Source organism: Diceros bicornis, chromosome 7 (assembly GCF_020826845.1).
Source record: "Diceros bicornis minor isolate mBicDic1 chromosome 7, mDicBic1.mat.cur, whole genome shotgun sequence".
Lineage (NCBI taxonomy): Eukaryota > Metazoa > Chordata > Mammalia > Perissodactyla > Rhinocerotidae > Diceros > Diceros bicornis.
The window spans coordinates 6503054-6624949 of record NC_080746.1 but is presented as its reverse complement, the minus strand read 5'-3'; the positions used below and the strand labels follow the sequence as shown (position 1 = coordinate 6624949).

At 41.7% G+C, this 121896-nt stretch overlaps 1 protein-coding gene across 1 annotated transcript; it reads left to right on the top strand.

Moving 5' to 3' along the window:
• Window positions 1–7797: 7797 nt before the first annotated feature.
• Window positions 7798–74229, top strand: BARX2 (BARX homeobox 2). Its single transcript, XM_058544425.1, has 4 exons — window positions 7798–7984; window positions 60265–60565; window positions 65169–65253; window positions 73476–74229. The coding sequence occupies exons 1-4, from the start codon at window positions 7798–7800 to the stop codon at window positions 73740–73742; spliced, it is 840 nt and encodes a 279-aa protein (XP_058400408.1). The 3' UTR covers window positions 73743–74229.
• The last annotated feature ends 47667 nt before the right edge of the window (window positions 74230–121896 follow it).

The window sequence follows — 121896 nt, the reverse complement described above, 5'->3', positions numbered from 1 at the left end:
TGATTTGAAATTCCAAATATCCATTGAAGAGATCATATAAGAGACTGAAGAAATAAAAGGAGTATATTGTTTTGACTTTATAGAGTAGAATTTTGTGCAACAGCAGTTCAGATGAAAAGCTGTATCCACCTAATTCAAATCATGTGTCAGATTTTCTTAGAGTGAGGGCACATGCACACAGGAATGCCATTAAGTTCCAGGGAAATAAACATTATTCTGTGATTTCCAGTACCGCTACTTTTATTTTTCACCGTTTAGCAAACACCAGTCTGGCTTAATTCTGGCGTGGTCCCAACCTCGAGAACATAGTATTCAAATGAGCACAGAATTGTCTCAGGGACATGGCCAAGTCGTTTTCATACCCATGACATTTTCCACGGAAGATCTGTCAGAACACCTCCCAAATATTAACTGATAAAAATCACAGCCTCCTTCAGAACTATGAACTGTATTCTGGTTTCAGAAGAGAAAACTAAAACCCTTTGAACTATATCCATTTACTGCCTACCCTGAGAAAACAACCCATTGTTCTTCTGCCTATACAAATGACTAATTTGACTAATTTTTTCCCCTGGCTTGATAGTATCTTTTATTGAACTGATTGAAACTACCAGATGTTTTGGCAGCTTAAGTAGACATAATCTCAGAGACTCAATAATTGACTTAAGTAAACCTATCGGGATGTGGATTGGCAATAGAATTGGGGATTCTCTGTTCTTGATGACTTCAAATCCCGTGTACAAGGGCGGCTGCTTGTGTAATGGAAATGCATAGAGGTTGGCACCCTCTCATTCACTTACTTTGGTAAGGTACAGCCTATTTAGATCTGAGCATCTCCGTAACTTTTGAAAATAAGCAAGGAAAAGCTTCAGCATTAGAGATCTATAAAAATTGTCTTGAGGCTGTCTGCTCAAAGTGAAATGAAATATTTTTCTGCATAAAAATCTCCAGATGAAAAAACTTAAGCAAAATTTCATTTGACTCATTATCCAGAAAATGATATATTTGCATTTTTCTTAAGTTTTTGAGTATTTTATATAAAAATGTTTAATGCCAGAATTTTCCATATTATTTTTTGATTCTCCGTTTTGCTTTAAGCACATTTGCAGTGTTGTAATCGCTCTTGATGATAAAAATATTCATTATAAATAGCTCACAGAGGTCAACTTTCTCTTAAAAGCCTATCACCATGACAAATATTTCAAATTGTGGTTTATTTCTTAGAAAAAGAAACAGTCCACATTTCTTTCCATGCATGAAAGCCTGGTAACCTAGGCTGAGCACAGCGCAGAAAAAAAGTACAAATGTGAAACTTTGGGCTAGACAACTCACTTGGCTCCATTTTCTTTTTCCCCCTCTAAGATTCAGGATTTCTCTTGAATTTGTTTAGTAAGGAAGATTTTAAAATGTCTCTCCTTTCCCTTTTTTTCCATTCCCTTTTCCTACCCCTCTCTTCATTCCTCTAAAAAAAAGTTTACAGAGCATGGACGTGCACAAACACACACACACACATATATACCCTCTACACTTAGACCAAGGTAGGCGATTAGCACCCGTGTCCAGGAGTTTGTACAAACTTCCTTTTTCTTAAGAACCTGGAAAGCAGAGTCCAGTACACTCTCTGATTGGCACACTGCACCCAGTGTTCTTGGTAAATATTACTCTGTATTAGCATAACAACAATTACGCCAGCAAATTTCTTTAATCATTCAAAGGTGTCTGTGAGTGTTGTTTTTCCTTCATGTGCTCAGAAGGCAGACTGGCTCCACAAGTCTTTCCCTGCGCCCGCTGACACAGGAACCTGCTTGTCCTTGATAACAGGCGATGAGAATGACCCACCAGCCGCTTGTTCTCTTTGAAATCCTGCCTTGCTGGGTTGCCGACTGGCCCTGTGTTGGGGAAGATTACAGAGAATTCACGTGAAACCTAGCCGAGGGCTGCTTGAGGCAAAGGACAGAATAGAAATGTTTTATGAGAAGATCCGGATGAGACATCACCCAGTGGGTGCAGGATCATGGGGTTTTTTTGCAGACAAAAAACGTAACAACTATAAACGAGACAGTCTCTTGAGAAGTGCTGGTTAGAATGATTGACACCTGCAGATGTGCGGAGTCTGTGGCTCTAGGTGCCAGATGTTAAGTGGCACTTAGGGACTCTAGGTGGCCAGGGCCATTTCCTTTAGTTAACAATAGCCCAGCATTCCTACGCCTGATCATCTCACTCTTTATTCCTTTGTTGTGAACATTGAGCAAAAACCAACCCCAAACAGACGTGAAACAGCATAGGCTCTGCTGCTTTTTAAAATGTAGTCTTTATTTTGTGATGGTTTTTGATAGCCAACTCCTTATTTTACTGAATTCAAAGTAAAGGTGGTGGGAAGATTGGCGTTTCATGGGTTAGTGTGGTGCACACAATCCTCCCTGGAATCTTCCAGCAAACCTCTGAGTTGGCCATCATCACCCACATGTTATGGTTGAAGACCAGCGGTCAGGGAAATTGCTGAGTGATGGGGCTGGGAATGGAACCCAGGTTTGCCTGACTCAAAAGTTCTTTCCACTTACCCCAGACAGCCAGGGCACTGCTCCACTACGTATTGAAAAGTGATTCTTCTCTCTCGTTGCAGCTTTCTCATTAGTGGTGGGATATCATATGAGAAAAAAGAATCTCAAAACCAACGATGCTCCAAACTGCCATATCTATTTTCACAACATTATGACCAAGATAGGAGTGATTAAATTTTATTTTCCTGGCTCTATCAGTTGGCATAATTGAGGCACACAAGCTCTTGGCAGAAAAGCTATTTGATGTCAGGATAATACCATTAAAAAGGGGAAATAATCAGCAAAATAAACAGTTTTAATCTGTATACTAAGCTTCTAAAAATAGGGAAACATTTGGATGATTTACTGCACTTTCACTCTTCATGTAAATGTTCTGCACTCTGTAGATACAGCCATCATCTTTTTTTTTTCTCAGTTTAAACTTTTCCTCCAGAAAGATGTTTTGAGAAAGGATGGAAGGACCTGTTCAGACCTTTCCAAGCCTATTTGTCAAGTGGATTGCATTTGTTGTCTCTTTTAAAAAGATGCTTTACAATGTATGCGAGCAGTTTTTGTAAATTAACATCATCATTAAAGATAAGCTGGCCTCCTGTACCCCTCCTTTAACTTCTTGTTATGTGAGGCTGCCATGCTGGGCTCCACAGACAGCAGTTTTGTCATGGCCCTGGGGCCCAGGGGAATATTAACTTACAAGGCTTTCCATATTTTGCTTTTACATTTCTGAAACTATTTCAAAACTTAGCCACTGAAATGCAAGTTATTAAATACACTTTACTAGAATGTAGGAAGTGCTTGCGTTCCCCCCTCCCCGCTTCGGAGAAAAGATGTTTGGGAATGAATGAGTGGACTTATAAGACTTATGTCCTGGCTTCTTTTGAATATCTACATCGACACATAGCCCAACATTATAAAAGGAGAGTTAAACTAAAAATCAAGCTGTGTTCCTCCAGGGTTAGATCTTAGATGCAATTTAAATGTCCCCCTAGGATTTTTAAAAAAACATTTTGTTCTATTACATTTCCTGAGTTCTAGTTGAGTGGATACTGAGTGTGAGCTCTAACAGGAAGGAGGGAGTCTTTGGCTTCTAGTTGTCAGAGCCTCCTAACCTTGCAAGGGAGTCCTTGTCCCCTTCTTTCTGGCTGGGCTCTCTCCCCAGGAATCAGGTCCCAAATTGGTGGTGGTGGTGGGGAGGTGCTGATCTCCCGAAGCCTCCTGGAAGGTGTGAATTTTTATCCCTTTCCGTGCCTGCTTAAGGTGGGTCAGTGCAGACGAGTTTGTTCCTCTCTGTGTGTGTTCCTCCTGGGTACAGGGCAGACACTGCCTGGCTACAGTCATAGGAGGCTGCAAAGTGTCTGTGGGTCTCCAGCAGCTGGAAAAGGTTTGAGTCCCTTTGGCAGATGTTTGCTGTTCCAGCCACTTCATTAATGTTGGAAACTAAACCCTTGACTGTTCCTGACCAAGGCCCCACTTCGTGATTGACAGCTGGGGTGTGCTTCCTCCCACAGAAGCCCCTTACAGACTGAGAGCAGAAAAGGGAGTGAAAAGAGGGAGATGGGAGCAAAATGGGAATTCGGCTAGATGTCATTGCTAAAAAAGTGTCAAGGAAGGAGAGAGGGAGAGTCTGAGTCACTTAAGGAGAAAGACAAATTCATTACAAATAGTTAAGATTTGAAGTCCCATCACGGGCGTGGGTCTTGCACACACATGATATAATTATCCTAGCTTTCATGCGTTCATTTATTCCTGACACATTTACTCAGAGCCTGCTTGTGCCGGGTGCTGCGCTGGTACTGGTGATACTGGATGAATAACAACACAAGGGTATTGGCCCACTAGGAGTTCATTGTCCAGTGGGTGAAATAAACATACAGAAGACAATAACAGAGTAAAGGGACAGCTAAGATAGAGGTAGAACAGCCATCGAGGCCAGCATTGGGGCGTGGGGAAACAGAGGAGGTAGCATTTGAGATGGGTCTGGAACTAGTTTTTCAGGCAGAGAAGGCGAGAAGGGATGGCGTGTGGAGGGCATTCCCATGAAGGGAACAGCTTGTGTGAAGGCATGGATTATGAAAGGCCAACCTTGTCAAGTAGATATGATTACCGTTTACAAATGAAAAACCCGAAGTTCAGCTTCGTTTATAAGCGACAGAGAGCTCGAGGCTCCCGACTCCAAGATCTGGAATCTCTCTCTTCACTACACCTGGGAGACATTTTGTGTTCTCAGACCCTTTCTGAGATTTCTTGCCTCTGGAGTAGAAAATAGTAAAGATGGAAAATCCAAGGAGTTGAATCGAAATGTTTCTACTTCTTTAGCTGTTTAAAACACTGCAGACTTCAAAGGACAGTCTGCAGGAGAGTCTGAGCGAATTTTGCGTGTGTGGTCGAGTGAAAGCCGGCAGGGGTGAGGAGTGAGGGGGCTGGAGGGCGCGGCCGGCAGAGGCGAGGCCGACTAGGCCGGGCGGCTTGGGCTTCGGCGCTGTCCCCGCTGTGTGCAGCCTTCCGTGAGGCAGCGCCGCGACGCAGGGGCACAGGAGCGCGGCTCCAGATCGGGTTTGTAGAGAGGGAAGGAGGAGAGGAAGAGGAGAAGAAGCAAGGAAAGGAAGAGAAGGGAAGAAAGAAAAAGAGAAACATGGATGGAAGATGGGGAGAAGAAAAGGGAGGATAGAAGAGGGAAAAAGAAGCGGGGAAGTTCGACAAAGGAGAGGAGGTCGAAAGTGCTGGGAACAGTGGGGGAAAGGGAGAGATGGGAGGGGGAAGAGGAAAGGACTTAGTGGCGGGGAAAGGAATGAGAAGCCTGAGAGGGGAAAATAAGTCTAAAAGAGGATAAAAGAGGTTGAGGAAAAGGGGGGCAGTGCACAGACAGGGCCCCGAAGAGTAACTCGGAGTGCGCGCATCCCGTGAGCGCACGGCAGGGCCTGACACAAGAGTCCAAACGGGTCACGCTCAGTCCCTCGCCAGGGTCGCCTGGTGTAATGGAGAGGCTGTCGCTCAAGCGCTGGGCCGCAAGTGCTCGAGAACGCCTCGAAGTCCGCGCTGCCCATGGGGTCGCCCCCACACCGCGCCACTCTCGAATCCCGCCAAAGACTCAGTTTCACGGCGGCTACCAACAGCTCCGCACTTTCCAGGGGAAAATATAACTCCCCACCCAAGACTGTCCCCGGCGCGAACTCCGCGCCCCTGGGACCCGTCCCCGGCTCGTTGCGCAGCCGCTCTCCGCGCCCAGGCGAACCCCTTGGCCGAGGCGCCGGGCAGCGGTGCCCTGGCTGAGAGCGGCGCGGTCCTCCGCCGCGCGCGGGACAGCGGACAGGCCGCCGGGGCTGTTCACCAGAGGCGGGGGCGCGCCCGGGCCCAGCGCGGCGACCTCCCGGCTTTGCGGCAGGACGCGCGCCGCCGCCAGGACCCCCTGCCGCCTCTGCATGGAAAAGGAGAATAAATGAAAAGAATTCTAAATGGAGAGGAGAGGGGGAGAGAGCCAGAGCACACACAAACACTTCGGTAATGAAGTTCCTCCAAGACGCATTGTGGGCCACGTCTAGTACTGGGCTCGGATTCGGTTATTACAGCCTATTTTCTCTAGGTGCCTAATGATTAGTTCTCCAGGTGTGCCGCTTCCCTCTGAATTGAACCACCCGCCCAGGCGCGCGCGTCGACTTGCTTCCGCGCGACTCGGGATCCCGGGCGAGCAGCTCCGCAGCAATCCCGCCGCGACTCGGGGCGGCTTTCAGGTTTTGAGCGAGGAGATATCACCAACCCTCAAAGCGGCCTCGGAGAAGGCCTTTCGCGTCTATAATTCTCAGTTTCTCTATCGTGCATTTTTCTTCCGGCACCGCGCACACCAATTCCGAGACAAAAGCGTGGGAAACCGCTGCCACAGGGCGACTTCCGCCGACCGCGGGGCGCTGAGGCAGGACGCAGGCACCGGGAGCTGTCCCGGGCGCGGACCCTGGGTGGGGGTCCCCCTCGCCCACCAATTCCAGTTGAAAATAAAAGTTCGTACAGATATTGATTGGAATAGACTCGGAGGTCAGGAGCCCAGCAAGAAGAAGGCAAAATACCTAATAAACACGTGTCTTTGCGGCTCCCCAAACCCTACGCGTCGGGAGGGACCCGGGGAACTAAAGCTGCGTTGCCGGGGGTGTCCGGCGCTGGGAGAAGCCGCGAAGGGGGCTGACTGCCCGAGGGCCCGCCGGCACCCTGGAATTGCGCTGCGCTGGCCCTTCCGGCGACGAAGAAGTTTACAAACAGAGTTTAAAAATAAAAAAGAACGCAGGCTTTTGTTGATTACCTTTTTTAGAAAAGTTTATTATTGGGATAACGGACAGGCAAACGGTCATTTATGGTTTGGGATCTCCGTGCGGCAGTCAAGTTTGCCACCTCAGCGCAAAAGCCCCAGGCTCGGCGCGCGCGGGCTCGGCGAGCTGGGCACGGGGCGCGAGGCCGCGGTGCTCGGGAGACGGCCCGTGGGGGTCCGCTCGGGGAAGGAGAAAGGCACACTGGTCCTCGGGGGCGCCGGCTCTGTGGTCCGCAGTCTTGGGTGCCTCGGCGAGGACTCGACTTCTTTCTAGTAGGAGACCTGGACGTGCCCGCCTGCCGGGTTACCGGCGGCGGGAGTGGGGCCCGGCGGGTGGCAAGACAGAGCGAACACGGTGCGCGGGGAACGCGGCCTGCAGCAGCCACCCGCTGAGGCCTGGCCCGCCAGCAGGGGCGGTGCGCGCTCCCCGCACCGCGCGCGCACAGGAGCGCGCACACTGCGCACACACCTGGAGCTTGTCCCAGGAGGGGGGCGGGGAGGAAAGCCACAGCGAGTGTCTTAAAATAGAGGCAGGCGGAGAAGCGCGAGACACTGAGAGGCGGGTGGAGGCGAGCGAGAGCGGCGGGCACGAGGCGTGCAGGTCCGCGCCCGGGTTGTACAGGCGGGCAGGGTGGGGTGGGCGCCGACGCCCCTCGGCGGCCGGCCCTCAGCGCGACTCCGCACCGGGCCCTGCAGGAAACGCGCGCTGATTGACAGCTGCGCTGTCCCAAAAAGGCTCCGCGAAGATGCTGATCTGCGGGTGGGTCTAGACGCGCGGCCGGCACGCCTGGTGCCCGCTCCCTCCGCGCACCTCCCGAGCTCCGCCGCTCCCCGGCTGCCCAGGAGCGGAGCTGAGGCTCCCGCGGGCGCGCCAGCCCCCGCGGCCCCAGCCGGCCGGGCAGTCGCAGCCGCGCTCAGGCCGGCGGGCGCTCGCCCCGGCTCACCATGCACTGCCACGCGGAGCTGAGGCTGAGCTCGCCCGGCCAGCTCAAAGCAGCCAGGCGGCGCTACAAGACTTTCATGATCGACGAGATCCTTTCCAAGGAGACCTGTGACTACTTTGAGAAACTTTCCCTCTACTCCGTGTGCCCGTCGCTGGTCGTGCGACCCAAGCCCCTGCATTCCTGTACCGGTAAGACGCCCCGCCGGGGATTAGTGGGCTACGGCAGCTTTCCCGTACGTATCGGGCGCTTCACCGCCTCTATCCTCGCACCCGAGGGCGCGGGGAAGGGGCCCGGGGATTCTTCCCCTGTGCCCCGCAAGGGGAACTAGATTCGTCAGCAGCGGGCACTGCAAAGGCGTCTGCACTCTGGGAAGGGCCAGGCTCGGTGCCCAAGGCAAGGTTGGAAATGAAGCGAAGGCAGCGAGCCCCTAGGAGCGGGCCGCTTGTGCAACGCCTGCTGATCTTGCTCGCAGGAGAGCGCCTCCTCCTTCCCAGCGCCGCTGTGGCTCAGTCAGAAAGTTCCCACTCTTGACCAAGTTCAGCGCCTAAATCAGTGTTTCAGGAAGTAGCGTTGCTTCTCGCTTTAAGTTGTCCAGCCTCCTCCTGTCTCCACTGGGAATTGTACAAGCAAATCAGTATCCTGAGGCTCTCAGGAAAATCCTGAATTCACTGAACTTTACTTAAAAGGCTCTCCCTCTGGAGAAGTAATTCTGGAATACGTCTTGTTGCGGTGCAAGCTGAGGTCACCCCCCGTTTGTTTTTTTTTAAGTGACTAAAAAACAATGATAAAAACATTTTTCAAATCTGGTTTCCTTTCTCCACGAGAGCTGAGATCAATAGTAAAATTAAAGAGCACCTAATAAATATATTGAAAAAATCTTAGGTTTATGTATAAAATAAATCCGAAGGCATTTGTAAAACTTGGAGTGCATTAAGAGAAGCTCCAGGTTTCAAAGTGCCCTGGCGTTATAAGGATTTACCGAAGTGTAGGTATAACAAACACAGAAGTTGAAGCCATTCTTATCAAAAAAGGTATTGACTGAGCTTTCAACTAAAGGAAGACATTTAGCATTTCCAAACCAAAAGAACCTTCCTTTGAGGTTGTTGGTTGCATGGGTGGCATGAAATAAATTAATTTAATTACACTTACATTGAAAAAGTAAAGTGAAGAGCTAGCAGTGTTTTTTAAAAAATTATTTTAATGAGTTCATTTTGACTTACAACATTGTGTAAATTTCAGGGGTCCATCACTATATTTCAGTTTCTGTATAGATGCTAGCAGCGTTTTTGAAAGACATTTTTGGAACATTCAAGCCAAAAGCTTCTAGTGCACGATCCTTGGAATCCTGTATTTTCTGTTGGTTCTATTGATTGTCCCTATAGGACAATCAGTTAATATGTATGTAAATTCATACAGTAAAGTTGTTTTAAAACCAAGATGCTTCTACATGTATTTGGTTATAAAATGAATACTGTATTCACTTGCACCTTTGTAAAATAAGCTTTGTCTGTAAGGTGGAATTAGGCCTGATAGCTCATAACAAGACTTGTAATACTGAATTTTAAAAACCAAGAAATGAACAAAACAAGAAACAAATAAGAAATTTTAGAAACAAGACTGATATGCATAACACTGATATTTTACGTTTATTTGTGTGTGTGGCATTCATATACCTTGGATGAGTAGTCTACATTTCTATTGGAGAAGGGAGGCAGGCTGAATCTTGTTTTGAGCATAAAGAATCATTTGCTACAATAATTCAAATCTCTTTGAGGAAAAAGAGAGGATCCCTTTTGATCATAAATCTCAGTGCACCCTGCTTAGACACTGCCCACCTGGAGGTTCCCAGGGCAAAAGAGAACCACCTCTCCTGAACACCCAGGTGTAGCGAGTGCCTACAGTGACTTTTGCCCCGCATTGACTTGGAGGCCGCTTTTCTGGCATTGAGCAGTCACAGAATTGGATCATAGAAGAAAACGTGCCAGAAAGAGAGTAATAAATAGCCTCAGAAAACAGTGATCAGTCGTCAGTGGAGGCTGAATAAGTTCAATGTTTAATTGAACCTTGTATGGGAAATCAATCAGAGGAAAATAAAAGGATTCATATGTAGTTGTGTGAGTGTTAGTGGTGAATTGCACGTAAGTTACAAACTGGAAGTTTTGCTCAGTCTTGAGCTTTTGAAGTTTGTCAGTGGTTTGTGGGAGGGGGTGGTTCTTGGCAATGGTTTTCTTGCCCTGTCATTCCAGTGCTTGCTTTCTTAAGATTGTTTTTTTGCAAATGTGTTGTGATTTTCTGCTAGTTGAGATTTAGAATAAAGAAAGTGGGATTTGCCAGTGGAATTAAACCCATAAAAACTGGCTACAATTGTCCCTGCTTTCAGATCATAAGCCTTCAGTGGGTTTACGGTTACAGTTAAAGCCTTACATGTATTAGATCATGGGAATCCCATTAGTGACTTCTCAAGGGTTTTGCAAATACCATACTTTCAAAGCATTTTTGTTGTTTTTAACAGTACTGTTCAAGGTCAAAAATCTTAGATTGGGTGAACTTAATCTTTTTTTTATTAATTAAAAACCAGCACTAAGTTGCTGGCATCTGTAATGAAACTATATATATATTTTTTGCTGGATAGAGATAAATATTTAGCACTTTTGGTGGAACCAATGAGTAAAAAGTTCCAATCAAGTGAAAAGCATAAATTGGAATTAAAATTACTGAACTTTCTCATCCTTTGGTTTGCTGTTTTAAGATTTAAATAACTAATAGAAGTGAACTTTGTCAGGTAAAATAATGAAAACTAAGATAAAAAAGTTACCACCCTGCACAGTAAGTATGTACAATTGGGGTGGAAAGAAAGCTACAGCATTTAAAAGCCTCTACGTAATTAAAGCATCCATGTTGTTTAGATTTGTACCGAATCTCATCAGGTGGTGTCTTTGGGTTCATTTTTATCACAGAGATTGGGTGTCATCCCAGTGAAAAATGAAATGAGGTGTGGACGTGTATAATGACTTCTTTGGGAGTCAGGGAGCCAGCTGCTGCTTCATGGAGTTGCCTCCAGTGATTCCTCACATCTCCGCTGGTGAGATCTTTTGTTGGCGACCAAAACCGTAGGGTCTTAGGAACCTGAGAGTTGGGCACTGGAATGTTAATGGAGAAATGTAAACTGGGGTTTGGGAAAATGATCATTATCAACAAGTGTTTGTGTGTCTGCAAGAGGCAGCTAGGCGTTTGTTAGCGATTACTGATAACAGCTTCTCCTATTCCCATTCTAAGGGTAAATAAATCGAGGGGTGCACAGGATATGGGACTCATCCAGGGTTGGAATATATTTGGAGCTGAGGTCTTTTGGGATCCTCAGCTGTTGTCTCATTGCTCCTTAAATTTTATAACTCCTTTGTTAAATAGAGAGGTCGAAGGGTTCTTTAGGAGTCAGTGTTACCGAGTGAATGGTTCCTTAGCAGTTTCTTCTCTGGCTCTGATTTTTCTAAGAATAAATGGGAAAATGATTAGAAATTTAGTTCTCAAGTTAAAACATCTCTCCAAATGTCTATAATCTTCAGTATCTTTTAATTCAAAAAAAAAGTTTCATACAACAAATACTTATACTTGCTTGGTGATGACACTGCTATTGTGTCCATTATTTTGCAGTTTATTCTGAATCTTGACTAACAGTTGGGATATTTAAAACGTTTCTCTGAACTGCTTGTAGAACCACTGACAAGCCCATCTTTCTCGTTCGCTAGAGTCTATGACGGGCACTTTGGAATTGGGATAGGGGAACGTTATGACCACTTGATATTTTGCTCACCATATGGAATTTTCTCTTTGAACTCCACTTAAAGGGTGTCATCATCAGCAAAATTGTCGTATTAACCTCGCTAAATACAGCTCAAATGAAATTGTGTGTATAGGAACTCTTTTATGAAGCCAGTTTCCTACAGACACGCTAGTGTTCTTGTTGGCTGTACCTGTGGAGTGACAACTGAATTTGTGATACAAGCGTGGATGGTATCAAGTTGCTCGTTAACACATCTCAGAAATCTAAGTGAAAAGATGGTTTAATATATCCCAGGAATATATATGAAAACAGTAAGGACTGTAAAACGTTGTTCAAATTCTCAAGAGATTAAAATGAAAAAAAGGAAGGAATAGGGAAGAAGAAAAAGAGTAGGTTTCTTTGAAACTCTTGGAGCCATTTGATTCAGCTTGTATGTAGCACGGTGTCCCTCAGCATGGCTGTGCTGGCAGAACAAAGGTGCCTTCTAAAAGTCTTCGGTCAGGGCACGGAGAATAAATGGCTAATGCTGATTTTACTTAGACACATGCTGGGGCCCCTTAAGGGAAGAGACCCAGAGCCCGGCCCTGCCCAGCACTTAGCATTCACTGTAGAGGACTGAATAAATGTTAAGTCTGACGCATTTTTAGCTGTTATTCGCAGTTTGTTTTGAGGTCAGGGAGGAAGAGGAACAGAGATGAAAGCTATGTAGGTCACAGGATCCAAGGCTCCCTCATTTGTATGAAGCCTGTGAACTTTTGTGGGCCGTGGAGCCTGCCCTGCCATACCTGCCCCTCGTCCTGCTCCAGAGTGAAGTTAATTCCGGTCCTACGGCTAAGCCTGTTGACGAACTCCTATCTGGAATATAGTTAGAGGGCTGCAAGGGTTTGGCTGAGGTGTTTAGATTTTAGCCTCATTTTACGTTCTTTTTTGGGGAATACTGTATTACGTTCTGGTCTCGTGGAGCTGGTTTTCGTGTGGCACCAGAGGTGTCTCCCATGCTCACAGCTGGGTTAGCCTTCTTCTAACCAAGAGCTTCCCGGAGCCCATGGGTGCTCACAGAGCTGTCACGACTCACCCTGCTGCCAGTGGCATACTTCTCTTGGAAGCAGCATGACAAAGAGAGAAAAAAAAACAGGATCAAGGATATTTGGGTGAAAACTCCCTACATGTGGCAAAGCCCCTCTGTCCTGCCTGGCCGGTGCCTGCTTCTGTTTTAGCTGCCTGTGAGGGTGGAATTGTTTCTTCCTCCACAGCTCGGATGACAAGATTACAACTGACATTAGAATTCATTAATAATGGGGTTCAGATCAGGACCTTGTACAAACTTGGTGGTATTAACAAAATAAATACAATGGTTCCAAGAAGAGAGTTTTTTTTTTTTTTAACCTAAAAACCTTTGCAAACCCTCAGGATTTAGTTTATTATTATTGCAATTTAATAACAGTTAGAAAAAGAAATGTCTTGTTAAAATTAATGCTCTAAATAAAAACACAGTTAATTTTCCATTACAGTGTCTAATTACTCGTCATCACCAGGGCATTTTTATATGGCAATTTAACTTCTTGAAGGTGGAAACTTGGCACACGTTTAGGGAAGAAAGCCGTGCACCTTGATAGACGTCAGAAGACGGTCTAATTATATTTGGGCTAGAGTTGACTCTTACACATTATTGCTCTGAAGAAGACAAGAGGATAGAAGGCGTCTTTCTTTAGTTGCTAAGGAAAGTCTCTGGTTTCTTTCATGCCAGTTGAAATGAAATACGGAGGGAGATAATTCTGCATGGTCGATGATGTACAGGTACATCTGAAAAGGGACCCTGCCAGTCACCAGTTGAAGCTGATGTCAGGACTACTTGATAGGCCTGGGGGACAGCTATATATGCTTTCTGACTCCACTGGCAGAGTCCATAGAGATAACCACGGCCCTTCTCCAAGGAAAGGTTAAGATGCAGCTGAATAGAAGCCAGTCTAGAGATGTTAAGAGTCCAAGCAGAGAAGCTTATGCGGGTCGTTTATTGCGTCTCTCTAGCTTACCAACATGGCCTCAGGAACATATTCTTCTGGATATTGGGGATAGATAAGTATTTTCATATTGTGCATTAAATAGGATTGGCTGCCACCTAGGTGATGTCAGTATACTTTTGGTCATTATTAAAAAAACAACTTCAGTGTGTGAAAAGTGGTACGATGATTGTCATTTCGCTTTTCTTACTCAAGGATCGCTCATGACGTGGGGAAATGGAGTGGTCTTGGTCCTGGCGGAATCTCACAAAGTCATGGCTGTGCTTCCTTCCGTCTCAGGAGTACCCACCAGGTCCCTAATACTGATGGACCTGCCGCATCCACCGTCTATCTCCCTCTTCCTGGTGTTCTTTTCACTCGGTAACTTAACCATTGTTGAAATTCAGGCTCATGGTCATTTCACAGATGAGCTGACAGCCACTTGTGGATTGAAGGAAGTGTATCTTCAATGTTTAGTTTAAGCAATATCTAAGGGAATCAACTTTGCACTTTTCCCTAATGATGACTTATAAACAACGGAGTCTGAATATTATGTCTCTGTATCATGGGGAAATAGCCTGGGCAAGGAGAGTTGCAGAGACTCCTCTTCCTGAGTCCTGCAGTATTTATCCCAAAGGGAGCTACAGACTTGGCAGAAATGCTAGAAATACTTTATACCATGAACTTTCTTATTCATGTGCATAGTGATAATAGAAATAGTGACTATTTTTTGAGTGCCTAACATGTAATAGGCTCTGGTCAAAGTGCTTTATGAACAGCTTCAAATCATCCCTAAAGAGACAGGTATTATTATCTGCACTTTACTAATGGGAAGCTGAGAAGTTAAGTAACTCTCCCAAAGTCACAGAATATATAAAGATCTCTTACAAAGCAATAAAAAAAGGCAAGTAGAAAAACTGGCAATTCATAGAAGTGAAGATCTAGATGGCCACTAAACCTGAAAGGATGTTCTGCCTCACTGGTAATCAGGAAAACAAATTAAAAAAAAAAGCAAATTAAAATGAGATAACCATTTCATACCCAATAGAGAGGCAAAAGTGAAAGAATCTCTGATAGTATTGATTGCCAATAAGGATGTGGAGCAATAGACGTTCTCATGCGCTGATGGTGGGAGTATTATTTGGTGCAATTACTTTGGAGAGCCATGTGGCAACACCCGGTCAAGCTGCAGACATGCACATACCCTGCACCTCAGCAGTTCCACCTCTGTGTTGATGCCTTGAGAAGTCATTTTATGTGTGCAAAAGGACACATGTATAAAAATGCTCATTTCTACCTTATTTATGATAGTGAAAAATCTAAAACACTCTAACAGCCTGTCAGAAGGAAAAAAGATAAAATCATATGAGCTACATTCATGCAATGAAATTCTGTGCAGTGATGAAAATAAATGAACCAAATCTACTTGTATTAATATTGATAAGTTTTAGAAATATAAGTATCAAGCTGTAGACTGATACTTACAGTCTGATACCATTTATATAAATGCTTGAAAACATGCAAACTAATACTATATATTGTTTAAGGAGGCAAGGGCATGGGGTAGGGAGGGCTACCCACAGGTTTTTATTTTCCTGTGTAATAATTTATTTATTAAGGAGAAGAAAAGGCCTAATGTAAATATGGCCAACCATTAAGATCTGACAAAGACTGGTCATGGGTTCACAGATGTCTGTTACATTATTCTTTGTACTTTCTGTATGTTTAAAATTTTTTATAATATAAACATTGAAAAATGATAGTATGGGAGACCCCACATATCGATTAAACTCTTGATCTTGTGGAACTTTTGATGGCTTTCTTAATAGCTTTTCTATCCTGAAACAGAAGCTTTTAAATACAGAGCTTGTTCTACACAGTCTCACAGTGAGGAGGTGAGAACACTTTATAATTAGACACGTGTACAACTCACACTAAAACAAGACTGTGGCTTCTGAGACTGGCTCTTGGATCTCACTTACCTTCCTGGCTGGGTGGGGATATTATTTATCACCAAGATAACTGCTGTTCCCCTCAGTAATGCTTTGGCGTATGAGTATACGATGTTTGAGCTAGAAGGAGTTGCTGGTGAAGTGTTTGTCTGTTTTTCCAAATATATGTCAATAGTCATGCAAGCAACAGTCCTTAGGTTTTTTCCCCTCTTCTTAATGATGTTTAAAATCACGATAAATTGCCCTTTATTGCATCGTGCTTTTATCTGCATTTGCTGAGTTGATATACCACCAGTGGCCTTTGACCAGTAGTCCGTTGCTATTGACAGTTTAACTTAAAAAAATTGTCTAGGGGCAGCTGTGAATACCAAAGAATCTAAAAATGTTAAAATGTAGCTTCTTAGCAGGCAAGAATAATGTTGATACTGGCATCTAAGCTGGCTGAGTTCTCTTTATATTCTGTAAGCATGATTTGATTTTAAACTTTGTTGAGTGTGTGGTATCAGGATTGTTAGGAAGGGATGGAACCATTACCATGGTAACTGCACAGAGAGCTGTCTGTGAGGGATAATAAATGGTCATCCTGTGGTTTGGAGCAGTTAACCTAGACCACGTGACTCTACAATGATAACTGTGGTGGCAGATGCTTTGTTCAGCCTATCTTAACAGCCACGATGTTTTTTCTCTGCAAAATAGTTCTAATTTAGAAATATTGCTTTAAGACATTTTGACCAAAATGTGGCTGTTTGGGAGTTCTGTGTTTCTGTGTCCCTTTGGAGAGAAGGTGTTCCTTAGTGTGGGTGAAACCGTTTGTTCAGTCAAGTTTGCTGAAGCGTTTTCCTTCCCACACCACCTTTGTCTGCCTGAATATGCACATAAGCAGAGAAGCGAATGAATCAGAGCACTTTAGGGCCCCCCCCCCCCCGACCATCTAGAGCCAGTGTCGCTGTACTTTCTTTGGTGCTTGGCAGTGCAACCACGGTCAGCAGGAATTAATGACCACATCCAGAGGGTTGTGGCCAACTGGACATGACTGAAAGGACAGTGGATCTATCAGATTTGTTGCCAGTGAACAGACTTTCATGGGCTGTAGGAGCGAGTCCTGCGTTTCACCTTGCCTAGAGAGACACACATACTAGCTGGGGTGAATCAGGCGGGCTGAAACTTTCGCTTGTGTCTTATTCTGCCCACCTCCTGGATCTCTTCGGTGAAATCTTACTCCTCATAAAATGGACCAGCTAGGCTCGAGGCTGTGAATGGAGGAAACATCATCAAGAATGACGTTCCCAAGAGCTGCTGTGCGACTGTATAAATAAGAGAAAATAGAGAAGGACTTGCTCCTGCGACCCCTGCAAGTCTGTTCACTGGCAACAAATCTGACAGATCCACATTGGATCTTCTCTTTGGGAAAAGACAAGTGAGGACTCTGGATATTTATGGTAACTTTTAGCAAGTTTCGCTGAGGGAGAGAGAGGAATATATTTTAATAAGGTTCTCATCTAAGTCCTTTCTTTTTCAGGACAGAAATTTTATTGAAATAGTTGGTAAATCACCTGAAAGAATATTTTGGGGAGGATGTTGTTAATTTTGTTATCCCTGGATATCATGGCCACTCATTATTGTTCTTAGTGCGTTAGACAACTGTGTATCTTGGAAGCATGTTTTCAGTCCTCAGTTTAGAGTACAACATAGGGGAATATCCTCTTGGAGCGCTGACTTGTTGTTTTTGTTTTTTTTACTGGGTCATTGAGCCTTGGCAGTTAGAACAATTAGCTGCATAAACAGAATGTGTTTCACTTTTTTGGGAGCTGCAAAATAGAAATAACAATAATTATAAATGGTAACTGTGTGCCAGGCACTAGATGCTTGCCTGCCTTAAGGCATTTAAACTAAATGGAGACTCTATATGAAATACTTATTATTATCAATGCTTTTCAGGTGAGGAAAGTGAAACTCAGGGAGGTTAAGAAATAACAACAAAGTCATATGAGTGAGTTGCAGAGTTGAGACTGGAACTTAGGTCTGTCTCTTTCAGTATACAGTTCCGTACTATATATAATCATATGAACGTATGTAAATTGGAAGTCCAGTCTGTTCCTTTCCATGGAGGCCCCATACTATATCTAAGCAAGGTCCAATGAATGTGCCAGCTCTGTAGGTATTTATTTTGAACCCATTAACTCCTTTAAACATATTTATAATCATTTAATGTGTGCCAGTCAGTCTTTCATTTCCTGTATTATTTGGGTTTCTGATGATTCCAGACCAATTCTAAGGAGCAGTGCTGTCTTTGGAGGAAGTGAGGTAGTTGGGAGATTGTAGACCTCCTGCCGTCTGGCTGTGCGACACTGAACTCATCTCATTGCCTCTGGATGTCAGTATCCTTAACTGTGTGACATTCCCAAGACTCCTTTGGTCAAGATGCTTCCATGAGCTGTGGTTCTCTGAATAAGGCTTTTCTATGGGAGTCAAGGACAGAATTCACATTCATTCATTCATTCATTTATTCATTCATTGTTGTCAACCAGACAGAAAACGCTTAACAACTAAATGCCAGCCAATTGCCCTGAGAGTTAAGACTTGGAATATTTTTCATGAAATATTATTAAGTTTAGTGAAAAAAAAAAAAGTCTAGCTGTTTGTTGGGCATCACCTAAAAGAATAAGAGACTAAATTTTTTCAGATGATGACCAGTTGGGCTGGGTTGGTTTCTGAGAATCTCTTTTTAAAAAGCGGTTATAATGATTATAATGAAAAGTCTATGATTATGATGAAAAGTCAAGTTTGGGAACCACTACCGACTGGTGGTTAACAGCTTAAAACTGAGATTAATGTAATTTATGCTCTATGACTCAAATACGTGGAGCCGTTTAGTGGAGGGTCCTAGTGTATGGACTTTGAGTCAGGTAATCCTGAGTTTGTTTGCATTCTGTTATCTGTGTCATTTTAGGCAAGTCACTTAATCTCTCTGACACTCAATTTTCTCGTCTATAAAAGGAAGATAATTAATAATAAATTACCTAATAACCTCATCTTGGTTGACTGAAGCACAGCCCTTTGTAGAAAGATCACTATTCTTGGTGAATTAAACTCAAGAAAAATTAAATATCCTTAAAAAACCACTTCACTCTAGGGTATGCTTGTGGGTTATGTAATTGCGCTAGCTGCCTTTTAAGGCCTCTTGCAACCTGGGTGGTCTGTGAGCTGTTGAAGTTCAATTCTTCATGCATTGGTGTGTTTCATTACTCCCACCTTTCTGTTTTATAATGTGAATTCAGAACTTTGTAAATTCATAAATGAGTGACACAGGTCAGCACTACAGCATCACAAAATGTGCTTTGTTAATTTATTTTTTACAAGAGTCGCTCAGGATTAAAAACCTCTAGGAAATGTTTCATCATGCAGCTGTGTATCTCAGGAACTGTTTTAGAAAAGTGGCAGAATTTCTCAACAAGTTTAATTTCTTTACTTCTTTGAAGAGTAAAGTTAAGAATAGTCTTTTCTTTTAGAAAGAGAATATTCTTATTCTCTTATTTCAGAGTACTAAGAGAGAAAAATAATTCAGTTGAGACCTTTTCTCATTGGCGGTGTGGAAAAGGTAGCAGTCTGGGGGATAATCGTTGTCCTAAGATATTATTGGGTCTGCGATTCAGAGGGAGTTTGCGATGAAGCCCCTGTTTTACAGCTTTTAAGTTGCTGGTGGGGCTCATTTATGGTTGTGTTCTAAGTGGTAATGATGACCATCGTGTGGAAAGGGCTGCATGAATTTTTCCTGGAATTGTGTTTCAGTAGTCTCTGGTGTCTTAGGAAGTCTAGTATCTGCTGATGAAATACTTTAGTTGGGGAATCCGCTCCATAGTGTGAGGGAAATTCTCTTGATGAGGAGTTCTCCCTTTCCATGGTGTGAATAAAGCCCCAGTGAACAGGGTGCTACTTCTGTCCAACCATTGATAATGATGATTCCTACAAGCAATCTCTAGTGATGTCATTCCAGGTTCAGTGGGCGGGGGCCAGGTGGAAGCAGGTGGGATAGGACATGTGGGTGTGTCCTTATGGCTGCCATGGAGTGGTACTGATTTGTGTAGAGAGGATTGACTTGGTCCCCTAAGTTCCTGAGAACCATTGTTGAAATAGGACTCAGTTGGAGATATGGATCTTTGGCAGCTTGTTGAGAATATTCTGTTCAGCCTATGAATTCAGAGAAGCAAAGTGCACATGTTTATATTCCAGTAGGAGGGGAGTAGGCAGGAATGGGTGGGAGGTGGGAGGTGGGGGTGAAAAGGAATGCTGGCGAATGGGGGAAGAAGAGTCAGGGTAAGGAAACAAGTTATTCGACTGAAGCACGGATCCTTACATGCTTGTTCAGCATTTGTTGTCCCAGTAGGAAAACAAATTTAAAAATGAGAATGGAATATTTCATTTTGGAAATTGCCCTGTGAGTACGTGCTTATTATCAGAGGTGTTCCTCATAACTGACAGCAGTCGATGACTTCTGATTGGGCAATGGCCTGCCCAGCCACACGTGTTGCCTAGTTATCATATATCTTAATGATGCATTGAAGAATTTCATCATCCTGGGTCACAAGAGATCGTTATTATTATAATACAGTAATACTGTTCATGCAGTGCCATGCAGGACATCACGTGTACTTGATGTAAGCAGGCAGTGTGGAGCAGAGTGCAAAATGGAAATCCTGTCAGAAAACCTCTCTCTTGGGCCCTCCACTGACTCATTCTGGGACATTTCAGTGCCTCAGTTTCTGCTAGTGATAAAACAGACCTACCTCCCCAGTGTGTTGGGAAAGAGTGATTGATTAAGGAATATTAATTTAATGCTTTGAAAATGTAAAAGTGTGGTGAACATGCAAAGACTTAATATGGGGGAAGCTGTGCAGTCTCAGGGGAATTACATATCTTACTGTGTTTTTCTAGACAACCAGACCAGAGGTAGCCCAAATCAGGCCTACCACCTGTTTTTCCACTGCTATGAGCTAAGAATGGTTTTTCACATTTGCAAATTGAAGGAAAGAAATCAAAAGAAGAATAATATTTCATGACGTGAAAATTATATGAAGTCCAAATATCGGTGTCCATAAAGTTTTATTGGAGCCCAGCCACGCCGTTTGTTTACATACTGTCTTTGGTGGCTTTCGTCCTTCAACAGCAGAGGTGAGTAGTTTCGCCAGAGACAGTATGGCCCACGAAACCTAAAATATGTACTGTCTGGCCCTTTATAGGAAAAGTTTGCAGACCCTTGAACTAGACTATTGGAAGCAGGTTGTGAAATAAGGTTATTACTGATCCACAACATAGGGTGTCATTCTAGGCCACAAAAATACCTCCTTTGATTCATCACAGGCCAGGGTTCTGCTGTTATCTTGTGATGTGTGAAAGGCCTGAAAGTGGGAGTTTAGTGGAGAATTTTGCAAGGACTCTCTTAAATTGAGATCAGGCTCTTAGCTCTAAGGATTCTAGAAATAACACAAGATTTTCTACACTAAGAGAAGGGTCAAAAATGTATAAAGTGATTAGGATTCAACTGAATTTTGGGGGGCTTTTCTTTGCTCTTCCAACCCTCACTGATTTTCCCAGAGGAAATCTGAGGATGACAATTTATGAGAGGCTGGGAGTATCAAAATTACTGACATTTTTCAATTTGAGGTTTGGGTGACATTTTATATGCTTCTTATTTGACTTTAATTTGTTGCCCATCCCTTGAAATAATAGTAATAATAGTCAAAGTTACACAATCACATTACCACAGCCCCACCTGGAAGGGTTTGCATAGCTGGGTAAAGCACTTAATTGCTACCTTACATTGTGCTGTGGAAATGCACGTCTATAGGTGCCTGCTGGAATTCTCAGCTATTCAGGGTCAGGGGCTACCAGACCTTTCAGGAAGGATGAAGCATCATTCTCTTGGTGCCTCAGTTGCTCTCTTATTTTGTTTCGGCACTTGGGTTAGAGTGAGGCTTCAAGTCTCCAAGGCAGCTTCTGCTAATGAAGCCACTGGGAAGTGGGAGATGTGAAGTTTGTCTGATTCGACTATAATTTCCTATTCATTGTTGGGTTTATCCAGCCACTAGGCTGAGAATCCTTTAGATTTAGCCCTTCCCACTAAAATGGAGTTGGAGAGGGGTGTGTCCAAGTGGAAGGCAGATTAACTTCAGAGGAAGAAATTACTAATGTTGCTAGATAAAATTCTACCTCAAAGAGAAGTATGTGTGATACAATGCTACATCTGATTTTCTTAATCAGAGGTGAAGTTCACAAAACGACAATAATAGTAAAATAAACATAAAAACAAAAATAAATAGAACAGCAAACACTTATGTAATACTTACTGTATACTAGGCACTGCTCTGAATTCCTTACATGAATTAACTTATTTTAATTCCTGCCACAGTTGTATGAGATACAATTATTCTTCTCATTTAACAGATGAGGAAACAGAGAGAAGTAGAGAGAGAGGTCTCTTGAGTGGAACAGTACAGAAGAGGAGAGGAGAAGGAAATAACATTCTAGGTTGTATAGAGATTAACTACTTCAAGGGATAATCTCTGATTTCTACAATGCTAATATAGGGAGAAAAAAAAAAAAAACCCTGCTCAAAAAATAGGGATGGAGGAGCAGAAGAGAAATCCAGACCTTGTCACAGAGGGAACTCTGTTGCCTAATTGGGAGCTTAGACTCCTGAAGAATTTCTTGTTTTTAAAAACGTGGTGCTGGGTACAGAGTATATCTTCAGCAATATTTAAAAATTTTTTCTGATTTTCTTTTATTACAACTCATTTGATTTTCCTTACCTAGTTCTCTATGTCTAGGCTGTAAAACTACTCCTGAATGATTAGGACATATTTTTTCCCAAGGAGCAGTAAAGTACTTACATAGCTGAAGTCCTAGGGAAGGTGTCAGTGTCCAAATTTGCAAAGTGATTTAATGATGAACACAGTTCAATATTCTATCCATTATGCTTTACTGCCTTAGGTACTGTTCCAGCATGGATATGATTTAAATCAACTTTATCATATTGTTAATATTTTAAAAACTAAATCTTGGTAGATAAAAATATTTATAAAATATATGTGGGATATTCAAGAAAAACAATACAGTGAACTCCTGTGTACCCACCACTCAGTTTAAGAAAAAGAACACTTCTTCAGAGATTGCCCAGTGCCCCTCCCTGACTCTGCCCCTTTCTTCTCCCCCATTAAAGGTAACCCATATCTCAGTTCTCTGTTCGTACCTTACTTTTCTCTGTAGTTTTTCCGTATGTTTGCATTCTAAATCATATATTTTGCTTTGCTCATTTTTTAACTTTGTATAAATGTAATCACACTGCATGCACTTTTTGTGACTTGCGTTTTCAAGATTCATCTGTGTTCTGTGTAGCTGCAGTTCACTCAGTTTTTCATTGCTGTATACTATCCAGTATATAAATACACCACAATATATTTCCCAATTCTGTTGATAGACTTTTGGGATGTTTCCAGTTCTTATTTTAGATATTGCTGCTTTGAACATTCTTGTTAAATTCCTTTTTTAAAAACCAGTGATCAGGAGGACTCATTTAAATAGTTTTTCTATGAAAAGGATAGCTTTACAGTTTAATGAAAATTATAATATCTATTCCTTGAATAGATACATGTAGTTTTTATTTTGGGACACATACTACATATTAAATGGGTTTATTGTTAATTGATTTTTTGGTTAATTTTTTCCAGAATTGTCAATGATTTGTATATTTTATTTTCTAGACAAATAAAAGCATTTATTGTAAAAATCACTGGAAAATAAGTTTGCCCAATTTTACAGTAAAAGTTTTATAAATATTTTAATTAAATAACAAGTTTGAAAATACTAAATAATTTAAATTAGAATGTGAAATGCTTTCTTCTCTAAATTAAAAATTTTCTTAAAGAAGCTTTTGTCATCTAGAGCAAAAAACAAAAGATATTGGTTATATAGGTAAGATGATCTTCGCCCCACTCTTGTTTATTTGTAGACTACAAAAGAAATTTTTATTTTTAATATTTTTCACCTTAAAAAGATAGACCTTAAAAACTTTTGGAAGTAATCTTTAGGGTTGGGCAAAGGCACAGAGGGTTAAAGCAAGTAGAGTCCACTCTGGTTTTTTTGACTGGAAAGAGAACCGAAGCCCAGAGTAATTACATTACTTAACCAAGATCACAGCGAGGCCTGCTATGCCTTTTAAATACAAGGTCTCTAAAATAGCTATATGAATCTGTAGTTCCATTTCTAAATTAGAAGCCACAAACTTCTTTTCAAAATAATATTTTTTGCTTCAGTGCATCTTAAATTTAGTATCATTTAAAAAATAAAATCCTTAATAAAATCTGTCATGATAGTTTGAGATTTGATTTTTAAAATTGCTTTTCTCCACCCTGTCGACTATGCTGACCCTAGAGAGGTTTTATTTAGTTCCCATAGCCTGGTTTCTGGCAGTGACAATATTTCCATGGTCGTACAACTCCACTGCTGCCGGTGTGTTCGAAGATAAGCCCTAAGCTTGAAGGATCCTGCCGGAGTGTCAACACCTAACGGCACAGGCCTGTCTTCAGCAGCTTGTCCGAGAACTGCCCTGAGGCTTTCCCTCCTAAGGAAGCAGCAGCTTTGCAAGAGAGATCTTAATGAGGTCATTTGGATTAGACTGGGTTAGTGGGCAGTGAGTTCCATGCATTTAGGTTTGGGTGTGAGGCTTTTAATGTTCTTGGAATCTCCCCTGGCCCTCCCGTCACACCCCTCCAGCCCTGTCCCTCTGCTCCATCCTGAAATAGCCATGGTTCTGCATGGAAGAAATTTACTCCTCTAATCCTCATGAGCTGGTGAGCTCTACATTTGCCAGGGGGGTGGGTTTTGACTTTCTTCTCCTTAGGGAGAATCTCTGAAAGCTTAAAATCAGTTTTAAGAATGTGATGGGAATGCACCAGCACTTGGAGTCACACCGCAAAGATTGAGTTTCTGGCTCGGCTACTTGCTTGGTGACTTTGGGTAAGGTACTTTATTTTTCTTGGCCTCTCTTTCCTCAACTGTGAAATAAGTATAATAACACCAGTGCTCCTGGGTTTGCTGTAGAGATTGAATGAGCTAAATCTCCTGAATCTTACATGGATGAAGGATTTCACGTCTGAGATAAATTTAAAAAAAAATAATACATATATATATAAACAGTAGGAGATGTATGTGTATCCTACATGCTTTCTTATGTTTCTGCATCAGACAGCTGGGGAGCATGGCTGCAAGAAGCAGAGGTACCAGCGGTTGCTAGCTTCACGGCGTGCCCCTACACTGTCGCAGGCCTCTCCCCCGTGCTCCAGCAGCCCCAGGCTAAGCAAGTGTAGTATCCTGAAATTTCTTGTTTATGTGACTCTCTCCTGTGGGACTCTGAGCTTCCAGGAGGCAAGAGTTGTGCCGTATTCATTTTTGTATCCCTAGCATCTAGCATATTTTTGGCACATAGTAGGCACTAAAAACAGTGTGGTTTTGACTTTACTAAACTGTTGAGATTTGTCTCTGCCTGGAGTTTCTTTACAGTACTTTTCTTACAGTATGCAATGGAGTTTTCTCTTGCCCAACCTCCCCCTGCTCTCTCCACACAATTGAACTTTCTCCTGTCTAGGGACCACCTTGATCCTACAGTTTTCAGATGTTGCTGCTCCTCTCCCTCCTCTGCTCCACTTTTTTTTGTCTAAGAATTTATAATATGCAGCTGGTCACACTTAGCTAATAGGCTTTATTATCTGGAAAGTCTGCTCCAGTGTGAGAATCCTTACATTTGAGGCCTTATTTATCTGTATTAAAGTGTCCACTGCTTTTTAATTCTCTAAGTTCGTATGATTGTACTTCACCATGAGGGATAATGGTTCATTTCAGTTAATCTACAAGACTAACGTGTAACCTATTTCGGTGGAGGACAGGAGTTAAATGGCAGCTGTTAAACAGTGCACAGCAACTCCTTACAACAGCTTAAACATCAAAAAGGGCTTGGAGTAATAGAATATGCTGGAATTTGATGAGAACACTGTGTGCTTCAGGACATGGGATTTGAACTTGCAGTTGTAGACAGTGACTGTGCCTCCTAAGACCAGAGCCCCTGAACCCTTAGCCCCGTGATGCCCCAGAAGAGGGGCGGGGAATTAGCGGCAAGGGTCCAGTCAGCTCGGGAGCTTTACACTCTGTGAGCACACACCATCCGTTCCTCCCTCCTTTCCTTCAATTTCCATATGGTAGACACATATAGTTCTTGCCACCATCATGTCCCATAAAGCTGATAATCAAAATAATCGCAAAAGCTTTTAGAACTTTTAGGAATGAAAACTGCTGAGAAACTGAAAGAGTTAAGTCACCTAATGCATATAACTGGTATTAAACATCTTTTCATGAATGAATCTGGCCTATGCTAGCAGATATTGGAAACTGCCCTGAACATGTTTATAGCATCATTTAAGAGTGCTGACCTATTTGGAAATAAAATTATTAATGAACTCACCTCTTTTTGTGCACAGGAAATTATATAGGTGGCTGTGATTTTTTTGGATTTTGTACAAAATCAGATGCTAAACAAGTTTATCAAAATTTACAATGTCTACCATAAAAACCTTAGTAAATTTAATTTAACCCTTAAATGGTAGAGTGATTCTCACTAAACTTTCTGATTAAAACAAAGAAAAGCTAACAGCCCTTATTGTTTCAACTAGAGTTTGTTAATAAAAAATTTATTGCGCACCTACCCCCCAGGTGTTGTGCTAGGAATGGAGGATGATGACAGAGCGTCAAGGTTCCTGCCCTCATTCTTGTGGGAGACACAGATAAATAAATATGAAGTCACCGGTACAACATCATATGGCAAATTCCATGATGTGGGAAGGTCGGTGTGCTGAGGGGCACTTAACCCAGACTGGGGCTTGGGGTAGCAGTTAGGGAAGTGCCCGGGAAGGCAGCCTCTGAGCTGAGACCTGCAGGATGAATAGGCAGGCTGAGCGGAAGCTATATCAGAGGCAGAACGTTTCTAAAGTGATTTCCTTTTCCTGAATGCTGTAATAAATATAATTGAACATTTTTTGATGGTTGAAGATCTCATGACCATCAGAGTAATTATTATTATTATTTTATTTTTTGAGAAATATTGGCCCTGAGCTACCACCTGTTACCAATCCTCCTCTTCTTCTTTTTTCTCCCCAAAGCCCCAGTACATAGTTGTATATCCTAGTTGTAGGTCCTTCTAGTTCTTCTCTGTGGGATGCTACATCAGCATGGCTTGATGAGCAGTGAGTAGGTCCGTGCCCAGGATCCGAACCGGTGAACCCTGGGCCACTGAAGCGGAACAAGTGAACTTAACCGCTACACCACTGGATCGGCCCCCTGGGTAATTGTTTTTATCGCCAGTCTTTATATAGTGTTGTAAATGTAGTTATAGAAAATATTAGTAGAATATTAATGATAACACTATATGAAATGTGTCTTTAGAAGTTGTGTTTTAATAGCTAATTTAATACCTGTGTTTTTTTTAATATTATTTTGTTCTTTAATTGAGGTATATTTCATACACAATAAAATGCACAGATGTTCAGTGTACAGATTAATAAGTTTTGACAGGTATATATACCTGTGTAGCCGTTACCCAAAGCAAGATATAGAGTGTTTCTCTATATCTTCACCCCTGGAAGTTTCCTTGTGCCATTTCAAGCCAATGCTCCCCTCCCCACCTTCACCACACACACTCATCCAGAGACAACAGTTCTTCTGATTTCTATTGCTATAGATTTATTTTCCTGCTCTTGAACTTTACATAAATGGAATCATGCAGTATGTACTCTCTTATGTCTGGCTTCATTTGTTCAATATAATGTTTTTTGTTTGTTTTTTTTAATTGTGGTAACATTGGTTTATAACATTATATAAATTTCAGGTGTACATAATTATCTTTTGATTTCTGTGTAGGTTACATCATGTTCACTAGCCAAAGACTAATTACAATCCATCACCATACGCATGTGCCTAATCACCCCTTTCACCCCTCCTCCCTTCCCCTTCCCCTCTGGTAACCACCAATCCAATCTCTGTCTCTATGTGATTGTTTGTTGTTGTTTTTTCCTTCTGCTTATGAATGAGATCATACAAATACCTGTGTTTTAATACAACCTAATACTTGTATAGTAGGACAACGCAGACCATTAGGCTGAATTGTGTGTTTTTGAATCATAACTTATTGTTGCTTCATAAATCCATTATTTTTCCTCCCTTTTCATCATTGCTGCCTTGGAGGGTCAGGATATTATCCATGTCTTTTGATGAAATTAGGGCTTTGTATTTTACCAGGACTGGAGGCTCTTTTGATATACTGAGTTTACTTTTAATTTTATATTGAGCCCCTAGAGTGACATGAGTAAGTCATTTCACTTCTTTTGAACTCTTTTTCAAGAGAGATCATGCTCATTGGTGAAGTACTTGGAGGTTCTTAAATATCAAATAGGAAACTTAGGAAAACACAAAATGCGATTATGTACGTACAAATGTTTGCCTGTTCCCAGCAGATGCTCAATAAATGTTTGCTGAAGTAAATTTAATTGAGAGTTTAACCATTCACAGTTCATTTTGTAAAGACTTAGAATTCTAGTTGCAACAGGTAAATTGAAAAAAATATATCATTGCTGCTCCCATTGGAATTTCTGTGTGAATATTTTTGATTCTGGTTCATTCATCATTTGGTTAGCTATGTTCATCAGAATCTGCATGGGAGGTCAGGAAATGTGTTAGTTCACTTTGTACAGAACACAGTTCAGCACCATTGGCAAAAGCTGAGTTTGATTTCAGTTCTAATACTTGGCTTATGAAACCTCAGGAGAGCCGAGTGGTTGTGGTAGGGTTTGTGAGAGAAGAGGCCTATATAGCTGTGAGTTTTCTTGTCCTAAGAAGGCTTGGGATAACTATGTTTTGTTCCTTCATAACAGAGTGGCTCAGAGAAAATCATGCCGGCCTACTCTACCTACTTAAGCTACCATTTTGGTAGTTCACCTGTAGGGATGTTTTCAGAAAGAGAAGAAGCATAACCACTTTTGTCAATAGCTGTTCAAGGAACATCGTGACAGACTACCTACATGATGGTCCGTTTATGTAGATGAGGGTCCCTGGATCAGCTATGTCTGCCCAGTAGATTAGCCCATCAGTATTGCATTTGGGACGTATAGTACCTCAGCACTGTAGCCTCTCCTGGAGTATAGTTAAGTAGACAGCTTATCGTTTGGATTACTGTTCTCATGGGAAGACTTTACGATTGACTAAGAAGGTAAAGTGGAAGGACAAGTGGTTCTGGAGAGCCAAGAGAACAAGTTTGACCTTAAGCCAGTGCTGCTTCTCTTGAATCTTGAGAGCTGGTTGTTTGATTAGAACCATCAGCCTTTAGAGGAGAAGGGTACTAGTGGCTGCTCATTTAGTAAGCACCTTCATTTGGCAGAGGAGAAATAGAGGTTGAAATTAGCTCAGAAAACTTTCATTGAGTGCCTGCTCTTCACCAGGTTAAGGGAGCAGCTACAAAGATGAGTTATCCCCTCAGAGCTCACTGAGTAGTAGAGGGCTCCAAACATATAAAGTCAATTTAAATACTCGGTGGAGAGCGCCATGAAAGGTGAGCACAGAGGCGCTGCGGGAGCACAGAGGAAGGGATCTAGGTCAGTCCGTGTAGGAGGCAGCAGGAAAAGGCTAGGAAAAGTTTTATGGATGAGAAAATCTGAGCTGAATCTGAAAGGATGAATAATAATTAGCCAGGAGAATGAGGCTCCTGGGAGTGAGGCTGGGGGCATTCTGGGAAGAGGGGAAAATGTGACCAAAGATCAAGTGGCTTGAGACAGCAGAGTATGTGCCTGGGAGCTGCAGGCAGGTCAGTACTAACAGCATGTGAAGTGTAAAGAGAAAGTGCTGAGAGGTGAGGTTGGAAAGGAAGGGGACCCATGCCATGGAGGTCTTATTCTCTAGGCTCTGGAGAATCACTGCTTGGGTCTAAGCAAGGGAATAACAGTTGGATTTGGGTCTGGGGAGAATCATCTGGGGGATGACTTTGACGGGGACAAGACTGAAGGCAGGAGAACCAGTTGGGAGGCTCTTGCCATCATCCAAGCAAGAGATGATGAACCAGGGCAGTGGGAGGAGTGGGCCAAGGGTTGAGCCTTGGGAATCTCAGCATTTAATGGGCAGGAGAGAATTAGGAGCCTGAGCAAAACTCCGGTCAAAGAGATAAAAGAAAAACCAGAAAAGAGTGTCAAGAAGAGACTTTCAAAAGGAATAAGAGATCAGCAGTGTCAAATACAACTGAGGGATCCAACTGACTAAAAACTGAAGTGTCCAGAGCAGCACTACTCAAAGTGTGGTGCGTGGGCAGGCAGCACCAGCAGTATCTGGGGGCTTGTGAGGAATGCACATTCATGATCCCCCCTTCAGAGACCCAGTCTGCATGTGGAAATGGTTGTTGATGACCTTGACCTATCATTTTCATTGGAATGGTTGGGACAGAATCAACATTGTGGTAAATTTGGGAGTTAACGTGAAATGAAAAAGTGGAGATAATAGAGTCTTGCAAGAAACTTGGCTAAGAATGTAAAGAGAGAAATTGTTAGGGACAGGTATAAGTCAAGAAAACACATTTTTAGCATGGCAGAGACTAGAGCACCTGTTTTTTGGCTTTAAAGGAAAGCAGAAAAATGGAAGTTTATGATAGGGCAGGTGGATAAGAAAAACAAATATGCAGAAGACATAAATGCCCTTACATAGAAGTATATGAACAAATGTCAATTACTGTAGTGTGGGATGAAGTGAAATGATCGCTGCCCTGGACTCGTGAGGCTTGGCTTTCAGTTCTGGCTCTGTTTTTCAAGGTGTCTTTGAGAAGCATCATGTGTGTTCATAACAGCCTGCAGCTTTTTAAGGCACAGACGAGATTGGAATACTGAGTTCCTCACCATTAAGTGTGTAAGTTTGGGCAAATTATTTAGACACTCTGAGCATTTGTTTCCTTATCTCTAAAAAAGTCATATTAATACCACTACACAGGATTGTTATGGAGATTAAATGAGAAAGTGTATATGTAAACTCTTGGGTGTCCCCATACTAGTACAGACGTGATAAGCACCCAACAACTGTTTGAACAAATGATTAGTGACTTGGTATAAAAATCAGTGCATGGGGGCCGGCCCGGTGGCGCAAGCGGTTAAGTGCGCGCGCTCCGCTGCGGCGGCCCGGGGTTCGCTGGTTCGGATCCCGGGCGCGCACCGACGCACTGCTTGGCAAGCCATGCTGTGGTGGCGTCCCATATAAAGTGGAGGAAGATGGGCACAGATGTTAGCCCAGGGCCGTCTTCCTCAGCAAAAAAAGAGGAGGATTGGCAGATGTTAGCACAGGGCTGATCTCCTCGAAAAAAAAAAAAAAAAAAAAAATCAGTGCATGACTACGTAGGCTGTTTAATATTGGAGTGTTGCAATTTCCCCATCTGTGAAAAAGGGCTCATAATAGTGCCAGTGCCCTCTCATTTATAGGATTTTATAAAGAGAAAAATGAACTATTTATGAAACACTTTTATGAAACTTAATGTTTCAGAAGTTAAAGGAAAAATTTCACAATGTTTGTAAATACTGAGATTTTAGTGGTCAGAGGATTAACTTGTTGATTAACTCCTTTTGTGACAGGTTCCTAGTAGATCCTCTAAAGGAGAAAATATCATTTAGTCAGTCATCAACTGCTAATGGAATGTCTAAAGTATGTAAGAAAACATTCTAGACACTGAGGGAGATGCAAAACAAACACACAAACAACAACAACCCGTGAGGAGCTTAAAGTCTGTCAACAGATAAGCCATACCAGGAAGGAGGTGATTTGGGCCACTTAAGGAGCTCAAATGGTGCACAGCAAAGTTGTTCAGAGGAAGATAGTGTTGGCAAATCACTTCTTTATGCAAATGTACAATATTTGGAGAAATCTGCATATACCAAGACCAAGGTGGAATGCTAAAGGTGTCCTTGGAAAAGGTGTTGCCATCCCTGCGCTGGAAGGGCCTCGCCTGCGGCTCTGCTGCTTTACAGAGCTCTGCGCTCCAGTGGCTTTCTCAGCCTCCTTAGGTTTCTTAGTCAGGAGTTAGCTGTTTGGAATGGTAGTCACTGTCAGTCATTTACTTAGAAATTGCTTCTTCCTTTCCACTACTTCTTGCCTACAGAATAGGTGATGGAAGAAATAGAAGTGGAGATAGTAGGGCAGTGTTGCAAACTTAATTTTTATGATGGAAATTGGGTGATTTCTGTGTTGTCCTCTTGGAAGGAGCCATATTTAAAGGCTGTGTGAAATCTGGATCTGCCTCTGGACGTTCCCACATCCATAAGGCTGCTACTGGTTTCTCAGCCTTCAGCCTTCCAGTGGCAGACTCCATTATTGGACCACCATTTCCCGACATGCCCTACTGCCTTTGGCCACAGTGCTCACTCAGCACAAGTGTTTCCCAGGCCAGTGGTGGTTGTGCGGGACCTATCCCTGCTACCACACATGACTGTCCATTTTATGTTTACCATATAACTGACCGGCATTTCCTGCTATAAATTTGGCGTGAAATTGCAGGTGCCTGGACGTGAAAGAAGGAACTTAGCCCCAGCCCTGTTTCTTGCTGAGATAGTCCTTGATTGCTTCCACTGCAAGTGGATTTTGGATCAAAAGACAACTTGTACTTTTCTGAAGGCACAGAAAGGTCAGTAGGGTAAGTATAGCACCAGCAGAAGGGTTAGGGTGCTGAACCAGGAACCCATTCTAAATAATGATTTGATCAAAGCTTCCATGAGTGATAATCTAGTATCCATTTCACGCTGAAATGTCTCAGAAGGAGAACTGTTGAGACCCATAGCCACACATGCTGACACACAGCCATTTTGTTACAGTTCTGATTGCTGTTGCCACATCCTGAAGTTAAACCCCAGTCAGGTTGGAGAGGGCATCACGGAGGCCCCAGGCTGACGTGGTGAACAATGCCCCATTCACAGGCTCCAGGGGCGGGCCTGTCTCGTGTGCCAACCAAAATGGTGCTGGGAATAGATGTCACTCTCTAGTCTTGCTTCAGGTGATTAGAACCAATTAAGAGGGTGACACACAGTAGAGACCAGGAAAGATAACACAGAAAGCGTCAATTTTTTCTCCTTGGCCCAAGAGAGAAAGCAAGTGTTTGCCATCTGCCTGCTTCCCAAGTCCGCTTATAAACTGCCAGATAACTTTAGTTTGTCAGTTGACCTTTCTGGCTCGTCTCCCCCTTGGTTCATAAAACAACAATGATGCTACCTGCTCTGTGAGAGTAATGTCTTAATACACCTGGCGGGAAATGCTTTGCTGTTTGGAGAGCCTAGCTGTTATTTCATATTTCATTCCCAGGAAAACACAAAGCCTGTCCATTTGGTGTGAGCAGTGAAAGGAGGATTCCAACAGGTGCCATTGTAAGCTTTCGGGTGGCGGAGCCATCGGAGGGCACCAGGCTTGTTTTGATCTTTGCTCAGATGGAAGGCTTTAGTGGAATACCCTCTCAGGCTGGTGAGGGGACTCTTTGATCTCCCTTTGCCTAATAGGCAGAACCCTCTTCTCTGTTTCCTCTAAGGACAAAAATAAACAGAGAAGCTGAGTTTGTGAACAGCTGCGTAAACAATGCAATTTGGAAGTATGCAAAAAATATGTGGGTTATATATACATTCATACATATATCCTCTTGATCCGTGTTTTGCGTCCTTGTGACCATCGCTTGATCTAAGAGAGATTTCCATCGGATGCAGTGATATCCAGTCCCTTAATGCTCCGAGGGGTTTAAGGCCTCAGAGCATTTGGGCAGAAGCATTTCTTTCCCCTGGACGTGGAGCAGTTCTGAGACATTCCAACTATAATAATTCCAAGTGTAATAAAACATCCCTCCTTCATACACCAGGAGTAGGCCACTCATACTCTGGAGGGTAGGTAGCTTGAATTGATTGTCTAGTAGAGGTGATGAGTTTACACTTAGACGATAGAGTGTGCAAGTCTGAAACCTAATTCATCTTCTTTCCTGTGCCCCTCCCTCCCAAGGAGGTCTTTTTTTGACATCTATCATTTATTTAATGGGGTCACCATTTGTCTGCTCATAGGCATGGAGCTCTGGAGCATCCTCAACTTGTCTCCTATACTCCCTACCTCTGATCAGTCTCCATAAACGGTGTAATTTTTCTTCTTTTGTCTGTCTCTTCATTGACACTGAGTTCAGGCCCTTGTTGCCAGGACTAATGTAACAGTTTCCCAATTGATAATATAACTTTACATTTTAAAGATGATAAATAAAAATTGTTTTGGTAATACACATGATAGAATGGAACGCTCAGACATACACCTTAGGCTCTTGGGAGAACACAGAATTCAAAAGACAACAGAGGTTAAAAGATTAGAAACTCTGTTTCACGTTCTACTGCTAGTCTCTAGTTATGTTCCCTGACTTTTTCTCCCTAACCTGCCTTGCATCTGTTTGTCTTGATGCCTCTGTTACAATGTTCCCACTCCTAGAATGCCTACATTCCTTCCTACGGCAGTTGGAAATCCTCTCTGTTATTCACAGTGCAGCTCTTTGCCATCTCCTCCCAGACATTCCAGGCAGTTTTCACTCTCTCTGCTGAATTTCTAGAACGCTTATATTCTTTATTCCACGTTTAATTGAATGCTTTACTTTATAGATAACTATGTATATTACTTATCTATCTCCTTACTAGATTATGAATTCCTGACAGAAGAGTTTTTTTCCTTAAACATATTTGTTACCTACAGAGTATAGCATAGTGCCTTGCATATGGTAATTCCTGAATAAATATTTTTAAAAACAAATGGATGGTCCTAAACCATGATAACCATGCATTCATCTAATATCCCTTGTGCCCATTATTTTTTCCCACCTTTTTGAGGTATAGTTGACAAATAAAATTGCAAGATATTTAAAGTGTGCCACATGGTGATTTGATGTATGTGTACATTGTGAAAGGATTCCCCCCATCAAGTTAACACATCCATCACCTCACATATTTACTTTTTTTTTTTCTGGTGAGAACATTTAAATTCTACTCTCTTAACAAATCTCAATTATACAATACAGTGTTATCAACCATAGTCACCATGTTAGACATTAGATCTTCAGAACTTATTCGTCTTATAGCTGAGAGTTTGTACCCTTTTATCATCTTCTCCCTATTTCCCCCACACCCCAGCTCCTGGCAACCACTTTTCTTTTTCTTTTGTTTTTGTGAGGAAGATCAGCCCTGAGCTAACATCTGCCGATCCTCCTCTTCTTGCTGAGGAAGACCGGCCCTGGGCTAACATCCGTGCCCATCTTCCTCCACTTTATATGGGACGCCGCCACAGCATGGCCTGACAAGTGGTGCGTCGGTGCGCGCCCGGGATCCGAACTGCCAAACCCCGGGCCGCCACAGCTTAGCGTGTGCACTTAACCACTTGGGCCACCGGGCCGGCCCCTGGCAACCACTTTTCTACTTTTTGTTTCTGAGTTTGATTTTTTTTTTAAGATCCCACATATAAGTGATACCATGCGGTATTAGTCTTGGTCTGTCTTTGTGCCCATTATTTTAAACAAATGTTTGAGCTCTTCATTAATAAAAATTGCAAAAAATGTCATTTAATTCTCACAATAATCCTCCTATGGCATAAATATTACTTTTGTCCTCATTTCACAGTTTAGAAAAATGGGGCACAAAGAGATTTAAATAATTCAGTACAGGTCTGACTCCAAAATACACCTTCATCTTCCTGGGCTGTCTTGTCCCTCAGGAGTCCTGTCTGGAGACACAAGGGGAAGAAGCACAGGTCCTGCTTCCCAGGAGCTCTCTGGCTGGTGGGGGAGACGGTGTGTTGGCAACAGCTGCCCTGCAGTGAGGTGGCTGCTAGAAGGGCGGGGCCCATTGTGAGAGCACGGGGGTGTACCGAGGGGCCCTGGCAAGGCACCTGGCGGGAATGGATGGACTGTGTCTGGGAGGGACTCTGAAGAGGATGGACACACGGCTGCTCTCTGCGCGGCTCCCCAGCCTCGGCAGAGGTGGAATCTCTAACTGCTCCTGCTTGAGGTCTTTGTTCAGTTAGCCTGCATTTCGTGGTAAACATAGCATTTACCCTAAGTTCCTGGATTTTGATGTCTTCAGAGGTGATAGGTAAGTCCGGAAAATGCTTAAAATAGATGATGAGAGAGAGGGAGAGAGGCAGAGAGACCATTGGAGAGACTAAAGATGTACTAATGTCTACAAGAACTTTAAAAATTAGGTAAAAAAAGAATGCAACTTTGATTTTCTGTTGTTTTCAAGTATCTAAACTGTGGAGAAAACCTAAGGAAGTGCCAAATGGGCATCTAATGAGAAAAACTGACAGTGGTGTACCAAAAGGATATACTGGGATTTGCTGGGCACACACCTCTGTTCTTGCTCATGTTCAAGTGTGGACTCTCTGAGTGCTTGTTGGATGGGACCTGAGAAGCCACTTGGTTTAATCTCTCACACACTGGAGGGCCTTCCTCCCCAGAATCCACATGGCCACCAGTGGTCGCAGCCTCTCCTTGCACATGTCCAGTGGGGGGGCACTCGCTGCTCTGCCCAGCAGCCTATTCCTTTGTGGGTGCTCACAAAGTTACATTCCTACTCAGTCTTCATTTCACATTTTGGGACTGCACATTATAAACTAGCTTTGCAAGTGAAGGCCCTCCAAATATTTAAAGGCAGCTTCGTATACCCCTGCTAAGTCACATTAAACCAAACTCCCGGCATCTTTGGCATCTTCGTTTAACACATTCAGTGAACCTAAATAGAGCACTTGTTTTGTGTATAATGCTGTTGCTAGGGATACAAAGATTAAGACTCAGCTTTTCCCCTCTAGGACTTCCTAGCCTAGTTCTATTAGAAATTCCTGAGGTAACGTTGTTTCTAATTACCCTGTGCTCCTCACCCTCTCCTGGAGAGTCATGTCTCATTTAAAGCAGGCGTTCGACAGTTGGACCCAACACTCTGCGCAGTCTGTGTTTTGCACTTGTGTTAAGGAAGCATTGGCTTGGCTTGGCTCTATTTGAGCTGTGATCAGCTCAGATCCCACCTTTCACCCATCCCCACTCCACAAACAGCTGTCAAATCAGGTGTTTTCCATGTTAGCTTTAATTTGTTTATTCATTTAGTAAACATTGATTATTTACTAAATATTCAGCACTCTACTAGATACTGTTTCTAAGATACAGTTCTGGACTAAGATGCAGTTTTGGAATGAAGCTCAGCCTAGTAGAAAAGACACATAAATAAACAGAAATTACCAATATGGTGCAATAAGTGCTGTGATAGAAAGGTATGCAAGATGCTGTACAATCATAAAGGAGGGGCATTTGACCGTCTCTTGGAATGGGTGAGGGTGGGGGGAGGGCCAGAGAAGGATTCCTGGAGGGTTTGTTATTGCTGGCAAAGCTTGGAGCACAAATAAAGGATGCCCAGGTGAAGAGGGAGAAGCAGGCACAGGGAACGTTTGCCAGAGTGTGGGGCGTGGAGAGGCCTGGGGGTATTTGGAGGACTGACTGGAACAATAGGTTCCATGGTGAGTGAGGAAGCTGGAGAAGGGGGCAGAGCTTTGCATGCCGTGCTAAAGAGATTGGATTATGTCTTGAAAGCCTTCGAAGGATATATTTACGTCTGTTGATTTCAGCTCATTCCAAGGTTTAAAAGTCCTGATTATGTCCTGCAACATATTACTTTTCTGTGACATGAGAGGATTTGATAAGAATACCTTTTCTGTTTGTAGACAAATTTTGGATAAAAATATTGAAAAAGGAATAATAAAACAGGGACTGAGGCCCTCACCATGCCCTGGAAGGTAATCATTAGCCAACACTAATATGGACAGTCAGTGAGCAGTGTGTAGGTCTTGCAAAGCCTGCCTCACCTTGCCCACCTGGCCCTTGCCTGTCTCTCCAAACTCCTATTCTGCTTCATCCACATCCTCTTTGCTGTTCCTGGAACATGCTAAGCTTTTCCCTGTTGCTGGTCCTTTGCATATGCTGTTCCACTACCTGGAACTCTCTTTCTATGGCTGGTTCTTCTCAACCTTCAGATTTCTTCTAAAAGGTCTCTCTTCAAAAACTCTATCTCAGCCTCCCACCGCCCAAACCTCACCCAGATATTCTCTATCACTCAACCTGTTTAGTTCTTTCATAGTAGTTATCAAAAGTTGTGATTATTACATTTGTTTATTTGTTGTATTATTTGTTTATTTGAGCTCTCCCTAGATTATAATCTGTCTGAGAGGAGAGACCATGTCTGTTTTGTCTACCACAGGCGCTTAGTAAATGTTTAGGTGCTATTCAGTGAGGAGGTTTCTATGTGCACACCTGTTGAATGTGGCTCAACATGAACCATAAGAGATGGACGGTGACCTTTGGACGGTGACCTTTGTTGCCCTTAGGCTAATCAAAGGGGAGTCGAATTCACTATCCAGAATCCAGAGTGGCAGCCACATCATAGACAAGTCTGAATTATGACAAGACTCTTTCCAAGTACATTCCTGGATAGGCTTGCAGTAGGTCTGTAGTAGAGCGGCTTTTGCAGTCTCTCTGGTTGTGCTATGCTGACCTCCATGTTGAGCTGAGAGTCTATAAAGAATATCAGAGAGTGGACATAAATGAGAATAATATGTACACGGTGAAGTTATGCTCAGCAGATAGCCCTTTAAATCTATGGGGAGCTGTGCTCATATGGAAATTCTGTAACTGAATTGTGGGCTAATGGGCTAGGTGGAGAACAGTAAGAATTGGGATGAGGCTTATGGAAGGCAGCGTTCAGAGAAAATGGGTTTATTAGCTTAGAGACAGAAAGACTGGGAGGCTTATAGTCCACAAGCATGTCAATCAGTAAATCAACAAGAATTTGTTGGCTTATAGTTTGTACTTGGTGATGAGTTACTTCTCAACCCTGGCTGCACAGTAGGATCACCAGGCCCCACCACAGGCCAGTTACATTAGAACTTTGGGGGTGGGGCCTGGGAGTGAATACTTTTTGAAAGCTCCCAAAGTCATTTTAATCTGCAACTGGGATTGAGATTCAGAGGCGTGGAGTCTCTGTTAAAGATCATCAGATATAAAATAGGACTTCTGTCCTTGGGATGCTTGATTGGAGCTTAAGATGCAATGCTGAAAACTTACGTGATAGTATAAGGTGTGCCAAACAAGTAGTTTATAAAATATATGTAGATGAGCTTGGAATAGGGAGAGATTTTTGTGCTTGGCATAGTAAGGGACTACTAATTGAGTGACAGTTGTGCGCCCAGCCCTGAAATAAATTCTGAAGGAGATACAGAGGAGACTAACACACAAGAAACTTCTGTTTCAGATAGAGGAAAACAAAAATAACAAGCTTGAAAAAAAGCAGAGTTCTTTTCTGCTAAATTATGATGGGAAATTTATGTGCACTAAGTTTGAAGAGGTGTCCTTGGATATATTTGGAAAAAGTTTCTAGTTGCAGGTGGAATTTGAGTTTTGCCTTAAAGAATTGCAAAGAATGAATTTAATTTTATAATTTAAAAGGCAAACAATGAGGACCTACTTCTTCCCAGGCACCATGCTGACATGGATTATCTCGTTTAATTCTCACAGTATGCTCATGAGCTCTGTGTTATTATCATGTCTGGTTTGCAGGTGGAGTAACCAAGGCTTATAGAGGTTGAAGAAATTTGTCAAAGGTCACATAAATTATTGAGTGGTAGAGTTAAACTCAAAACCAGGCTGTATGGCTGTTGAGCTGGGCTTGTAACCACCGTATGTGTAGGAGCAGTGTGAGCAGAGGAGGGAGGCCGGGGTGGGCAAAGCATATGTCTTGTACGTTGAGGAAGTAGCAGGTTAGATTGAGTAGGTATTTGACTGGAAAGGTAAGTTGGGGCCTAGTGCAGTTTATCAGGGGTTTTGACTGCCATCTCATGGAATTGAACTTCTGAACACTGGGGAGTTCTTGGAGGTTTTTGAAACAGGAAGTGCAGTGATGAAAAGTATTTGTTAGGAAGACCATAAAGCCTGAAGACGTGGAGACCAGTTAAAAAGATGTCTCAGTGGTCCAGGCGTGAAGGCTGAAGGGCCTGAACGAAGTCAGCGACGGTGGAACGGGAAAGGACGGAAAGGTGTAGGCGCTTTGGAGAAGAAGGCTGCTCTATACGTCCGGAGATGGCAGAGCGTGTGGGAGTAGACAGTAGATACCTCAGGGGTTATTTAGGTTTGATATTAGTTTGAATTTCTTACATTTCAGTCAGATAGGGAGGTTTTGGAGTTGAAAATGTATATTCTTCTTTAAAGAAAAAGGCAAATGGTGATTTTTCTGAAGTTAAGTTCTATCTACATTAGTTCTAGGCTTGTCAGGATTGTATGACCTTCAATTCAGTTCAGTTCTGGATATTATTTAATTTAGGCCCTGTGACTAAGCTATTTTACATGGCTTATCTACGAGCTTCTGAGATAAAGAAATTACATAAGTACACTCTTTGATTCTGCCATAGGACTCTGGTGATGTTTCTCAGCATGCCAATAAACCTTGTTTCTCATTCTCCTGCTTTCTTTGCTTTAGTATTAATTACAGCTACAAGGTTGGGGACAGATCTTTCTTTAACAACCTGAGGTCTTTCTCTGCTGAAGGAGGTCTTCTCCAAGTCTTGGACAGGAAGCTTCACAGATCCTTTTCCTAGGCTTCCATAGTGCTGACTTGATACCTGTGTCTTCAAGTCGTGTGTTAGCACTACATGGAATGACAGCCATAGGGAGGGGCAGCGAGTGAATCTTAGTCTGCTTGTGGCTCTATTGTGATGGTTGTCATGTGCTAGCTTAAGAAAGACCCTGCCCCTTGATTATGAGTATCCTAGGTATTTGAAAATACTACCTGAGCTACGGTGAGAAATTCAAATACATTATTACTAATGATTTTCATAATGGCTAAAGAGTTTAGGCCTCAGATAATTAGGGTGAACAACAGAGCTGTCAACAAAGTTCCCAAATAATGAGATAGCAATTAATGAATAGACTCATTGTTCTTTTTGGCTCTAGGGCATTAAGTATTTCATTTTAAGTCATGCTAAGTATTATCATAAGTCATGCTAAGTATGATATTGCTCTTTTATACCTTTATTTAATACTATTTTTAATTTATTTTACTTTTAATTTAATATTAAATCTTTTATTTTAATTTTAAAATTACGTGATTGCTCCCTCCCTGCCCCATTATAAACCTTATGAGCAAGAGGTTTATAAGGTTTTGGTGCTTTGTAACTTTCTCAGTTCACTTCCTGTGATGTGCCCCATAATTAGGCTCTTAATAAATGTTTTGATAGTGTTAATGAAGATAATGACAAGTTTTAAGTGTGCTAGTATTGCCTAATAAGACAGACTCTTTGATGTTTTCTGTGACTTCATTGTGTGGGGCCAGCCTGGCCAGTTGTTCTCCTCATGGCCTTTTCCCCTTTTAGACCCAGAAGCATCAGAAAAAGCCTTTCACCTTATTTTTTTAGCAAAGCCTGCAGGATGTCATGGGAAATGCTCCCTCAGAACTATTCCAGGCAGGAAGCTTTCCTGGACAGCTGTAGCTGTCCAGACATTTCAGGTAAGCAATACTGGTTGCTCTGCTGAGCCCATTTGTTAAAACTTGTATATTAAATGGCATCTCCTGTCACCTTTAGCATCTCTTCCTTCTCCCCAAGAAAGACCAGATGCTTGCAAACCATTTCCCAGATCACAGAGCATTGGTCCTGGAACTCTTTGGCGCCTTCTTATAACTAAATTGTTAAGAGTCATAAGCTGAGGAATGAACGTATCCTTCATTGCTCAAGATGTGTTTAGATGAGACATTTATCAAGACTTGGTTTAATAAACTCCTCTCCACTTTCCCCAACGTTCCTTTGTACCCCTCCTTCTGGAGAAAAGATGCCAACATGCCCTTTTAAGTCCTATCTGAAGTCATAGATGACCCTAGATGTTTTTGAAGTGAGTGGCTCAAGTCCCACTAATTTCCCTGAGTCTTCCAGTGATACTGTTTCTTGAGACTTCTTATTATGTGGTCTGACATCACATGGGCTTTAGCTCCTGTCATAGGCTTCTCAGAGTCCCTGCCCAAAAAGACCCATTCAGTGTCAGAGATGTGGATTTTTCAGAAATCTCCTGTCCCTTGTTTTATCTTTGTCTTTTATGGGAAGGATTGGATGAGATGGGCTGGCTGTTCTCCATGTGGGTGCTTGAAATACAAGGCCTCCCATTTGGTCTGCAGGTGGGTTCAGGGCCAGGGGCTGGTACAGAGGATAAGGCTGAATGTGCATTTTAAATCTTCACGCTGTGCCTCTGTGAGTTCTGCCACTTCATCTCTCAGTGTTTGGGAATCATGCTGGTGTCTGGGTCCTAGCTTGTTTACCCAGCCTTGACAGATGGGTGATACTTGGTGGTTGTTCTGGGGAGAGTAGGGTGTGGTTGGGGTGGAGGTGGGAACGTTGGTTAAGAAAGACTGGCAAATGTGAGTGTGTCGAGAAGTAGGAGGAATTGTGCTGGGATATGGAGAAATTTGTCAGGACAGCCTCTTGCTACAGAAACTTTCTCAGAAATTACTCAGGAGAAATGAGTTGCTCAGTGTTTCTGATTGATTATCTTTTGGCTATAACGCCCAAAGAATTTTGAAACTAAGAATAATAGGAAATTGTAGAGTCTATCAGCTGTACTTGGAGTTGATATGTTGGGGCTGATTATTTCCCCCTTGAACTCTGATCAGGCAGAAGACCTAATCAGTAAGTGACTGGGTTAACAAGTTGTCACCACTTGTTTATATTGAATTGCTACCTTAGAAAAGTGACAACTTGAACCTGACTCTTGTAACTTCATTATAGCCTAAAAATATAAAAGACCAACTATGGATCTTCCTCTCCTCTGTGAATGGATGGTTTCCACTGAGATTTTAGTATGGTATAATTTGACTGCTGTTTGAAGCTATTTTTGGAGTGTCCTAGGAGTGTATCTATCCAATTTCTTTATTTGTACTATAAAAGACATTACAACACTCCTGCCTTCAGCCAGTCCTTTGGTGAATTGTGGGGTAATAATGTGGACACAGCTGGATCAGAGAGGGATCCTCCTGTGCTCTGACTCACTCGCAGCTCCATTCCCCAGGACAGGGAAGACATTTCCACCTGAGTAGCTCTCATCTCGTGCTCTTAGATGTGTGATAAGAAAGGGAAGGCAGGATCTGGCCTGAAAAGACATAAGTGGAGAGCTGGATGGAGAGCCTGTGCGGTTGGGCCACCAGAAGAGAGCCATGACCCAATTAAAGGAGCATGTGCCTACAGGGCAAACAGCATGTTTAAGCCGTTCTCTTTTGGGGTCTAAGCATTGCTTTTGTCAAAAATCCTCTTTTCTGTGCTGAATCTGAATAGCAGAGATGAATACGGATTACAGTTGTTGGCGGGATGTGGGCCTATTGCAGAATCACATTGAGTCTATGCTGGTAGTTATACTTGGTGTGGGAATTGGGTTCTGTAATGTGGACAGCAAGAAGGAAGATGTTCTGGGAAGCACTGTGCTAGCCCAGAGGTCCCCTGTCGGATAATAACAGCAGCCTACTTTTGCATTGCCCTTTTCAGTTTATAATAGTACGTATAAAGTGAAATGTCGATTATTACATTGACATTTTCCTAATTTTCCATTTACTGATTAAATTTCAAAACCTTGTTCTGATATCCATCTCATTAAGTAGGCAGAAGAGATCCTAAATTTTTAAAATGTATACTTATTTTAAAAATCTGTGCTTTGAAGTATTCTTGGTAAAATTCTATACTGCAATTTATTAGCCTTATTTTTTTTTTCTTTTGATAGAATGACAGTTTTTGAACCTATAATCCTGAGCTCAGAATCTAGTGAGGAGAGGGAGTGTTGATTTGTTTTTGCACTTATTTTCTACAGCATTTGCTAACTTGTTACCAGCTAGGGAAATAAATTTCACTAATTAAGGGAAACCCAAAGCAATATTGATATATCACTAGGAATAATGGTTGCAAGTTCTATAAAAATGCCTCTCTACTTCTCACATGGTCAATGGGGAAATGGCTCATGGAAAATGAGAAAATACCTGGGCATCTGGCTACAAATCTGAGTTCTTTGCCCATGTGTGTGGTTTGGCTCAGTTCCTTGGTCTTGGTAATAGGGTCATTATTTCTGTGTTAGATGGATTTCAGAATGTCATATGTTGTTTCAACCCAAGCTGTTCCCTAGGAAACACACTGTTTGTCCTCTTTTTCTTGTCTGGACTGAAACCATGGTGCCATCTTTCTTCCAGGCAGAGCAGAGCCTCTTCAAATAAGACCTGCTTTATCTTTCAGAAATCTGTGAACTTTGCTGGTTTTTCTGTATGTGGGAATACACACAGCTTTTTTTGGTGTCTGTTTATCTGTAGATTTAAATTTTCTACATTGAAACATATTGCTTTCTACTGGGAAAAAATTAATATGATTTAAGAAGAAACAAAAATATATCCTTTGCCTGCCTTTTTCTTTTGGGAGTTGGGCACCGTGTCATGAAAATTATGGGGACCTTGAGATAAGTATTAACTATTCTTATGCAATATGAGCCAACCCAGTGCATAACTCATTAGCATACCCTGGAAGAAGCAGAAGGCTTTAACTATGTATGAATGTACATTGACTGTCTGGAACACTAGAATATCCAAAAGGAAGTCTCTGGTAAGTTGTATTTTAGAATTTTGGAAGGTAGCATGATATAATTTAAAGAGCATGGCGATGAATCAAACAGATTTCTGTTCAGATTCCAGATGCGTGCTCTAGTCATTGGATAATTTTTGTGAGGAGCAAAAGAGATATGTATGTGCAAAGTCTAGCCCATGGTAGTGCTCAATAAGCTTTCCTTCTCTTTGTCTCTCTGTCTGTCCATTGCCTTGAGATTATGGGTGGAATTTAAGAGACATGAGATTGATGTAGTGGATTGTCGAGCCTCTCTTCTTTTGCAGAGATGGACCCTTTCTAGGGCCCTTACCGCAGGGTGAGTTATTATTTTCTTTAATGAACAAATCAATGCGAATGTTGCAGGCCATTGAGTTGTAATATAATCAGAGGTCTACCCTTACTTTCCTCCTCTCTTCCTAAACGTGTTTTTAGGAGAAATTTCTGATTTAGGAGAAATTTCCAAGCAGAAGTTTTCCAAATTGGCTGGTAATATATCAGATTATTAGCTGTTAATCTCTAATACACTTAAACTTCCTAAAAAATGGACCACAGGACTATAGCCGTTATTGAAAACAGTATGAAAGTTCCTCAAAAAGTTAAAAATAGAACTACCATATGATCCAGCCGTCCCACTTCTGGGTGCATATCCAAAGGAAATAAAATCACTATCTCAAAGAGATACCTGCACTCTCATGTTCATTGCAACATTATTCCCAATAGCCAAGACATGGAAACAGCCTAAGTGTCGATTCACAGATGAATGGATAAAGAAAATGTGAAATTATATATATATATATGTAATATTTCCTTGTATGTGGAATATATATATACAATCATGGGTCATATAATGACATTTTGGTCAGTAATGGACCACATGTATCATCATAGTCCCGTAAGATTAGTACCATATAGCCTAGGTGTGTAGTAGGCTATACCATCTAGGTTTGTGTAAGTACACTTCATGATGTTTACACAATGATGAAATCACTGAGTGACACATTTTTAAGAACATATCCCTGTCCTTAAGTGATGCATGACTGTGTATTCCATATACAATGGAATATTATTCAGCCTTAAAAAATAAGGAAATCCTGCCATTTGTGACAACATGGATGAACTTGGATATGCTAAGTGAAATAAGTCAGATGCAGAAAGAGGAATACTGCATGATCTCGCTTATATGTGCAGTCTAAAAGAGTTGAACTCATAGAAACAGAGAGTAGAAGAATGATTATGAGGAGCTGACAGGTGGGGGAAATGGAGAGATGTTGGTCAAAGGGTACAGACTTTCAGTTATAAGGTGAATATGTTCTGGAGGCCTAATGTACAGCATAGTGGCTATAGTTAATAACAATATAATGTATACTTGAAATTTGCTAAGAGAGTAGATCTTACATGTTCTTACCACACACACACACAAAGGCAATTATGTGAGGTGATGGCTATGTTAATTAGCTTGATAATGGTAATTATTTCACAATATATACATATATCAGATCATCACATTGTACACCTTATGTATATACAATTTTTATTTGTCAATCATGCTCCGATAAAGCTGGAGAAAAAAAAATTGCAAAAGCTCAGAAACTTTCAAGGTTATATTTACTATGTCTTCTCACATTATTAAAATCATAATTCTTTTAAAACTGGGTTGCAGAGTAAAAGAGTTAACTGTAAAAAAAAAACCATGAAGGAGGAAAAGAAGTGGTTAAGGCCAGACAATACTCAGCATTTTGGTGGCTCTTGCCTAGAAAGGCAATACAGTGACTTGAACAGAACATTTGTCCTTACCTCTGGCGGTCTGAGCTCTGGTCCTAGTTCAGACATCAACTTTCTGTGTGACTTTGTTTAATACCAACTGCCTCCTCCATCAAAGGCTGGGTTAGAAAAAATAATTTCTGTGTTCTGTTATTCAATGTGCCATTTGCTATAAATCACATAGCCTTGAAGTCTTGATTGTGCATGGTTAGATTTATGCAAAGATAGTCTTTTGCCTTTAGTAGTTATGATCTGGATCACCTCGGGGGATTTCAGATGAGTAAATAGTTTATCACTCCACTTCCTTGTGAACCGAGAAGATTTAGTAGTTCTGGAGAAGTTTACGTGCATGCATTAGTACTCTTGTTCTTAGCAAGAATTACTTGTGTAATTCAGCTAATATTTGTTCACTTGGTATCCTGTGCAACGTATGGGAAGTACACTGTGGGAGATAGAAGTATAAGGCCAAGACTTTACAATCGAGTTGAGAAATGTAAGAGCATCATACTGTCTCTGAGTGTGATATTGCTCATAAAATTATTGTATCTTGGTACCAAAAAGGGACCTTAAAAACCATCTGACTCCTCGATTTACAGATGAGGAAAATTCAGAGAAAGAGAGACCTCGTTGTGGACTGAAGGGTAAGCAAGCTTAAGGGCATTGTTGAGGGTAGAGTTGGATCTTAATAGACAGGATTTGGCTCAGTGCAGGGAAGGGGAAGGCCTTCTTGCTGTAGGGAGCCACTGTCTTTCGTCCTAGTCGGCCAGGTGGGTATCCATGGACCACATGAGTCATGTTCATTGTGTTGTAGAATGTTATTGCTGTTATTCTTACTGTTATCCCTTATTACTGTTATCCCTTATTACCTGTAAGAGCAAGACTCAAACGTGAATAAATACTGATGTCTGCTGTATAATTTTCCCACTACTGTTTGGGGATGCACTGGCCATTTGGTCTTAATGGCTTGAGTGAAAGAGAAAGACAGAGGAGCTCTTTCATTCCATCGGACAAGATCCTTTCACCAAATACAGAGCTTCTCTTTCCTCCTCTCTTTGATGGGGTAGATTTCTCCGGAGTTTGAGTCCTTTTCACAACATAGTTCTGTGTCGCCTGACTGCATTAGCTGCATAACCTTTAAGGGTACACTTTTACCAGAAAATAAGGGGATACCAGGAAGAGGAGATTTTACCATAGAAATGATATGACTGTGTGATACCAAGAGATCGTGATGAAAATGCTTGTATTATGCCAATCGTCACAGCAAAAGGAAATATTATGATCACTGACTACATTTTTTGGACCTTACCGGACACTGATTAGTTTGAGAGTGCTCCAGTTTAATGACTTGCCTCTCTGTTCCCACTTTCCCCACTGTGGAACCAGTTTTGACATCAGAAGTTCTTTAGGTATCTTCAGTAAGGCCCAAATGCCTTTTCATTTGTTTTCTCTACTCCTGTCTTTTTTGTTTTGCTCTAAAAAATTTTTTTCATTTACAGTTAGCATTTGGCAAATTTGTATACTTTCACCTGTTCCTTTTTATTCTCTATTTGTCTCTGATTGGAATCTCAGCTAACCTCATTCTTCAAATCTCGGTTTAAATGACACTCTTTCAAGGGGGTTGCTGACCACCTATACCTGGTTAAATTTGCTTGCTGAATGCTCTGTTGCATCCTGAACTACTTCTTTCTTACCTGTCTGCCATCCTTGCCAGACTGTAAGTTGGGCAAGGACCCGGTCTGCCTTGGGTACTGTTTTATCCCCAGTTCTTGGCACAGTTATCTATGCTAGGTATACCATAATTTGTTAAATTGAATTGAATTTTATTTTCTTTTATCCCACTTTGTTTCTAATTCTTTGCAACTAACAGCAAGCTATAAAAAATATATTTAAGCCAGGATTAGAATGCCTAGGAGAAGAAGGAAATTAAATTGGATTTAGAAAATTATGTCTTGGCATAAGATGTTTTAAGTTTGGCAGATGACTCTCCTGGGTAATCAAGAGCTTGCCTTTGGACCCACAGGGCCACTTGCAGAAAGATAATCTCCTGTGGCTTTTTCTAGAAACTTTGCCCACCACCCAGGCATTATGCACATTTTCTCAGCCTGCCTGGTGGAGATTCCTATGCCATGAAGACAGGTCTGGAAGTGTCAGAGAATGGGAGAAGTTTCAAAACTTATGTCAAAAGATTTCCTAGAGAGTAACCTTGCTGAAAGCTTATCATTTTTGAAATTCTCTTTGGCCATGTCCATTGACCCTATACTTTTTTGCTTTGCTACTACTTCTTAGGCTACAATGTCTATCTCCTGTATTGATTCCATTTCCTTTTCCAGCACTGTTGACGAAGATGTGCCCCAAGACCCAGTCCTTCATCCTCTATTGTTCTTAAGTCTTTCTTCTTGGGAGATGAATTCTACTTTCAACCCCTCAACTCCAGTTCTGTGTAAATTCTACGTATCCATCTCAGAGCTCTTCTGGGGAGCTCCAGTTTGTGAGTCTCCCTGCCTGCTGGGTATCATCACTTGGGTGTCTGATTGTCACCTCAGACTAAGTAAGCCTCTATAATAGAACCGTATCTTTTCTCCCAAAACATTCTCACATGGCAGACTTCAGATTTCTGTCAGTGGTGCTTCAATTCCAGCAGTTACCACTAGCATCTTGGAGTCTTCCTACACCTTCTGTATGTCAACCCTTCCTCACCCACCCCAATCCAGTGGTTTTCCAGATCCTGTTGGTTCGTCCTTGCTGGTGCCTCCAGAATCCATTCCCTCATAAGCCAGCTCCTCCTCTTTTCACGACAAGGCACTGTCTCTCTAGAACACAGAAATCTGTCCTGAATTCCTATGGTTCTTATGCCACTCAGCATTTGCCACAGGCTTCTTTGTTTTCTTATTTACCTTTTATTTTAATGTCTCATTTCCCCAATTAGATAATTAGCTCCCAGAGGGCAGAGATGAGGAATTCAAGTTTCTCTTCCTGTCTGTAGCAGGAGTAGCTGAGTAGCTGTTTGGTAGAGTTCACTGATGATGGTGACAGTGGACTGGAGGATTCCTCCTGGTCAGCTTTGTGCAGACTCGGTTCCTGTGACGCCAGGACCTTAACTAGATACTGTGAAGCTCAAGGGTCGAGGCAAAGGGATGGATTAAGTTAGCACAGAAAGCAGTATTATGACTTCTTGGTGAATAGAGGCATCTCTAAAATATGGAAAATTAGTGCTTTTTGGCTATTTGAAAAAATTAGTGCCATGTTTGGTATAGTTCTTCATTGTTTAAAAATATTTTTTTATACTCATTATCCAAGATTATCCTTCAACAAGCTTGTGGAGAAATATTATTATTGCCATTTTGTAGAAGAGAAAATAGAAGCTTGAAAGTATAGTTGACCAAGGCCATAGAGCCCCGAGGTGCCAGAACCATCTCTCCAGCCCTAATCTGATTCCAGGTAAAATTAGTTCAAGGAAGGCATGTAGTTAGTTAAACACTAGGAAGAGGCACTTTTTGATTTTGTCCTAAAGAAGTTTGCAATTTAGAGAGAAATAGATGGGTGAACAAATGAACTCTTACTATAAGGTTTGGATTAAGTAAGGTGAATAAGGACACAAACAAAATGCTAGGGATGCATGAAGGTAGGAGTGATTAATTCCGTCTTTGTCCTAAACAACAGCTGCTGTGGGAAGCTTTCCGTCAGGGAGTGACTATGAGATATGGATGAAAGCAGGTGTGGGTGTACGTAGAAGATAGAATGGCCAGGAGGAGAAAGACAATGCCATTTTCAGTGTGTTCTTTGGCCAAGGGAGATATGGAGTGGTGATGGCTAGAGGGTGCATGGTGACTACATTTGGGTGGTATGACATTTTAGGCACGATGGGAAGATCCATAGACCTATCTGCCAGGCTAGCTTAATTGATTTCACCTAGCTCCCAGTGTAGCCCAGTGTTTTTGTGGGTGTCTACAATTTTGATGACTTTGCAGGTTGAATGTAGTAAGTCTGAGCCTATCTCTTTGCAAAGTCAAGAATCTGAAAAGATGATGTGATGCAGTCAGCCTGCTAGGGTTGCTCTGATGTCCTCTGCTTACTTTCCAAACTTTCTTCCTTTTTCCAAATCCCCAAAATGTTTTCTTCCCACTCCATCCCTTTATTTTTCAACCTCTATGAACCTTCTTAAGTTTTTTATTTAACTAGATGCTTATTCCAGAGTCTATATTATGGCAGGCTCTTGTGGATTTTGGAACAAATTTATTCCATATGTTTCTAATTCATTTACGCGTAACTCATCAAAATGCCCCCCGCCCTTTTTAATGAGGTAGTTAATGGCTAAGATGTTGTATCAGCCTTTGAGTTGGCCTCTTAAGACATTTTCTCTTCTCTTTTTTTATTTTTTTGGGGGAAGATTAGCCCTGAGCTAACATCCGATGCCAATCCTCCTGTTTTTGCCGAGGAAGATTGGCCCTGGGCTAACGTCCGTGCCCATCTTCCTCTACTTTATATGGGACGCCGCCACAGCATGGCTTGACAAGTGGTGCATTGGTGCGCACCCGGGATCCGAACCTGTGAACCCCGGGCCGCAGAAGCGGAGTGCGTGCACTTAACTGCTGCGCTGCTGGGCCTGCCCCATTTTCTCTTTCTTTAGTCATACAAAGCCATAACCTGTAAAGGGTGCATCTATTTCATTAACTTTTGTTGGGCTAGAAACTTAGTGTATCACAAAGTTAAAAGGCCACTTAGATCCTCTTTATATTTCCTCTCCTCCATCTGTACCCTTCTTTCCCATGCTCACAGATTATCCATATAGACAAAGAATTACTGAACTCTTGTATCTGGTTACCACCAAGCCTCAGCTCAGTCTTTCCTTAGCCTGCTTTCAGCGTAAGACAGGGCAAATTAGTTTTAACCACCTCATATCTGTTTTCCCTGCAGTTTTCAGAGGTTGACTTCCGTTCCATCTTGTGTCTCACGAACTTCATCCTTCTTTGCCTATGACTGACCTTGGGAGCGGCTGGGCTTCAGTACTCTTAAGCTGTTCTGTGAATTTTTTATACAGGTCTGCAAAACCGAAGTAGTTATTTCTGGAGTCTTGATAGTTTTAGAGGGATGTCTGGCCATCTTAGCCCTTCTGCTGATCTCTGTTAGCTCTCTTGTTGCTGTCAGTCTCAGTATGTAGCTTGAGGGTATTTGAAGACCTCCATTTGGCACACAGGAACCGTTAGATTCTGGTGTTGCCCTGCTTTGCGTATGAATGCACGTATGATAAGAAGATACACATGCGTAGTTCACAAGTACCGCTACTTTCTTGATAAGAAAATTCATGCAGTTTACTTTGGCTCACTCACAGAGGGTCTAGCAACTAAAGCGAAAGGAAGAAAGGAAAGGGACTAATAGCAGTTAAATGCCCACTGGGCACTTCACATATGTCAATGCACTTAATCCTCACGATAATCTACAAGGGAGAACTGTTATTAGCCTGACTTTATAGAAAAGGAAATTGCCACTAAGAAAGTTTGGGTAACCTGTTCAAGGTCACTCTGCGAGTCAATGGTAGAGGTCCTGTTCTTTCCACTACCCCAAAATTACCAGCCAGTTTCTAGGAATGTGAGCCTCTGGGAATAATTTGGCATGGGTGGTTTTATGATTTTTCCCAGGAAACACAGCCAGAGCAACCTGAGTCTCTCTTTCAGGTTAGCTGAATGCATCTGTACCCACGTCTTGGTGTGTGGTGCTTGTGTCCCTCTGAAGCTTTCTGTGGATAAATAGGTCACACATTCCTGGAACATAAATCAGTCAGGCAGACAGCTTAGAGACTCTTATCCACTCAGACCTTTGGCTCTTGTTTGTGTCAACCGGAAATGTGGGTGTGGAGAGTCAATCTGGGGACTGGTATGTTGGAGGAATGGAAGAGAAGCCCACAGGAGTTGTGTGGGAGCAGAAACCGTTCTTCAGGGATTCTGCTCTGAAGTTCAAGTACAGCTGTAGCTGGAGGGGACTGCCTTTTGCCGTGAAGAGGAGATGTGCCTGGAATCGGCGACCCTGGACCATGCCTGTGCTTGGCCCAAGCACATTCACATGCATGAGCTTGTAGACAGTTTTCAGAATCAGCGTGATGGAAAGTACTCTGTTTAGCCAGAAATGTTCCATATCTCCCCAAGCTCCCTGGGATGTCCCTTGGCGTCAGCCTACCCCTAATGTACTCAGGTTTTCTAATCCAAAAACAGAGTCTCAAAGTGGCCAAACGTTTGGCAGGGAACTATTTCTAGGTATACAATACACACAGTTACGTGATATCCATCCTACAGCAAAACATTGGTTCAGGGGATTGGCTGAAGAAAAACAACTTTTAGAAAATGCATTCACTGCAGTCATGTTTACACTGCTTTTGTCAACTAAAGTGTGTTTGTTTAAACAATGTCTTTGGCTTATTCCACTGATTACTCCCTCTCGGTAGCAGATCCTGTGCTTGAGTTTCACAAGTGTCTGTAAATGATCCAGGTATAGGGCAGCTGTCTCCAGTCAACGTTTTCACATAGTGATAATTCTCAGGAAAAGAGAAAGACACACTTAATACATAGTGTTATACGTTATCTGCCTTCTCAATAACCAAAGTGCTCCCTAATGTATGAGCTAATTTATGTTTTCCCCTATTTTTAAAACCTTAATTTTATTTTTAGCCAAAATATAAATATATGGCTACACTATCTCACAGTACTTTTGTGAGAATATGAAATGGGGTGTGCAAGTGCTTTGTGAAATTAAAGCTCTGGGCCAATGTTATTTTGTTGGAAATCAGGTCATATATTAAAACAAGAAGAGACAGCAAGCAGCTGGCTCAAGTATATTTTGTCTCACTTTTCTGCTCCCCACTGGGTTGCCTCTCAGGACACTCAGTGCTTTGCAGCACACACATTACCCACCCTGACTCCTATTCCAGCCAGCTTGTTCCTTCCCAGCCATAGAGACACATATCAAGTACCAAAAACTCAACACAGCGCTTTGCTGCAATTATATTTATTTATCATGGCGGTCCCCCTGAAACCTGCAAACATTTGTCAACATCACAGTGGCCTTGTGTGTGCACTTGCAACATCAGAAGTGCTCTCAGCCAGTGGGGGAGAGTGCAGTTTTGTCACTGAATTTGCATCGTAACATTGGGTCAGGATTCCTGAAACTGTAGACTTCGGTGATTAGGATGTTGCCTTAAATCACTGTCATTCTTCAGAAGTTTTTTGTTTTGTTTTGTTTTTAAATGCAAGTTTTCATTAGGTTTAAGCTTTATGGAACCAAGTTGCATAAATCTCCAAAAGCCATTTTTATTTATTTTTATTTTTAAATATTTATTTATTTATTTATTTAATGTGTGTGTGTGTGTGTGTGTGTGTGTGTGTGTGTGTGTGTGAGAGAGGAAGATCAGCCCTAAGCTAACATCCATGCCAATCCTCCTCATTTTGCCGAGGAAGAGCGGCCCTGGGCTAACATCCGCGCCCATCTTCCTCCCCTTTATATATGATGCCGCCACAGCATGGCCTGACAAGAGGTGCGCCGGTGCGCGCCCGGGATCCGAACCCTGGTCGCCAGCAGCAGAGTGCATGCACTTAACCGCTATGCCCTGGGCCTGGCCCCCAAAAGCCATTTTTAAATAACAGCAATTGCTTTCATCCTACCAGAGGACAGGATCATCAAATTAATGCTTTCCCTAAATTAATCTATAAGGTTAGTATAATTCTAATAAATTTTTAGTGGAATTTGTTTTTCTTAGAGACTAACAAGTTGATTCTAAAATTCAACTGGAAAAATAATGATAATAGCCAAGAAAATTTTGTAAAAGAATAAAGGAGGGTGATTTGTTCTACTATATAATAAAACTCTCTAAAAAAACACAATAATTACAGTGGAATCGTCCTGTAATAGGATCATATATTAGTTCAGTAGAATGGAACAGAGTCCAAAAACAGACACATGTATACATAATATACCCCAACTGTTTCTAGGGCCCCATGTGGCTCAGTGTATGTATAGAATTATACTCACAGGCAACAAAGAAAATCTGACTACAGAAACCTTGAACATAAAGATCTTTAGTTTTTCTTAAAGAAGTATATTCATGGATTTTACACAGTATACCCCCTAAAACTTTTTTCAGAAATCCTCTCTAAATAGCCTTCACTCTCTCTGTTGTTGCAGACTCATGGAAGCCTCTAAAAATCTGCCCCTCTCTCTGATCCACATGGTTTCCTAACTCTCGCCCCCCAGTCCCCCTAATACCCACCACCTTCATGCAGCAGCACAGTTGTCTTCCCTATTTGTGGACCACCTCCACAGAGGGCAGCCCTTGGGAAAGGTAGTTCTTTTCCCAGCTTGGCTGCTTTTCTACAGAGCAGGAGATTCTCTGGTGGCCAAAATTCCCCAACCAACTCCCAGAATTCTGATGAACAAAAATTCCCAACTTCATTTCTTTGGAAATTTAAAGTATCTTAAAGCTGGCATTTTAAGTCCCTGGGCTGGTCAATATATGGTTTGGGGATTGTTGGCTATCCATTTAGAAAAAATAAAGTGACATATTTATATTTTACAAAATAAACATTTTGTAACTATATGTTTCAATAGATTAGCATACATATTACTAAATTTGGAACATATGTATGTTTGTATATTCATAGGAACAATTATGGAAGTTTATCTCTAAGATTTGGAGTTGAAAGCCATGAGAGGAGACTTCTACTTTATATATTTCTGAATTATTTTAAATTTATTTTATAACAAATTGTGCTACTTTGGTAATAAAAACAAAATAGCAGTTAAAATATTTGTTAACTTAAATTTATTTTTAATTTATATTTAGTAAAAATTCATTATTTTAGTGTATGGTTATGAATAGTTTTGACAAATGCATAAAGTTGTAAAACCGCTACCACAATCAAGATAAAAACAGTCCTGTCATCACTGCCCCCAGTTTCCTTGTGTTACCCCATTGTAGTCAAATTCTTCCCCTACCCTTAGTATCCTACCTACTGATCTGTTCTCCATCCCTAGTTTTGCCTTTTCCAGAATGTCATATACATGGAATTATACAGCCTTTTGAGTCTTGCTTCTTTCAGTTAGCATAATGCATTTGAGACTCATCCATGATGTAGCGTGTAGCAATAGTTTGTTCCCTTTTTATTCCTGAATAGTATTCCATTGTATGTATGTACCACAGTTTATTCATCCCCAGTTGAGGGATATTTGGATTGTTTCCAGTTTTTGATAATTACTAATAAGACCACTATAAACATTTGCATATAGGTTTTTGTGTTTTCTTTTCACTTGGATTAATACCTAGGAGGGGGATTGCTGGATTATATGGTAACTGTATATTTAACTTTATAAGAAACTGCCAAACTGTTTTCCAAAGAGGCTATACCCTTTTGCATTCCCACCAGAAATGTATGAGAGTTCCAGTTGCTCTGCATCCTTGTCAACACTCAGTATTGTCAGCTTATAAAAAATTTTAGACCATTCTAACAGATGGGTAGTGGTGTATCTCATTGTAGTTTTAATTTGCATTTCTCTAATGACTAATCATGTTAAGCATCTTTTCATATGATATCTTTTTTGGTGAAGTGTCTGTTCAGAACTTTTACTCATTTTTTTATTGAGTTATTTTTTAATTGTTGAATGTTGCGAGTTCTTTATATATTCTGGATACAAATCATTTGTCAGGTGTGTGATTTGCAAATATTTTCTTCCAGACTTTAGCTTATCTTTTCATTTTCTTAGTAGTATCTTTTGCAGAGCAAAAGTTGTTAATTTTGATGAAGACCAGTTTTTCACCTTTTCCTTTTATGCATCATGCTTTTGGTGTCATAGCTAAGAATTCTCTGCCTAACCCAATGTCACAAAGATTTTCTCCTATGTTTTCTTCTAAAAATTCGTAGGTTGTGTTTACATTTGGATATATGATCCATTTTCAGTTGATTTTTTTGAATAAATTTATGAGGCATAGGTCAAGTTCTTTTTTTTTTTTTTGGCATATGGATATCTAGTTGTTCAAGCACCACTCATTAAAAAGACTACCATTTCTCTATATTAAACAGTTTTTATTTTAAAAGAAAGAATATGATTCTATCTAGCACAAGAACTCAAACATTTTCTATCATAAAGGGAGAAAATTCCTTAGACCCTTTGGTTCAGAGGTGACTGAGAAAGAGAGAGAGTTCCCTCTGCTCAGGAGAACACCCACAATGTTTGCTTTACTAGCAGCGTCATAAAACCAAACATTTTTTATACTGCATTGCTGGGATTTCTAGGTTGGTTTTCTTTGCCTAGTTTTTTTAGAAGAAGAAGTTTTAACTATTCCTGGGTTTGAGCGTCAATAAATCATAATTCTTTTTTAAAAAATTGAACATATATTAAAAGTTTAGAATGAGAACAAAACCTTAAAGCTTATTTAGTCCCACTCTTACTTTTTTAAATTACAAAAATGATACATCCTTGTAGTAAAATGTAAATAGCATGGAAGTTTCGTCTAGGTGTTGGGCTACCGTGGGATAGCGGTTTCCTCCACTTCCCAGTCCCCTCTTCTCGGCCCCTTTGGCTTCTGCTCCTCTTTATGACCATAGGTGTTGGCATGCCCCAGGGCTCAGTCCTTGGATCTTTTTATTCCCTTATTCTACTCACTCTCTGGGTGACCTCATGCAATCCTATGGCTCTAAATGCCACGTGTACTTCTGTGAGTCAAGCTTGTGTCTCCAATCTAGCCTCCTCTCTGAACTCCAGACTGGTGTATCCAATGCCTCCTCAACACATCCACCATGTCTAATAGCAACTTGTCTAGAACAGAAATCTTGGTTTTCCCACCTAATCTTGCTCTTTGCCCAGTCTTTCCCATCTTAGTAAATGACACTGTCCTTCCTCTAATTGCTGAGACCCAAAACCCAGACATCACATGGCAACTCTGTTTCTCTCAGACCCAACATTCAGTCCTTCGACAAATTCTTTGAACCCTAAGTGTAAAGTCCACCCTGAACCTGACCACCTCTCACTACGGCAGCTGCTGCGTCTCCGCCCCATGCTGTGGTCGCCTCTGGTCTAGAATATTGCCTTGCCACCTAACTTATTTCTCTGCTTCCACACGTACCCCTACAGTCCGTCCTCCACATGGTAACCATAGGGATCTTAAAGACATAAATCAGATCCTGTCCTTCCCCAGCTCACATCTCGTCGATGGTTTTATCACATTCTGAATAAAATCAAAATTATTTGCTCAGGCTTATAAGACCCTATATGATCTGACTGCAGCAGATTTCTGCCCCTCTTGCTCACCCTGCTTTTTTGCAATTCTTTGAACACAAGCTCATTCCCACTTTAGGGCTTTGCATGAGCTGGTTCTCTGCCTGGGGTGCTCTCCCCTGTATCCTCTCAAGGCTCTCTTGTCCATTGAGTCACTTCCCTGCTGAAATGTCACCTTTTCCATGGAGGCCTTCCCTTAACTCCCCTGTCTCAACTACCAGCCCTCCTCCTTACCTGCCCCATCTTCACAATCTGCTGAATTTTTCTTCATAGAATTTATCACTACCTGGCATTATGTATTTATTTGTTTCTTGTTTGCAGTCTACCTCCCCGACTGAAATGTAAGCTCCATGAAGGTGGAACTTTATATCATTCACTCCTATATTCCAGCTTCTAGAAGAAAGCACAGCCCATAGTAGATGCTCAATAAACATTTATGGCGGGATTGAATACAAGATTAGATTAATACAAGGAGATTCTTTTTCACCCTATTTCACTCCCACTCTTCCAGAGAGAATCACTGTTAACAGCTTGGTGACTAACTTTCTGGACTTCTTTTAAAAATGCATTTATAAATGCAGACACACATACAGATTTTTTTTGATAATGATAATGCAAATTGTTCTATACCGTAATTTTCTCTCAATAATGTATTTTAGATATTTTCTCATGTTAATTTATATGTAGGTTATCTATCTATCAGTTTATGTAGTGAGTTCTTTCTCACAGTTAAGTTGTAGTCCATAGTTGAACCACAATGTATTTAACCATTTTCCTGTTGATAGATATATGGGTTATTTCCCCTCTTTTACTGTTATAAACAAGGCTGCAGTGAATATGCTTGTACATAAATCTTTGCACATAGGCAAATAGGTCTCAAATTGTGAATTGCCTGGTCAATAATTTGATAGTTTAGTTTGTCCTAAAAGATTATACTGTTTTACACTCTCACCAATAATATGTGAGTGTCCGTTTCCTCATGTCCTTGCCAACACTAGATATTACCACACTTCTAAAATATTTTTCATTGTTAGGCAAAAAAATATTTAACTCTTTTACAAAAGAGAAAGCTTGAACTCTGGTGATTAAAAGCCATACTTACAGGCAGGTAACTAGCCACTTCCTATGTTGATAAGCTCCTTGGTTTCTAGATTATAAATTAGCCTGCCTAACAAAGAAAGAGATTTCCTTTTGAAAGAAATGGCAGAATTAAAGGAGTAAAGTGATTTGAGATGAGAAACATCTTCTGCCTGTATAAGAAGCTTTCAGTTACTTTGTTCAAGAAGTAGCATTTCATAGTGTCTGCTGGGAGAGCCCAAACCACTGACCCAGGTATCCTAACTTTCTTGCTATAAACTATCATTCCCAGATCCTTTTTTTTTTTTTTGTAAAAAGAATCCACAACACAAAACGTCAAGTGTTAGTGTTGGCTGGAGAGTTCATAGAAGTCATAGACCTAAGATTTATTACTTAACAACTTTGTGGTTTCTACTAGGCCTTTCCAGACGTATAGTCAAAGAACAAGAGAAGTTACCTGTTTTAATTAATAGCTATGACTGGGGTCGAAAACAGAAGCATGGGACTGAATAAGAGGAGAAACACCGACCCAGAGGAGAGAGCTAGAACACAAATAGCACCTGGGGCTTCTCTGATGTTGGCTGGTTCTAACCCAGAACCACTGTGAGTGTTATTTTGCTCAGATGCCCACCCTGCCCTTGTAGTGAGTTGTCAGGGTTCGGCTGAGCCCCAGAGGGCAGCCCCTGAGTCTTCTCTGTTTTCATCCGATATCAAGATGGGCTTGGGATGAGAGGTACTTTTGTGGAGTCAGTATATTAGAGTTTGAAGGATTCTTCAAAATTACCTACTTTTACTCACTGTATGAATGACAAAACTGAGACCCAGAGAGATAAAATGATTTCAGAGATAATGATCATGACATTTTAAACCCGATACTATTGAATAATGAAAGGGAAGAGCTCTTTTACTTGAAGTTTAAAGACATAACAGATCCTTGGACAGAAAAGTACTGTTGCCTTGAAATTCTTCAAGCATGAATGGCACATAACTAGTGTGTATGCCACCATACCCCATTCCCCTATTCATGCCCATGGCAGACATCATTAATCAACCTCAGCTCTCTTTCCTCAGCCAAGCTCTGACCCAGCCTGAGCATCCTCCTTAACACAGTGCTGGAGGCAGCTAGTCATAATGGATCTGAGTTTTCATGTGAATTAAAATCTTTTTGCCCCCTCTTCTACATGACGTATTCATGTAACTTATGATGTGATAAGAGCCCTGGACTTCAAGCCAGAACTTGGTTGGACTCTTCAATCTGCTTGTTCCTAGTCTGTGATCTCAGGCAAGTCCCTTAGCCTTTCTGGGACTGTTTCCCTGTCTCTGAAATGAGGGAGTTGAATTAAATAATCTTTAAGCATCCTTCCAGTTCTGAAAAATCTTATGATTCAAGGTATATAGACTTCTCAGGGGGAATTTATAGTTACAACCGTGCATTTTTATAAAGACCATAGGTGGTTCTCAGGCACTTTGTATATTACAAATCTATTTTAGATTTCTTAAGAATGTGTTTCTAGCTTTGACTACTTCTTTTCATCTGCTCAGTCCCATTGACCCATATCTCTGAAACCAGAATTTAGGGGCTCAAAAGGGAGAGAGAGGGGAAAGATTCACTTAATACCAGAGGAATTGCAGGAACCTCTCTTTGACCATGGGGGACTTGAAGGTTCTCACACGCCAGGCTGAGCAAATCTGCCTGTTTCTTGCCCACCCAGCCGTTACAGGTCTTGAGTTGTCTCTTCTTCCCTTTCCTCCGTTTATACTTCCTGTGATTAGGAGGCCCTGCCAGTCAGACAGGTCTCAGCAAGTGGTCCTCTGAGGGCCGCGGCCCTCTTCCACCCTGGCTCCCCGTGTGACCTGCCTCCCTGTTTGTCTTTCAGGCCCCGCTTCCCTTCGGGCATATCCTCTCCTCTCGGTGATCACCCGACAGCCCACGGTCATCTCCCACCTGGTCCCTGCCACCCCGGGAGTCGCACAGGCATTGTCCCTCCACCCGGCCGCCGAGGCTGCCTATGCTGAGGCCCCGGGCGGCGAGGCTCTAGGCAGCAGCGAGTCAGAGACGGAGCAGCCCACGCCCCGGCAGAAGAAGCCCCGCCGGAGTCGCACCATCTTCACCGAGCTGCAGCTCATGGGCCTGGAGAAGAAATTCCAGAAGCAGAAGTACTTGTCCACCCCAGACAGGTGAGGACACAGGGAGGCTAAGGCTTTTGAGAAGAGGAGACTCCTTTGGCTCTCGGTTGTGGGATGTATAGCTACCAGGACTGTTGTAGAGACGCACAACACTAGGGCCGAAATCTATCCCTTGGCTCACGTCATCTCAGCCTTGGTTGAACAGAACCCAGCCCACATGAATTCATCACACGGAGCTTCCAGGAGCCTGCCTGTGGCTGAATTTATACTCCTCAGAACTTATACTTCCCAGCTGGGAAAGACGTTTCGTTTTTAAAGCCACTTACACTCAGGATCAGATGCAGTGGGACTAGACCTGGAATTGAGACCCGTGATCTTCGCAGTCTTCTCCCCGCTCCGCCAGTTCCCAGCTGGCTCAGCCTGCTGGCCTGGCTCCTGCACGGAAGGGCTGGGTTGATCAGGTTGAGGAGCTGTCAGATGTCCTGTGAATTTGATGGGTATCAAGTCAGAACCGTTTGGTTGAGACCGAGGAGGACCTGGATGAGAGTCTCTTCTTTAAACCCTTTTGAGATCCAGATGAGGGCAGCTGTGACCCCTGCTTTACTCAGAGGCTTCAATTCGTCACCCCCTTTCTTTAATTTAGTGTCTTAACTGCAAAATATGCAAGAGCCTGTGTTTTACGTTGTTCCTTCAGACTCACTCTGGAGATGGCTGAGTAATGTGTAATCTATTTATTGGGAGGGTTTTCCTGGTACTTTTTCTCTTCCTTTGCTCACTGCCTTGTCTATATCAGGTTTGACCTCTGTCCTATTAAAGAGAAAGGGAAGGAAATTCACATGCATCTCTTAAGCTGTTTATTAGCTGTTTGATAAAAATTTAAGTGAGAGAGGAGCCTGCAAATCACTGACTAAAAGGGAATTTGTTTACTGATTCAGTTAATTGAACACCCGTCAGCTGTTTGCCGAGGGTCTCTCTGTGCCGGGCACTGTGGCAGGGGTTATGGGTCTAGAAAGTAGCAGACAAGAATCCTGCTCTGGAAGAGATCATGGGGAAGGCAATGACTGCGATGGTGACAGCACAGGCAGCTGGCACTGGCACCGCATGTTACCGAGGGCTGTAGGAGCACCAAGATATTGCTGAGTGTCTGAGATGGGATTAGGGAAGTCTTCTCAAAGGAGGCAGTGTTTAAGAAGAGCTTTGATTCCAGGAGGCAGAGGGGCTAGAATACAAAAGGCACAGAAGCACACTTGCTGGGCATGTTGAGGGAACTACCACTAGTGTTCGGGGCACCTCCAGCTTAAGGTGTGAATGGTGGTGTGGTGAGAGATGAGGCTGCAGAGGTGGGAAGGACCTCACATGCTTGGCCGAAGATTGTGGACTTTGTTGGTTAGGCCACCCATCAGCAGCCCTCAAGAGCTGGACACAATGTGACCAGATTTACATTTTAGATTCTTCACGTGGGTAGTACCATAGAAGATTGATCAAAGAGGAAGAAGTGCAGCAGGGAAGCTAGTTAGGAGGGAGTCCAGGGGGAGTCACTAAAGACTGAATTAAGGTGGTGACAGTGGGAATAGAGAGGAGAGAATAGATGGGAGAACAATTTTGAAGATGGAATGGACAGAATTGACATTGGCATGAGGAAGAGAGTTGAGAATTCTGTGGTTCTGGATTGGGCCACCAGGTGAATAGGAATACCATTAACTGAAGTTGGAAGGCTGAGGACACGGTGGGTTTGGAGAGGAAAGAGTGAGTTCTGTTTTGGACATGAGCATTTGGGGTGCCTTTGCGTGGACAATGGAGACAGGTCTGTGAATTGGGGATTAATAGATGGGATCTCTAGGTATTAAATGGCTATTTTGATGCCCCCAGCATGTGTTGGAGAGCCTCATGTACTTGGGCAACCAGGTGGCGTGGGCATCATTATTTATGAATTGTGTAGTGGTATGTCGAAAAAGCTTCAACATGCATTGGCAAAATTTTAGGCTTATTTTCTAGAAGTCAGAGAACTTTTTAACAGAAATGTTGGTTCCTAATAAACCTCCTGGTGCTTCCTGATCCCTGCCCAGGCACCTCTCAGGTGACCTACACAGGATTGATTCACTTGCCTGGGGAGGAGGACACCACCTGGCTGGCATGAAGCTGCCGCCTTAACCTGCCCTCTCAGATGTTCCTCACCTCTCTACGTGACCAGGGCCATGAGCACTCCCTCCTCCCACAGCTTTCTCCCTCCTCCTCTTTGTTTGTTTCTCCAGTTTCCTAGGTGACCCCATTTAAGTGAATATGCAGGGAAGTGAGAATTTGTAACGGTGGCAGGTAATGAGAGAAAGCTGATGACAGTGAAGCATGTTTTTGTAGCCAGAGTGAGTCAAGGGTGCATTTTTCCCAAGTGAGCTAACACCGTTTGCTAACATAGTGGCAGAGCTGTGAACTGAACCTTCCATTGACTAATGCACCTGATGGCCTCAGGTGAACCTGGCTTGGAAGGCACAGTGCGAGCCCGAGGAGGACCTGTCTGCAGGGAGGCCTGGGAGACCAGAAGTCTGTGGGATGGTCCCGTGCATTCTTGGTTCTTAATGAGTGGCGCTTGGAAGCAGTGCTTCGTTAGTGGGGAAAGCTAAGTGCTGTTGGCACTGGCAATTTATTAGCTTCAGTCTGTTAACCACTGTCAATAAAACTGTCAGCTCCTTGTAGCCCTTTTACTGGACAACCAGATATATGTGAATGCAGATTCAAGACAGGTTCTGAAGTCCCTTGAAGGAAGACTGTTTTTATTATTGGAGATTTAAATGGTTCACTCTGGTTCAGGCAGCTGCACCTGAACCTTCATTGCCTATACCCATCGGTCTTCCTGATGGGGAGATGTTGCTCGTTTCTCCTCAGGTAGAGAAAGTTGCAGCTGAGAACTCGCACCTGAGAATCCCCACGGCCCAGGCTTGTGGCTGTGCAGGCTTGTGCAAGATAATGGACCTTAGATCCACAAATTGCAATCCTCAGTATCCTGGGGACCTTCAAAAGTGGTGGTCACTGCTCAAGCTATATCCAGGGTGCTTGTCCCAAGTTGCTGCTTTAGAAGTCCACACTGCTTCAGTGACCAGGGTTGGAACCACAGCCACGCAGCTAATGTTGGCTCAAGGAGGTGGTCCTTCCAGTTAGTATTCAGGTAGACCTGAGGTTCTTATCAACATAGGTTAACACTTGTAGTCTTGAAGACTGAGGTTGGAAGCCTTGTTCCCTTTCTCATTTCATATGCTCCACTCAGGTTGTTGGCTACTCCTTGTGATGTAGCATCCCTACATTTTCTCCACGAAAGCCTGAGGAAGAGCTTCCCTTTGACAGATCTAACTTGTACAAAAATGTGGTAGGGGGATGTGAGCCTCTATATAGGAGGAGGCGTACAAGTCAGATGTAAGTAGATTTGAATCCTGGCGCTACCTCTTACTCTAGGATCATCTACCAGGGGTCAGCAGAGTTTTTCTATACCGGGCCAGAGAGTAAATCTTTTAGGTTTTGTGGGCCATATGGTCTCTGTCACAATTACGCAACTCTGAGGGTGTAGCATGAAAGCAACCATAGACAATATGTAAACAAATGAACATGTCTGTCTTCCGATAAAACTTTATTTACAAAAACAGGTAGTGGACAGGATTTCGCCTTGGTTATTGAGAGATTCTAATCTCTTTGAGCCTCAGATCTCTCCTCTGTAAAATGGGAATAATTATACCTACTTCACAGTGTTGTGGAAGGCATAAGTAAGATAGCACCTGTCATGGACTTAGCACATAGCCTGGGATGCTGTGGTACTCAGGAAATGGTTGCTGTGTTGCTGGAATTAGTTCCAACTGCGCACTTCCCAGGAATGGCTTTGACCTTCAGGACTTTTCAGAAGGCTACAGGGAAATGCAGAACTATGGTTAGCAGTAGAATGGGAAGCGGGAGGGGCCAGGGATTTAATGTTTCTTTTGGAATCTATCATTATAACAATTTAGGGCAGCTACAATGAATGAGTCAATCCATCAAAAAGTATTTTTGACCCCTCGTTCTGGATTTAGAACGTGGTAGCCGCTTTCATGGTTATAAAAGAGGCAGAAGATATACTTTGCTCTTGCAGTGGAGTTAGGGAGGCAGAAAGAACTCATGTGAAGCAATTAGAGACCAGTTGAGAACTTAGAGCCACCTGGGTGATGGCTGCCCCATAGGAGGGTGTAAGGAGACAACTTGCGTGAGCTGGGGGAGCCCAGGAGGCTCACCCACAGGAAGTGGGACTTGAGTTGGATCTGGAGTGATGAGTGGGAGTCCAGTAAGGAATGTATGGCTTTACCTGTCCTTCCCAGCTTGGATTTGGGGTCAGAGTCTTCATTTTGTAAGGATCAGAGTAAAGATTCTGTCAGGTCAGGAAGAGGATTTTGCAGTGAAGGCTCAGAAATCCATTTCAGGTCTAATGTAGATAGTCCTTGGGCATGCTCATCTGTTTCTTAGCTTCTCAGAGTTTCATCCATAGGATTCTTGGAAGGAAAGTAAAGCTTTTTGGGGAAGAATTGGTTTAACGGGGGAGGTCCAAGGTTTAGTAGCAGTGCCTGAAGCTAGTCAACAGGACCCCATCTCTGCTGCCCTTTTCCTTCCTCCTCATCCTTCCTTTGTATCTCATGCCTTCTAGGTTGGACTTGGCCCAGTCTCTGGGACTCACTCAACTACAAGTGAAGACTTGGTATCAGAACCGCAGGATGAAATGGAAGAAAATGGTAAGAAAGAAGAGAGTGAGTCTATCCACGTGCTCCTCGTGACGGCAAAAATTCTTACTATGGGGGCCTGGCCCAGTGGCATAGCAGTTAAGTTCGCGCTCCGCTTCTGCGGCCCGGAGTTTGCGCGTTCGGATCCCGGGCACAGACCAATGCACCGCTTGTCAAGCCATGCTTTGGGAGTGTCCCATATAAAGTAGAGGAAGATGGGCATGGATGTTAGCCCAGGGCCAATCTTCCTCAGCAGAAAGATGAAGATTGGCAACGGATGTTAGCTCAGGGCTAATCTTCCTCACACCAAAAAAAAAAAAAATTCTTACTATAGGGCTGGTAAGAAGGCAGGAAGGACCATTTGGTGGTTTGGGCTCCAGAGACTGGAAGGCCTTTTAAGATGCTGGCTGGGAAGGAGGCTGTTTGAGCAGAAGGATAAGCCATTCCTCTTGACCAGAAGAATATTGCTTTTCACAGTTTCCTTAGAAATAGAAGAAAAAGAAAGCCCACAAGTTTCTCAGTTGCTAGCCTTAATCCCACCTGCTAGCCTTTTCAAAGAACTTCCTTCCCCCTCCCACCAACAGCTAATAATAGAAGTCAGTCCTCTTTGTTTACAATGGCATGTAGAGCGTATCTGTTCTTGTAGCTATGTGTCCTCTAATGCAGTGATTCTCAAACTGTCGTGGGTATCAGAGTAACCTGGGTAGCAGGTAAGATGCAGAACTCTAGGCCCCTCTCAGGATTCTGATTCTCTGTCACAGGGTAGGGCTGGGAATGTGTGTGTCAGCAATCACCCAGGTCCCTCTGATGCACATAGTCTAATGACTGCGGTCTCCCTCATACTGCTGTAGTGCCTGGCTAATGAATCATCCCCTCCTTGGTTTTTAAAGGAACTTGTTAGAATAAACATCTCTGGAAAAAAAAAAAACAGAATAAACATCTCTACATTTTGAGGAACTTAATTTCATAATAGTTTACCCCTCTCTTTTATAAAAAGTACTGTTAAATCTAAGTTTTCCAAAGTAGTTGAGCATTTCATTTCCAGTTTTGCAAACCACAAGGGACACGAAAGAGAAAGAGCAGGGGTGGGATGAGGGTGGGAAGAAGCTCTGCTGTATTCTTTAGAGGCCAGCTACACCATGGCCTCTGACCTGGGCCTGTCTCACATCCTCGCTGAATCTTAGTGACGCTTTCTCCTCTCGTATGGACCAGATGGTCCAGGCCTGCCTGGATGACATTTTAATTTGCTAACCAATCTGGTCACAAGCCGTGTTTGCTGGTGTTTCAAAGGCTGGAATATTAAGTTTTTCATAACTACCAAATAAGTTTTCAGGAAAAAAAGTTGATAGATATTTTTTAATAGATATTGAGACATTTTCTCAATTTTGTATTTTTGTCCGATAATTTTTTTCTTAAAACTTTAGTTCTTGTTATTGCCTGCTAACAATGAGAAAAATAAATGAATGAATTTCAAGTGAATGTTAATGGGAAAATTTTTTAAAGAGCCAAGAAGTCAGCACTTATTATATTCCCAGAAAGGAATTCCTGGGCAAATCTCAAAATTTCCTCTGGGGCAACCTGATCCTGAGATGGAAGGATTTTCACATGGGGGTGGCTTGGCTTATGAAGGGCTCTCCAGGTGAGGCAGAGATGCCAGTTGCATGTACAAACACACATACATTGCGTGAATTAGCCGATATGTATTTAGTGTCTCTTGTGAGCCATGCCTTGTCCTAGGCACTATAGGAAGTAATGAAATAAAATGTAACCCTGCCTTCATGGAATTTATGATCTAATTGGAGAATCAAGGTCCAGGAAGCAGATAGGGAGCACATTATAACTAAGTGCTAGTCGTTTGTTTATAGATTTAGAACCTCATAAGAGTTCAGAGGAGAGGTGTTGGAGAAGGTTGCAGGGAGAAGTTGAAATTGAAGGATAAATGAGATTCAATTAAATATATAGTCACTCCAAAACCTCTAGAATGCTAAGACACACATGAAACTTACGGTGGAGATCTTTTGGGGGATTGATCTCTAAAAGAACCAGATTTGGGTGTTAGAAACACTGGGCCGTGTTGCCATGCTTGCCCCTCCCTGGCTGATTTTGGGCAGGTCCCTTGATTGCTTTCTGTGCAAGTTCCACCACCCACCTCCTTCCTTGTCAATCATCGTCATCGAAGTCAATGTCTCCTGAGTGGCAGAGGCATTGTTTAAATTGGTTATCAGCAATCTTTTCGTGAGTCAGATGATTAAGGAGTTGACAGCCTGCCATCTCTGCCGGCACCGCCCAGTGCCTGTGGGACAACGCGTGTGCCTTTGCCTCTGACGTCACTTGTTTTTCACCAGCCACTGTGCTGCTGGCACAATTGTGGGCTGGTTACTGGTGGTTGTCAATATTGTATAAAACAAAATGGAAGTAACGTTGCAGATTTAACCTCAGAGAGCATTCCACAGGCCGACCAAATTAAGGTCCCTTCAGCAAACAAGAGCCACCAGGCTTGCAGTTCACGTTAGCCAGCATCGATTGAGCACTTATCTTCACCAGGCAATGGAGATACAAAGATAAGACGTGAACCCATCCATTAACAAATAAAAATTTAAAAAGGCACTCCGTCAAGTGGGAGAGACAGACCTGTAAACTAGTCATTATACAGAGTGATCAGGGCAACAATAGGACTCAGAATCAGTATAGAGAAGGGAGGCCTTCACAGAAGAGGTGCCATCTAAACTGGTTTTAGTGGATGAATAGAAATGTGCCAAGTGAAGGTGGGAAGTAGAAGGAAGGGGGAGAAGTGCTGGGGCACTTGAAGTTCTTTGGAATGGCTGGAGCTAAACTGTGAGGATGTTGTTCAGTTGTGGATCTAAATTCTGACTCCCCCAGCACAGCAAGGCATTGTTGGGCTCCTGATTGCTTCACGATATTTTGCTGGTACAACTCTTGCAAGGCTGTCTCTTCAGGTACTGAGGACAAAGAGAAAAAGATAATTGGGTAATAAAGATGTCTGAAGGCTAGTAACCTAATTGGAACTGGAAAAAGATTAGCACTTGATTCTCAGAGTTATTCACACGGCTGCCAAGGATAGTGCTGCCAAAACCAAGATAGCATCTCTGACTAGTTTTTACCCGTCAGCATTTGTAACCTATAGCGGGTTGGGTAAATTTAATCTTGCATGTTAGAGGCGGCACTCACTCTCCATTCCATTTCTGTTTGGCTTTAGTTCCAATAGGACCCACAGTGTTTTACAGCAGGCCGAAAGTGCCTTATTATTCCGTGGTCTTTTTCAGCTCTAAAGACAGTTCTGTTCTGTGAGAGGGTCTAGATGGATACCACCTTCTCTCCCGGTCACAGAATTGGGTGGGCCACACACCACGCGCCATTGTCTTTCACACCGAAAGTCTCCAGATAGTCAACAATTCCACGAAATTGCTACCAGTTGCTGTCTGTGTAGCCTTGGGCAGCTTAGTTAACCTCAGTACGTGCCTAATACATACCTTATAGGGTTGTGGTGTTAACTGAGCTAACCCCTGTAAAACTTAGAACATTGCCTGCCACATAGTGTAGGGCCAAGAAATGTTAGCTGCTATTCTTCTTCTTCTTCTTCTTATTTTAATTATTTACCTATCCCCAAAATTCATGTCTCGAGAGAATCCAAACTTTTGGAGGCCAGGAGAGAGAAGCTGAAAATGAAGTCTTCCGGTTTCTGGGACTCTGGTTCAGAGCAGTCCTGACTGTTTGTCCTTCCTTGTTCCCTACTTGCTTGCCTTCCCTCGTCAGTGCCTTAGCATTTGGGCTTGTGGTATAGAAGAACATACCATCTGCTAAACAGCATACTGGGAAGAGATTCATGCTGGAGCATCCAGACTTGCTTCTCAGCTTTGTGGAAACAGTCATCAGTTATATAGCTCTCACTGTTCCACAGAGCTGCAGATAAAGATAGAAAAAAAGGAGTAAAAAACACTTCAGTTAATGAGTCTATGGCCTAGTGTCTGCTGGGAGATTGAGTAATTGCAGATAAATATTGGAATCAGAAATAAAGCGGCACATTTTACATATCCCTCGCACATTATGCACAATGGAATACTGGGAAGAGTGTTAGATTTGAATGGTCAGGGGTTTTGTGTTCAAATCTCAGCTCTGGCCTTGGCTTGCTCTTTGACCAGGACAAACCACTTCTGCCTGCTCAGCTTCCTCTCTGAAAAATGGGAGAGGTAGAAGTTTCTTCTTCACTGATGTTCCGGGCTGTCCAGTCAACCTGCCTGACCTTCACCTAAGGACCTCGGGAAGGAAGCAGAGGCCTTGTCCTGACATCCTCAGCGGGAGAACATTGCAGTGTCTAGATTTGGAGTTCAGACGAGGGCTGTCAGCAGGCATGGCCAATAAAAGTAGATGGTGTGCTAGCTGTTTTTCCAAGAGGCATGTGACCTAGCATGCAATGAGTGGTCTGGCCTCCCTGGACCAAGGGGACTAAATTGGCTCTAGGAATAATTGAGGAGGAGGGGTCCTGGGAGAAGGGCCACAGGGTGCAGGCGAATGTGCAGCTCCTGGTGTGCGGTGGTTGAGAGATAATTGCATGTCTCGGGTGTGCTGGAAGGCAGGGGGCCAGAGGTCGAGTGTGGAAAGCAGCCAAGAGGGTAGTTATCTCCTAATTATTGCCTGTGCTGGAAGGTTTTATTCCATTTAGAAAAGGGTCTGATTGTTTTGATTTTTTTTCATGCTGTAGAAAACCAGCCAGGTGGGGTCCATCCAAGCTGTGTGGGTGGTGTTCTCTAATTGCTGGGCTGGACTTTCTTTTGCCAATTAGGTGGCTTCTGCCTACCTGCCCTTTTATAACTTGATTACCACATGGGGCAACTTAATTTGTATAACCTCTTTCATACTGAATGGAGCTGCTTTCAACATGTAAATTCCATCTTGGCACATCCTGGTGCTTTCAACAGCCTGCACTCAGACTTAAATCAAAATCAGATACTGACTTATGTGAAAAGGATTATAGAGACGTCTTCTCCCCAGAGGTGGATTCTCTCAGCATCCATACCTTGTTTGAGGTCCCCTTCTTATCTGTGTGTCAGCTGTTTGGGTTGAAAGTACAGTGGTTGAGCAGATTCCCAGCTAAAAGGAAGTGTTTATTGAGAACTTATGGTTTTCCTCACACCATACACAAAAATTAACTCAAAATGAATCAGAGACCTTAATGTAAAAGCTAAAACTATAAAACTCTTAGAAGAAAATGTAAGAGTAAATATTCATAACCTTGGATTAGGCAAAACCTTAGATATGACACCAAAAGCACAAGCAACAAAAGAAAAAATAGATTGGACTTCATCAAAATTAAAATCTTTTGTGTTGTAAAGGACATCATCAAGAAAGTGAAAAGACAACACAGAGAATGGAGAACATATTTGCAAATCTTATATCTGATAAGGGACTTTTATCCAGGATATATAAAGAAGTCTTACAACTCAATAATAAAAAGAACTGCATTTAAAAATGGGCAAAGGATTTGAATAGACTTATCTCCAAAGAAGATATACAACTGGTCCCTAAGCACAGGAAAAGATGTTCAACTTCATTAGTCATCAGGGAAGTGCGAATCAAAAACACGAGATACCATTTCACACCCACTAGGATAGCTATAATCAAAAAGACATAATGACAAGTGTTGGTGAGGATGTGAAGAACTGGAACCCTCATATACTCCTGATTGAATGTAACATGGTGCAGCTGCTTTGGAAAACAGTCTGGCAGTTCCTCAAAATGGTAAACATAGAGTTACCGTATGACGCAGCAATTCCGCTTCTGGGCATCTATCTAAAGAAGTGAAGCAGGGACTTGAACAGATATTTGTACACCTGTGTTCATAGCAGCATTTTTCACAATAGCCAAAAAATAGAAGCAACCCAACTGTCCATCAGCTGATGAATGGGTAAACAGAATGTGGTATATCCCTGCAATGGATATTATTTGGGGGTAAAAAGGAATGAAGTACTAATACCTGCTACAACATGGATGAATCGTGAAAACATAACGCTAAGTGAAAAACCCAGTCACACAGGACAACATATTGTATAATTCCATTCATATGAAACGTCCAGAATAGGCAAATCTATAGAGACAAAAAGCAGATTAGTGGTTGACTAGGGTTGAGGGGCATGGGAGAAATGGGGGGTGGCTGCTAGCGGGTATGGGGTTTCTTTCTGGGATGATGAAAATATTCTAAGATTGGATTCTGGTGATAGTCACACACTTCTGTGACTATACTAAAACTCACTAAATTGTGCACTGTAAATTGATGAAATATGTGGTATGTGAATTATATCTCAATAAAGCTGTTTTAAAAAAGAACTTATGGTTTATCGAGTTACTACATTCATTACAGTTCAGCTCCTGGAGGTTCTCGGTTGCTCTTAAAGGAAACAGATGGAGTCAAAAAATATTTAGCTCCTGCATACAAAGTTAGTTGGAAGTTAGATGCTTGGAGCACAAAGCAAGGGATAGATGCAGGATTTACCTTCAAGGAGCTTCTGCTCAAATGAGGAAGATAAGATGAAGCTAAGTATGTAAAAGTAGCAAAAATATATCCCACTCCTAATTATCTGTGCTCCTCCGGGTCCTCCTGAAGCCCTTCTCACTACTGCTCAGAAAGTCAAAAGTACACCAAGCCAGGGTTCAGAGCCAGTGGAGGAAGGTCTGTTATATGCCAAAGTAACATATAGATATTTTTAAAATTATCTCTGCCTACCTCATGGAATTCTTGTGTGAGTCACAAATTGGGCTAATAAATGTGCAGTGCCTTTGAAATCAGCAAAGGCCGTTTGGGATACTATTATTTTGCCTGCTTTATGTCTTTCTTCAGTTCTATGGAAAGGCGTATTGAGAAAGGGTACCCTCATTCAATCACGGTTGTTGATTGCCTGCTATGTGCAGGGAATGAGTGGGAGGGACAAGCAAGTAAACATGCAGTGACAATGGTTTATGAAAAGTGCTCTGATGGAGACAGTAGAGAGTGCTCAGAGGGCATGTGCGGAGAGCAATTAACTTAGACTTAGGAGATCAGGGAAGGCTCCCAGGAGAAGCACTGTCTAAGCTGAGTGAACCAGGTGAGGAGAGTGGGAGACATATTCTGGGCAGAGGAAATCTGCCATTCACTAACAGTTCTGGCCCTTTCATATACATTATCTATTGGTCACCCTCATCATCACCCTGCGAGCTAAGTTGTTGTTATCCCCATTTTACAGATTAGGAAACTGAGGCTCAGAGTCTTTATAGGACTCTAATTTCATCTGGTTATTCTAGTTTCAAAGCTGGAACACTTTCTCCTCTGCTGTACTACTTCTTTGAACAATACAAGACTGTATGTTTTAGACCATCTTTTTTCTGATTACCGAAATACTTATTCATGATCATTATTGAAAAATGAGAAAATACAGGGGAAAAAAAAGCAAAATACATAAAAATCATCCATGTTCCTGACACTACAGACAGGGTGGTGTATCGTCATCTAGCCTCCAGGTTGAATTATGCTGGTTTATAACCTGTTTTTTACAAAACTATATTAATAAAATTTCCCATGTCATTAAACATTCTCTTCTATAATAATTGTAATGATTATCAAGTATTCTCTCTTTGGTATGTACTATAATTGTCTACCCAATCAATGGCAGAAACTTCAGGGTATTTTTTCCCCAGTGTTTGCTGTTATAACCAATTTTGTGATGAACACATTTGCAGATCAATCATTGTCTCAGTCTTTGATGACTTCCTTAGGCTAAATTATTAGACGTAGAATTTCTGTGTCAAAGAGTATGCACATTTTAAGACTTTTGATCTGAATTCTCAGATTGTCTTTTGAAAAAGTTGTGCCAATTACACTTTCTCACTAGAGTGTGAGTGCTTATTTTCCTGCTTGCTACAAACGTTGTCTTTTTCTTTTAACTCGTCAACTTGATATCGCATTCATATTTTAATTTTCATTTCTTTCCTTATTGTTGAAGTTGGATTTTTTTATGTTTATGATCATTTTATTTAATGACAGTATGTGTGGTATTGGCTAAAAGTGCACTGAGCCTTTAAAGAATGATGACCTCTCTGTAGACTGGAGGTAACGGGTCAAGAATACTTTTTGCCGAACTCGGTGACTTCACTGCTGGGAAGGAATGGCTTAGACACTGTGTGAGTGGGGACGTGGCGGGAAGGAGTTATGTCTTAGATTTAATGACCTTTTTTCTCCCATGTAGGTTCTTAAAGGTGGACAGGAAGCGCCCACAAAACCCAAAGGTCGTCCCAAGAAGAACTCCATCCCGACATCAGAAGAGATTGAAGCAGAAGAGAAGATGAACAGCCAGGCCCAGAGGCAGGAGTGCCTCGAGCCCTCCCAGGGACAGGAGGAGCTCTGTGACATACAGGAACCAAAAGCATGCCACATCCCCTTAGAGGCGGCAGAGCCCCCAGGCCAGCCCCAGGAGTTGCCGGTAGCCTCTATGGAACCACCACCGTCAAGCTAAATACACTTTTTTGGGGGAAGAGGGAGACTGGGAAGAAGGGAAAGAGAGAAGGCAGGGAGAATAGGGAGAGGAAAACTTCGCAACGCCTGGTAAACTGGGAGAGAAGAGATCCACCCGTCTCCCTCCCTCCCACAGGTCTCACTGGCGTTTTCATCAGGAGCACTTGAGGAAGACTTGCCTGCCTTAGGCCTTTCTCTTCCTGAAAGGCTGCTTTAGCCACAGGATGCCCTCGATGAAGGGAGACGGTGCCTTGGAATTGCCTGCCCCCGCTGGGGTGACGGCTGTGGGGCTGCGTGCAAGAAGCCCATCGGTGTCGCAGGCCCCACCCTGGCTCAGTGGAGGATGGCTCTGGCTCTCTCCCTGCCAGCCTCTGGGCCGCCAGTCATCAAAGCAGAGAGATGTGGAGGAGCCTGGGCAGCATGCCCACGTTCCTTGCTGACTCAGCACTTATTTCTATAGTTCTAAAAGAAAATTTAATGTTTTTGGTTGTTGTTTTTTTTTGGGGGGGTGGTTGGTGAGGGTGGGCAAAAGAGTTGGGGGAAGGGAATTCTGAGTTATTAGAATTGTTTCTGAATAAAGTTGGTTTGTTTGAAGATGTGTGCCTTTGTCCCCATTATAAGATGGTCAGGTGACCCGAGAACTCATAAGCCTTGTTTTTCTTGCTTCATTAAGTTGCCATCCCTGAAGCTGCAATGCAGATATGTTAAGATAACTTTTATTTTTTAATTAAAACTAAGTCTTTCAAAAGTATTGGGTGTATTAATTCTTCTGGGGAGTGTATTTAGCTCTTCCTGAATATGTCCTATGGAGAGAGAGCCCGACTCCTGGTGCTTTAATTTCCCTAGATAGAAAATAAAAGATTAGGCCGTGTTCAAATGCAGAGAGCAAATGGAAGCAGCACCGAGAAGGTTTGGGGTGAGGAAGGAGCAGGGTAGCTGGGTTCTGCCCACCACCCCTCCCACCACCTTCTGCCAGAACAGCCCCACTGTCAGCCGCTTTACACTGTGGGCTTCCAACTTTAGAAATTGTCTCACTTTTTTGAAGAGATAATGAATTTATATGTTTCAAAAGTCAAACTATATAAAAAGAAGTCTTGGCCCCCCCCACCCAGTACCCCCTCCAAACTCCCATCCCCTATAGGTAACCATTTTTATTGGTTTCTTGTTTGTTCTTCTTTATTAGCCATTTGGATGATGGGCCCTGTAACTTTTAACAAAAGAAAATTTGAGAACTGCTTGGCTAGATGTGCTCTGTGATTTTAAATTTAAAATCATGTCCCACGTGTAATAAGACCAGGAAAGAGGTAGGCTGCAGATTTCCTAAAGTGAGAACTCGGACTCTGTGTCTGGTCTGATTGTTGTGCGGACTGGCCCAGAGGCCTGGTCCCACAGGGCTTGTCTTCATCATCGTTTTCCTGGCATGTTCACTGGAGATGTCCCACAGGGCAGACTGCCCATCTTGTGGACTGTCAATTATTAAGTGCACAGTAACTCTGCCCAATTGTGGTCTCGGGTAATGTAAACTGACTCTTATAATGGCCTCAATGAGGAAGTAAAACCTGTTATAGTTCTGTAAGACAAATCATACGATTCTTTTCAAAGTTAAACAGGAATGACCTGCATGGTTTTAATAATGTGGCTGCCTGCTTCCCTTTGTTAACACGCACAATCAGAAAGTAACTGCAGTTTTGACTTTGCTAAGGCAGTGCCTTCATTCCCTTTGGTTTTGAGATCAGCACAGAGAAAGCAGTTTTTTCCTTAACCTTGTCAATAGACAAAGGAGGCAAGGATTTGGTCTCTGAGAACCAGTTTGTGCAGACCACACCCAGCTGTCTGTGGAGGTTTCCTGTATGGTACATGCAGAAAGCTGTCTCCTTCACCTCTAGCCCGCCCCACGTACAGTTTTAGGACCTGCCTGCCAGGTGGCGTCGCAATGAGCCAAAGAGTGTACACAATGGCCAAAATAAGCAGGTGGGTCTGTGCCAATTTAGTCTCACTCCTGAGGAACCGTTCTGCCCTGTTCATCCGCCCCGGAAAAGCCTTTCATTCGGATACTGTTTTCCTATGCTGGTTTCCCATCTCTTGCCCTGGGCTTTCATATTGTCTGTTTCTAAGGTGTCTGATGGTGACTGTCGTTTCACAGATATGTGCACACACACGCGCACACACACGCACGGTTTTCCTGAGCCTGGGTTCCAGGCAGTTTCTGACTTCAAGCCCTGAGCAGCCCTGAGTTTTTGGCCTGTCATCTTTGGTATTGTTTCTAGGGCTTGAAGTTATTTCAGTGGAAGGTTTTAGACCTCGGCTAATCTTTCCTCCTGTTTTAGAAGCCCTAAGCCCAAGGTCACCTCAACTTACAAGCCCTGGGCTTGTCCTCCGGCCTCAGCTCTGGATAGCTTTTCCCTGAGACTCAAAGAAAGGTCAGAGCTGGGTCTTGCAAACGCAAGTGGGCAATGATTAGAGCCAAGGCCTGCTCTCCCTGCACCTCCATCTTTTCCTTTTCCCTCCAGTTCCCGAGACTTGGGACGGGCATCCAGAAACCACCTCTACAAGTGTTCTGTGAATCATGGTGAATAGGAGGTCGTTCTGTTACCCAGTGACCCTGACAGCTAGGGTTTCACTCTGTGGAGTGCCATTTCCTCACTTTCTTAGCTTCTTTCTTGGAGGCCTCCGGACTTTCTTTCTCCCAGGAGTCATCTGCCTTTGCGGGCCTTGCTGAACAGAAGCATTCCCTCCCTTCTCTGGCATTCAGGATGGTGACCCCTGAGCATTCAGGGTCTTGTTTTAGGATCTGGTCACCTGCTGCTGCTTGAAGTTTTCCAGAGGAAGGGAGAGGGCCGAGGCAAACTGGCCAGTGACAAAGCCGACCACACAGAGGTCTGGCCCTCCCGCCTCCTGCAACGTCTCTCTTCTGTGAGGATTGGAGCCCTTTTACAAGCACTTTTAGCTGATGCTGCTTCCTCAAGCTGTGAAATGAGCTGTTTCTTCCAGTTTTACAGGAAGCCCTTTAATCAGAGAGAGGTTAAGTGTGTTTTCCCGGGTCACTAGCTGGTCAGGAGCCACGCTGAGAACCAAGCGCAGGGGCCAGATGCCCTGCAGAGGGCCTTCCTCATTAATTTGCCTTCTCTCCTCCCATGGAAACAAGTCTGTGCCTTTTTGGGGGTTGGGGGGAGAGGGGTCACCAGCAGTGGAAAAGCTCTCAGCGGGAGTCTGCTCCCTGCACGTCAGCCTTGTCCTGATGCAGGGGTTTGGGGCTGGGAGGGCTTCCCTGGGGACACAAGGTGAGGCAGCTAGATGCAGCTGCCTCTGTCCCACCACTTGCGTCCTTTATGTTAGAAAGAGAAGGGTGCCTGGAGCAGGCCCTGGACTCTCCAGGTGTGCTTGCCTACAAGTGAGCTCGTGTTCTGGGTCACTGTGCCCTCTGATTTGCTTCTACATAGTCTGCAAAGGTTTGCTGAGACACTCAGATCTAGCTTGACTCAAACAGTCACCAAATGGTGACTCTCAAGTCACTCTCATGCTGTGAGCCTCTAGCCCTCAAACTAGTCTGAACAGATCTGTCGGAAACCAGCCTTAGGCTGGTTGCAAGTTTTTCTCAGAGACTGGTCAGTTCTAAAACTGTCTTAGAGAGGGGGTCTGGGGACCTCTGTGACCCCTTTTCCCCTCCATAGGTGTTTAGAGTTCTGCCCTTCTCACGACCTTTCACCTTTGTTCCACCTGGCCTTCTATACACCCTGGGCGGGTCCGGGCTAGAGCTGGACTGGAGGGTAGGAAGCGCTTTCCTCGATAGGGTGTGCTTTGTCAGCCTGGTCATGTGTTGTCCACTCAGCAGAAAATGAGCAGGGACTTCGCAGAACCGGATTAAAGACTGTCCCAAGGGGTTCTCCCCAGTATCTCCTGCCTGGGTCAGCTGCTAGGTGCTTGACTGAGCCTCTGGCAATTTTCTGTAGATGCCACCTAAATCTCACCCCCATCCTAGCTGAAGGATCCTGTGAAGGGCAGGAAGTATTGGGGTTAGAGAGCTGAACTGTGCTTTGCACACACACAGAAAAACTTGTTTCTCAGGATTTCTGTGCACTGAATTGCCTTTTTGCCTAAAGCCCTGAGGAGCGGCTGTTGCTCTTGTCTGGGTAACTATCCCCCTGCAGAACTCCTCCCCACTCGCTTCTCGGTTGCCCTTGGGTTACCCTTGGCGCGTGTCGCCTCTGTTGCGGGCACAGAGGCTTCTCCCTCCTCTTTTGACTCTTCCAGTCCCACTCTGCGAGGCCGGCTCCGTGCCCGGGAGACAATGTCCTTTTCCGACCTACCTTGGCTCCCCTCTCCCTTACTTTTCTCGGCATAAGAGTTTGACGCTGCCTCTACCTGTTCCTTAATTAACCTCACCTCTCCTCCAGGCTAGCCTGCTAACTCCTCTCTCACCTCCTCCTCTTCATGCACCTTTTGTCATTATCACTGTGGTCCTGCCATATTTCCAATGAGGACACGGATTCATTTTGTTTCCCTGTTAGAGTGTAAATTCCTTGAGGCTGTTTTTCAGTTTATATGTTCTGAGTTCCTTTTTCTGTGCTGACGGCTCCAAAGGCCCATAGACAGGCAGTCAGAGGATCTGAATGCTCCTGGTCTCCTGCTGGCATCCTCCATGGGCGTCCAGAGGTTTTGAGTTGTCAGCAGTATGGTGGGTACAGCCCACTGTCATGAAGCCTTGAGACCCCAGACCATGGAGCAACTCCCCTAGTCGTTGACCTTTGTTAGAGCCACACTCATCGGCTACTGGGCTCGGGGTTGCCAGCACTTTTCAGAGGCAAGAGGGAAGGCAGAGCAAAATATCTTTGTCGTCTGTGGAAACATTCCCATCACCCAAGGGAAGCGATGCTGGTCCCGTTTCCCCAAGGACAGGGAGGGCAAAGGGTGATGGGGAACCCACACTTGAAGGCCCTGGTGGCCAAGGGTCAATTTGCCCCCATTTTGCTAATTCCTTTTGGGAAAGGGTATTGACAGGGCTCCGAAGAAGATGGCCTCAGGAGATTTTCCCTCATGGAGATCACGGGCACTGTTGCAACGGGCAGCCAGGGAGGAAGACAACTCCTACTGAAGCATTTGTCTAAAACAAAAATTCAAATCCTGTCTAGGCCAAAATCCTATTTGGTAACTGGTGGTGAGTTGGTGAGGCACTTTGACCTGGTTCATGAGGTGATATTAGGAAGTGGCTGAAGGGAGATGAGTTCATCCTAGAGAATGGCTGGGAGAACAATGGTGGGAAGGTCGTAGCTTTACCCAGGGGCTCAGCTTTGTGGATTGGAGCCAAATCTACAACTTTGGGTTGGGCAGTAGCCAGAGACATCCTTCCCACTTGCAGAGGGGAACACTGGGAAAGACGGCAGTGACTTGAGAGAGGGCCCCAAGCCAGCCAGGGTCAGAAGCTGGTGCAGTCCTCTGCCCTTAGAAAGCAGAGTGCGTGGGGCTTCTACCGCCATAAGCAGCATCAGCCACAGTTCAAGTCAACATGCATTTCCTCAGCATGTATCTTATGACTAGCACTGTGCTAGTGCTGGCGGAGGGGGTGGGGGGAATTAACTTGTCCTCACTCTCAAATAAGCTAAAATCTTGTTGGAGAAACTTACACTTTAGTGAGTTTGGGAGCTAGGTTTCTGTAGTATTTACACTTGCCCTTACCCTGTGAGATGGCGTTCTTTCGGGGCAAGGAAGGTGATTCACAGCAGATACATCCCTAAGCATGTTCTCACCAGGCTTGGCCCGCTAAGAGAGGGTTAAATGTCTTAGGAAGGCCCCTTGTGCCCCTGGAAGGATGATCAGCACTGAAATAACAGATGTTGGCTAAGTTCACCTGAATATGCCACTAATCCCAGATTGTCACCCAAATCCTGGGTGGAGGCTGGTTTGGGAGGGCAGAAAGATCCTGGTAATACCGTTCATAACCTGGGTGTGGATCCCAAAAGGAAGCAGCGCTAGCCTGTTTTTGCCTTGTTGCCTCACCGATGGGCAGTGGATGCAGTGGCCTTCCCTGCCTCTTCTCACATCCACTCGTCTATGCTCAGCCAGCTGTGCCCCGGAGTGGCCTCTATCTACCTAGCTGCTCTGCTGTCGCCTCTGGTATCTCCAGGTTGGCAGCAGCCAGGAGGGGCCGGGGCAGACACTGCCTGCTGAAGGGGCTGTGGTAGATCACCGTGACAGGCTCCTTTCATACCTGACCTCCTTTCTTTCCCAAACCCTCTTCCCTTCTGTTTATTTTTGTTGCAGATTTATTAGACACACAGTTAAGTGCCTATTTAGCCCTGCAAACTGTCATCACGCCTGCTTTATGAATAAGAGCATTCACTGACAAAACCCTTTAAACGTTTTTTTAAAAAGAAGGTGGGGAGGAATGGGGGAGAGGAGAGGAGGAGGAAACAGTGCCCCAGGTCAGCGAGGAGGCCAAGAACAACCGAAACCCAAGTGGCGGCCTCTCCTGTAGCTCGAGAATGTAACGAGGCCCTCAGACTTGCCTTGAATTCACCCTGATTGTCAAGACTTCTGTCATCTCTCCCGCAGGACTGTGGGGTCTAGAGTTCATTGCTTTGTCTCAGCTACTGACAGCATACCGCTTTGGGGCAGGCTGAGTGGCGGCCGTGTACCTGCTCAAAATGGTTGCCAAGAACTTCAAGGCACGTCAGGCAGAGTCCTGGCTCCTTTGGGATCCTCAGTCAACATCCTTGATCCGAACCCTCCTGGTTCTGCCAGGGCTTCCCTCCTTCAGGTGGCATTTCTTCCCAAGCACCCGGCTCCTTAAACACACGCGTTGCTCTGCTGAAAGCAGCGAGACCTGGTGTGGTGTCTTCTTGTGCATCTGACCACAGTCAGTGAAGGGCTGCAAGCAAGGACGGTTTATGTCACCGCGTTAGTCGTCCCAGCAGCCCTATGAAGTAGGTACTGCTACCATCTTCACTGCAGGGATGGGGAAGCTGGGAGAACGTGGTGAAATAACTCACACAGTTACCTGCCACAGCTGCGAGTACATCTCGTCCCCAAACGGGGCCTGTGCTTGCTTATAAGAGGGCTGAGTTGACTGAGCCTGATCTCAGGGCAAAGCATGGAGGTAGGCAGGCCCGTGTCCCTCAGCTTCCCTGCAGGTGCCCTTGCCTCTGCTCCCACACGGCTGAAAATGGGGTATCTTTCACAGCACGCCCTCACGGTGTGGGGTGCGGATAATAGACCTCGGTTAGCCCTTGAGTGTGAGTTATCAAGCCCTCCATCTACCCACTGATACCAGCAGCAAGTCCAGGGCCTGCTCCCACCTCTTCTTCGTGTATCCAGAGGCTTGGGAATAGTCGGGGTGTTGGAGTGTGTTATCATTTGCAGTGACCTTGGAAAGGGGTGCTAGCATCTAGAGGAGACTCAAAGGAAGGGTCACGTCTGAAGCGGTTCAGGACAGTGTCCTCACTAGGGTGTGGCAAGCATTGCTAGGCGCCATTGGCTTCCACCCTAGAGTGGGAGGGGCACAAAGAGAAGCTGGTAGACCCTTGGCAGAAGCTGCCTGGAAGGCTGAGTCCTCTGATCTAGCTCCAGACGTGGATGCTGCTCTTTCTCAGCAGTTCTCGGAGTGACCTCTGAGGTCTCAGCCAGCCTTGGAGCCCTGGCTCCCGACCCAGAACATCAGACTTGTACCCCTCGAGACCTCAGAGCTAGCCTTCCCTTCCCCGCTCCTCCGCTTCCTCCTCTGCTCGGTTTCTCTTCCAGCCGTTTATTTCTTTTTATTTGCAGTTTGTGTTCAATGCAAATAAGTTCCATAATATGAGAAAGTCACTGTGAGTCAGAACATAGTTACGCAGATACAATGTACAATCAAAACAGATGTTCAGCATGCAAATATGAAGCAAGAAGCAGTGTCCATTCACACATACAAGAGCTGGAGGTGTGCTGGAGCTGGCTGCTTTATATGGCTTTCTAAGGATGGCAAACATTTGCTTTTGTTATCAAGGCTGCTGTGCCCGTCTGGACCCTGGAACACCAGTGTGCGGTCATGACGATCCAAGAATTCAATGAGTGCAGATTTCTAAAAAAGGCTTCTGCACAGAGGCAGCCGCACAAGACTTACTTTCTAGAATCAAGTTGGTTTTAGATTGTCAGGTTCTAACACCGACTAATACAAAGTGTGCTCCAAAGACAGCCAGTTTTATTCATAAAGGTGAAAAAACATATTTACAGAAATAGTACAAGAGAATTTTTGTGAGCTCAATTCAGATGAGTTTCCAATGTTCAATTTACCTTATTTTTTACTTCTTTCAAGATTTACAAATATGTGCTCAAAATGGATCCTTTAAATTTTTACACATTATTTTACATATGCTGAATAAAAAGCACCAATTTAAAGTTATTTGAGGTCATGTTCTCATAGCTAAAAGAATCTGATTCTCTTTTTGTGAGTGGGAATATGTGAAGTGCCCAGCTTTTAAGCTTTTTAGCATATAAGCAAGATTTAATAATTATCCTAGGAATTTAGGTAGTTTCCAATCCATCATTACCCCGGCACATGTCAATTACTTTCAGCAAGTCAAGTGCAAAACCCTGAAGAAAACAATTCAGTTCCCAAGAGAACAGTGAAGGCTTAGCAATGGGAAACTTTATTTGGAGTACATCAGCGCCAAATTACTGCTGCTGGCACCATACGCAGAGGATTTACAGTAGAACCTGGAGGTTCCTTCCACTGTACACATAAATAGAAACATGGAAGCTTTTCATACTATCTAATAATTTTGCAGCCTTTTAGATTTAATGAGTCAAAGTGAAAACTGAGTCTCCATTCTACATTCTATTCTTTTACTCTAGATCAAGGTGAAATCTTTTCTTTTTATTTCCAAGGTAGAGTTTTAGGTGTCCATGTTTCCTAAACCATGCTTAATAAATTTGCATTTCTCTTCAGTCTTCCATTTGCCAGACTTAACGTTGGCATTCACCATTCAGTTCAATCCTTCAGATGTTCTACACACCAGTCACATTTGTAATTCTCAATATTTTCTGAATCATATTTGTGTCAAGAAAATTAAGGAGTGAAATTTAGTAGATTTGGTAAGGATATTTTTATTCTTGATTTCTTTTATTGCCATTCTGGACTTTAAGAAGCAGCCATCTCAATTCTGGAAGATGAGGTAGGGAAGTATTGCTGGTTTTTGGCCAGAGCCAAGGCCTTAAGTATGAGCTTAAGAGCTGGAAAGGCCGTTAAGTCTCTTTTTCTCTGTAGGCTTCCCTTCTATCTCCTTTTTCTCACTTGCAATTTATTTGTAAATTGATGTGTTTTTTCCATGAATTCCATTAAAGTGATTGACATTAGTATGAATTCCTGATGTATTTTATCTTTAAAAAAAAAGTGTTTCCTAGCTCTGCCTTTGGAAAAGACAAGGAAACAGTGGTTAACTCCACTGCAATGAAAATTCCTCACACATCGATGATGGTCTCCAAATTCTGTATCCCACTAAAAGGAACCAGGACTCCTTGGAAATAGCTCATTCAAGGTCTGGGGAGGAATTGCCTAAGTTTGGCTTGGAATGTCTTGTGCCAGAAGGCAGTGAAACTATCAAACACCATTAGGTGATGTCAAAAGAATGTAGCGGACATAGGAGCTGACTTGAAGAGGCTTCCACTGACTAAAAGTGGGACAATGTGAGTGTCAGTAAGAATAATTGCAATGGGTCGCAGTGCATCAAATAGGTATAAATCCATGTGTTTGGAATTTAAAAAATAAAACTAATCATCACCTTTGGAGGGATACTAGAAAACTAACTCATGATTTTGGAAACTGATAAATAAAGACAAAACATCAAGCATTTACCTTATATGAACTGTGCTTCAGGTAACTAAATAATTGATGAGGGACATTTCTCTTTATGGAAGATAGTAAATGAACAAAGAATGATTGATTTAGAATGTCACCATTTCAGAACCTCATTGAATTAATGAACCTGGGCGAAGATCACCAATATGTGCTAGTATCACAGAAAGAGACATAACCAGACATTATATATGTCTTAATAAAACACACACCACTACCTATGGAGTCTTGCAAAAGAAAAAGAAAATCAAACCTGAATCTGATCAAGCTTCTACATCAAAATATCAATGTACAGGAAATAAAGGGGTAGAGAGCATGTTAAATGATGCTCCAGTGATGCAGTCAGCAAAATCCAGGCAGTCTTCTCAATAACACATCTATATGGACTTTATCTTCCCCCACCCCAAGTCACCCTCAGTGTCCTGCCTCAACAGTCACACTGTGAACCTTGTCACCATCCAAAACTTACCTACCCTGAAAATGACTAATTCAAGCATTTTACTCTCTGCTCTCTGATCACAGCTTTACATTCTTCACATTCTTTTTTTTTTTATAGATTTTTTAGATTGTTTATTTCTAATTAAAAACAACCATCTAGGCATTTTTATCTCACATTCTTTCATGCACTTTTATGTATTCTAATTTTTTCACTTTAAAATATTTTTGTATTTAATATGTAACAAAACAATGAATATATAACAAAAACTATAATAAAACATTTGATAAAGTTGAGTTTTGAATGAATTCAGTGAATATCTCTGTATTGTGTATCCCTCCTCTAACACTCCCTTTCAATTGCCTCAGAGGACTCATTATCCTTCAACTATTTCCCCTAAAACTATTCTCAGATGCCATCAGAGCCTCCATTCCACAGGTTTATTTTCTCACGAAATATTAGCTTTCTCTTTGTCTTCCTTTCACTCTTTATTCACCTTAGATTTCATGCTCCATTAATACCTGAACTTCCTTGCTATTTATCTTTTTGTCATCACCGTCTGGCAAAATCTCCAGCCCCATGTGAACTTATTAACTATCTACTTCCTCTATGTCTGCATGAGGGCATCAGGTTGCTGCTGGAGGAAATCCCGTGGAAGGTCAGATGGGTACTGCTATTCATTTATGCTGAGTAACCTCAGCGATGCTCTCAACATTCTGGAAACCACTCTTCCTTTTCCTAGACACATTGTCTTCATCTGCAGTGACTATTTCAAACCATCTCCACCCCAGTCTCAACAGATGATTTTGCCTCCAACTTTACATTAAAAAAAGAAGCCATTAGATGGGACTCCTCCAATTCTCTGCTACCAAGCCTACAAACTATGTGTTGTCCCCAGCCTCTCTTCTTCCCTCCTCTTACTGAAGAAGGGTCCCCATCCCGATGCAAAACTATTTCTTGGACCTGTGTTTTGGATGCCTCGGCTCCAAATTTCAGATGCTTACCATATAGATTACGCCTTCTCATTCCCTACTCTGCAATCTCTGCATCTATCATGTATTATTTTAAAGAGCTTTATTGAGGTTAATTGACATACAATAAACTTCTTATATTTAAAGTGTGTAATTTGACATGTTTTGACATATGTATATATACATGTAAAACCATTACCACAATTAAGATGGGAAACATAACCATCACCCCAAAAAGTTTCCTCATGCCCCTATCTAATCCTGTCCTCCAGCACCTCCCTGCCCCTCTTCCCCAGGCAACTTCTGATCTGCCTTCTGTCACTGGAGATTAGTTTATGTTTTCTAAAGATTATATAGATGGTATCATTCAGTATGTACTCTGCTTTTGTCTGGCTTTCACTCAACGTAATTATTTTGAGATTCAACCATGTTATATACTCATTCTTTTTTATTGCTGAGCAGTATGCCAATGTGTGTAAAAACCACAATTCGTTTATCTATTCACCAATTGATGGACATTTGGGTTGTTTTGATGTTTTGGCTATTATTAATAAAGCCGATAAGGATATTAATGTACAAGTCTTTGTGTGGCCATCTGCTTTCTTTTCTCATGAGTAAATACCTAGGAAAGGCTAGATCATAGCGTAGGCTTATGTTTAATTTTTTAGGAAACCACCGAACTGTTTTTCAAAGTAGTTGTACCATTTTACATTCCAACCAGCACTGTGAGAGTTCCAGCTCACCCACATCCTCACCAACACTTATGATGGTCACTCTTTTTACTTTTAGTCATTCTAGTAGGTGTGTCGTGGTTTCTCACTGTGGTTTTAATATGCATTTCCCCAGTGACTAGTGATGCTGAGCATCTTTTCATGTGATTATTTGCTATTTATATATCTTCTTTTGTGGAATGTATGTTGAAACCTTTTTGGCCATTTTGAAATGGGTTGTTTGTTTTCTTATTATTGAGCTTTGTTTGTTTTTTAGTTCTTTTTATATTCTGCATACAAGACCATTATCAGGTATATTCTTTGCAAATATTTTTCCCCAATCTGTGCCTTGTCTTTTCATTCTCTAACAGTGTCTTTTGATAAGCAGTTTTAATTTTGATGCTGTCAAATTTATCAATTTGTTCTTTTATTGATTGGGCTTTTTGTGTCATATCTAAGAAAATTTTGCCTAACCTAAGGTCACAAAGATTTTCTTCTAGAAATTTTATAGTTTCAGATTTTGCGTTTAGGTCTATGATCCATTTTTGAGTTAATTTTTGTATAAAGTATGACCAGTGGATCAAAGTTCTCTGTCTTTTCTTTAATCTTTCTTTCTCTCTCTCTCTTTTTTGCATATGGATATCCAATTTTTCTATAGCCATTTATTGAAAAGATTATCCTTATTCCACTGAAGTATCTTTACATTTTTTGTCAAAAATCAGTTGTCCATGATATCTAGACTCACTCGTGTATGTCTAGACTTACTATTGTTTCATTGATCTATTTTCTGTCTTTATGCCAATATCAGACTGTTTTAATTGTTGTAGCTTTGTAATAATTCTTGAAATCAGACAGCATTTGCCCTCCAATTTTTTTCTTCTTTTGCAAAATTTGTTTTGCTATTTTAGGTCCTTTGCATTTCCATATGAATTTTAGAAATGCCTTCTTAATTTCTTAAAAAAAAGAGCCTGCTGAAATTTTGATTGGAAATGCATTTAATCTATAGATCAATTTGGGTAGAATTGACATCTTAACAATATTGAGTCTCCCCACCCATGAACAAGGTATATCTCTTCATTTATTTAGGTCTTCTTTAATTTCTTTCAGCAATATTTTATGATTTTTAGTGTCCAAGACTTTCACATTGTTGATCAGATTTATCACTAAGTAGTTCATAATTCTGATACTATTGTAAATAGTCAGTGTTCTGCTGAATACTCAGGGGACAATCTGCATCTTTCTGGAGTTCTCCCTCTGGACAGAATTCTCCTTTTTGGTACTCTGTCCTGCCAAATATAGCTGCCTTGGTTTCCCCAGAATCTCTGTTTTGTCTCTTCAACTTAGGGAGTCCCGTGGTGGTCCCTGAATTCCCCACCTCTGACCCACAGCCTGGAAACTCTCCCCAGGTAGTCCACTGGAGCAGTCACAAGGCTCACCTCATCTACTTCCCATCTCTCAGGGCTCTCCGTCCTTGTTTCCTATGTTTTGTTTCCTATATTTTGTCTTATGTTTTTGTCATATATTTTGTTGTCATATACTTTGTTGTTTCAGGCAGGAGGGTAAATTTGGTCACTGTTAACTCCATCTTGGGCAGAAGCAGAAACCTATCTCGTAAATATTTAAATATCAACTCTCCCATTTTAAGAAACCAGCAACCTTTTTCAATATACCTTTATCTCCAGCTGTTAACCTTTTTCCTTCCCCAGCCTTGTTTCCTGGAAGAGCTGTCTGTATGCACAGCTTCCATTTCCTTACTTTCCACTCACTGCTCAGTTAACTCGAATCTGACTTCTACTCCGCCACTTGACTGAAGCAGTTTTTGTTAAGGATGGCAATGACTTTTACGTCTCTAAAGCTGGTGGACAACTCTCAGCCCTCATCTTGCTTGACCTTCCCACGTATTTGACCATTCCCTCATTCTTGAGTCCTTTCTGTTTGGATTTGATGACACCATACTCTTCCACTCTCCCTCTCGGACATCTTTTCCTTGGGTTCCTTTGCAGGCTCATCCTCGTCTATCAAGGCCATTAAATTCTTGCATCTCTATAGGTTCTACACATGCTGTCTATTTTCTCTATAATCTATATTGACTCCCTGAGCCATCTCATACAAATCCACAATTTCAAATATAATCCAGCTGTCTACACAATATCTACATTTAGTTGCTGAAAAAAAATGCATCATAAACTCAACATATTAAAATTACATTCACGATTTTCTCCCAAACTTGGTCTACCTTCCTTCGTGAAAAAAAGATAGTAAAGGTAGATTATGCTGTGCCCTGTGAATGGCCTTATCGTCTATCTAGTCACACAGGTCAGAATCCTAGAAACCATTTTTGACTCTTCTACCCCCTTGGGCTCCTTATCCCATATATTACCTCTGTCTCACTCTTTCTTTCAAACTATCGTTTCTCTCTCCTGCCTTTCTGTGTAGCTGTGTAACTGAGCTCCTTACACCTAATTTTCCCCCCCTTTTGCAATCTGCTCTCCAAACTGCAGCCCAGGTGATCATGTTACTCTCTTGCTTAAAAGCCTTCAGTGGCTTCCAGTTGCTCTTGGGAGACCAAACTCCTTAACATGGCCTACAAAGTCTGGAAGTGCTGGCTTGGCCCCCCTTTCCAGCTCCCACTTCCACCATCTCCCCCTTTCGCCCTCTACTCCCACAACACTGGCCTTCTGTCAGCGCCTTGAAAGCATCGGGCACCCGCCTTTTACTGGGCCCTGTGTATGCTGCTCCCTCTGCCTGGGATGCTGTTTCCCTCCTTCACCTTCCCTGTTAAACTCTACTCATGTTTTGTATCTCAGCTCAAAATTCACTAGTTCAGGGAAACCAGCACAGAGTCCCTAAACAAGGTAAGTCCCCTTCTTATCTGTTCTTTATCTTGCTTTCAAAGTACTTAAGAGGGTTTGCAATTATATATTCATTTGTGTATTTGCTTAATCTCTGTCTCTCATCAGACTGTAAGTGTGCTAGTGGTAGAAATCCTGCCTGGTTTTGCTTACCATTGTATCTTCAACACCCAGAACAGTCCCTGACACATACTGGGCTCTTAATAGTGTTTTATTGAATGAATGACTGAATGAATGAATGACTAAGACTTTAGGGCCTATCTTTAACAATCAGAGCCAAATAGTAATGATAGCCCTAGTTCCAGTCTAGAGATTGATTTTACTAGGACTATGATGACAAAATTTTGATTGCACCAAGTTTCCCAAGTTAGAAAGATCCTAAAGAGTCTCCCCAAATGTAACTACAGTTCAGAGTGGAACTAAAGTGCCCCATCTGTTCCAAGAGTGTGGGTGATCAGGCCTCCCACCCAACTGTCAGTAATACCAGGGAGTACAAAACCACCCACCTCCCCACTCTGGGTCCCAGGGCAGAGCTTTTGATACTTATCCATTCTGCTTAAAGCAAGCACTGTATTTGAATCCCAGTCTGGTCCCTTTGTCTAGTTTCCAAAATTGATTTTAGCTGATGGGCGATGAGAGGCAATTAATTAGGCACCATGGAGCTTCCAAGAAGTAAACACAGGCACAACATGGCCCCTGGAATCATGCAGCAGTACCCACTTACAAGTTACACCCAGGCGATCATCAAAATGAAAACACAGAATGAAAAATGTATTAATATAGGGCTGGCCCCGTGGCTTAGCGGTTAAGTGCGTGCGCTCCGCTACTGGCAGCCCGGGTTCGGATCCTGGGTGCACACTGATGCACCGCTTCTCCGGCCATGCTGAGGCCACGTCCCACATACAACAACTGGAAGGATGTGCAACTATGACACACAACTATCTACTGGGGCTTTGGGAGAAAAAAAGGAGGAGGATTGGCAATAGATGTTAGCTCAGAGCCGGTCTTCCTCAGCTAAAAGAGGAGGATTAGCACTGATGTTAGCTCAAGGCTGATCTCCCTCACAAAAAAAAATAAAAAAATAAATAAATATGTATTATTATAGTTGTATCTAACTTACATCTCAATATAGTTGATTTAAGAATGGTGTCTAAATTATATTTCAATAAAGTCGATTAAAATTATTTGAGAGTCAGCTTCTCCAGAAAATATGTCTGAGAAATGCTACTGTAGGGCTTACCAGTGTGCATAGTTGTTTCGAGCAGGTTGTCTCCTGCAGCAGAAACTAACCAGGACTACTCATGTCCACTGCACCAGGCAGGGTCACGCATCAGGCTTATACGGAGAGGAGAGGTGTTAGGATATTTTGTCTCCAGGAGTAGCCTGGGGAGGAGTACGCTGGTGGCCAGGAAGACAGCGGGGGCTGCAGTCCCGGAACCAGGCAAAGGGTCTGAGTTCCCAATTCCAGCTGTTGTTTTGGGCTCTGAAATGCTGTCCCGGAGCATCAGGCACTTACTTCAAAGACTCAAAGCTTGTCCTTTCCTTCTCCGGTCTTCCCTCTGGGCAAAGACATCTTTTTTCTTTAGGCTCTTGAAATAAAAAGGGTCTCCTTCTGCTTTCCTCAGATAATGAGACCAGTCTTCCTTCACCCACATATCCGAGGCCACTTCAGCCACTCTGTCATGCTTTCACCTTTTTAAGGGGGACAGGGAGGTCCCACCACACTTTTTCTCCAGGAAATTGGGGCCATTCACTCTGTACCCAGTCTTCTATGCGTAGTGAATGTTGGTTATTTCTGGGTGCTCCACCCCCTCTCCAGTGAAAGCTAACATCAGAGGGTCCCCAGAGTTTTATGGGAGCTTTTCTGGCCAAAAAAGAGGAGACAAATAAAAAAGGTCATCTCTGACAGGTCACTTTACTACTGATCTCCTATCCCAAACCAAAACTGATTCCCCTGAGAATGGTCTGATTAGCTAATTTATACAGACGCATAACTGCAGAGGCTTATTTTGCTATCTCTCCCAGATGGTGTTTGCTTCCATTGGTTTAAGTGTAATATAACAGGAAACAACCCTAGTATCCATCAATGGATGAATGGATAAAGAATATGTGGTACATATATACAATGGAATACTATTCAGCCACAAAAAAGAATGAAATCTTGCCATTTGCAACAATATGGATGGACCTTGAGGGCATCACAGTAAGTGAAATAAGTCAGACAGAGAAAGACAAAAACTATATGATCTCACTTATATATGGAATCTTAAAAAAACCCAGCTCATAGATAAAGAGAAAAGATTAGGGGCTGCCAGAGGTGAGAGGTGGGGGGTGGGCATAATGCGTTAAGGATACAAACTTCCAGTCATAAAATAAATAAGTCCTGGGGATGTAATGTATAGTGTGGTGACTATAGTTAATAATATTGTATTATATATTTTAAAGTTGCTAAGATAGAGATTTAGATCTTAAAAGTCCTTATCACAAGAAAAAAAATTTTTGTAACTATGTATGGGGACTATGTATGTAACCAGACTTATTGTGGTGATCATTTAACAATATATACAAATATCGAATCACTATGTTGTACACCTTAAACTAATATAATGTTATATGTCAATTATACCTCAATAAAAAACATAATATAACAATATTTAGGAAGGTAGAAAAGTTGAAAAATCAAATATTGACTCGACTACTTAGGGCAGAATATCATTACCATTTTGTCTACTCCTTTGGTAATTGCTTTTAATATTTATTTATTTTTAAATTTTTGTTTACCTTTTTAAAAAATTGACTTCCTTTTTTTAGAGCAGTTTTAAGTCCACAGCAAAATCGAGTGGAAACTACAGGGAGTTCCCATATACTCCCTGCCCTTTAACACACACAGCCTCCCCCACTGTCACCAGAGTGGTATATTTGTTACAATTGATGAACCAACATTGACGCATAATTATAACCCAAAGTCCATAGTTTACATTAAGGTTCACACCAACTCTTGATGCTGTGCATTCTGTGGGTTTGGACAAATGTATTATGACGTGCATCCATCATTATGGTATCATACCGAGTATTTTCACTGTTGAAAAATCCTCTGTGCTCCACCTATGTATCCCTCCCCCTCGCCTCCAACCCCTGGTAACAACTGATATTTACACTATCTCCACAGTTTTGCCTTTTCCAGAATGTCATATACTTGGAATCATACAGTACATAGCTTTTTTCAGATTGACTTCTTTCTTTCTTTCTTTTTTTTTTTTTTGGTGAGGAAGATCAGCCCTGAGATAACATCCATGCCAATCCTTCTGTTTTTGCCGAGGAAGACCAGCCCTGAGCTAACATCTATTGCCAATCCTCTTCCTTTTTTTCCCTTTTTCTCCCCAAAGCCCCAGTACATAGTTGTATGTTATAGTTGCACATCCTTCTACTTGCTGTATGTGGGAGGCCGCCTCAGCATGGCAGGACAAGTGGTGCATCGGTGCGCGCCCCGGATCCGAACTGGGTCACCCGTAGCGGAGTGCAAGCACTTACCGCTAAGCCATGGGGCCCGCCCCCAGATTGACTTCTTTCAATTAGTAATATGCATTTAAGTCTCCTCCGTGTCTTTTCATGGCTTGATAGCTCATTTCTTTTTATTGCTGAATAATATCTGGATGTACCACAGTTTATTTATCCACTCACCTACTGCGGGACATCTTGGTTGCTTCCACATTTTGGCAATTCTGGATAAAGCTGCTATAAAAATTTGTGTGCAGGTTTCTGTGTGGACAACTTTTCAATTCCTTTGGGTAAATACCTAGCAGCATGATTGCTGACAGTATGGTAAAAGTATGTTTATTTTTGTAAGAAAGTACAAAACTGTCTTCCAAAGTGGCTGTAACATTTTGCATTCCCACCAGCAATTAATGAGAGTTTCTGTTGCCCAACATCCTCCCCAGCATACGGTGTAGTCAGTGTTTTGGATTTTGGCCATTCTGGTAGGTGCGTAGTGGTATCCCAATGTTGTTTTAATTTGCACTTCTTCAATGACATATGATATTGAGCATCTTCTCATCTGTCTATTTACCATCTGTGTATCTTCTTTGGTGAGGTGTCTTTACAGATCTTTTGCCCATTTTCGATCAAGTTGTTCATTTCCTTATTGTTGAATTTTAAGAGTTTATTATATACCTTGGATAACAGCCATTTATGAGATATATGTTTTGCAAATATTTTCTCACAGTCTGTGGCTTGTCTTCTCATTCTCTTGGCAGTGTCTTTCGTAGATCAGAAGTTTTTAATCCTAATGAAGTCCAGTTTACCAATTATTTTTTTCATGAATCATATTTGGTTTTGTATCTAAAAAGTCATCACCAAACCCAATGTTAGGTACATTTTCACCTATCTTATCGTCTAGGAACTTTATAGTTTTGCATTTTACATTTAGCTTTCTGATCTGTGGTAAGCTAATTTTTTGTGAAGGGTGTAAGGTCTGTGTCTAGATTCATTTTTTTGCATGTGGCTATCCAGTTGTTTCAGCACTACTTGTTGAAAAACTATTTTTTCTTCAGTATTTGTCTTAGCTCCTTTGTCAAAAATCAGTTGAATATATTTGTGTGGGTCTATTTCTAGGCTCTCTATTCTGTTCCGTTGATCTATTTGTCTATTCCTTTAACATACTGTCTTGATTACTGTAGTCTTACAGTAAGTCTTGAAATCAGGAAGTATCAGTCCTCCAACTTTGTTCTTCTCTTTCAATATTGTGTTGGCTATTCTGGGTCTTTTGTCCCTACGTATAAACTTTAGAATCAGTTTGTTGATATCTACAAAATAATTTGCTGGTGTTTTGATTGGGATTTCTTTGAATCCATAGATGAAGTTGGCGTAATTGTTTTTTAAAAGAATACAAAGATCAAATTTTAAATGGGAATTTCAAACATTGGTCTGTTGGGAAGTTTTTAAGGAATACTATGGCCTTTTAGAGACCTGTGATGGTCCGTTGCATTTGGTGATAGGAAGCCACAGTTGTCTTTATGGTTAGTTAAGTGTCTGTGATTTGGGGAAATGCAGACCTTAAGGCAATTTTTCTGGGACACTGAGCATGAGTTTGCTTCAAGAGGTACTTGTTGACCCTGGCTGTACACTCCCCCCAGCTATAGTTCTTATTCCTCCCTTTCACGGCTGAGTTTCTTGAGTTGTCTAGACTCTCTGTCTTCACTTCCCATCCCCTCCAAAACCTACTGCATTTGGTCTTCTGCTCCCAACACCTCAGTGTCAGAGTTTTTGCTGAGGTTACGAGCGACTTTCTAATGCTCAAATCTATTCCTCTTCTTATTTGGCCTCTCGGCTGTGCACAACATCGTGACCACCCCCTCCTTTCTGAAACGCTCTCTTTGTGGCCTCCATGACCCATTCTCTCCTAGTTCTCCTCATCACTCTCTAGCAACAACTTCTTAGTCTCCTCCTTAAATTTTCTCTTGCTGTCAACACATTAAATATTGACATTCTCTACGATTCAGCCTCAGCTCTCTCTCTACTGGATAGTCTCATTCTCCACAGCTTCAATTATCATCTATGTTACAAGGTTTCTCAAGTCAGTGTCTTCTGTCTGGATCACTCTCCTGAAAGACTCTTTCCACCTGTCAATGGAAAATCATCACCTAGATGTCCGACAGTTGTCTCAAGATTGAGGTCAACTTTTTCCTTCCTCACTCCTACTCCTGAGTCTGTCCTCTTTTCTGTGCTTTTCGGTGACTAGGACCACAATCCACTCAACCACCCATCAAAATCCTGGGAGCTATCCCAACTCCTCTCTCCCTGTTATGCTTCCACATCCAGATTCATGCTGGGTTCTGTCAGTTGTTCTTAAATATGTCTTCAGTTGCTAGTTGTCACATCCACCCTGATCCAGGCCCTCATCATCTTTCACTATTACAATAGCATGCTAATCTATTTCCTGGCCTCCTGTCTCACTTCTTTCCATTTATTTTTTATACTCTGCCCCCAAAGTAATCTTTCTAAAATACGTATCTGGACACGTAATTCCAGAGCTTAAATACCGTTAAGGCTCCTGATATCCTGCAAGATAATGTCTAGATTCCTATGCATGCTCCACTAGGCCTTCATGATCTGTCCCCTTCCTGTCCCTGGGTTTACGTACTCCTCCTATCCCTGTCCACCTGCAGGAACCCCATCCTTCAGCCACACTAAACTACTTGCAGTTCCCAGAACACTCCCTGTAGTTTCAGGGCTAAGATGTGTCTCAATTTCTGGTTCTCAAGATACTTGGCTTGCCTTACACACCTGTTGGGCTCCACTGTGTTTCCTAATTATTTGTGTATACGTCTGTGTCCTCCTCCTAACCCCCACCAAGACTGAAAATAAACTGTTTATGAGTAGGAGCCGTTTTTCACACTCATCTTTGTTTCCCAACAGCCTATCCTGGTCCCTGGAAACGTTTGTTGAATGAATGAATGGGAGAGGGTGACAGTGACTCCTTTTACTAAGGAGAAAAGCAATGTTAATGTAAGTGAGAGATAGTCAATTATTTTAGGCAGAGGTGTGGGAAGATCATCTGGAGAGAGCATCCCACACTTACCCAGTGCATCCACCCTTCTAAATCCAGTCACTGATGGGGCAGAGTGACAGTTAGGACACACACTGGAATTTTTGTCCTGCTTCCACAAATTACCTGGCTAAAATTGTGCTTGTTATAAACTATTTTGGGGCCTCAGATTCCTCATTTGTAAAATAAAGGGATTGGACCAGCTAATCTCTTAGCTCCCTTCCAGCTCTGACAGTCTGTCTGTTTTGCTGTAACTGGGGATCAGAAACATGGCAGGAACAAACGAGGCTCCAGTACAAACAGTTTAGAAAGGCGAAGAAATTGGAAAAGAGAGAAAGGAAGACACACCTGCATTGATAAAGTTTAATTTTTTTTCTTGCAGAAGGCAAAGCCTGTAGAGGCAAGAGACAGGCATGGTTTGAACTGAGAGAAGATGGCTTTAAGAATAAACCTGTAAAGGAATTTGAGATTTTGAGAAAAGGAGGCAATAATAGTCACGGTAAAAGAGGGAGAGAAGGTTAAAATGAGGAGATCATATGGCAGAAAACCCAACAGTCTTGAAAGTCTAGTTGGTGAGAGGGAACAAAGAAGTCCCTGGTGGTGTTTCCTGTGGAAACAGCAAGGCTGAGGAGGAGAACAAAGAGGAGGTTCCTCCCCTCACTCCCAGACAGACTGAGTAGTATGTGAAGTGAATAACAAGCAATAGATGTCATGTGTCATGCATTTCCACTGGCTACCCTCCTTAGGCGTGTTTTTCTGACTAATGGCCAGGAGAACACTGCAGATAAAAGAATAAAGCATCAGGTTACAGAGATAACCAAATAGAGCCAGGTTACCACGACCCAGCTGGGCCATCGTAAATGTCATTACCACTTATGGCTTTTGCAATGATGTAAAAGAATAACGTAAGCCCAACACTCTAAAGTTAAGGGAAAAATAATAGTTAGCTGAGAAAAAGTTGATATGCACATAGCTTTTTAGGAAACATATCCAGTAAAGTAAGGTCACTCTTCCTCTCTCTGGTCCTCACTTTCCACATCTGTTAAAATGAAGTCAAACGAAATGATCTTCCGTGTCTGCTTTCTGTTCTAATGTTGAGTGAGCCTAAGAGGTGACTGACTAACACATAACAGTACAAAAGAGCAGCTGGTCACTTTCAAAGCTTGCCTCTAGAGACCCCAGTGTCAGTGCAGACTGAGGAAAGCAAGGGCTTTAGAAACTTATAATCAGATACTTGGAAGGCAGAACCGTTTTCCTCTGCTTAGACACCGGCTTCGCGAGGCCCTTGCATGGCTTTGCGACGGGTCGTTTTACCTGGTTTGTTCAGAACCAAAAGAAAAGGAAGGAGAATATAAGGGCTTTCAAAGAGGCATGGAAGTGAACACAGTTACAGGAGGAGAAATGAAGTATTTCCAATAGAAATTCTGCATTTTCTATGAATTTACTGAGACAGTCATTTCACTATTCCTACCCGTCCTCCCTGCTACTGAACTCTTTTCATATTATACCATGATACTTCTAGGCTTAAGGCAGATTTGAAATGGAGATCAAGTTGAACAGCAAAGCTGAAAGGAAAAAATGAGAACCCCATGTATTAAAATAATAGATTCAAATCACTATATGAAGCCAATGGGAGACCAACAGAAAGCTAGAAGTGTCCGTGTGTAGAGAACCGGGAGATGGGAAATCCCACTGGCTTGGGGCTGACCTTTAAGCCTTAGAAATGCAACCTGCTTGGGCTAAGTCTCTCTCTCCCTGATTATTCTTCTGAAGGGGTTTCTGTGAAGCTCCAGGTCTAGTCACCAACCAAGGCCCTCCAGTTTGCTGAGAACTTAAATCGCTGGTTTGTCTGTCTTTCTGATAGGCTGCAAGCTCTGTCAGGCAGGGATCATGTCTGCCTTGTTCACTTTCGTGTGTCCCAAACAGAAGCTCAGAATATATATGTTGACTGACTGAAGGAAGGGAGGAATGACTGCCTGCTGCCATGCAACTTTTGGCATGCTCCAGAACCATGGGGAAGCAAGTTAAAAGCACATGTTACAGCCAGGTACCCACATCTTCTAGATTAAAATCTTTGGGGGGTGAGCCCTGGGCATCTGTTTTTTGTACAGACCACAAGCTAAGAATGGCTTTAAATTTTTAAGGGGTTGTGAAGAAGAAGAAGGAGAAGGAGAAAAATATGCAAGAGGGACTGTAAGTGGCCTATAAAGTCTAAAATATATATTATCTGGCCCTTTACAGAAAAAAAATCCTGACTGACCTCTGTAGAAAAACCACAGTTAAGAACACGCACTCTAGATCTTGGGCACACCCAGCTGTATAATCTTCACACTGTGCTTCGGTTTCGCTGTCTAAAAAGTGGGATGATGATAATAAATATCTCAATGATTTGATACGAGGATTTGTAAAGTGCTTAGCAGAGTGCCTAAGGCAGAGTAAGTGCCATATAAGTGTTTGATATGTGGGACATAAGCAACAGTGAGACCCCGTGATGGTTAATTTTATGTGTCAACTTTGCTAAGCTATGGTGGCCTGTTGTTGGGTCAAACACCAGTCTAGATGTTGCTATGAAGGTGTTTTTAGATGTGATTAACATTTACTATCAGTAGACTTTGAGTACAGCAGATTATCCTCCATAATGTGGGTAGGCCTCATCCAATCAGTTGCAAGCTTTAAGAAAAAACACTGAGGTCCCCCAAAAGGAAGAAATTCTGCCTCCAGACTTCCTTCAGATTCAAGACTGCAATATCAACTCCTGCTGGAATTTCCAACCTGACAGCCTGCCTTGCAAATTTAGGACTTGCCAGCCCCATAATTGCATGAACCAGTATATATATACATGGGATATATATATGGCTATATATATATATATATATATATAACCTATTGGTTCTATTTTTCTGGAGGACCCTGAGTGATACAGACCCTAAGTCCCATGCACAGCTTCCAGTTCACTGGTTGCAGGGGAAGAGCTTATTTCTCCCCCTTGCTCTTTTTGTCTCTTTTCTTCTGTCTTCTCTTTTCTTTGTCTCTGTCTTTCATGTTGGAGACTTTCCTCAAATATCCATAATCCTTGCCTTCCCATATAAATGATGCACTAGGTAGTTGATTGGAAACTGTGGGTAAGGCTATCAGCTGGTGGCCTTTAGAGTTTTCAGGCATAGAGCTGGCCTTTTTATTGAGAAATGTATATTTGTAAGTTGTTTGGAGTGAGAGAATTTATCTAAGAAATAATATGAGAATATTTCCAAGAATTAAGGACATTAATTTCTAAATTAAGGAAGTCTACTGTAGGCCTAGCACATGATTGAAAAAAGACCCATATCAAGGCAAATGTTATGAGAGTTTAAAACACTGAGAACATGACCAAGATGCTTGTATGTGTTGCCTGGAGCATGTTTGCAAGTATCTCTAGAGCAGACACCCAGAACTGCTAGTAGTCACATCTCTGACTTTATAGACATTGCCAAACCATTGTCCACAGTGCACCAATTGACAGCAGTGAATGAGAGTGTTATCAGCCTTAATGTTTTGCAATCTAATTGGTGTGAAATGGTATTTAATTGGCATTTTAATTTGCATTTTTTTTGTTTATTTGTGAGGTGGGGCATATTTTCACGTTTATTGTTCAGATTTATTTCTCTGTGAATTGTCTGTAAATATCCTTTGTTCATTTTTCTTACCAATTTAAGTAGTTCTTTATATATTATGGATATTAACCCTTTTTGAGTTATATGTGTTGCAAAAGTCTTTTCCCATTTTGTAACTTTTCTTTTCACTTTGTGGTTTTAATGTTCTCTATACTTTCTTCTATAGGTTTTAAATGTTTCTTTTCAAAAAATTAATATCTCCGGATTATACTTTTTTGTGTATCATGTAAGGTAGGGATACAGTTTTCCTCCCATATAGATAGGCATCATTCATTAAATAGCTGTTTCTCATTGCTTCTACATATATTTTCAAGCTTCTATATATATTTAGATCTGTGACTGGGCTCTCTGTCTCTTCATTTGTCTTTTGTCTATCCTTCTGACAATATCATGCTCGTTTAATCATTTGACTTTCTAGTGAATCTATCTGGTAAGACTAATTCTTCTTTATAGTCTCTTCGTCTACACAATTGTTTCAGATTTTTTTTTTTTTTTTTTTTTTTTTGTGAGGAGATCAGCCCTGTGCTAACATCCGCCAATCTCCTCTTTTTTTTCCCGAGGAAGACGGCCCTGGGCTAACATCCGTGCCCATCCTCCTCCACTTTATACGGGACGCCGCCACAGCATGGCTTGCCAAAGCAGTGCGTCGGTGCGCGTCCGGGATCCGAACCAGCGAACCCCGGGCAGCTGCAGCGGAGCGCGCGCACCCAACCGCTTGCGCCACCGGGCCAGCCCCTGTTTCAGATATTTTTAAATATTAAATTTAGAATTAGATGACCAAATCATGTGAGGAAAAAATCCTATTGGTAATTTTATTGAATTTGAACATAAATATGGGGGATGTATAGTCTTTTTAAAGTTCTTTAAATTTAAAATCCTTTAAAAAAATTTTAAAATAATTTTCTCCACAAATGCCTGTGCATCATTGTTAGAATTATTCCTAGGTACTTTATAGTCTTTGTTGATGTTGCAAATGGTATCTCTTTTAAAAATTATATTTTCCGTTTTTTAATTGTTGGTCTATAAGAACACCCTTGATTTTTGTATATTGATTTCATATACAATTTTGCTAAAGTTCTCTTATTAATGCTAACTTCGGGATTGTAGACAATCTCAGGTACTCTAGATAAACAATTATATCCTCGGTGAGCAATGACAGTTTTGTTTTATCCTTTCCAGTCTCCTTCCTCCCTCCCTCCGTCTCCCTCTCTCCCTCTTTCTCTGTCACTGCCTCATTCTTTCTTTCAGTATTACTGAACAGGATAGGATCTCAGTGTAATAAAGCATTCAAGTCATGGTAGCAGGAATGCTTGCCTCATTCTGGATTATAAAGGGAATATTTCTAACTTTCAACACTAAGTATGAGTTTTTTATAGGTTTTTGGCATGCACTCTTTAGCAGATTCAAAGGTTCTGTTCTATTCCTGTTTGCTAATAATTTTCTTTTGTAACTGTGTATCGATGTTGTATTTCACCAAATGCTTTTTTAAATGGGGATGATCATATAATTTTTTCCCTTTCATCTGTTAATGTGGTGGATTAGATTAATATATTTTCTAATATTAAACTATACTTTGATTCCAGAGAGTAACCTACTTGGATATGATGTATTTTTTATATACATTGATGAATTTGATTTGATAATATTTTATTTCAGATTTTGCATTTATTTTTATGAGTGATATGAGCCTATATACCTTTTTGAATTATGACTTTTTGGAATCAAGATTTTATTAGCCTTAAAAAATGTTATATTTCTTTCTCACTTTTTCTCCTCTCTAGAAAATTTTATATAAGCTAGAGATTGTTTCTTGACTATTTGGAAGAAATTGAATGTAAAATCTTCTGAACATGGTAGACCTTTTTGTGCATAAAAATGTAACTACTGAGTAAATTTTAATGACTATAGGTTGATTCGTGTTCTCTTTCTTTTCTTAAATCAGTTTAAAAATCCTATTTTCCTGGGAAATTGTCCATTTTGGCTAAGCTTTTTTTTTATTGGTTGATTTAATGTTTTCATAGCATTCTTCTAAAATTTAAAAAAATGTTTATTTTATCTGTAGTTATTTTCACTTTTAAAAAAATTTGTTTTATCTACATTTTATTTATTTACTTACTTACTTTTTGGTGAGGAATATTGGCCCTCAGCTAACATCTGTTGCCGTTCTTCCTCTTTTTGCTTGAAGAAAATTGGCCTTGAACTAATCTGTGCCAATCTTCTTCTACTTTGTATGTGGGACACTGCCACAGCACGGCTTGATGAGCAATGTGTAGGTCCCCACCTGGAATCTAAACCTGTGAACCCCTGGCTGCTGAAGCAGCACGTGTGAACTTAACAGCTACACCACTGGGCTGGCCCCTATTTTCACTTTTAAAATTCCTGATATTACTTATTGTATTTAAAGTTTTTTCAAGCTTTGCTCTTACCTTTATTATACTTTCTTCTTTTTTCCCCTCTGTATACGTCTGTGTGTGTTTAGTCCTTTGCCTTATTTCTCTTTATTTGTCTATTTAGCTTACTAATATTTAGAATAGGTTTCACTTAGGCTATGAATTTCCCTGTAAGTACTGCTTTATCAGCATCCTATACATTTTGAAATATGCTGTTTTCCTTATCATTTAGTTTTAATTATTTTATAATTTCAATCTTTCTTTCTTCTTTGACATATGAATTACTCAGCAGTATGTTTTAAATATTTAAAAATACTTTACTGTGGTCAGAGTCCATGGTTTTGTGATATCAATTCTTTTAATATTTGTCGAGATTTGCTCTGCAGTATAGGAGTAGTCAATTTTTACAAATATTGTATATGTAATTAATAATAAAGTATTTATCTAATTGTTAGGTGCTATTTCTCATATGTCTAACTTGTTAATTGTGTTTTTCTAAACTTCCCGAACTATATGATTTTTTTTCTACTTCATCTGAGTACATCTTTGTTAAAATCTCCCACTATGACTGTGAGTTTTTCTATTAATCCTTGTCATTCTATCAATTTTTAAGATGTATTTGAAGCATCTGAATTGCGTTCCCCCCCAAATTCATATGTTGAAGTCCTAACCCTGGTACCTTAAAGTGTGACTATTTGGAGACAGGGTCTTTGAAGAGGTAATTAAGTTAAAATGAGGTCATTGGGGTGGGCCTTAATCCAATATGACCAATATCCTTTTAAGAAGAGGAAATTAGGACATAGACACACACAGAGGGAAGACCATGTGAGGACACAGGGAGAAGACAGCCATCTCCAAGCCAAGAGGATGGCCTTCAGAAAAAAACAAACCTTGCCACACCTAGATCTTGGACATGTAGCCTTTAGAACTGTGAGAAAATAAATGTCTGTAGTTTAAGACACCCAGTCTGTGGTACTTTGTTATGGCAACCCTAGAAGACTAATACACACATGTAGTTAGAGAAGTTCAGAATTGTTATATTTTACTTGTGAACAGTCCCTTTTTATTTGGAGGACTTATCTTTTTTATCTCTAATTATCCTTTCTTCTTAGAGTCCATTTTTTCCTGATAGTAATATATTTATACAAACATCATTTTAGTATTTTTCTCGTAAATATTTTCCAGTCAAATGTTAATTTCAATCTTTCTATGTCCTTATGATTCTGGTGTGTTCTTGTAAATAATATACATCCGTATATATATAAACAATCTTTTAAAAAAACAGTTAGTGGTTTTTCTTTAAGATTGATATTTCTTAGGTCCTCAAAGTAATTTAAGAATTTCCCCAGGGAAGAATATGCTTTATTTTTTATTTGATGCTAGGACTTTAGGTTGAAACTATCCCACAAAAAACAATTGGAGTAACGTAAGAAAATGTTGAATTTATCATGCTGTAGAACAAAGCTGGTTATTTTTCTGGGCCTGGAATTCTAAAGATGTGATCTGTGGTCGTACCCTAAATCGGTTTTAAATTTTGAGCATAAATATTTTCAATATGAGAGTTTCTATGATTACATTTTACATATTATTTATTTATTATGATATTTTAAAAATAAGGTTTAAATTATTGCATCTGAAGTAGAAATTGTTCCATGTACTACAGAAGTGTTTTAGAGGGTAGGTAGGAAATAGATGTGGTGTTCTGGTCTGTCATTAATGTCAACTAACTAAATAAGTTGGACAATTAATGATAAAGAATGGTTTTCTAGGGTTGTAGAAGTATAGAATCAGCTTTGATTGAATTTCTTTCGCCATTCAACAACCCCAGCATAGGCCTCAGGAAATGCGTCAACATATATGCCCTAAGCAATATATTATTTGGGTTTGCTTTTTTTGAGCTTTATTAAAATGGTATCACACTCTGTATAGCGCTCTTGTACTTGCCTTTTCACTTAATATAATTTTTCTAAGATTTAAACATGTTGTAGTGTTGAGCTGTAATTAAATTATTTTTACTGTTATGTGTCAATATACTATTATCTTTCTATCCTTTCTTTTGTTAATGGATATTTGGGTTGTTTTCAGTCTTGTCGGTTCTGCTTCTCATTCCCAGGGCTTCTGCTCTTGTCCAGGCACTAATTAGCTCTCATTTTGATAGTTCCCAGTTTTTGTCCTGCTTACAGAATCTCTCTTGTTTTCTATAATAATTGTGAAAGCATTCTGGAGAGCATTATGAAGTCACCCTACTAGGGCAGGGGAGTGGAGAGGGAAGGAAGTTCCCTGATTAGACCTGGATTCTGCTTTGGGTGGGACTCCCTTGTCCGTTGTTTTCCATAGCTCTGAATCCACCTGCTGTGAGCTTCCGCGTGTCCACTTAACTATATCTGAAGTGGATATTTTGGAGGATGCCTCCTTGGGGGCTGTACAGCCTTAGTACTTCATTCACACTTATGTAAGTTTTGGGGCCCAAAGATTGTTTTGATGCTTGAACAATTAAAGACTTTTTAGTATGGGTGTGTGGTTTCTTTGGTAATTCCACAGCCTTAAAATTTACTGGACTTCTGCTCTATTTGCTTCTAGTCAGTTCTGTGTATCAATAACTATACATAAATTGCTTTCCCAAGCATAATTCTCAACCTTGATTTGTTTCTTTGCTTCCTCACCAAGTTTATTTGTTCCTTTGAAGCTAGCTGAGCTAATAGGCTTGGGTGAGAAGGCCACGGCCCTTAATCTCATCTTTGCTGAAAGGCCAATATTTTCCTGAGCTCATTTTTTTTCTGGTGCTATTTATCCAACGCAGCCGATAGCAGCCAATACACGTGAACACTTGGATTCTTTCCAACAATTACCCTAGAGCCGTACACTCAGTATCCAGGGGCCTGCCTTCCAAGTTATCTACCATAGGCAATACTTTTACCAAATATTTTGTCATTACAAATACCTTTCCCAGCCTTCATTATCAGTTTTCTTGCTGCCTATCATCTTACTGCTAAGCAAATGTCACATATTTTAGTGGGTTTTCTTGAGATGGCAGCACTCTGTTTCAAGGTACCAAGTTTTGTACAAGTCGAGGCATGCTAACTGCTCTAGGAGACAACCCTCAAATATCTGTCACTTAGCACAGTGAAATTTATTTCTGGCTTATGCAGTGGTCCAAAGTATCATTCCTAGTCAAAGAGTTCTCCTTGGTGGCTCTCCTTCAAACTGAGCCTCAGGGACCTCATTCTAGGGACTCTGTGATCTCTTCATGCCTCTCTGAATCCTCTGCATCCAGCTGGCAGGTGAGGGGCAGAGAACACAGTAGAGGTTCAAGGCCTAGAAGTGGGATACGTTCCTCTGCCTAGAGTGGCTGGAACTTAGTCACATGCCGTATTTAATTGAAGGAAACCCAGGAAACATAGTCTAGCTGTGTTCCCAGGAAGAAGAGGAAATGGGTTTGCTGAGCATCTAGTCAGACTCTGCCAAACCAAGGATGATTTTCATGATTGTGGCTGTCTGAAATAAGAGCGCACTGTCACTGAAAGTTCTCAGGGCCAGATAACAATCCATCTCATAGAGCAGAGGCAATTCTGTATTAGGTAGAAGTTGGACTAGATTATGTTTGAGGCCTCTTCCAGCTTCATGATCAGAGAAGACTAAAAGCCAACTGATAACTACAGCAAGAGAAGATAATTAACATGTTCACAAATCATGGTCCCATTTGCCCTTCTACTCTTAAGGCCAATTAGTTGTTTAAGTAAGGCTCTCACTGTGATTAGAGGTGATAACAAATGTCTGGTGAGCCTGGCTATATTTGTGAATTTCAGATATACTTGAGGAAATGTGAGTGCACTTTCATTTATTATTATCTATAGTCAGGCCAAAGTATTTACTTAAGGGAATAATTGCTTCTGGGAAGGAAAATATAAACTAAAGCACAATGAATACATTTGCTAATTACCAGCCTTTGTCGAACACTTAACCATGGCATTAACATCGCCCTATGAGTGGGAGCTGCCCTAATATAGCAGTCTTTATACGAACCCATAATTACAAAACGTCAGGGGGTCTCACGAGAAGATTATCTTTCACCACTCCAAAGATTCAAGGGGCTGCTCTGCTTTATGGGGAGGCTTTATGTCACAGTCCTCATCCTGAATTCTGTTTTAGCAAACTTCCTTTGTTGTGTGAAAACTTAGTCATTGTACCGTAACGCAGCCTTTAGGCGTGCAAGAAAATGTTGCAGAAGGGGGATGTTCTTAGAAGGAATGGAAGTAGTTATGACCATTTTTATAGTGTTTCACACTCTATATAATATATAGTAAAATATCTTACATATTTTATATATATACATAATATATATTTATACATATATATTATAAAGCACATTCATTCTTTCTGTCATTCAATAGATATTTATTGAGTTTTTAGTCGTTTAGGCAATGCATTAGGCACTGGAACTGAACATAAGTAAGATGTAATTCTTTTCTCAAGGAGCTCTGAGTTTGGTAGAGGGATATAAGCATGTAAAGAAATGTGTTAGAAATCTCTATAAAGTACAGTACAGCAAAGTGATTATTTCCAACTAGTGGATCAGAGGCTGAGAACAGAGAAGTTTCATAGAAACGATAATGGCTGAGCTGAGTCACTCATCTTATATAATTCCAACAACATCCCTGGGAGGTAGATATTATTCTTATCATTCAGATGAAGAAACTGAGGCTCAGCAAAGTCATGTGACTCGTCCAAGCTGAGTCGGTTGTTCAATCTGAGCCCCCGTCCTTTCTGCTTTACTACACTTACACAAACTCTACACTGGTGCTAAATTGTAGACACACAGCAGAGTTACAGAGTCCGATTTTAGAGCTCAGCTGATATGCTGGTTTCTACCTTTAGTTCCCTCTTCATTGGGTTAGTTAAGTTCTTTTTTGGAACAAGGCTAGTTAAGTTCTCCCTTGAGGAGACAAGGCTCTTTGGGGCTGATAATGCTCATCCAGGCCGCCTCCTCACCATCACATGGGCTCCCTCTCCTCCACGCCCTTGGGTTCCCATTCACAGGACTCAGCCAGGGCTCCACTTTCCCTGTGAAATCCTTCCCTGTGGTCCCGGCCTTGCAGAGCCACCTCCTGCTCTGACCTTCCCTAGCACTGATTGAAATGGACTTGAATTGTTCTTCAGTTGATGATTCTTACTCTGTGCTCAGACTGTAGGCCCCTCAGGCAGGGGCTGTCTTACAGTGTCCCCCACTCACCTGGGCCACGCCTGAGCCCAGGCTCAGAGCTCCACCAAGTAATGCTTGTGGGGTGATGGTTTTATCCAGGAGACATAAGGGGCGAAGAAAAAGAAACATCCTTTCTTCTGATGTTTTATAATGTCCTTATTGAGTAAAATATGTGGCAGCCTACACTGAGTCCGTCAGTTTGTGCATGTATGCATGCACACATGCATGTGTAAATCTTGTTGGTCTGTGAAATCTAAAAGTCTAGGATCCATAGCTCTAGTGGGTGGTTCCTAAATCTGTGGACATAAGAATCATTTGGGATGATAAAAAATAGATTCCTGGGCTTCATCCCAGAACTAAGGAACTGGAAAACTGAGGGCCCAGGGCATCTGTGTTTTTGAAAAAGACCTGCAGATTATTCTGATAGTGGGAGGTGTTTAAATTATGTCTCGAACAACCGGAAAAGTTTGGGCAGATGACGATGGAGGGAGGTAGTGGCAGGAAGAGGCCTTCAGAGCAAGAACAGTGCGAGCAAAGGTGAGGACGAGGAGAAGCTAGCTTTCGGAACGGCAAGTGGACCAAATGAGGTAAGTGGCCCATAGAAGGGAGCAGCGGGGTTCTGGTCAGAAAGGTAGGTGGTGGTTAAATTGCAACAAAGTGGAACCTTATACTGAGAATTGGAGAACCTCCAAAGGAGGATGGAGCAAGACAAGGAGAACTACTGAAATCCTAACATGCAACAGTGTTATCTTTGCGCAGAACAAATAACGTCCCACTTAACTATGTATTATTTCGAATGGATGTAGATACTCTTTGGATTAATAAAATATAACTTAATATATATAAAAGATTTCCAGAATTGTAAGTAGCTTTTGGGTATTTTGAGCAGATCATAGAATATAATTTCCATGATGTAGGAGGCCATGAATTTTTTTAACCAAAAGACTGAGAAAGGCTTGTCGAAGCAGAGGAAGCTGCTGGAGGCTTGTCTGGATATTTTTGGTGCTATCACTCTTTCGTTTATTTTTTTATTGAAATATATTTGACATAGAACATGATGTAAACTTAAGTTGTACAACATGTTAATTTGATACATTTGTATATTGTAACATGATTGCCATTGTAGTGATGATTTGCACCTCTACCACACTACATAATTATCCTTTCTTTTTGGTGGCTGGAATAATTAAGTTCTAGTCTTTTAGCAAGTTTGATGATTATAACACAATATTGTTGTCTATATTCACTATACTGTGCATTAGATCTCTAGGACTTATTTACTACTTGTTGCAAGTTTGTACCCTTAGACACCATCTGTTCTATCCCCCCACCCCCCATACCCTGGTAACCACTGTTTTACTCTCTGTTTTTGTGAGTTTGGCTTTTTTAGGTGTCCACATATAAGTGATATCACACAGTAGTTGTCTTTCTCTGTCTGACTTAGCTCACTTAGCATAATATGCTCAAGGCCCATCCATGTTGTTCCAAATGTCAGGATGTCCTTCTTTCTCAGGCTAAGCAATATTCCGTGGTGTGTATTTATATCTATATATCTATATCTATATCTATATCTATCCATCTATCTACCTACTTACCTATATCTCACATCTTCTTTATCTGTTCTTTTGTTGATGAGCACTTAGGTTATTTCCATATCTTGGCTATTGTGAATAATGCTGCTATGAACATGGGGGTGCAGATATCTCTTTGAATAGCTAAAGCAATCCTGAGGAAAAAGAACAAAACTAGGGGTATCATACTTTCTGATTTCAAACTATACTGCAAAGCTATAGTAATAAAAACAGTATGGTACTGGCATAAAAATAGACACATCGACCAATGTAACAGAATAGAGAGCCCAGATTTAAACTCCCACAGATAAGATCAACTAATATTTGACAAGGGAGCCAAGAACACCCAATGGGGAAAGGATAATCCTGTCAATAAATGGTTTTGGGGAAACTACATAAACACAAGCAGAACAATGAAATTGGACCGCTATCTTATACTACTCACAAAAATTAACTCAAAATATAACAAAGACTTAAACATAAGACCTGCTACCATAAAACTCCTAGAACAAAACACAGGGAAGAAGCTCCTTGACGTTGGTCCTGGCAATGATTTTTTGGATATGACACCAAAAGCACAAACAACAACAAAAAGTCAATAAATAGGACTACATCAAACTTAAAAGCTTCTACCTAGCAAAAGAAACAATCAAAAAAATGAAAAGGCGACCCCGGGGGTTTTTGAGCAGAAGAGTAATGGACACTCAGGGTGGACTGAGGAAGGGAACTACTGAAGGCAGAGACACCAGTGAGGAGGCTACTCAAATAGCTCCAGGATGAGATAATGAGGACCTTCACGGAGGTGGACAGCAGTGGGCTGATGTCAATGCCATGTTTTGTGGTCTGGCTATGAGTCAGCTGCTCCCTGCTCTTCTTCGTCACATGTCTCTCCTTTACAGACCCGTCCAAGCCCTCATGTCTGCACTGAGTTATATACCCCCAAGACAAGGGATGTGCCTCCTGCTTCTCTTTGTGCAGAGTCCTGGCAAAGCAGCTGGTAATAAGGTATTTGATGAATGTGTGTTGTTAATGATGATCTTCCCACGTAGCCCTTCTGGCTTGAAAAGATCCTCCTGGACCCAGAGATCTATTTCTCTGGATCAAATTAGTCCTGAATGAATGATGGTAGAAAAATGGGCCAAAGAACAGCCTACTAATCATTTTGAGAGAGCTCAGATTTAAGGAGGTGGCTGTCCTTTAATGCCAGGTGATGTTGCTTCCGCTGCAAACCCTGGCGTCCACATCACCATACAGAAGAGCCCTGGCTGCAGTCCCCAGACACCTGATCCTCAGAAGGGGCAGGGAACATTAGTATTCCAAAAGTGGGCATGACGGGCTGGCTAGTGGGGGTCCGGTGGGGCTGGATACTGTAATTTTAGCCACAGCCTGCCTCTGTCTCTTCTGGGAGCAATTGGTGTGACCAAGATGCAGAGAACCCTAATCCTATCTTGCCACAGAGGCAGGCTGTGCCTAACATTCACCAAAGGCTCTTCTACCCAGAAATTCTGCTTTATAAAAAGGTGAACGAGTAGGCAAGATTGCAGCAAGGATCACTGAGGCATATTGCGTGGTAAAAGACCAATGGAATTTCCAAGAGGGAGGGGCATTCTTGGCACCAGATCTAGCTATCTTGTCTGCATTGTGGGCTAATTTGGCTACTTTCTATATCACCTGCACTTCCATTTTAGTGGAGGAAAGTAGTATATGGACACTAAATCTAAACTGAGGTTTTTACTGATCCCCAAAGCTCAGAGGTCTATGGGCAAGTGAAATTGTATGTCTGTGTGTATTAACTCATAATTGTGCACTATGGGTAATGGTGGTTATAAATGGATATATAAAATCAATAATGACATAGTGTAGTGGATATTAATTATTTGTGGTCATCCTAAAACTTTCACCTCCTCCTTACATTTTGGTAAATTACTACATTGTGAATCCTCTCTTCCCAAGGTAGAAGACAGAAAATTCACACCTGCAGACCTCACTCAGCTATGGTGCAGCCATATGATCCAGGTTTTCGCAATCAGACACATCCTCATGAGACCTGAATTCAGAAGTAAGAAACCGATCGACCAGTCTTCAAGCAGATGTGGTAGCAGAAGTCTCCAGATCTTTAGGAGTGGCAGTGGTGGAGTTTCTGGCTATAAACTGTTACGAGAACAAGTGGTGGGACATTGTTTCTGGCTGCTGACCTTCAGGGTCCAGCTTTCTTGGCCTCCAGGAGATTTGATGAGTTACCTAATATTCTTAAACCTTTTTTTCTTTTTTTTTTTTTAGCTTAAAGTGCCAGAATAGCTTCTGCTGTTTGCGTCTAAAGACCCTGACAGATGCACTGATTGGTACTTGGAACGGTTACCAGCAATAGATCAAGGAAATGGGGACGTGGTGGTTGGTTATCTGAAGTGGTTGGATTTGAAGGCAAGGCAATTTTATTTAGTTAGTATTAGAGGATGGGATTCTGGTAGCCCATGATGCACAGCGATGAAACAATTACTTAGAGTATCACCTGACCTACCTCCTCAAGGCTTTGGTGGCTTACGCTATGGAGGACCTGAAGAATGCAGGTACTATGGGATGAGCTTGCTCTTCTAACTCTGTTGGAGGTTTTAAAGAAAGAAAGTGATGTCAAAAGTTATTTTTAGCTCATGAAACTATCCGACAATTAGGTAGCTTCTGTGCTATCTCTTGCAGTCACAGGGCTGTTGTAACTGAAAATCAAACTCACAATGGGATGCTGAATTATAAAATAGGTTGAAGTAATAGTTTTAAGAGGATTCTTATGTGGAAATTAGGACACTCACTGGGAAAGAGTGAGACATGGAAAACGGGTATGGGGACATTTGAAAGCATCTCAATTCCCAAAATCTCAGCAGGGAAAGTCCTTTCCCTCTTCTTCATTGAGGCTGTTCCTGCCTTGATTAAATACCTGTAATGACCTTGTTCAAGGATATTACCTTAGAGGTAACTCTTTGTCCTCATGCACTATGCTAACCACCTCTTATTGCCTTCAGACCTGTAACTAAAGTCAGATCCTAGGATTTGCCAGGGGAACAATTACAAAGTCAATCTGGAGAAGTGAAGTCTTACATGACAAAAATAATGGTAAGATTTTGCTAACTTATATGGTTAAAAACTGGGAAATAAGCATAGTAATGGATGAAAGACTGAAAGAAGGTGGGAGTCAAGAGGAGAGAAATAGAAGTATATTGTAGTAAGGTTCTTATACTTATACTCTATGTGAAGTAGTATAGTATTGTTCTAAGGTAGACTATGAAAAGTTAAAGATATATACTATAAACCTTAAAGCAACCTCTAAAGTAGTTAAAAAAATTATGTATATATACATATAATATCTATCTATCTATCTATCTATCTATCTGGAAAGGGAGAGAGGGACAGACAGAAATAGAAATATCAGCTATGTTATTAGGCCCATAAATCTGTAGGATTTGTCCTCTAACAAATTGAACCTTTTATCATTATAAAATTACTCTCAAATGAGGTCATAAAAATACTCAATCTAAAAGAGGCATCAAAAGAGGAAAAATGAAACAAAGAACAGGTGAAACAAATAGAAAATAAATAATAAGATGAAAGGTTCAATTAAATGTAAATGATTCCAGCATTCCAATTAAAAGGCAGAAATCGTAAGATTAGATAAAAAAGCAAGATCCAACTATATGGCCTATAAGAAACTCATTTCAAATATAAAGATACAACTAGATTAAAATTAAAAGGATGGATAAAGATATACCATGCAAATACTAGTTAAAAGAAAGCTAAAGTGGCTATTTTAATATCAGACAAAGTAGATTTCAGAGCAAAGAATATTACCAGGGATTAAAAAAAGAGGGTATACTCATAAAGATAAAGGGAGCAGTTCATTAGGAGACATGACAATCCTCAGTGTTTATGCACCTAATAACATAGCTTTAAAATATATGAAGCAAAAACTGATAGAACTGAAAGGTGAACTAGACAAATCCACAATTATAGTTGGGGATTTTAACATGCCTCTTTCAATAACTGATAGAACAAGTAGACAGAAAGTCAGTAAGAATATAGAACACTTGAACAACACTATCTAGCAGCCTGACATATTAGCACTTATAGAATAATTCACCCAACAGCAGCAGATTACACATTATTTTCAAGGGTATACAGAACACTTACTAAGATAAAGCATATTCTAGGCCATAAAACAAGTCTTAATAAATTTAAAAGGATTCAAGTCAAAGTTTTTCTCTCTCTACAGTGGAATTAAATTATATATCAATAACAAAAAAGATACTAGGAAAGCCTCCAAATAGTTGGAAACTAAATAACAGACATCTAGATAACCCATGGTTAAAGAAGAAATTACAAGAGAAGTTAGAAAGTATTTTGAACTCAATAAAAATATATCAAAATTTGTAGGATGCAGCTAAAGCAGTACTTAAAGGGAAATTTATAGCACTTATTTATTATTAAAAAGACAAGAAATAACAAGTGTTGGCAAGGATGTGGAGAAAAGGGAACACTTGCACACTGTTGATGGCAATGTAAATTGGTGCAGCCACTACAGAAAACAGTATGGAGTTTCCTCAAAAAGTTAAAAATAGAACTGCCATATAATCCAGCAATTTCACTTCTGAGTATTTATTTGAAGAAAATGAAAACACTAACCCCATATTCATTGCAGCATTATTCAAAGTAGCCAAGACACGGAAGCAACCTAAGTGTCCACTGATGGATGAATGAATAAAGAAAATGTGGTGTATATATACACAGCGGAATATTATTCAGCCATAAAAAGAAGGAAGTCCAGCCATTTGTGACAACATGGATGAACCTGGAGGACATTAGGCTAAGTAAAATAAGTCAGACAGAAAAAGACAAATACTGTATGATCTCACTCATATGTGGACTCTAAGAAAACAAAGAAACTTGAATTCGTAAAAGAAAAGAAAAGGTTCAATGGCAAATAATAGAAATGAATCTAGCAGAAAGGCATTGAATACAGAGATTGGGTGCTTATGAAAATCCTTGGAAGGGCTGAAGGATTGACTTTTAGAACAGACTCACCAGTCAGTTGAGCTTCTACCTTTTCAAGACCCAGGAAGAGAGGGAATCAGGAATCCAGCACTATAAATGATAGCTCTATAAATATACCATCTTATCTACCATCCACAGAACAATAAGCCACCATTATGCAGCAGCCAACTCCAGAATCAACTGATGACTGCTAGACTCATACTAGGAAAATATACATGCTCCCCCAATCTTGCCTCCTAACAACCATGAAGTTAAGGATTGGATATGGAGAATCCTGCCAACCTTGACAAAGAAAAACTCAATACAACCACAACTGTGCTTGCTAGGAGAATCAACATAAGCAGCAAAAGCATAGCTTCTGCCTCAGTTCTGCCTTCCAAATCTATGCAGGAACATTGGATTGGTGAAATCTAAATTACCTCCAGAGTCATACCTACAAAGGTGTTTGAGAAATGTTATTCTTAGTTTTTCAGCCTTTGTTGTACAAGAGGGAGGGTGAAATGGATAGCCACCATAATAAACTATCATGATTTAGCAGGGCTCAAGTGGTAACTAGAATGATCGTCAGCAGTGACTAATTGATCCTAGGTTCTCAAGGACTGAAATAGATGGTCTGTCCCTTAATGTTCTATTTGAACTCTAGAAGAGGAATATGTCCTAGGTCTAATGAACAGAGGTGTGTCTTGAGCGACTACAATAGAGTGTCATGGGCCCTTACCAAATTCCCAGTTCTCTCAGTCTGAAACACAAGCACTTCTACAGCTCCAAGGAAATCACAGAGATCTGTGATTAGACATTAAAAATGACACTTAAAAAATTCAGGTGTAGTAATTTATATCATGTCCTCATTTAACTCATCTGTTTGGTTTACGTAGAGGAAGATTGTCTTAGCAGCCAGCATTTTTAAATATTCTTCCAATATTTTAGTAATTTCCTATATTTTAAGACCTACTGTTATAAAGAAGAAGCCAACTGAGGTGCAGGAATGTGATCTAGATTCTGCCAACCAGATCCACTCTGCTGGGACTTGAATTCAGTAGTAAGACACAGGAGGGAGTGGCCACACGTGGGGGAACGATTATCTGGAAAGCATGCTTGGTGAAGGCAGCTGATTCTTCACAGGTCGCAGTGGTAGAATTTCTGACATCTGGTTCCAGGCATTATAGGTGCCAAGCAGCATTTGTAGAGATGTTTTTGTTAAAGATGCCCTTGAGTGTGGTTGCTGCCCAGGCTCAGATTCTGCCTCTCTGGCTCTCCTGGAAATTCAGGAGAGCTAACCTAATATCCTTTAATAGTTCCACACATTCCTTTTTTGTACAAACTAGCCAGGGTGGATCCTGTTGTGTGCAAACAGACTCTAACTGATACAACTCATCCTCCAGTATGCATTTTAAGCAGGCCTCTCAGTGGAACTAGTTTTATGGCTTCCACAGTAAAGAAAAAAAATAGAAAAATCCTCAGAAAACAAATGCACAGTAGGAGTTAGGCAGTAAAGAGTTTTCAGGGTATGTTCTGGGTTCAGTGGATACAATTTTTCAGGCCCTCCACATAAATTGGACTTACAGGGAAAAGAGACATTCACGGAGGCTCTGCAGGATCCTCACCATCAAAGAGCTCTCCTGGTTATAATTCTTTTGTCAGACGTATGTGTCTTGCAAATATTTTTCCCTAGACTGGGGCTCATTTTCTAAATGGTATCTCTTCTTGAGTAGAAGTTTTAATTTTGATGAAGTCTAATTTACCAAATATTTCCTTTATGGTTAGTGCTTTCTGAGTCTTGTTGAAGAAATCTTTACCTATCTTTTGGTCACAAAGGTATTCTCTTAAGTTTTCTTTTACAAACTTTATGGTTTTAGGTTTTTATGTTTAGGTCTATGATCCATTTTGGATTAATCACTGTGTATGATTCGTGTATGAACTTCTATACAAGGAGTTCATTATTTTCCATGTAGATACACAGTTGTTCCAGCATCATTTGTTGAAAAGACTTTCCTTTCCTATTATATTGGGTTGGCATCTTTTTGAAAATCAAGTTCCCATGTAAATGTGAGTCTACATCAGGGCTTTCTATATTGTTTTATTGATATGTTTATCCTTATGCCAGTAGCACACAGTCTTGACTATTATAGCTTTAGAAGAAGTTCTGAAGTCAGGTAGTTTGTCTTTCAACTTTGTTCTTCTTTCTCAAATTTGATTTTTCAAATTAACATATAGTAAAAGCAACTTTTTGTGTTGTACAGTTCTACTAAGTATAACACATGTATAGACTTATGTAACCATCACCACACTCAGAATATAGAACTGTTGTATCCTTTCCCCACTCCTAAACCCTGGCAACTACGGATCTGTTCTTTGTCATGACAGCTTTGTCTTTTCGCCAATGTGATATAAATGGAATCATCCAGTATGTAAATTTTTGAGCCTGGCTTCTTTCAGTCAGTAAAATACTTTTTTTTAAGATTCAACCAAGTTGCTGCGTGTATCAGCATCATTCCTCCCTTTGTTGGGTAATACTCCATCTTATGGATGTACTACAGTTGTATATCCATTCACTCATTGAAGAACAGTTGGATTGTTTCCATTTTTTTTGGCAATTATAAATAGAGCTCCTGTAAACATTCATGTATGGGTTTTAGTGTAAACATATTTTCATTTTTCTAGCATTATTCTTTTATATGATTGTTTTGGATATTCTAGGTCTACTGCATTGTCATATTAATTTTAGAAGTAGCTTGCCAGTTTACACAAAAGCTCTGCATAGATTTTGAGTGAGATTGCATTGAATCTACAGATCAATTTAGAAAGAACTGCTGTCTTAACAATGGTGAGTTCTCCAGTTTGTGAACATGATATATCACATCCTTTTATATGGGTCTTTTAAAATTTCTCTTAGCAATGTTATGTAGTTTTTATTGTATAGGTCTTGACTGCCTTTTGTTAAATTCCTAAATATTTATGTTTTTTACATTATTATAAATGGTATTTCAAAAGAAAATTTTACAATTTTTGCTAGCAATATGTGAAAACACAACTGGCTTTTTGTATATTTCCCCTGTATCTTGTGAACTTAGGAAATTCACTATTTAGTTCCAGTAGTTTTTTTTTTTTGTAGATTCCTTAAGATTTTCTATGTAAACAATAATCAGTTGCAAATAAAGACCATTCTATTTCTTATTTTCTGATCTTTTTGCCTGTTTTTTTTTTCTTGCCTGATTACGTTGGATAGGATTTCCAGTACAATGTTGAATAGAAGTGCTGAGAGTGGACATCCTTACCTTGTTTGATCTTAAGGGCAAAGTGTTTAATATTTGACCACAGAGTATGATATTAGTGGCAAGTTTTTCATAGGTGCTTTTTGTCAGATTGAGGAAGTTACCTTCCATTTCTAAATTACTGAGAGGTTTTTTCATCAATGGGTGTTGAATTTTGTCAAATGTTTTTTCTGCCACAATGGAAATTCTCAGTTTTCTCCTTTATTATGTTAATGTGATGAATTGCATTGATTGTTTTTTCATATTAAACTTTCTTAAGTGTTTGATAAAATTCTCTTGTGAAACTATCTGGACATGGAGTTTTCCTTGTGGGAGTTTTTGGTAACAAATTCAATTTTATCAAAGAGAGATTCAATTCCATTTAATACAATATTTATTATGGCAGGAAAGGATAGTCATATAGTAATACTTTGATAACATAATCTTTGGGAAGTGGGCTTCTTTTTAATAAAATTAACTGTTCTTTAAAAGAATGAAAAGCAGCTTGATACCCCTGGAAAGCAGTGTTGGCCCAAGTAATCAGGCCTGGGGACAGGCTTCCCATCATGCTGCAAAACTCCCACTTCCTCCAGGTTCTCTGAGCACTTCTGATGTCTTAATCATTCCCACTGGATCAAAAGGGAAAAATGAATGTATCATTTATAAGCATCGACTGACTTAATGACTGCTTACACTTTAGTATGCAAGAGTTTCAGTTTCCTCCACTAGTTCTTTTTTCTTGATTAGGTAATGGAAGACTTTGTTTCCTGTTAAAGAAATTTCATGTTGGAAGAAAATAATAATAGGTACCATTTCATGAGCACCACCCAAGTGCCAGATGTTTTATATACATTATGATACTGAATGGCTGCAACAACCCTATGCGGAGTATTAGCATTTCCATTTTATAGATGAGGAAATTAAGGTTTAGTTAAATTAAATACCTTGATAAGATCACATTGGCACACTGGGCAGAGTCAAGATCTGAACTCAGGTATGGCTAGCTTAACACTCCACATGGTCTTTCCACTATACTAGTCTCTGGCCCCTTTCCCCCACAAAGATGAAGACAGGTAGACACAAAATGATTCTGGATTCAGGAAAATTTCTGAAAAACACCTCAAGAATGGAACTAAAAGTAAACTCGATTCAAGTTTTTTGTTTTTGTTTTTTAACTTGACTGGTATATTTTTGTGTGAAATGTTGAAAGATAAAGTCCATAGATGCCCACACCTCCACCTCCAAGAAGGGCTTTTGCAAAATTTGTTAGGCTGACAGTTCAACCAAAATGACTTCCAGGGAGCTCTCCAGACCCTGGCAACTGATTGAGCTCTCTTTATGATCCCACAGGAAAGAGGACGTGTACAAGGATCAGTGCCCATCACCACTCCCAGTGTGTGAGTTCCTTGGGGGCAGGGGATACATCCTTCTGCATCTTTGGTTGTCCCGGCCTAACTCAGTACCTGGCGCTGAGCTGGAAGACTGAATGAACAAATGATGATTTGGCTTCACAGGCCTAGGGTTGAGAAGGGTCATATGGCTTCTTTTAGGATCATAGCTTACGCTGAGCGCATATCTTTTCAATAGACTCCCTTGCTTCAGGCTTTCGAGTCAAACAGATCCAAGTTCACATTCTTGGTTCTTCCACTTTCTGAGTGAACAGTTACTTGAGCTCTCTAAATCTCTTAGGGCTGCTAAAAGGATTAAATGAGAGAATGCATATAAAGGATTTGAACAATGCCAGGGACAGAGTAAGTGCTCAACAAAGGGACGCTATTGTTACCGTGGTGATTCCATAGTTCTTTCTTGCCCAAACAGAGATTAAGTCCCTTGTGCCCTCCCCTAAATATTTTCAACCTTAGCGTGCACTTACTTAAAAAAAAATCTGTTTAATAAACAAACTTTTATTTTGAGATAGCTATAATTTCACATGAAGTTGTAAGAAATAATATAGAGAAATCCTGTGTACCCTTTACCCAGTTTCACTGATGGTAACATTTTGCAAAATCACAATATCCTTTAACAGGATATTGACATTGATATAGTCAAGATACAGAACATTCCATCACTATAAGGATTCCTAATGTTGCCCTTTTATAGCCACACTCACTTCTCTCCAGCCCTCACCTCATGCTTAACTCCTGGCAACCACTAATTTGTTTTCCATTTCTATGATTTTTGTCATATCAAGAATGTTATGTAAATGGAACCATACAATATACAAACTTTTGGGATTGACTTGTTTATTAGCATATTTCTCTGGAGATTCACCCAAGTTGTAGTGTGTATCAATAGTTTGTTCCTTTTTATTGCATGATTATTACATGGTATGAATGTACCACAGTTTGCTTCTCCACTTACCTGTTGAAGGACATCTAGATTATTTGCAGTTTTTGGCTATTGTGAGTAAAGCTGCTGTGAACATTTGTATACAGCTTTTGTATAAACATAAGTCTTCATTTCACTGGTATAAAAGCCCAGGAGTGCAACTGCTGGGTCATATGGTAGTTGCAATTTTTTGTGTTTTTTTCCAAGCTTTATTGAGATATTATTGACATATAATATATGTAAGTTCAAGATATATACAATGTGATGGTTTGATACAAGTATGTATTGTGAAATGATTACCACAATAAGGTTAGTTAACACCTCCATCCTCTCACATAATTACCTTTTTTTTTGAGAGTAAATTTAAGATTTACTCTTAACTTTCAAGTATATAGAACAGTATTGTTAATTACAGTCATCATGCTGTACATTAGATTCCCCCAAATTATTTATCTTATAGCTGGAAGTTTGTATCCTTTAACCAACATCTTCCCATTTCCCCCACCCCACAGTCCCTGGCAACTACCATTCTACTCTCTATTTCTATGAATTCTGCTTTTTTAGATTCTGCATATAGGTGATAATATACAGTCTTTCTCTGTGTGACTTATTCACTTAGCATAATGCCCTCAAGGTGCATCTGTGTTGTTGCAAAAGTCAGAATTTCCTTCTTTTTGATGGCTGAATAATATTCCACTGTATATATATATATATATATATATATATATACCAATTTTATTTATACATGGATGGACACAACTTTTTCTATTTCTTGGCTAATGTTATTAATGCTGCAGTGCACATGAGGGTGCAAATATCTCTTCAAGATAGTGATTTCATTTCCTTTGAATATATACCCAGAAGTGGGATTGCTGGATCATATGATTGTTCTATTTTTAATTTTTTGAGGAAGCTCCATACTGTTTTTCATGGTGGCCGCACCAATGTCCATTCCCACCAATAGTGCACAAGGGTTCCCTTTTCTCAAAAGCCCTACCAACACCTGTTGTCTCTTGTCTTTTGATAATAGCCATTCTAATAGGTGTGAGGTGATATCTCATTGTGGTTTTGATTTGCATTTCCCTGATGATTAGTGATGAACATCTTTTCATGTACCTGCTAGCCATTTATATGTCTTCTTTGGGAAAATGTCTACTTGAGTCCTTTGCTCATTTTTCAATCAGATTGTTGCTTTGCTATAGACTTGTGTGAGTTCTTTATATATTTTGGATATTAACCACTTATCAGATATGTAATTTGCAAATATTTTCTCCATTCTATAGGTTGCCTTTTCATTTTACTGATTGTTTCTTTTGCCATGCAGAAGCTTTTTGGTTTGATGTAGTCCCACTTGTTTTCTTTTTTTTTTTTTAACAAAGAGGCTTTTAATTTATTTTATTTTTTATTTATTGTGTTTGTGTGTGTATGAGGAAGACTGGCCCTGAGCTAACATCTGTGCCCATCTTCCTCCACTTTATATGAGATGCCACCACAGCACGGCCTGACAAGCGGTGTGTCGGTGCTCGCCCGGGATCCAAACCCGTGCTGCCAGCAGTGGAGCATGCACACTTAACCACTATGCCATGGGACCGGCGCCCCCACTTGTTGATATTCACTTTTATTGCTTGTGCTTTTGGTGTCATATCCAAAAAATTTCGCCAAGACCAATGTCAGTGAACTTTTTTCTTATATTTTCTTCTAAGATTTTTACAGCTCGGGGTCTTATATTTAAGTCTTTAATCCATTTTGAGGTAATTTTTGTGAGTGTTGTAATGGAGGAGTTCAACTTTATTCTTTTGCATGTGAATATCCAGTTTTCCCAGTACCATTTATCGAAGAGATTATCCTTTCCCCATTGTATATTTTCGACTCCTTTGTCAAATATAAGTTGACCATATGCATGGTGGTTTATTTCCAGGCTCTATTCTATTCTGTTGGGCTATGTGTCTGCTTTTATTCCAGGACCATACTGTTTTGATTACTATAGCTTTGTAATATATTTTGAAATCAGGTCTTGTGATGCCTCTAGCTTTGTTCTTTCTCAAGATTGCCTTGGAGAGGTGGTGTCAGGATGGCGGTGTAGGCAGACTCTGAACTCACCTCCTCGCATGGACACAACAGGCTTACAACTAATCTTGGAACAATTACTGCTGAGAGAGAACTGAAAACCGGATTAGAGAAACCTATGCAACACGAAACAGTCCTGACTGAGGCAGAAGAGACAGAAATTCCCTCCTGGAGAGAAAAAAAGCCACTTTCCCAAGCCACAGTGCCTCACGGCTGCCCGGGACCAATCCAAAGGTACTCAGCCTTCCCTGGAAGAGTAGAGGATCTGAGTGGGTACTGTTGCCACTATAAGCATTTTTTGGACCCAGCACAACTGAGACGAGGGTCATAATATCTGGCTTTGCTGGCTACTAACAACAACAGGGAATGCCCCCAGAAAAGCTAGGACATAAGGAAATTAAAGCCAGATCTTAAAGGGCCCACGTACAAATTCAGCTGTTTTGGAAAGCAACCTAAAATCACCAGAAAGAAAGGTCCACAGTCCTTTGGTGACAAAAGACTCACCTGATAGGCTCTGGATGCATCTCGGTGAGAGGTGAGACTGAGTCTCCAAGGACTGAGATGTTGGCGGCAGCCATTGTTGTGACCTGGTGCAGGCGTGCTGACACAGACGCTGGCGGATGCTGGCAGACACGACTGGAGTTCTCCCCCGACCTCTTAGCCCAGGGTCTGCCCCACCCACTAGAGCACTGATTTAATCCAGCTTGGCCAGGGCAAGCCGCTTGCCCTAGGGACCGGGTGCACCCAACAACAAGCCCTCAGGGAACTTGTGGACCTGCATAGGTGGAGTGCCTGGATCCTCTGCAGCTGGGCAAGTGGGTCCATCTCTGTGGGCCAGGGCATGTGCGAGGAGCTGGTGGAGCATATGGGGCCTTGAGGGAGTGTGTGGGAACTCTGCTGTGGGGCTATTGGGTCTACTTCAGGGGGTCAGGGCACGTGCATGGGGCAGGACTGTGTCTATGGTGTGTGTGGCCCTGAGGGCAGTGGGGCTTATCAGCTGCAGAGGACTTGTGCTTCTCAAACAGCCACATAGGGGATCGGCCCCACCTTCCAATGCCTGAAACAATTGGGTGCTCTCCTGCCTGGGGCCAGCCCCACCTAGCTGCAATCCTGACAGAGCTTACAAGAGCCCTATAGGCCAGAGGCCTATGCAATTGTAAGCCCTGAGCCTAACATCCAGCCACACTGGGAGCCCACTCACTTAATAGAAAAACTGCAACAGAAATGTGCTATTAGACCTTGCAGCCAACTGTGCCGGGGCTCCCCACACCCGATAAAGAGAAGTAAAAGTCCTTAACAGATACATGCAGCTAAGCATTACATCC

Bases quoted from the DNA above. Each gene is read 5' to 3' on its own strand.
- BARX2 (XM_058544425.1), top strand. From the start codon at position 7,798: ATGCACTGCCACGCGGAGCTGAGGCTGAGCTCGCCCGGCCAGCTCAAA. The intron at 60,566-65,168 runs GTGAGGACACAG...CATGCCTTCTAG, and splicing joins TACTTGTCCACCCCAGACAG to GTTGGACTTGGCCCAGTCTC. The intron at 65,254-73,475 runs GTAAGAAAGAAG...TCTCCCATGTAG, and splicing joins GGATGAAATGGAAGAAAATG to GTTCTTAAAGGTGGACAGGA.